At 40.4% G+C, this 144179-nt stretch overlaps 11 protein-coding genes across 12 annotated transcripts; 1 reads left to right on the top strand and 10 right to left on the bottom strand.

Moving 5' to 3' along the window:
• Positions 1-22679: 22679 nt before the first annotated feature.
• On the bottom strand, positions 22680-23914 carry LOC308405857 (chemerin-like receptor 1). The gene is made up of 2 exons (XM_080896626.1): positions 23900-23914; positions 22680-23799 (listed from the first exon to the last, which is right to left on the bottom strand). The coding sequence occupies exons 1-2, from the start codon at positions 23907-23909 to the stop codon at positions 22724-22726; spliced, it is 1086 nt and encodes a 361-aa protein (XP_080752752.1). The 5' UTR covers positions 23910-23914; the 3' UTR covers positions 22680-22723.
• A 14196-nt stretch (positions 23915-38110) lies between these two features.
• On the bottom strand, positions 38111-55286 carry LOC308406011 (chemerin-like receptor 1; the record flags this gene model as incomplete). Its single annotated transcript, XM_080896819.1, has 2 exons — positions 38111-39189; positions 55175-55286. 2 exons carry the CDS (start codon positions 55284-55286, stop codon positions 38111-38113), a joined length of 1191 nt encoding a protein of 396 aa, XP_080752945.1.
• A 3252-nt stretch (positions 55287-58538) lies between these two features.
• On the bottom strand, positions 58539-60031 carry LOC308406009 (formyl peptide receptor 2-like; the record flags this gene model as incomplete). Its single annotated transcript, XM_080896818.1, has 2 exons — positions 58539-59632; positions 60022-60031. 2 exons carry the CDS (start codon positions 60029-60031, stop codon positions 58539-58541), a joined length of 1104 nt encoding a protein of 367 aa, XP_080752944.1.
• Positions 60032-68120: 8089 nt separating this feature from the next.
• Positions 68121-69595, bottom strand: LOC308406008 (formyl peptide receptor 2-like; the record flags this gene model as incomplete). Its single annotated transcript, XM_080896817.1, has 2 exons — positions 68121-69193; positions 69586-69595. 2 exons carry the CDS (start codon positions 69593-69595, stop codon positions 68121-68123), a joined length of 1083 nt encoding a protein of 360 aa, XP_080752943.1.
• Positions 69596-74653: 5058 nt separating this feature from the next.
• On the bottom strand, positions 74654-76128 carry LOC308406007 (formyl peptide receptor 2-like; the record flags this gene model as incomplete). The annotated part of the gene is made up of 2 exons (XM_080896816.1): positions 74654-75726; positions 76119-76128. The coding sequence occupies 2 exons, from the start codon at positions 76126-76128 to the stop codon at positions 74654-74656; spliced, it is 1083 nt and encodes a 360-aa protein (XP_080752942.1).
• A 2539-nt stretch (positions 76129-78667) lies between these two features.
• On the bottom strand, positions 78668-80368 carry LOC308406006 (C3a anaphylatoxin chemotactic receptor-like; the record flags this gene model as incomplete). Its single annotated transcript, XM_080896815.1, has 2 exons — positions 78668-79716; positions 80359-80368. The coding sequence occupies 2 exons, from the start codon at positions 80366-80368 to the stop codon at positions 78668-78670; spliced, it is 1059 nt and encodes a 352-aa protein (XP_080752941.1).
• An 11872-nt stretch (positions 80369-92240) lies between these two features.
• On the bottom strand, positions 92241-93239 carry LOC308406005 (C3a anaphylatoxin chemotactic receptor-like; the record flags this gene model as incomplete). The annotated part of the gene is made up of 1 exon (XM_080896814.1): positions 92241-93239. One exon carries the CDS (start codon positions 93237-93239, stop codon positions 92241-92243), a length of 999 nt encoding a protein of 332 aa, XP_080752940.1.
• Positions 93240-94187: 948 nt separating this feature from the next.
• LOC308405859 (chymotrypsin-like protease CTRL-1) lies at positions 94188-96027 on the bottom strand (the record flags this gene model as incomplete). The annotated part of the gene is made up of 7 exons (XM_080896628.1): positions 94188-94349; positions 94545-94675; positions 94876-95056; positions 95156-95237; positions 95318-95397; positions 95524-95627; positions 95892-96027. 7 exons carry the CDS (start codon positions 96025-96027, stop codon positions 94188-94190), a joined length of 876 nt encoding a protein of 291 aa, XP_080752754.1.
• A 521-nt stretch (positions 96028-96548) lies between these two features.
• hsc70 (heat shock cognate 70) lies at positions 96549-100992 on the bottom strand. Its single transcript, XM_080896017.1, has 9 exons — positions 100856-100992; positions 99516-99720; positions 99150-99355; positions 98683-98835; positions 98055-98610; positions 97746-97948; positions 97426-97624; positions 97082-97314; positions 96549-96890 (listed from the first exon to the last, which is right to left on the bottom strand). The coding sequence occupies exons 2-9, from the start codon at positions 99718-99720 to the stop codon at positions 96696-96698; spliced, it is 1950 nt and encodes a 649-aa protein (XP_080752143.1). The 5' UTR covers positions 100856-100992; the 3' UTR covers positions 96549-96695.
• A 500-nt stretch (positions 100993-101492) lies between these two features.
• On the bottom strand, positions 101493-114665 carry LOC308405856 (TBC1 domain family member 15). 2 transcript variants are annotated; one of them, XM_080896625.1, is made up of 10 exons: positions 114155-114665; positions 112799-112984; positions 112545-112663; positions 112152-112255; positions 103683-103750; positions 103415-103561; positions 102890-102980; positions 102588-102736; positions 102345-102483; positions 101493-102256 (listed from the first exon to the last, which is right to left on the bottom strand). In XM_080896625.1, exons 1-10 carry the CDS (start codon positions 114360-114362, stop codon positions 102088-102090), a joined length of 1380 nt encoding a protein of 459 aa, XP_080752751.1. In that variant the 5' UTR covers positions 114363-114665; the 3' UTR covers positions 101493-102087. The 2 variants fall into 2 exon arrangements, with proteins under 2 accessions (XP_080752751.1, XP_080752750.1); XM_080896624.1 differs by having other exon boundaries at positions 101494-102256; positions 102345-102486; positions 114155-114664.
• A 2129-nt stretch (positions 114666-116794) lies between these two features.
• On the top strand, positions 116795-119174 carry LOC308405484 (uncharacterized protein). The gene is made up of 8 exons (XM_080896160.1): positions 116795-116852; positions 116988-117048; positions 117323-117709; positions 117918-117968; positions 118052-118172; positions 118512-118586; positions 118846-118924; positions 119026-119174. Exons 2-8 carry the CDS (start codon positions 116988-116990, stop codon positions 119098-119100), a joined length of 849 nt encoding a protein of 282 aa, XP_080752286.1. The 5' UTR covers positions 116795-116852; the 3' UTR covers positions 119101-119174.
• The last annotated feature ends 25005 nt before the right edge of the window (positions 119175-144179 follow it).

Raw genomic sequence — 144179 nt, 5'->3', positions numbered from 1 at the left:
AGCAGTACGATGTGAACTCCCGGACTGCAGTGACACAATCTTTCCCTAACACACCATATCACCTTACACATCAAGACTTTATTGACAGTGTTAGCAAAGCACCAGTGAAGCCACTTTTCCTCCTCAAGAATACATTGATTGGAAAGTGTTACAATGCCTCGCCATCTGCAGGTCCTCACCGCAACAGTAAAGTTGATGAGCAATTTTTTCAGCCACACCAAGCACACAGTTACAAACTAAGCTGTAATCCATGCAGGGCATTCTACCAGGCATACATTCAAGTTTCTGAAGAGCAAGCAGAACAATTACAAGAAGAAACAAAAGAGCAAAGTGCATCTGATTTGTGGCACAACTGCAGGAAAATCAGACTTACAGCAAGCTCTGCTAAAAAAGTTCCAGTACGTGCCACCACAAAAAATGACAAATTTTTATCTGAGCACATGTACCCTTCCCTTAATTATGAAACAAACTATGGTAAAGAAAATGAAGTTAGAGCTTGTCTTCAGCTGAAAGAACAGGGTATGAGCCAGTCGGCTCAGGGGGTTGGGAATCGCATCTGTAACCGGAAGGTCGCCGGTTTGATCCCTGGGCTCTCTGTCCTGGTCGTTGTGTCCCTGGGCAAGACACTTTACCCTACTTGCCTACTGGTGTTGGCCAGAGGGGGCGATGGCGCGATATGGCAGCCTCGCTTCTGTCAGTCTGCCCCAGGGCAGCTGTGGCTACAACTGTAGCTTGCCTCCACCAGTGTATGAATGTGAGAGTAAATGAATAGTGGTATTGTAAAGCGCTTTGGGTGCCTTGAAAAGTGCTATATAAATCCAATCCATTATTATTATTATGAACATCCTTCACATGGGTAGTGTTATCAGCATCCAGGAGCCATGGCTCTCTGCGAGTCCTGACGGGGTCATTGACTCAGATGTGCTTCTAGAAATAAAATGTCCTGTGCAGACTTATCCTTCACTCACGGAGCAGCTTACCCAGAAATGCAGCGATATCAAACTGGTAGATGAGGAACTGCAGCTGCAGAAAACTGGCAGCAGAGGCTATTACATGCAAGTGCAACTTACAATGTTTTGCACAGGGCTCAAGACTGCCACACTTGTGATCTGGACACCTACTGAGCATGTTTCATTTACAGTGCAATATGATGAAGCATTTGTAAAGGAACAAGTAAAACACTTGAGAGGGTTTTACTTCTCATATTTCTTACCTCGACTTGTAGAGGAGTATGCAGCAGGACGGTTTCAGTTAAATGAGAGATACTTGAAGATAATGGGCAAGGTTTAATACATGTTACAACTATAAATGGGACAGTCAGACACCAACATGTCTGCAGAGTTTGGTCTCTGTCTTGTGAATGAAAGGAGACATTCAATATGAAATCTGTTAAATATTTCAATACAACTAAAATGTACGTAGTTGTAACATATGGTGGGAAATGAATGACAAACTGACAACATTAAATGTTGTGAATAGTTCTGTATTTCTGTAATCTTCCAACACAAAAAAATGTCAAGAATGCACAACTAATTATTGTAGATTTGAGAAAAACATTTTTTTTTTCATTTAAGAAATTTATCACATTGTGGTTGAATAAAAAAGTAATAATTGTTCAATTGATTGATTGCAATTGTTTTATTTATATATATATATACATACATACACGCATACGCACACACACACACACACACACACACACACACTGTATCACATAACCTTTCTTCTAGAACACAAGATAAAAACGTGAGACCTGGAATTATTTACTCTCTACATATATGTACATCAAATTTTAAAATAATTACATTACACTACATTTACATAATTACATTATGTCCTGAGTAACCATCTTAATATCCCCGAGTCCACAATTGTTCATAACATACACAATTATTGTGTATCACGAATGAGATCCTCTCTTAAGTTCACTAGAGCAGCACATATTCTCAGTATCTTGTCTACTTTAGGAGCCATGCTTATAGGAACAATTTGTGAAAGTATTTTGTAGACTTTCAAGCGTCTGATTGCTCTTTCAACATGGATTCTTACATTTGCAATCCGACGTGTGCATGTTACCTGTTCCTCAGTTAGCTGTCTACGTTTTTTTGTGAAAGCGGGTATTACTAATCTAACTTTTCTCTCAAAGAGTAAGTCTTTAATTGTAAAACCTCTATCTGCCATGACTTCATCACCAGGTTATAGATATGTTAATATTCCAGAGTCCATTGTGATAAATTTGTCACTACATCGGCCGCCATATGCCGCAGACACAAACATGATTAGTCCACATGGTGCAACAGCAACCAAATATTTGACTGTGTTGTGTGAATAATAATGGCTGTATGATTCCCCTCTTGAGCCCAGATTTCTGGGTTTCTGTAAAAGGGTCTCACTGCAGTCTATAATGCATGTAGTATTTGGAAAGTTCTTCTTGAAGGCTTCAGGCATAGTTGCTTGAATAGTTTCTTTTGGCAGCCATGGAATTAATGGTCGGAGAACTTCCTCCAGCTTGTCTAACCAGTGTGTGATGATCTTGCTGGCCATGCTTTGTGATATATGAAGCTGGCGGCTTAGGTCACCTATTACACGGTTACTCTTTAATTTCATAAGTGTCATGAGGACTTGATCTCGGACAGGCATTGTAAATTCATTGTTGTCATATCCTTCCAGTGTCGACACAAGTGTGTTAAATGTTTCTAAGGCTATCCCAGTGTACAGCAAAGCGTCTGCATCATTTTGAAGAATGAAATATGCAACTTCATCACACTGAGTCATCTTATCCTGCACATCTTTTCTGCGAGACCTATTGCAGTATTGATGGTCTTGTTGCGAAGGATCCTCCCACTGTGTGTGGACTGAGTGCAGATGTGGCTCAGGGGGTTGTGTGGAGATGCTGGCCTGGTCTAATTCCACTGAACGTAACACTGTGGAGTCTGAATAAGACAAAAATATGATCAGATGTACAGTCAAACTGTTAGCATAAGAGAAACTGTAAAGTGTCACTTAGCTTATTATATTTTTATAAAATATGAAATTTCTCATTCTACATTTTTTCACACAAATGCAAAATCATAAATGTCAACATAAAATGTTCCTAAGTCCCCTAAAAATTTGTCACAATTTTATTCAATTACTGTGATTAGATTTTATTTTACATTCTAAAAAAAGTCACAACTGTTGGTATTTTTGCAAAGGTTGCCTTTAACGTTTTTACTTGAGTTTTCTCGACTTGAAAAAACATGTTCTTTATAAACACAAACCTAAGACTTATACAGCCCTTGGAGCTAATCTTTTGGCATTATTATTATTATTATAAACTTTCGTTAAAATTGAGACTTTGCTGCTAATAACTAGAGATGGCACGATACCACTTTTTTATGTCCGATACCGATATCATAAATTTGGATATCTGCCGATACCGATATGAATCCGATAGTGTTTTTTAATCAACAAAACTGTTTTTTAAATATCTTGCTGCATTTTGTATAAGTTCATACTCAAGTTTAAAACAACAACTACACTAAAGCTATTCTGTTATACCTGTATGCAAAAAAAAAATTTCATAGTTCAGCAATACTGATCAATCTAATAAACTTAAACCTACACCATCCTCCCTATTCTGGTATTTTAAAGAGTACTTAGCATAAATATTAAGCAACCTAACTAATAGGGTTCCAACTCCCAGCAACAACAAAAATAAATAAATAAAAAATAGGGAACCACCCCTCACGCTCCACCTCATGATGCTTAATCGACGTAATCAACCTTAATTTGATGCAGTGTGAAAAAAAATGCACAGAAATCAATTATTTTTCAAGAAATATTAAATAGATTCAACATCTTTCTTCAACAGAATTGCAGACTGCACAGATGGTACCTTCCCAAAGGAAAAAGTACTATAGCTTACTAGGGTATATATATTAGACTTAATAGTTACTATATACAGTAATGGACTTCTATTCATTTTGCATCAAATTAAAACTTTGGGTGTCAGATAATTATTTATTAAAAGCTAGACATTTTAAATGAGAATAAGAAAGAAAAGTATGTCTTTGTGCCCCCTTTTCCCTGTTAATGCCCTATCGGCCCCCCTGGCTAAACTTTGCTAGATCCGCCCCTGCACAGTTACCAGCTGTCAGCTACGTAGAAAAAGATCCTGGAGTAGAAAGTAATATTAAATACATTCTAACAACAGCTTATCAAGCTTAAACGTGCTGCTGCTGTTCAGCCGCTGGTTTCCTCTTTCTGGTGCAAAGTGGGCCAAAAGCAAACTAGAGACACGGACTCGCGACAGAAAAGCCGATCAGCTGATCGTTAAGCAGTTTCATGATTGAAGTAGCAGCAGGAGAGGCAGTCGCTCCATATATCGCTTTTTAAGCTTAACGCAGGAATGCTTTACAAACATTCAGAGATGGACTTACACACTTGCTTTACTTCTCTCTGGGATCACTTCCTCAGAGATGAAATGCAGGTTTGGTAGCGAGGCTACAAGTACACACAGCCGCTCTATCACGTGAGCACACTGCTCCAACGTGCTACGGTTATGAGCCGAGTTACCCCATGTCCCAAGTTTTGTGAGGTGCTTTTTTGATATTTAATGGATCGGATTACATTTTTTATTTTTCTCCGATATCCGATCCAGTAATTTAGGTCAGTATCGGACCGATACCGATACGTAATATCGGATCGGTCCATCTCTACTAATAACCAGCTAGTGCTGATACTAACGCCATTCACCATAGGCTATTATTTAGTAAAAGTAAAGAATTGTCACGGTCTGGCTGGCAGACCGTGGGGAGATGGGGAAATAGGACCCAAACGCCGGACTCTTCAGTGCAACAGTGTTTATTTACAAGGTGGTGAAGTAAACAACAATAAATCCCCAGTTTCCCAGACTCCCGTGTAGTGTCTTCTTCCCAAAAGTCCCCGTGTAGTGCTCTCTGCCCCAGTGTCCCTGCACTCCCCGTGCTCACTGCTCCTTCTCGTCCCACACTCCTCCTGAGGGGAAAACAATAGAGGCAGCCGTTAACACTTATCCCAGCAGGCATACACTCACACTTGACTTGTTTGAAGACTGACGTGTAGTCAAACGCAATAACCCAGCGTCGGTGGAAGCTCCATCGCTCATCTAAATAGCTCCCCCGACGAGCCCAGATGAGGAGCAGGTGTGCGGCCAGGACTTCGGGTGTGGCCAGCCCTCAAGTTAGACCACGCCCCCAGGGCTGAAGGTGCCTGTAATTTGGCCACAGCAGAAAGGCAAAAAACACACACACACACACACACACACACACATACCTGCCTACATACAGATGTGCATAGGGGCAGTGCAGACAACACACCAAATAATAATAATAATAACAACAATAACAATAATAGTCACAGTCCCCACTGCCCACGGACCCCGAGTCCCCAGAGCCGGGTCTGTGACAAGAATTGCGTGATTAAAATGCGAAATGGTGGCAAACCACATTTACACTTTCACTTACCGGGTACAGATTCTGTGTTTTTGTTCGTATTACTGGAAGCTGTCACACTCAAAGTGGTCCGAGTGAGCTTTCTTCTTTTCTTCGGTGGGGGTCGGTCATAGCCCAGATAAAGCTCCGGGTCGGGGTGTAGTGTAACCCTGGTTAACATAGCTAACAACAAATAAAAGCCTGTTAGTAAAAACAGTCATAAGAAATATATTACAGGTGATAAATAGTCAATAAATAGATCATAATGGTTAGAAAATTCATTAAAAACATCAGCAATGATATAATTCATGGTATAGGATTTCATTTGTGTTTAAAAACATGTTAAAAGGGTACAGAACTTGCTAATTCATGGTGTTTTATGTTAATTCAGGTAAAATGGCTAAAATATGTGTTGAGACTCTTATTGTGAAAGGGCACGCTGCAGCGTGACTCCTGTGATTAGCCACACCCAATCGGGTTGTTCCTTCTTTTTGATGCTTGAGAGGGAGAAATGCAGACAGTCCTTGCAGAGCTGCTGCTTAAATGAGTGAAAAAATAGTAAAAATAAGCCAAAAATCTACTTAAAGCCATTTTTGTACTCTGGAGAATGTATTTTTGTTTTTCCTACCTGTCCTTGCCTTGGTGACGTTGTGAACATAACCGAACGGGACTTGGCCATTAAGGTTTGGATTGGGAAATGCTGAGCTAGAATCGGAGTTTGATCCGCTGAGCGAGAAACAAGATGGCGAGCCACCCACGGACCCATTGAACTGTACCGAGCAGGAAAAAGGAAAACGCCCCCTGCTGGACGTTGAGCTCTTTCGCTGATAAAACTGGTAGGATTAATCCATACACCTCTGCAAAAGAACAGCGGACTTTTCAAAGCACTGGATAATCATTCGGAGTAATTCCAGGATTAATAGTTAAAGGACACAGAGACAACTTTCTTTTGTTTATTTGTTTGTTTAAGGGATTTATTCAGCCTTTTGCTGAATTGTTTTCAGTTTTACATTTATTTATTTATTTTCGTAATTTATTTTGGTCAACCTTACATTTTAATGCTGTAATGGTGTTAATGGAAATGTAAATAATTTTGTTGGGTTAAAACAAAATAAGAACTGGTTGAGAATTTAAAGGTGAACCTAGACCAAGATTAAATTAAATCTTGGGCCTAAAGAACTGAACTTGATTTAAAATAACACAGTGTTAATGCAAATAGATCAAAGGATAAACTTGAACTTAGAACTTGAAATAAATAAAACAATAACCTAGGTTGAAAATAACATCCTTCTAAAGCCAAATAAAAGGTTTTGAGATAAATAGGATGAACTGACAGAACATACTGAACTAAAAGGGGGAAAAGAAAAACCTTGTTTTCTTAAATGTGTGATGTTGAATGTTTTATGTAATGTGTCTATAACTGTCTATTCTCTGTCTTCACAAAATAATAAGCCGGCAATTTAAACGTATTTACTGGTCTGTGGTCTTTATTACATGCTACGCTCATTACTGCTCTAGTAGTCGAACCTAACTGGTCCTAGTATACTGTAATGACTCCAGAAGTGTTACAGTAGCTCTGTGGGCTTTTTATCGATAAAATGAAAGGAGCAAACATAAACTCTCTTTGGAGGGTGTTTGAGTCTTAAAGCTGCCCGCCACGCTAGTTTCCGATCCTCCTTCCGCGGCATAGAGTGCAGTGCGTAGGGCGGTGGGCACGGACAGGCCTTTCTAAGTTGTTGATGCTCAAGGCAAAATGTTTCTAATGCGTTTTTCAGTTTTCTTGAATTATTGTGGCAGCCGACGACAGCACACGTTGAACCCGAGCTCATCTTCGAACAGGTAAAGCCACTTATTACCGCACAAAGTAACTGATTTTGTTGTTAGCAACGACTGAACGCTGGGTCTCGCTTTGAGTAACCGGAAGTATAAAACCGGACAACGGAAGTAGTGGTCTGTCATGGCAGCCTACGTACGCTCTTACAGAAACCTGTGGATAGAACACTGTGACATCCTGTTAGATCAGCGGTGAAGCAGTGTGTACGTCAGGTTTGTCATGAAGACACGCAAAAGCATTTGATCGGCATGTTTTTATTCACAGGTTAAAAATACATAGAGATCAAAAAATGTTGAGTCTCTGACAGTGTAATAGATGCAGATACTAATAAACATGGTTTAACAAGCTCGAAGATGAAAAAGTTATGTACATAAATAGAAATCTTACCAAATGTAATCTTGAAAACCCTTAAAAAACACATTTCATGTAACATTGGTTGTTTTAATCAGTAAATCAATAATCACAACTTTAAGCTGAAGCAAAACCACAAAGGGTTTTATCTCTATAAAACTCCAAAATGGAAGGGCAACCAGCAGATGAAGAATGCAAAAATGATGGGAGTGATGGAGTGAAATGATTCGGTGAGATCCTTGTTTTCTTGTTTTTGACATGTGCATTGAATGTATGCCTATGGCCACATAATACACAAATATGACCAGGAATGGGACCACAAAGCCCATAAGAAAGCGAAAAATGTGGAGACTCCATTTTTGTTCATGTGTGAATATACACAGTAATGTGTCCCATTATCTCCTGTGTTAGAGGAGTAGTCTTTATTGTAGTTCCACTTAGGTTATGTATTTCCCTTAGCAATTATTTATTGTTGAATACATTTTTCTTCTGCTGGAAAGTACCCAGGCTTCACACCTCCTTAGAGACACTTTCCTACTCGCTTACTTATCAGGTGGACGTGAAAAATATGGAGTGCCAGGACTGCCATAATGAATTAATTAAATACACCATTAAATAATTAATTAAATGTGGCAATAATTAATTAAAATTGAAATTAATTAATTAAATAAATAGTTATGACACATTTAATTAATTAATTATTGACACATTTAATTAATTATTTATGTATTTCACATTTTAATTAATTATTGACACATTTAATTAATTATTGACACATTTAATTAATTATTTAATGATATATTTATTTATTTCATTTTGGCAGTCCTGGCGCCTGGCTCTCATCATGAAATAATTTTATCTGTCAGCCTCACCCATCAAACTCAGGGGGCGGGGTTAACGCTGATCGAGTCATAACCATTGCTTTGGCCTGGTGGCCATTGTTTCTAGCACACAACAACCGGCATGTGAAAGCTAACAGAACTGAACTTTGAAAAACCCTGTTTGTGTGTCACCAAATACCGTTTTAATATTTTTTTTAGCCAAGAATGTAGTGGTTTAATCTTCATGTGTCTGGTCGGTTTGTCAAGATACAGCCTCTTTGCAAAAGTGCTTCGATGATTTCGGAGATGTCTGCCCAGTCTCACGGCAAAGCGTGGGATAGACCCGCTCGCCTCGCAAGCAATCCCACCGACAAAGCGAAGGCCCCGGTACACAGCTGTAGTAACCCCCGCTGACTTCTTTTACTGAGGTTATATTTATCGATGTTTTATTTCCTGAAGTTCTTATGTGTCCTACGTGTTTCAGTCGCCAATTCTGAATTATAACTAACATTAAAAACATGTTTAAGGAGGAGAGAGAGCAAATAAATCTGTTTAACATCTGATCTTTGGGTTTTTGTTCAGTAATCAGCGTGACCTGTGTATAAACGCATAAAAGAGATAACGTTGGTGTTTCCGTCATGTAGTAACTGCTGGCTTTAACTGTACAAAGGTTGTTCGACACTATGAAACACATACAGACTTCATGATGTTCGGCTAATATTTTTATTGTGAATATTAATCATGCTGACCTCGCTCTGTACACCACGCAGCGAGGTCAGCATATCCACGATATCCTCAGCTCCATGAGTTAACACAGAGTTTCCCAGCTGACTATCTAACTTCCAACTATTCCAGAGACGTGAAAATATACAGCATAAAGAAAAGTGTAAGAGACTCAGCAACAGATTAGAATAACAGTTATACATTTAATAAATCACCAAATGAATCCAAGAAACGAGCAAACCTGTTCCGACAATTTGAGTTTGTATTCCCTCAGCTGCAGACTCGCTGCTGTTTAAATGTTTGAAAAGGAAGATTAGATATAAACAAACGTCAAACATAGATTCAGTCTGCCTTCACATTTGATATGAGGCCAGCACGTATAGTGGCTGTGTCCTGTTTTAAGATCATACATGTAAAATTTTTGTCTGACCTCCGTCGATCCAGCCGCTCAGAGTCCGTGGTTACCATGGTTACTGCATAAGCAGCTATAATGTTAACAGCTGGCACTGAGGAAACCTACCGGCAGCATGGGTGTTTATGTTTTTCATTGCAAAAGAACTGTCTGAATGGTTAACTGAAGTTAACTTGGATAAATTATAGTTAAGGAGTATCACAGATAACGCCTACGTGAGCTGTGCGACTGTTCACCACTACACTGAAATCAGCAGGCTATTACTGAAATACATGTGCTATATCATAAACTATGATATAAATAGGGGAGGTCCTATTAACATGTTTAGTTTTAAAGGACACCTTCCTGCCTTTAGTCTCCTTCATGAGCAGTATTAGTTTTCTTCTAACATCCAGAAGTCTGCACGATGTGTTTCATAGTTTGTAACAAGCCTTTGACAGGTAAACATAACATGACCGAAAAAGAAAAAAAAAAAAAAGAGAGAGAGAGTGTTGACATAAGAAGAGAAAATGCTCTCAATTATGGAGACAGGCAAATGGTTCATTTATGTTTGATGTGTGTTTATTCCTCCCTAAATATCGTCGCTGAAGTTTGCCATGCACATCAGATTTTCCTGCGCATTTTTATACCTCTGCCAACAGAGAGAGAAAAAAATCACATTCTAACAGACAGCTGGTGCTTAGAATACAGTTGAATAACTATTAAAAAACAGATGATATTTAGATGATAGTTCAGTCTAACACATGTGCCAGTGAACCATTAAACGTCTGTGAAACTATGCAGTTATGAAACGTAACTTTAACCTCAGCCAAACCGATTTGCTCAGTTGTAAATAAAACAGCGAAGTAAACGTGACCCGACAGACAGAACCTGAGTGAATGAAGTCCAGCGTTTAACCACTGAGAGCTAAAACTCAGCTGAGGTTTCAAAGCTGTGTGCCGGTGATTGGACATCAGCCGCTGATGAAGCTGTTCGCCTATAAAGTGCTCTGTAAGGAAACAAGCTCCAGCAGCTCTGCGCTCGGGGAAAACACTATATTTACTTATCTTGTGCAGAAAAATGCGTTGACATTGCTTTATATCGAGCACCGGCTGCCCAGTTAAACTGTGACTATCACCAGGTAACGTAGGCGTGTTTCTTGAATTAGCAGCAGGTGTTAAACAGCTGACAGATGAGGAGGAGGATGCATGCAGGTAAACTGAGGGTCTGTTGAGCTGATCGCTGGTTTCGTGAGAAAAATGTCAGCTCGTTCTTTATGTTACAGAAGCACAGAGACACAAGACCAGGCGGAAAGAGACGATCATTCGGTGAAAATGAGAATCTGCGAATGCAACATGTGGAACACGGAGAGTGGAATATGTAAACAAACCGGTTAACGTAACCCCCTCGGTGCACTCTGCATGCTAATTGTTAGCAGAGCTAGTGAAATCTCTGAAAACATCTGAGCACTTTTGCAAACATGTTCTATGTTGACAACCTGACCAGACATACGTCGCGACATTCGCGGCTAAAACACTGTTAAAAGTGTAGCTGGTGACAGAAAAACGGGGTATTTTAAAACTACACCACCACCATTGCTGCTTGTGATTTGATCTGCATTCTGGGATACCTGGCTGCCCCAAGTCTACACAAGCAATCGATTATCTAGGATCGACCTGTTTTGACTTACTTTGCACGGCAACCAATCAAATGTTAGAGAAGCTGCATGGGCAGCGTTAACCCCGCCCCCTGAGTTTGATGGGTGAGGCTGACAGATAAAATTATTTCATGATGAGAGCCAGGCGCCAGGACTGCCAAAATGAAATAAATAAATATATCATTAAATAATTAATTAAATGTGTCAATAATTAATTAAATGTGTCAATAATTAATTAAAATGTGAAATACATAAATAATTAATTGAATGTGCCAATAATAAATTAATTACATGTGTCATAACTATTTATTTAATTAATTAATTCCAATTTTAATTAATTATTGCCACATTTAATTAATTATTTAATGGTGTATTTAATTAATTCATTATGGCAGTCCTGGCGCTCCATATGTGCATTGTACGTATGCCTATGGCCACATAATACACAAATATGACCAGGAATGGGACCACAAAGCCCATAAGAAAGCGAAAAATGTGGAGACTCCATTTTTGTTCATGTGTGAATATACACAGTAATGTGTCCCATTATCTCCTGTGTTAGAGGAGTAGTCTTTATTGTAGTTCCACTTAGGTTATGTATTTCCCTTAGCAATTATTTATTGTTGAATACATTTTTCTTCTGCTGGAAAGTACCCAGGCTTCACACCTCCTTAGAGACACTTTCCTACTCACTTACTTATCAGGTGGACGTGAAAAACCACAAACCTGCACTTGTAAAAAGTAAGTAAAATTTATTTATATAGCACATTTCATAGATAAAAATCACAAAGTGCTTTACAAATAAGATCAGACATACAAGTTAAAATGAATTAAAAGCCCGTTTGTATAAAAATGTCTTCAGCTGCTTTTTAAAGGAGTCAGTAGAGTCTAGACAGCGTAAAGACAACGGCAGAGAGTTCCACAGCCTAGGTGCCAGTGCCTGAAAAGCCCGATCCCCACGTGTTTTAAACCTAGTATGTGGGACCACCAGTAGCCTCTGACTTGAAGACCTAAGTGCTCGGGATGAAGCATGAGGTTTCAACAGGTCAGAGATATACTGGGGAGCTTCACCGTGCAGAGCTCTAAAAGTTACAACTAAAATTTTAAAATGAACCCTAAAATTTACAGGCAACCAATGAAGAGAAGCCAAAACTGGAGTAATGTGTGTTTGTAGCAGTTAAAAGTCTTGCCGCTGCATTCTGTACAGACTGAAGGCGATCCAGAGCTGATTTGTTGAGACACGTAAAAAGACCGTTAAAATAATCCAAACGAGAAGAGATAAAAGCATGAATAATCATCCCAAGTTCTGCCTTTGACACCAGTAGCCTGAGTTTAGAAATGTTTCTTAGATGATAAAAACAGTTCCGGACAAGTTGTTTACAGTGTTTCTCAAGAGACATTGAACTGTCAAATATAACACCTAAGTTTCTGAGACTTGACTGAAGTGAAGGGTCTAAAAAACTGATATGCTGCCTAATTTCTGAGAGCATGTAATCAGGTGCAATAATCAAAGTTTCACTTGCTAATTATAAACTCAGTTTATCAAAGCACCAAACCCCAGCACTCTGTGAGGCTGCCACTATTAACTGTCAGTACAAATAGTAACATCCAGTAAAATATTGATTCTGTATGGAAGTACTCATGAATGTGCTGCATATTCTGCATGTGTTTGTAGATTAGCTATAAGTGATAATTTGGTTAATCCCATTTTGCAGGTAGTACATGCTGACATGCATGGATCAGGACTGAATAGAGGTAGAACAGTCTATTGAAGGTAGTGAGGGGTTGTCTAATGGCACATTAGAAAAAGTGAAGTGTAATGTCCAAGTTAATGCTCATAGTTTGTTAATCTTTAACAAATAAAACCATATAAAATAGGGTTACGGTTAAAACAAATCACACCGACGATGAGGTGTGAACAAAACTAAACAATTTTTTATGCAAATTTACAATTTGGACATAAATTCACAGGCATGATGGACTGAAGAAAACAAACGAGAGAAGATTTATGGAACATTTCTTGTATTGTTATAGGACATACTATAAGTGTCTTATGACACACTGCAGTGACAACCTTGTACAGGGTTAATTGGGAAACAGAGTAGAATCCACTGCAATCTTGTATTAAAGAAGATGCATATGAATCCATGTGGCAAAAACACAACTTTGTTTTAAAATGTACTTTCCTAGTTAAGTGAAATATTTATTCTCTCATGATGTTTGGTTTAAAGTTGGTTGTGAATTTGATGTTGTAAAATATTTTACAACTGTGCTGTAGAGGCTCACATGAAGCTATGGACTTGAAAATTGAGAAAGTTGATGGTGAAGCCACAAAGATTTTGATACGCTTTATTGCCAAAAGTATTTGTAAAGTGTAATCAAATGAAAAAGTCTCTTTATAAAACTAGTTTTATTAGTTTTAATCTTTTAATTTTATGCACCAATCATAAATTAAATTATATGCAACATTCTCTGACTGGAAGAAATTTGTTTAACATTTAAACCTATTTTCAAATAGATGCAAGTAAAACACAGTAGAAAATAAATAAAATTAAAGATTTAGCCGTCCTGTTGCTTTATTTTCACCTGTATAGCAGAAGTGTCGCAGGCGGATGTTTGCCACAGCGGTCACTGGAAGGATTTGGGGGTTTCTCTGTGAATTTCCCATTCCGTGGTAGCGTACTCTGTGCTGGCTTGGAAATTTAGTTTTTTTTTTTTGCTGTACACAGTTTTCTTCCCATGCAGTGTACAGCGGATGCTAATGTTTTTGTCACTTTTTATGGAATCAAACTCAAAATAAGGTCAGTACTTCCACGCTTTAACCCTTTAAGACCTACCATAGAACCAAGTCCGCCAGAGCTTATATTATATTTTTACATGCTGTGGAGCCATTTTTGGGAGCATTTCAAGTTGCTATACTGTGGCCTATACGGTGGCCCCTAGAGACAAAGCACGTACAAACTCCAAAACACTTGCAAACTCCAAAACACATGCAAATTCCAAAACACATGCAAACTCCAAAACACTTGCAAACTAAAAAACACATGCAAAATCCAAAACACGTACAAACTCCAAAACACTTGCAAAATCCAAAACACTTGCAAACTCAAAAACACGTACAAACTCCAAAACACTTGCAAAATCCAAAACACTTGCAAACTCAAAAACACATGCAAACTCCAAAACACGTACAAACTCCAAAACACTTGCAAAATCCAAAACACTTGCAAAATCCAAAACACAACGGAAGTGCTCCAGGATGCTAGGGGCAGTGTTGAGCTTTTGTTACCTAGTAACTACACAAGCCAGGAAGTACCAATGACCGGATTTGGGGTTTGCAGCCTTAAAGGCCGCATTTTAAGGCCGATTACGTCACAGCGACAAGAGAAGGCTTTCCCAATTCAAAGGCTGCTCTACATGCGGCCCTCAAATGCGTCCTTAATTTCCCTGAATTTTAAGGATGGGTCGGTGTAGCCTTCATGGCCCAACATATCCCAGATTTCATAGCGCGGCGGTAGTGTGGATAATTTTGCCGAAAAAAAACGGTGGAAGCGGAGCGGAGGAAGAGTAAACTTTCAGAAGTAAGTACTGAATATTATGTCACTTATTTATGCGCAAATATTTTTTTAATGAAGAACATTAAACCATTATTGTTGGCCACATGTTGGGAAAGTTATGTGACATTAGCAATGTCTGTACTTTCAGAATTAACTTGGTTTTAAAGCCTTTACTTTAAAAAAATATATATATAGTCGACCTTAATCTTACAGAGATTGTGATGATTTTGTGGATAATTAAAGTCAGTCATATATCCACAAACACAACAAGCTGAAAGTCAGTGATGTTGCTCGGTTTGCAGTCCTGAATATCACGGCACAAGCAGGATCCACTGCACTGTTAATGTTAGCTATGTTATATTGCTGCCTCTGTTCGGTGGTGTCGAGCCAAACGGACTTTAACGTGTGTTTGAACGAGCTGACGGTTCACTCGTGAAGCTGAAAGAAAGATGCTTTAATCACAGGAGTCACACGTGTGTTCACTGTACCATCTGGGAACTCCTCTTGTTTCGTAATAACACAAACACTAAATCCTCCTTCTTTTGTGCTGTTTTGTAGCAGTGTGTACACCTGAGACTTTCACCTGTCTGTCTGTCCTGCACTCGCTCTCTGTTTCTTTCTCTCTGATTGTGTAATAAAAGTATGAACATGTGTTTATAAGTCACACTTGTGTTTGAATCCTGCAGCTTATCACACATTTGATTTCCATGTGTGACAACTGCAAATGTCCAGAGTGAGGACAGACTGAGGGACCCACTGCTGCACATCATCTGTGAGGCTTTGCACCCCTGATGATCCACCAGGACAAACTCAGCAGTGTGTGAGGAAGAGGAGGAGGAAGAGCCAGCAGCAGCTGACAGATGGAGAGAATAGACAGACTGTTCCCTGTTTGTGAAGGACTGCTAGAAAAGTTTAACATAACTAACTGTCTGTGCTGAATCAGTCTTATTAGGTAATGTTCAAATCATTTTATCATTCCAGTGTTTTCAGTGTGGGAGAAAGTACTCAGGGCCTTCAAGTTACACACTATGAAAGGCAGCAACAAGTTTAATATTCAGAAACCTAAAGTATGTATCAGCAGCAGAATGGACCTAAAAATAAATGTTTGTTCCAGTTCTATGAAGCTTTGAGTATTTTGGATTAGTAGCACTGCTGTGTTTGTTGCATCATATTGCTGTAATTGTTTATATGCTTTATATATTCTGAGGTAAGTTGATCTATAGTGTTACATCATATTCTATAAGGATGTTATGTGTTTGTATACTTTCTGCCCAGTTTGACCCATTTAGCAGAAGCCAGCCTGTTTAAGGCTCTGATATCTATTCTGTATGACTTAAAGCAGTGATGACATGGTCTGATTTTCTCACCCAATAGTAGACTGATATTTAATACATCAGTCTACTCTTCATTCTATCCGAAACAGTTATCACAGCTCGTACATTTGCTTTTTACACATATATGTAAGCATTGAGCCAAATTTAGAAATGCCAACATACTGAAGGAACAACATTTGTCTCTTATATATGATACACCTATATATGCACTGTCAAAGATACTTGTCTTTGAGTGAAGATTTAAGGTGATAAGACATATAAATAACTGCAACTTGAATCTGTACTGAAGCTCAGTATTTGACACAGAGTTCATGTTCACTGCTGTAATAGCTAATAATGATTAATATAATAACTATAATATTGGCCATATTATATTTACATTACCAAAGTGATATGACTTTAGTCTCATGAACAACATGAGCTAATTCTTATTTACTAACTAATCTTGAAATAACTGTTCAGTACAGAAATGAAGCCCAAAAATCATGTTTTACTGTCCTGTGGTCTCAGCCTCAGATACTTATCAAATCACACAAAGCTCTTGTAGAAACAAACAAACAAACAAATGAACAAAATATGTTCTCCCTCATTTCTGTCAAACCAAGTTGTATGACACGTTTCCAGCGGTTAGTATCATGGTTGCTAGGCAACCTGGGAAGCGCGACGGAGACTAGACCGTCCCATACAGACAAACTTGCCGTTTATTTTGCAAATCGAGCTCAACACTGCCCCTAGCGTCCTGGGGCCCGTTCTTCGTACCTCGCTAAGTAGGTTAGCCGGATTAGATTGTTGACGATTTCGCGTGATCCTGGATCAGTCGGTTCCCCGAAGCTCATCCGGGACTTGCTGTCATAGCAACAGAGCCGTAAGCGTAAACCTGCTCGGGAGCAGGTTTACTTTATGTAAACAGGATTAGATCGCGGCCACGCAGGTATGTCCGCTTCATTTATACGAAAGCAACAGCGATAAATAAATAACATCAATGTAACTAAAGATAATGCAGCACTTGATCCTTTTATTGATGTCACACAGATACATACAGGTCATTTCCTAAAAAAGGGAAATGTACTATTAACATTCTATTACATGTATGTGATTATTACAGATGTAATTCATATTTCAGAGTAGTAATTGTAAATTACTTCGTGTAATCAAGATGAGAGACCACGGCTATAAAAGCCAAGGTGGATTTGGGAAGCCTGTCGCAGCCATGTCCTGTCCGTTTACGCGAGCAACCCATTGCGGAAGGTGCAAGATTGATAAGGAGAGTCCTCAGAATTCAGCATATATTGCGGGACAGACAGGATCCTTTAGCTCAGCGCGACAGTGTGCTCATTGAGAGATATCGATTTTCCCGTGAGGATATTATTTACTTAACCAACTTGTTGACGAGGGGGTGCAGGACCACCACCTGTCTTTTTTTGCTCTGCCCTTTTCTTGGTTGCTGTTATAAACAAACAAACAAACAAACAAACAAACAAACAAACAAACAGATTATTTCAGGGTCTCTTTCCAAGAGACTAAAAGCAATATAAGTGATAAATATTACCATTCTGTAGAATATTCTTATATTTCACTTTTACTTGTTCCCATGTTCTAGTGGGTCCTGTTGTGGCTCTAATGTGAAAGAGGATATAATATAACAATATAATATAATGTAATATAATATTGGATAATATAGTGTAATATAATAAATCTACCCTACCGCCTACTGGTGTTGGCCAGAGGGGCCGATGGCGCGATATGGCAGCCTGGCTTCTGTCAGTCTGCCCCAGGGCAGCTGTGGCTACAACCGTAGCTGCCTCCACCAGTGTGTGAATGTGAGAGTGAATGAATAGTGGCATTGTAAAGCGCTTTGGGTGCCTTGAAAAGCGCTATATAAATCCAATATATTATTATTATTATTATTAAATTACTTACGAGTTTAATTTGTCAGCAACTTTCTGCCAGCCCTCTCTCCTTGCTTTTGCAGCCTTTGCAGTGTTCCCTTGCGTTCTGATTAAACTCTGAAACTCCTGAAATCCCTCACTCAGGAGTTCTTGCTCTGCTGCCGAAAAATACCGAGCCGAGCGCACTCCTTCGACATTTTCGCCGACCAATCAGAGGGTTGCCGATCAATGTTTCTACTATCGATGCGTAGCCCCTTTTACGACACCCAGTGATGTCACATTACTGCGTCCAGCTGTAGTAATCGTCAACAGCAGGTGTGTTCGGGGAACCGGATTAGCGAGCTCACGGTTAGCGCGATGATTTGATCTTGGATGTGTCATTTGATCTTGGATGTAGTGAGCGACGTACGAAGAACGGGCCCCTGGAGCACTTCCGTTGTGTTTTGGAATTTGCATGTGTTTTTGAGTTTGTTCCCGTTCCTGTCAGCAGAGATCGCATTGACCACTGATGCTTCGGATGTAGCAGTGGGCGCCGTGTTGGAACAACGCGTCTCCAGCATCTGGCAGCCCCTTGCCTTTTTCAGTAGCACGCTCCGTGATACGGAGCGCAAGTACAGTGTTTTTGACAGAGAGTTACTGGCTCTGCATCTCGCGACGCAACATTTTCAATTTTTCCTCGAGGGCCACAATTTTACCGCATATGTTGACCATAAGCCTCTGACTTTTGCCATGTCCAAGGTTTCTGATCCTTGAAGCGCGCGCCAGCAGTGGTAGTTTTTGGCAATATCAGAGTTTACCATGGACATTCGGCACGTGGCTGATAAATCCAACCAGGTCGCTGATTGCCTGTCCCGCGCGCTGATCTCGCCAGTGTATGTCGGTGTCGACTACGCCGCCATGGTTGCAGACCAGAGTGCCGACCGGGACGTCCTCGCCCTTCGGTCCTCGCAGACTGTCCCCATGCTGGAAGACATGCCAGTGTGGGATGGTGGTCCGCGTTTGCTGTGCGATGTGTCTACAGGTCGCCTGCACCCCATTGTTCCTCTTTTGTGGCGCTGTCGTGTTTTCGACTCCATACATGCTCTCTCTCACCCGGGCGTCCGCGCTTTGGTCAAGCTGGTCAGTGACAAGTTTGTTTGGCTGGGCCTGCGGAAAGCGGTAAAGAGTTGGGCTGCTACATGCGTTCCATGCCAATGCTCGAAGGTCCACAGGCACACTCAGGCGCCCCTGAAACCTTTCCGCATTCCTGGTAGGCGTTTCGAACATGTGCACTCCGATTTGGTCGGACTGCTCCCATAGTCGCAGGGTTTCACACACCTTTTGACTGTGGTGGATTGCACCACCAGGTGGCCGGAGGTGGTTCCCCTGGCTTTCACAACAGCTGAGGTGGTGGCCAGAGCGTTCGTGTCCATGTGGGTTTCTTGTTTTGGTCCCCCCGCTGACATTACCTCGGACAGAGGCCCTCAGTTCATGTTGGAACTTTGGTCCGCCATGGCTGACGGCCCGGGGGTCAAGGTCCATGACATGGTATACCACCTGCAGGCTAACGGGATGTGCGAGCGGTTTCACCGGTCGCTCAAGGTCGCACTCCATGCTTCCTTAACGAGTGGTAACTGGGTCGACCGTCTGCCTTGGGTTTTGTTGGGGTTGTGCAGCACGGTTAAGGAGGACCTCGGGGTTTCTCCCGCTGAACTGGTCCTTGGGCAACCCCTCCGCGTCCCCGGGGAATTTTTGCCTGAGAGCCCCCACCCATGTTTTGATGTCTCGGTGCTGGCTCTCCGCCCCCCTGGAGCCCCCTTTTCTGTCCCTGGTCTCGTGCACCAATGCCTACCAGATGTTTTTGTTGGAATCTTCTCCTTTTGTTTTTGTTTGGCATGACGCCCATCAACCCCCTTTGCGTTTGCTTTATGACGGCCTGTTTCGGGTTATTGCACCAGGTCCCAATTATTTTGTTTTGGATTTTGGGGGCTGGCAGGAGGTAGTTTCAGTGTTCAGCCTGCACACGTTCTGCAGGATGCTCCTGTGGTGCCGGCCTGGGCCCCCCGCCGCGGCCGCCCACCTGCTGCCGGAACATTGGACTCTGACCCTCCTTCTTAGATTGCTCCGTGCCTGCTGGCACTTGTGTAGCCGGCGGAGGGTTTGGCCTGTCTTTCCCGGCCTGGTGAACCCACAGCCAGTTCTTGGACTTCCTGTTTCAGCCATTCTGGACGATTAAGCCCCGGGTCCTGGACTAGTGGACTGTTGTTTGGGTGTTTGGAGGGGGCATGTGTGACAACCCACTAGAGGGTTCCACTCACACCCAAGCTGGGAGGAAGGGTTCTGCTGTGTTTGGGCACAATATGCTCAGTTCATGTTTGGAGGTGAATAAAGTTGGAGTGTAAAACTAGAGCTCCTGTGTCGTGTGTCACATGCCTCCATAGTAACAATAGAAAGCCCAGGATGTCCCCTTGATCATAGCAGGACTTGTAAAGATTAGATAATTGGTGCTTGGTGTAGTGGTCTCAGACTCAGACAGAGGACAAAGTCTAATTGTTGGTTTTAGATGGAGATAATGTACTAAATCTCACGTTTTACTGGACTTTTGACTTTTTTGTCAAGGTCAATTAAGATCAAACTTCTATTCTTTTCTTTTACTCCGCTACAAACTTTGTAAAGTAGGCTATGTTTAAAAAGAACAAAACAAAAACAAATATTTAAAAATTACAGCACTATTTCCTTAAAAGTAAATGCTGCCCAGAGAGTGAACTGCGTTGGTGGAAGGGTGTGTTCTTGAAGTGCTTCTTGTATTTCTCTTCCAAGGAATCTGACTTTCTTGTAATGTTTTGCAGTTGATCAAGGGATCTTGAGCAATAGTTCTTCAGCCTTCCTGAAGGTTTTCCTTTTGACATCAGCTGCTTTTTCATTCACTTTCAGTTCAGTCCTTGTAGCTGATTATTTTCAGAGGATTTTTTAAAGCCATTTAACACTGACATATGAGTAAGATAGTAAGATAGTAAGTAAGATATGATAAGTATAAAAATGCATCTAGCTCAAGGAATGAATGAGTGTTGTGTCAACACATAACAGACAACTTAGCAACGGACTCATTTTAAATTGTTCCTTTCAGTTTGCAATTTGTTATTAGCAGACTCACAAAAACATAATTTGTTTTCATTTCTTTTGTTGGCTCTGTGAAAAAATGTCAATGATGACACAGTTTGACATTCATAAAATTGCATTTTTGTGTGCTTAAAAAATGAGGAACCGGAAAAGAAGTAGCAGGCCTACAGACTATTTGCAGTCAAATAGTGTAGTACTCTCTTTCAGTACTACAAAAAGTATCTGAAAGTCATGTCCTTAAGAGTTAGGAGAAAAAACAAGCATTTAATTGACACAAAACATTAGACATGCATCTGGCCCTTCAGCTGATCCATCTACTGCTCATGATGAAGGCTCATCAAGGTGGCTGTCAAGAAGCCACTTTTAAGGTAGGGAAACAGGGAAAAATAGCTGAGGAATGCTGAATTACACAAGGACTGGACTGAAAGATCCATCAAAAGCCACACCTCATTAAAACCACTGAAGAACTGTGCATTGCATTGTCACAGGAATGTGTGTATGATTGATGTGAGTGATTTATAACATATATAAAATGTTTTTACACTCCTTCTTCTTACTTCCTTTTATACTGCTAGAATTGCAGCTAGTAGAAGAAAGGACACAAATGATGAAGACCAGTTCAGAAATGTATGTTAAGTGCAGTGTAGTGTAGGCAAAGTGATAAATATATCAGTATAATATATAGCAATATATTGTATAATTTTACAGTTCTGCAGAATCTACTGGATATAAATCATAGAAAGTTTTGATGATGCTGACTTGGCAAATAACCTTGCTTACCTCTGGAAATCCTTAGTGAAAACCAAACATTACTGATATTTACTATGGCTTTTACAGTTCAATATCTTTCCTCATGAAAGGCAAACTTTTAGCAACTTTTTTAGTAAGAACATTTAGAGTGAATAGTGTAATTACTACTGCTCTGATATTGAGTCCCAGAGTGAGAAAGGCCTGTACAGTATATGCGTGCAGCAAGATACCTAGAACTAGCTGAGTGAATCTGTGGTTCATTTCCTGCACTTCATAGTTATTTAGATAGTGTGTTCCAAGTCAAATATAGAACACTGTGACATCCTGTTAGATCAGAGGTGAAGCAGTGTGTATGTCAGGTTTGTCATGAAGACAGACAAAAGCATTTAATCGGCATGTTTTTATTCACAGGTTAAAAATACATAGAGACCAATAAATGTTGAGTCTCTGACAGTGTAATAGATGCAGATACTAATAAACATGGTTTAACAAGCTCGAAGATGAAAAAGTTATGTACACAAATAGAAATCTTACCAAATGTAATCTTGAAAACCCTTAAAAAACACATTTCATGTAACATTGGTTGTTTTAATCAGTAAATCAATAATCACAACTTTAAGCTGAAGCAAAGCCACAAAGGGTTTCTGTTACTGTGACTAATCAGAAAAGTCGTAACATTTCTTTCTTACACTTGGAGGGAGCACAGCGAGATACTCCCTGCAACAGTAAGAACAATTTATAACAAAGTAACAATTTAACACACACTTTTTAATATCTATGCATGACTGCACTGTGTCAGTCAATTTGACACGAACAATTAAAAAAGATTTTTTTTTTCAGTTGAAATTACCTGATGTTGAAATCTTATTCAGTGCTCGGTGTCTCCTGAGTGACGATCACTTTGCTTTCTGTGAAGGATTTCAAATCAGCCGTGTCAGTCCTCTTTGAAGTTGCAGCAGCTTCTGACTTTTGGGCAGTATTTGAAAAGGTTGACATGGAGCGAGTGGACAAGAACGACATGTGGTCCTCTGCCAGAGCACTCTCAAGTACAAAACATACGGACTGCCGAAGCTTCTTCATGAATTCTTCACACATGAAAACATAAAGGATGGGGTTCAGGCAGCTGTTCAGAAAAGCCAGACTCAAAGTCAGAGAACCCACGATTCTAACAATGTTCCTGAGGTCTGGGTTAGTCACAGCCTTTATTTCTATAAAACTGCAAACATGGAAGGGCAACCAGCAGATGAAGAATGCAAAAATGATGGAGAAAATGATTCGGCGAGATCTGCGTCTCCTTGTTCTTGACATGCGCATTGCACGTATGCCTATGGCCACATAAGACACAAATATGACCAGGAATGGGATCACAAAGCCCATAAGAAAGCGAAAAATGTGGAGACTCCATTTCTGTTCATGTGTCATAGAATAACCACAGGAATGTGCCCCATTGTATTCCACAACAGTGCGAAAAGTGGCATAAGGAGTGCTGCAGATCGCAGCAGTCACCCAGATACCAACACATATGAGCCGAGCTTTGCAGACTGTGCGCTTGTTGTGTGCCCACACCACCACCCAGATGGACAAACAACGATCAGCACTCATAGCTGTCAGAGTAAAAATGCTGGCAAACATGTTGACTAAAGTGACAAAGTTGTTGAGCTTGCACATGAATTGTCCAAAAGGCCATCGGTGACTCTGAGAGAGAGAAATGATCGAGAAAATCAGGAAGGCCGTGAAGAGGAAGTCAGCTATGGCCAGGTTGAGAAACCAAACTGTCTCGACTGTTTTCTTCATTTTTAACCCCGTCACATAGATAACCAGAGCATTGCCCAAAGTTCCAACTATAAATATCACACAGTAGATGAGAATGGAGGCTGTTTGTATGTGTCTCAAAGCCGATTCCAGTCCATGTGATGGATTTGCAGCCGAACTAATGTTACCTAAAACAAAAATCACTTTATTCAGTTTATCAAAAGTTCATATTATCTTTTAGCTGACATAGTTTAAAAGAAATGCTAATGTATGTCGAAAGTTTCTCACCAGACCCCATGTTCCTTTTAGCTGAGAGAGTCGGTCTTTAATCTACACTCGTCTCTGTCTTTTACTGCTTTTATTTGCTGCCATTACTCCTCCCTCTCAGTTTATGCAAAAGAGAAGAGAAACATCTCAGAATATGCTCATGCAGCAGGAAAGGCTGAGTGATATATTTGCTGGATATTATTTAATATTTCCATGATTAAACTGAAAGGTTGAACAAATCTTGGAAGAGCAGTATTTATTTCACTAAGAGTGTTATCATATTTCACTGAGAAATTATTTGTAGTTACATATATTTTATTAATGTTTTCCTGGAAACATTGCTGGAAACACCTTTTAGAGGTGTGAAATTAGAGGTGTGAACGTGCGAAGTCTCTGACTGATCAACTTAAACAGTCATGTGTACTAACAAGTCAAGGCAGTGCAGTCAACTGCTGCTTTTCCCACTCTGACCCCCAGTTTGGTGCACCTGACTCAGTAACAACAGACTTTGGTGTGCCTAGCAAGACATACTAAGGTACTAGCTAAGATAACTATTGTTAAATGTCAAAGTCTGGCATTGGGCTCCAAGCCTCTGCCTGCCTTTGATGGTGGCCTATAGGCATTAAGCAAGTATAGGACAAAAGCACCAACAGGTCAATAATTAGATAAATAAATAAATACACAACATAGATCATCTTGTTAAATATGGACGGGTGACTCCTTAAAAGTGTTCACCTAAGCAAATACACATTTACCAAGAACTTTACACAGCATTATGACATCATTATTCTCTATGCATCTCAAGCTTCACCCAAGATAAATGCAAACAGCTTCATAGAAAGGTGGAAGTGAAACAGACAAGATGCATCAATGCTATTTCTCTAAAAGTATTCACTCACCCATCCAAATCATTGAATTTAGGTGTTTCGATCACTTTCATGTCAACAGTGTATATAATCAAGCAGGTAGCCATGCAGACTGCTTCAGCAAACATTTGTGAAAGAAAGTGTAGCTTTCAGGAGCTCAGGGAATTCCAGTGTGGTACCAGACTAGAATGCTACAAACTACTAACAAGTTCAGTCATGAAATTTCCTCATTACTAAACATTCCAGAGTCAGCTGTTTGTGGTATTATAATAAAGTTTAAGGGACAACAGCAACTCAGCCATAAAGTTGTAGGCAACGGAAAATCACACAGTGGGGTCAGTGTATGCTGAGGCAATTGGTGTGTAGAAGTCACTTTCTGCAGAATCAGTTGCTGCAGACGTTGAAACTTCACATGGGCTCCAGATGAGCTCAAAAACAGCACATAGAGAGCTCCATGGAATTTCCATGGCTGAGCAGCTACTTCCAGGCCTTAGATCACCGAGCACAATGGACAGCATTAGATGCAGTGCGGTAAAGTAGGCTGGCACTAGATTCTAAAGCAGTGAAGACTTGTGATAAGGTTTCTTAAAGGGACTCACACACAGGCCAGGTTTTCCTTAGGTGAAAGATAGTGCATTTATTTACAGTGAACACAACACCAAGTGAATATACACAATGTGCAGGGGAAAGGGGTCCGTGGGGAAACAGGTTGGGAAGAGGTGCTCCACACCTTCTGTACAAAACTCCAACTCCTTCTCCACTGCCACTCCTCTCGTAGTCCATAATCAGGTTCCAGAAAAGATCTACACACACAAAAGGTCCGGTTAGCAGGATAGTCACAACACGCACAGATACACAGGTTCAGATTTGCAGGTTTGACTGACGCCGATAGCTCAACGATTCAGCGAAGACTAGCGCAGATCCGCCATCTTAAATAGCAATCAGCTGGGATCAGCGACCGGTGTGGTGATGAGAGCAGGTGTGTGGGCCAGCAGCGGGAGCCCGTAATGAGCATCGCTGCGGCGAAAGACAGAGAGCGAGAGCGGGAGAGGAAGGAGGGAGAGAGTAAAAAACAGAAACAACTATGTTGCCTAATGGAGAGTCGACCAGCGAGGCACAAGGACCATGACAACTTGTTCTCTGGAGTGACCAATCACACCTCTCCATTTGGAAATTCCACTGACAAATCTGGGTTTGGTGGTTCCCAGGTAAATGCTACTTGTCTGATTGCATTGCAGCAAGTGTAAAGTTTGGTGTGAGCCAGGATTTCTCATCCTAATAAATCTGCTTCTGGAAGAATGGCCAAAACTTCCCATAAACACACTCCTAAACCTTGTGGATAGCTTTCCCTGAAGATTTGTAGGGTGGACCTGCTTCATATTAAACCTTATAGTTTGAAGAATGCGATGTCACTCGAGTTAGGGGTTTACAGAGAATACTTTTGGCAATGTAATGTATTAAAATCTTTCCGGCTTAACCCTCACCTTTCTGAATTCTGGCACCTTGTGACCAAAGTCCATAACGTCATGTGAACCTCTGCAGCACACTTGAAATATACTTTACAACATCAAATTCACTATCAACTTTAAACCTGAAAGAATAAATGTTTCACTTAACTATGAAACTACAATTCACTAGCTGGGCCCACGTCCTCATTTTAGGTTTGACAGCGTTTTAGTAGGTAAAGGTGAATGGCTTTGACATGAATTAAGCTGCAGTTTGGGGAAGGCCTCGAAGGGGACTGGCGATGTCTCCCGGGCCTGGCAGATCCCCATGTACTAAATAGAAGCGAAGAAGTTAAAGAATAGAGAACAAGGAGGGAGGGAGGGTGGGGCACGTAAACGAGAATGATCAGCTTGCAGAACTGGGGGAACCTATATAGATGACAGCCGGAAGGAGCGTGTTTGGAGGCATGGTCCTGCTCCTGAAATTCCGATACATAATCTCCAATAAACTGACAACATTGACAAACATTGATCCCTACTGCAACTCCCAGAAGTGTAACAATGACATCACAATTCTATTCCCCAGCACCTTCCTCTCCTACACGCTCTCTTACGGTGTGTTCACCCCGAACGCGATAGACGCGAACGAAAACGCCCCAAACGGCCCTAATTTGACGCGTGCACATTCGCACCTCAACGCGTGTCCAAGAAAAATCCATCGCGCCTCAAAATTGCATACTTTGACGCGCGTGAACCGGAAATGTGGGAGGGATGTGGGAGGAAGTTGTGCCAGACCGGTATCTTTGTCAGCTGTCGAGCTAGCGTTTGAAGAGAGAGTCTCCCTTCTCTATTTACTGTGGAGAGCAGAGCAGCAGCGTTAAGGACGTCCTCGCCGTACCTGGGTCCATCAGGTCCTCCAGACGCGTGAGCAGTTTGGTGAGTTTCAACACTTGCTCCAGGAGCTGCGCCTGGATGACGGCCGACTTCAGCGATATCGCCGTCTTCCCCTCGCCCAGTTTGAGGACCTGCTGTCCCGCGTTTGTCCAAGAATCGCCCGCCTAGACACCAACTACAGGCGCTCAATCCCACCTGCAGAGCGCCTGTCCGTCTGCCTGAGGTTAGTAAAAGTGTTTAATACGGTAATCCTTTATTGATACCTGTGCTAATATGCTAAACTATCGTTTATAGACTGCTAACATGGATGTGCTATGCTATCAATGAATGCCGTTGGTGTTTACTGATAGCAAACTGTGGTACGGAGACGACTGTTTATAATATTTCTAGTGATACTCGAAAGGTCTCATCAAGTCCTGATTTAATTCAATTTATGCTGTTATCAGTGTTTGCATTGATAGCATGGCTGTGGTGTCATACGTATGCTCTCGGTGTTTGCTGATATCAAACTGGTATTAGGACCACTGTAGGTTAATCTTTGTAGTGATACTCACTCCTTTTTTTATTTAGACCTGGTTTAATTCTGGGATAGTTGAATATTTGTATATAATCCCTGCAGCTGTCAGACTATAACAGGGGTCACCAGCCTTTATTAAAACAGAGTTAGATAAAACTGTGAACAGTTTGGTTCATCTTTAGTTACATGGTTCTATCTTGATAAGATATGTCTTATCACAGATTAATTTTTCAAAAATATTAATGATTTAAGCAAGGAAAGGGTTACATGTCAACACACAACTCTTTATTTCTATTAATGTCTAACTTCATTCCTACCTGATTGACATGTTTAGGAATTATGCGTGATTGGCTCACTGTAGTGGCAAAAGTTGCTACCAATCAAATTATGATATGTTAAAGTTAAACAAACAAAACACAACTGTTTTATCCTTGTAATTACAAAATGTTTTATGTAAGATTTAAGTTTTGTGATTTAAATCTGACATCACAAAAGTATTTTGGAATTTGAATAATGTATTTTGTAACTGCAGTACACATAATACTAATTTTGAACAATTTTGTCCAGGTTCCTTGTCACCGGGGACTCCTTCACGACCATCGCGTTCAGTTACAGAGTTGGTGTGTCCACGGTGAGCCAGATCATCCCCCAGGTAGCGACGGCCATCTGGGACTGTCTAGTGGACGACTTCATGGCTGTGCCTTCACCTGGAGACTGGCGGTCCATCACAGAGGGATTCCAGGAGCGCTGGAACTTTCCTCTCTGCTGTGGAGCTCTGGATGGGAAGCACGTCCAGACAAAGGCACCCATATATCATATACAGGGCTCTAGAGTGCGACCAATTTGGTCGCAAATGCGACCAAATTTTTCAGTGGTGCGACTAAAAATAAATATTTGGTCGCACAGGTGCGACCAACTGTTCCGGTAACAAAAAAAAAATCTCTGTAACTCTCCGTGTGGTCAACAACAGACACACATTATGCCCCTATCGTGGACTAAACCAATCAGAGATAGTCAGGGGCGGGACCTCTCTGATTGGCCGTGGTCCAGTTGAAAGTGCAGGTGGAAGAGAGAGGTGAGTAGCTTGAATAAAGCGATATCAATTCATTAACGGATTCCACACAAAGACCTAAACACGGAGCGGACCCAACACATCAGAATCAGCTTCGTCTTTCTCGGCTTTCTCACCCGACGGCCTGAACACGGACACGCTGTCGGAGCTTAGCGATTCTTCGGGTCCGCGCTGTGTTTACGTCTTTTTGCGCTGATTCTGAGCTGCAGGTTTTGCCTCTCTCCAACCAAAATTCACCGAGCCTGCAGCAAAAGAAGCAGCAAACTGCGCTTCACATTTGATCAATGTCGTCATGAATTCCCTCTGACTTTTGCTGTTTTGCTTCCACCACGATAAAAATCACACTTCCTGCACAGCTCTCTCTCTCTCTGTACTTCAGGAACAGTTTCCCGTCTCAAATCTGTTTTCTGCATTATTCATTCGCTTATTACCCACCAGTCTAGCGTTGTTTACAGCGCTTTTTCTTTTTTCACTTAAATGACCTCGGACAAGAAAGCCTAATTTCTGCTGTTCAATACTGAAGAAATTTAAATTTCTTAAAATTATGCAAAATTGCAGAATATTTTTAAGGTTATCTGCTATAAAAAGCCAGACCAGGAAAATCTCCTTCATGTTTTCCTGTGTTTTATTCTCAGTTACTTTCACACAAAGGCATCTGCTGTGATTTTCACAATTCTGATGAAGTCTCATGTGTATCAGTACTGATAAATGATCAGAATTATAATATTTCTGACTGTCTGAGGCTAAATTGAATCAAATCAGGACTTTGAGAACCGGAATTGAATGGATTATAGAAATCAGTGATGATACTCAGCCCTAGTGAGCAGCCTAGGCCTGAGAGAAGTGGATGTACTGTAGCTGTGGGTAATAAGAAAAGATGAAAAGAACTATTGATAACTTTTTTGTTAAGTTAAGGCCTGATCTGTCTGAAATTCATAGCCAGTGCTCTGACACGGTGCCATCAATCTTTGAATGCTGAAAAAGCACAGTGTATCCAGGAAACACATTATATGCTGCAATAAATGCACTGCCCAAGTGTCCCCTCTCCCCACGGCCTTTCAGCAGCAGACAGCAGCAAACAGGTCGTCAGAGGAGGCCAAGATGATGATTAAGTTTTTAACATTTTCTACAATATTGACAAAGCACTTTAAGCACAAGTTTGTTTGTTAATAATTTAGAAATTAATATTGTCTGTATGGACTTCCCCCCCCCAAAGAAAGTGCACATGTAAAACTGCGGTGTTAAGCGATGCGGTTGAAAAATTTGAGTGCGCCTAACTTTTGTGCCGGTACGCCTAAATTTTTAAAGTTAGGCGTACCGGTGCGCCCATGTCAAAAAGTTAGTCTAGAGCCCTGATATAGGAGACACACACATTGATATACACTAAATATTTATTTCATTTCTTTTTTTGTGGTGCCCAAATTTATGCACCTGCTCGATTTTGTTTAAACAATTATTGCACACTTTCTGTAAATCCAGTAAACTTCTTTTCACTTTTCAAATATCACTGTGTGTGTCTCCTGTATGATATTTAACTGACATTTTTTATTGTAACAACGAACGATTTATACAGGAAAATAATGTCTATTAACAAGGTTGCCCAAACTTTTGCATCCCACTGTATTGGTATATTCTGTCATTAGTATAATATGAAATAAATTCTACATGTGTCAAGTCGTGTGCCAACATTTGCTGTGTAGTAGAACTGAGACATTAGTCATTATAAAAATTTATTTGAAGTAATATTAAAATTCTCAAACAGAAAAACATTAAACATAAATATATAAAATATAAGAATTTACAGAGAGACAGGAATAAAAAGGACCAGCTGCTCTCCAGAGCAGGAACAAGGCTGAGGAGGAAATGCTCCATTGAAGACTGGTGTGGCCTCTTCAGGGACACCAGGATGGCCAGCTCCACCGCCGATGGACCGTCCTGGGACCCGTCCCTCATCTGCCTCAGAGCCGTCCTCCCCTGTGGGCCTGTAAAACAGCACAAAGCACAAAGAAATGAGAAGGCTGCTACTAGATTTTAATTTCAACATTGAAAAAAACAAAACAAAAACAGGATATAATCAGATTGGTTGTAGATATTTAGTAAAGGTGATCACAAGGCAATCCCACCAACTAAAAAGGTATCAGTGCTTGCTCTACATACCTGTGGGTGCAGCAGCAGGAGCTCAGGGACTGGGCAGCCAGGAGAAGCAACAGGGGATGCTCTGCTGCAGAATCAGTTGGCTCTATCAATACAGTATTAAATGTTAACAGGTTGAATATAATCAGAGAAAGTATGTACAGTGGTCCCTCATTTATTGCAGCAGGGGTTCTCAGAATAACTAGCCCCTGGCCACGCACTTTATACACTGTTTTCCCCACACACATGAACATTGGTCACAGTTCTCACAATTGATTCTCAAAGTGCAAACCTTTGTAGATTGCAAAACGTAAAAGTATTATTATGCCGCGGTTTGTCTTCATCTGCCTGCCACTTTCGTGCGCCTTTTTCCCTCGCGGTGCAGGATGTCTATTTCCAAATGAGGGTCATAGTTATGGGTATTTTTGTGCTGTTTTTTCTATTGGACGTGATGGTTATCAAAACCAAACATGATAAATTTGGCAAGCGCAGGAGACACGACACGAAGGAGATTTGTCAATCAGGCTGCAGAATGCAATGCTGTACGGTGCAAAAAAAAGAAAAGAAAAAGAAAATCAGCGAAAAAGCGAAGCAGTGACGGATGAACAGCGGGACCACTGTGTGCTGTTTATTAATAAACAAAATATATTCCTATATGACAACATGCATAAAAGCAGAACGGTATTTGTACGTCAGTGGGAAAATAGCGGTGGCTTGCTAGCTTTTTTGCGGCTTCCCCGGGTCAGCGAAAACTTTCAAAAGAGAAATGAATGAACTTACCAGGTTGCCCGATCTCTTTACATATCTTCCTCCAAGCTCGGTCCTTTATATTCCTGTCTCGGTACAGAAAGCAGCTGGTGTAGTACAGCTCCGGGTTGTTTGCTATGGCGTTGATTAGCCTTCCTTCCATTGAAGAATGAAGGGCTTTGGCTGGATCTGCCCTTTTGACCTAGGTCACAGCCACGTCACCAGGCTCCTGATTGGTTGTCGCGGCGCGATTTGACGCTGGAGTTCAGATCTTTCCAACTCGAGCGGTAGACGCGTAACGCGCGTATGCACAAAATGCAACACAAAAACTCACGCGCATGTTTTTTTTCGCGAGTCAAACGCTCCAAACGCGGTAGACTGACGCCTGTTTCAGGCGTTTTCGCGACGCAAATCTGCTTCCGAATTTTCGCGTTAGCCGCAATCGCGCGTCATCGCGCCTTTCCATTGACTTTACATGTAAACCTGACGCTCTGTTCGCGTCTATCGCGTTCGGTGTGAACACACCGTTACACTCCAGGATGCGACAACGAGGGGAGCCGCAACCTGCACACACGGAAGATTACTGGGAGATTACTCGGAGGACACCTGAGAAGACAACTGACTTTAAGAGCCAGGGTTTCACTAACTATGTAAATCAACATTCCAGCGATGAATGACTGCCCACCCACACCTTAAGTAGGATCTGTGATTGATCATCTTCAGTGCTGTTAAAAAGTATTTTTGATGTCTTAACATTTGCACATTTGCCACACATATTTCAGATCGTTAAATAAATTTTAATATTACATAAAGACAATGTGAGGAAATCATTTTTTATGATTTTAATTTTTAAGGGGGAAATAAACCAAATAAACCAACCTAGTCCTGTGTAAAAAAGTAATAACTGGCTGTGAAGTCCTTGACACCAAGAACTATAAGTATTTCTGAGCATGACTGACTGAGCCGAAAAATCTCGATCGTATCTAAGTCCAGACTTTGACTAGGGCAATCGAAAACCTTCATTTTCTTTTTTTTAATTGCATCTAGAGAAATGTAAGGGAGGGTATGAATATATCCTCGTGGCAATGGACCACTTTACGTAATTTGCTCAGACTAACCCCTGTAGAAATAAAAGTGCCAAAACAGCTGTAGAAAAAATATTTGGAGATTTCATCTTGAATTTTGGTTTCCAATACGGCTCCATCAGGACCAGGAAAGAGAGTTTGTAAACAAACTCTTTGCCAAGCTGTAAGAATACAGTTGAGTTAAGAGATCCAGAACCACACTATACCACCCCTGGGGAAATGGCCAGGTAGAAAGATTTAGTAGAATACTGCTGGCCATGCTTTGCAACCTTGCAGATGGAGCAAAAGCAGATTGGAAAGCATCTGTGGTAAAGGCGGTCCATGCTTATAACTGTATGCGCAGTGAGGCCAGGTTGCTTACTGTTGGTGCTTACAAGTTACTGCTTACTTCCTCTTGTTTTGGCGAAACACCAGACTCCCTATTCAGATGGTTTTTGGTCTCACAGCTAAAGCCCAAAGTCCTTCCCATCAAGACTATACTGAGAAGTGGAAGGCTTGCATGAAGAATGGTTACAAACTGGCCTCAGCAACAGCCTATAAGGAAAGTTGATCAGGGAAAATTTTCTATGGCAGCAAAACACTTGGTACGGAGCTATACCCATAGTGCAGATTACTGGTCTGAAATTTCAGTGAGAAGATAGAGGACCAGGGAAATTGAGACCATTCTGGGAGGGCTAGGTGTTTTGGGTGACACACAGGAAACATAAGGATAGCCCAGTATATGAAATCAAGCCAGAGAATGTCAAGGGGCATATCAGGGTTGTCCACAGGAACCTCCTGCAGTCGTGTGACTTCTTGCCAGTGGAAAAATTCAACTGACATGCAGAACTGAGAAAGCAAAAACAGAAAAACAACAGGAACATAAGCAAGAGCACAGTTCAGAGGATGAGGATGAATAGAGAGGAATCAGAGGACCTCCGACAGAACAGGGGGAACATTTTAAACAGCCATGGTGGACAGAGGCGTCAGAGTTCAATCCAGAGAGTGGAACAGTGATACTAGAGCAACCAACATGAAGAGGATACAGAGACACAAGAGAACAATAAAGACACAGAACACATGCCCCAACTTGAGACTTAATGCAGTGACCGAGAGGAAAAAGTATCCTTTCAGAATGAGAACACAAAAGCTAATGTTTACTTACCACAAATTAGGACAGCCTACTTTAGCATACGAAGAAGTACCCCAGACAAGGTCATACATTAAATAGTGCAGTAAAATAGTTATAAAATGTAAAGTGTGCTGGTGTAGTTCTTCTTCCCACCAGCAAGAGTCACTACAGTTCTTTCATGCCAAGATTTGTTTGTTATTAGCTGTAGCGTTAGTAATGCAGCACACTTTGAGAAAAGACTGACTCAGCATGTTGTTCGGATAAACATCTGCATCCATCCTCTTCGTTGTTTTACAGAAAGCATCGCTTGTGAGTATTTAAGTTGAACAAGAGTTAATGCAACTATATTTGCTATTATTTATGCACTTTTATGGTTAAAGGTGTACTAGGGCTGCACGATTAATCGTTAGAAAATCGCGATCTCGATTCATACTTATGTGCGATCTCATTTCCAAATGACAACGATTAAAAAAAAAAAAAAGACGACGACGACGATTGTACCGCATTTTGATCCAGGACGTACTCTGCATGAAAACAAGCGCTCACTCTTCCTGCTCAACAAATGACATGGGCAGAGCCTTATACCACGTGATACAGAAGCTGTGCCGTGTGATGCTAAAATTAGCAGGGAAAAAACAACGGAGAGCACGTCAGGGATGACGAGAAAGTGACAGGAGAAAATCCGTCCCGGTCAACCAACCAAACATCAATAACGGAAACCTTATACAGCGCTTCCCTATACCTGTTGAACTCCCGCAGGCACAAAGAAATTACGGAGGCTATCACTTATCACCTGACCAAAGATATGGCTCCCATCAACACTGTGCAAAACGAGGGATTTAGGAAAATGATCAACACCCTAGACAAACGCTACACAGTGCCGTCCCGCAACTATTTTTCTATTGTTGCACTACCTGCTCTATACAGGCAGTGTCGAGCAACGGTGGAGACGGAATTTCAAGCAGTACAACATTTTGCAGCAACAACAAAACGTGAGACATTTATTGTTTTTATGTTTATTTATTGTTTTTATGTTCAGTCTCAACTGTTACGAAGTTGATGTGCAGTTAATAAGTGCAATAAATATTTATACTGGAAAAGAGAATCGTGATCTCAATTCTAAGCCAAAAAATCGTGATTCTCATTTTATGCAAAATCGTGCAGCCCTAAGGTGTACTGTATTCAGATTTACTTTCTTTCCGATGTTAGCTAGTTTAGTCAACTGATTTGCATTATCGTGTGAATATATAGACTGAATATTGCTTATTTCTTCTGTTTGTAGTTTCACTCTGTTGATAATTGAAGGCAGCGTCAATAAAAGGGACAATACACCTGTCAGTTGTCGAGGAGTTTATCTATCTGCATAACTGTATCCAGTGTAGGAGTGAGGGCAGAATATAAAGTTTCAGGTTTTCATTACCGTTTTGTTAGGAGAATAGAAATGTTAATTTTGTAAAGTTAGGTGCTATTCTTATTTGTAATGAGAATAGCACCCTATGTTATTTAGCTAGGTTATGTCCAGGTTAGAGCATCTTACTCAGTAAAGATACCCATAATATGGATGGAGGTTAAAGATGAAATGAAAGTCCTGGGAATTTGGATTAGTGGAAAGTGTCACGATCCTGTGTTTTCGGTTTTGTATTATTATTTATCCTCGGTTTTGTTATTATGTGTCATTGTTAGTGTCTTGGGTTTTGATTCTGTATTTCTAGTCTTGGTTTGCTTTTGCGATTCCTCCTCTGTTAGGTCTGTCTGCGTCTCTGTGTGCTTCCTGTTTTTCTTTGGTAGTCTTCAGTCTGTATCTACGCCTCTGTCAGTGCGCCCCAGGGCAGCTGTGGCTACAATGTAGCTTGCCATTGCCAGTGTGTGAATGTGTGTGTGAATGGGTGAATGACTGAATGTAGTGTGAAGCACTTTGGGGTCCTTAGGGACTAGAAAAGCGCTGTACAAATGCAGGCCATTTACCATTTACCATTCAGTCATCACATTCAGTTTAGCTTTTGTCATGTGTAATTAACTGCTGCTACCTCTTTCCCCTGTTACCCTCTGTATATGGTGTCTAGTTTAGTCTGCTCAGTGTCGCGCCGTCCCGTCATATATGTGTTCTGTGTTCTGTTCGTAGTATTGTTTAGTTCAGTTCTGTGTTTACTAGTGCCAGCAATAAAGCTGCTTTTTGACTTTAAGTTTCGCTTCCGTGTATGAGTCTGCATTTGGGTTCTTCACTCCTGCCTGCCGTGACAGAAAGTGGACACTGTCAAAACCCACAATGTATCAGGTGGTTCTCAATAAATTATGCGTTAAACTGATATGGGGAACAAATCGTGAGGTAACAAAAAGGTGAACAGTGTGCCTGACCTTTGAATTGAAAATCTCTTTTATCAAAAATGTGTGTAGTGCTTGTGTGAGCAGGAAAACAAACAAGAACAAGGCCCTGTGGGGCTAATTGAAAGGGAAAGCTATATACTACAAACTCCTTTTTGGAGATATCCTTGAGCAATGGCAATATCTTAACAGAAATTAGAATCAGAATCAATGTCCAAAACAAATTTATAGTATAATTAATGACAATAATAATGGAGGTTTAACACAGTATAAATATGCGAGTGAAGAAGAACATTCTCAAATTGTTAAAAATATCTATGACAAAGTTATATCTGAAAACTTATCTCTGTTGGGCAACTTCCTGTCAGAGCAGTGGATCAGTGGTGCTTTTATGTTACAACAAAGAAATGCCCCATGCTACACTGCAGAGGTGTGGACTCGAGTCACATGACTTGGACTCGAGCCAGACTCTAGTCATTAATTTTATGACTTTAGACTTGACTTGAAAAAATGTTCTAAGACTTGTGACTTGACTTGGACTTTTACACCAATGACCTGGGACTTGAATTGGACTTGAACCGGTTTACTTGAAAAGACTTGATATTTCACCCCAAATATAAAATTTAACACGCATATTATATAGAAAGTGTGCATCATTTATTCAAACCACACTCTGTACGTATGTGTGCGTGAGCTGTAGCACAGCCAATCAAATTAACCAGATTTTTTAAAAAAAGAAAAGGAAAAAAAAAAAACCCTCAAAAATGCTGCAAGGAGTTATTTTTTTCAGGTACATAAACTATGAAGTAGTCAACAAAAAACCGAAATGCAATATGCAAAACATGCAAGAAGAGAATCACAGACAGAGATGGAACAACTTCCAATTTTCTCCGACAGTTGAAGTTGCATAAAGAACAGTAGGTGCTCCTTCTCTTTTGCTACGATGAGATAGCTGACTTCATCTAACTAGCAAATGTTGTCCAGGCTACATTGGTGATACAGTTTTTTTTAATGTGTATGATATTTTTGTCATCCGATTTTAAAGCCCGTCCTACAAGCGCATCCAAGACTAACATGCAGCTTATCTCAGAACTGTCGGTGAAAATTATTCTTGGAGCTAAGTTTAATTGAGCTGCATTTTATAGAGGTGCAATTTCACAATTTGTGTATATTTTCCAAGTTCACTATTTTGTCATGTGTTGAGAAAAATACAGATTTAAAAATTACATGTTCTAATATTTACATTTAGCATATAACTGCAACATTCTTTTTTTGTTTTTTTAGGACTCTAAAGGACTTGAAATTCAAAGTTTCAGACTTGTGACTTTACTCTGACTTTTACACCAGTGACTTAAGACTCGACTCTGACTTGCCTGACATTACTTGAGACTTGACTTGTGACTTGAGGATAAAGACTTGAGACTTACTTGAGACTTGCAAAACAGTGACTTGGTCCCACCTCTGCTACACTGTGATGAAGACGACTTTGGACCATTTAATTTTAAATTGCTACAGAACACAGAGATAAGACAACAAATGGCTACTGTGGGTTTTGAGATTGATAACAATATAAAATCTGTAAGGTATGGTTTATTACGAATTTTTAAAGAAATGAGACAATTATTCTGGTTAATTATGTGCATAATTAATACCCCGTTCAGTGGATGCTGATATTAAAAAACATGAAATAATCTAGAGCATTAGAAACTCATATACACAAATATAAAGCTGTTCTTCAATCAAAAATGTTAATATGACTGTATGGATTACATAATTCATTTTTAACAAATTAAATACCACAATTCAAAGCTTCATAGGTTTTCTATTATATTGGCTAGTTTAGTTTTCTTACTACTGCATGGAGCATAGTGAGATTTCCCCTGGAATAGTTAGAAAAATCTAAAGAAAACAGTAGGGGTCACAAAAACAAAACAACAAAACATTTTAGATTTTTTTGCACAAATTTACAATCTGAATCATCCTGAGATTAAATTTTACATTAAAAAATTAATTCAAATTTACATTGCCAACGGTAAGTTTTTATTCGGGGTTTGGTGTCTCCTCAGTGATGACTACTTTGCTTTCTGTGCAGGATTCAAAAGCAGCTGGGTCGATCTTCTCCAAAGTTGCAGCAGCTTCTGACTTTTGGGAAATCCTTGAAAAGGTTGATGACACAGAGCGAGTGGACATAAACGATAAATGGTCCTCTGCCAGAGCACTTTCGAGTACAAAACATACAGACTGCTGAAGCTTCTTCATGAATTCTTCACACATGAAAACATAAAGGATGGGGTTCAAGCAGCTGTTCAGAAAAGCCAGACTCAAAGTCAGAGAACCCACGATTCTAACAATGGGCAAGGTTTTAGGGTTAGTCACAGCCTTTAATTCTATAAAATTGCAAACATGGAAGGGCAACCAACAGATGAAGAATGCAAAAATGATTGAGAAAATGATTCGGCGAGATCTGCGTCTCCTTGTTCTTGACATGCGCATTGCACGTATGCCTATGGCCACATAAGACACAAATATGACCAGGAATGGGATCACAAAGCCCATAAGAAAGCGAAAAATGTGGAGACTCCATTGCTGTTCATGTGTCATAGAATAACCACAGTAATATACCCCATTGTATTCCACAACAGTGCGAAAAGTTGCATAAGGAGTGCTGCAGACCGCAGCAATCACCCAGATACCAACACATATGAGCTGAGCTTTGCAGACTGTGCGCTTGTTGTGTGCCCACACCACCACCCAGATGGACAAACAACGATCCAAACTCATGGCTGTTAAAATGAAGACACTGGCAAACATGTTGACTAAACTCAAAAAACTGTTGAGCTTGCACATGAATTGTCCAAAAGGCCACTGGTGACTCTGAGAGAGAGAAATGATCGAGAAAATCAGGAAGCCTGTGAAGAGGAAGTCAGCTATGGCCAGGTTGAGAAACCAAACTGAGTCAACTGTTTTCTTCATTTTGAAGCCCGTCACATAGATAACCAGAGCATTGCCCAAAGTTCCAGCTATAACTATCATACAGTAGATGACAATAGAGGCTGTTTGTATGTGTCTGGAAGCTGCATCTTGTTCAGGTGACTGAGTTGCATTGAAACTGATGTTACCTGAAAACAAGAAGGAAAGTATTTTAAGAAAGATTATTATTTAACACATTATACATCATACACAGAAAAATAGGGCAAAAGAACAAAAAATAATATTTGATTACGTGCACTATACAGTGGGGCAAAAAAGTATTTAGTCAGCCACCGATTGTGCAAGTTCCCCCACTTAAAATGATGACAGAGGTCAGTAATTTGCACCAGAGGTACACTTCAACTGTGAGAGACAGAATGTGAAAAAAAAATCCATGAATTCACATGGTAGGATTTGTAAAGAATTTATTCGTAAATTAGGGTGGAAAATAAGTATTTGGTCACCTCAAACAAGGAAAATCTCTGGCTCTCACAGACCTGTAACGTCTTCTGTAAGAAGCTTTTCTGTCCCCCACTCGTTACCTGTATGAATGGCACCTGTTTGAACTCATCATCTGTATAAAAGACACCTGTCCACAGCCCCAAACAGTCAGACTCCAAACTCCGCCATGGCCAAGACCAAAGAGCTTTCGAAGGACACCAGGAAAAGTATTGTAGACCTGCACCAGACTGGGAAGAGTGAATCTACAATAGGCAAGCAGCTTGGTGTGAAAAAATCAACTGTGGGAGCAATCATCAGAAAATGGAAGACATACAAGACCACTGATAATCTCCCTCGATCTGGGGCTCCACGCAAGATCTCATCCCGTGGGGTCAAAATGATCATGAGAACGGTGAGCAAAGATCCCAGAACCACACGGGGGGACCTGGTGAATGACCTGCAGAGAGCTGGGACCAAAGTAACAAAGGTCACCATCAGTAACACACTACAACGGCAGGGAATCAAATCCCGCAGTGCCAGACGTGTTCCGCTGCTGAAGCCAGTGCATGTCCAGGCCCGTCTGAAGTTTGCCAGAGAGCACATGGATGATACAGCAGAGGATTGGGAGAATGTCATGTGGTCAGATGAAACCAAAGTAGAACTTTTTGGTATAAACTCAACTCGTCGTGTTTGGAGGAAGAAGAATACTGAGTTGCATCCCAAGAACACCATACCTACTGTGAAGCATGGGGGTGGAAACATCATGCTATGGGGCTGTTTTTCTGCCAAGGGGACAGGACGACTGATCCGTGTTAAGGACAGAATGAATGGGGCCATGTATCGTGAGATTTTGAGCCAAAACCTCCTTCCATCAGTGAGAACTTTGAAGATGAAACGAGGCTGGGTCTTCCAACATGACAATGATCCAAAACACACCGCCCGGGCAACAAAGGAGTGGCTCCGTAAGAAGCATTTGAAAGTCCTGGAGTGGCCTAGCCAGTCTCCAGACCTCAACCCCATAGAAAATCTGTGGCGGGAGTTGAAAGTCCGTGTTGCTCGGCGACAGCCCCAAAACATCACTGCTCTCGAGAAGATCTGCATGGAGGAATGGGCCAAAATACCAGCTACTGTGTGTGCAAACCTGGTAAAGACCTATAGTAAACGTTTGACCTCTGTTATTGCCAACAAAGGTTATGTTACAAAGTATTGAGTTGTATTTTTGTTATTGACCAAATACTTATTTTCCACCCTGATTTACGAATAAATTCTTTACAAATCCTACCATGTGGATTCATGGATTTTTTTTTCACATTCTGTCTCTCACAGTTGAAGTGTACCTCTGGTGCAAATTACTGACCTCTGTCATCATTTTAGGTGGGGCAACTTGCACAATCGGTGGCTGACTAAATACTTTTTTGCCCCACTGTGTGTATATATATATATATATATATAGAGAGAGAGATAGATACCTTCAAAAGTTTTAGAACACTCCAATTTTTTCAGTTTTTTATTAAAAATTATGCACTTTAATTTCTAATTGCATTCTGAAATGAAAGCATAGTACAAATAAGCAATTGGAGTTAAAAACAAACAAACAGATAATGGAATCAATTTATAGACCAAAATGTTTTCTAAACCTTTGACTCATCAAAGCAGCCACCTTTGGCAAATATAACAGCTGAACACACCCGTGGCATTCTTTCTACAATAGAAATCAAATATTCTTCAGAAAGTTCTTCCCATATCTGTTAAAGAATTTCCCATAAACATGTGGCACTTGTAGGTTAGTTTGCTTTCACTGTTCTGTCCAGTTCATCCCAAACCGGCTCGATGGTCTGGAGACTGTGCTGGCGACTCCATGTTTCCAAGCTTACCATCTTGTTCTTTTTTCCTGAGGTAGTTAGTTTGGACTTATGTTTTGGGTCATTATCTTGCTGTAGGATGAACCCCTGACCAACTAGGCACATACCAGAGGGTATTGCATGGTGATGGAGAATGTTGTGGTAGCCATTTTTGTTCAGGGTGCCTCTCACTCTGTACAAGTCACTGACCCTCAATCCAGCAAAACACCCAGACCTTCACACTTCCTCCTCCATGTTTGACATTAATGCCACACACTGTGGAACCACCACTTCGCCTTCTTGACGGCGTACAAAGATCCTGCGTGATGAATAAAGATTTCGAATTTTGATTCATCAGTCCATAATACCTTCTTCCAGTATTCAGTAGTCCAGTGGTAGTGTTTCATGGCCAAGCCTCTTTGTCTTATTCTGACATCTTTGCAATGGCTTTCTTGCTGCAACTCATCCTGTCAAATCTGCAGCTGGAAGTATTCTCCTTAAAGTTAAAACTGAGACTAATATTAAGCTGTGCTTAAAGCTGTTGCTGTGTGAGCTGTCTATCACGCAAGCTGTTAACTCTCTGTGCCAAACCTCTTCCTGTCAGAGTTTCCCCAGTTTCTGAGTGCCTTTTGATGGTGAAAGAAAAAGTACTCACTGACACCTAGACTTTCTTTGCAATTTCTTTGTAGGAAAGACCTACATTTTTAAGTGTTACAAGGGTCAGTCACTCTTCCGTTGCTAATTGCCTTTTTTTCCACAATTTTTGTAGCAACACACTACTTTCTGCAGTACAATATTGTTCAACTGATGCTCACGAGGTTATGGTACCACAGTGTGTTCCAACACTGCTTTTATGCAGACAAAGGGGGTTGTAAGTACTCCAAAAAAGTTGGAACACCTGTAGGAATTAGTAGTACCAGCTTTCAAGGCATGACAACCTCCATTCCTGCAGAACAGCTTTAACTCATTTTGTGTTTGCTGAAACAGGTCTTTTTGTGTAATTTTAAAATATACATTACTTCTCAGTTTTAGGTAACCTTACCTTTTTTTAACCCATGGCAGTCAACCATTTAGCTATGTACCACTTCAAGCTTGATCTGAACTGAACCGCAATAAATAACTGGAAAAATTGGGGTGTTCTACAACTTTTGATCGGTAGTGAGTGTGTGTGTGTGTGTGTATATATATATATATATATATATATATATATATATATATATATATATATATATATATATATATATATATATATATATATATATATATATATATATCTCCACTATGCAACCCTTACTTCCAATATGCTACTAGATTATGTCAAGTACTTTATGCAAGCTGAAATTTTGAATTTGTTTAACTTAATTTATGTTGTAATCAGAAATGATAACAGGCATGCATGCTCATCTAAATAACTTTAGCAGGAATTCATATCAGCATTCAATGCTAATACATTTTATATTTAAAGTAAATCATCTTACCCCCACTCATGTTTCTTTTAGCTGACAGACGTTATTCTAAATTGATCTCTATCTGTTGCTGCTTATACTTGCTCTCTATCTTCGATTACTCCTCCCTCTGAGTTGCTGCAGATGAGGCAATACTCACACAGAGAGATGAATAGACAAAATAACAGAAATGCCTCAATATACACTGATGAAGCAACAGAGGAGTGCATGACATTTGGTGAACCTAAATGAATATTTTTTGATTACTTTTAAAAGGTTACACGTCTTACTAGATTAGTATTTATTGCAGTGTGTTGTATTTGTGTTTTGCATATTTCATTGTATAAGAGTAATTGCTTGTGGTTAAGTGTATTTTTTTCTGCTATATTATGCTAAATTTTAAACTTCCTCATACACTTTTACAACTCTTTGACCTATCAAACACTCACTAGCTGTCTGAGTATATGTTTCACAGATTAACCCAACAGCAGTGCAGTAGCTGTTTTGCAGACTATTATTAATTGTCAGTAAAAGTAGTACAATCCAGTGGGGGTGTTCGATATAAGGATATATATCGGATGACGATATAAAAACGTCTATCATTTCATTTTACACTATCGTTTGTTTCATGGTATCGCAAAATAAACTGTTTACGGCACAATTTTTTCATTGTTTTGATGGTCACTGTAGTGGCTATAATAATTTCTTAAAGTTCTCTCTTTCTCTTATATTTAATATAACCACACTAAGGAAGGACAAGCTCCTGTTTTTATGCGTTGTGGTTAGCAACAACGACGGTAACACCATCGCGTGTCCGCTTGTTTATGTTCCACATAAACCTTTCACAATAAAGTTCAAGATCCTGTTGAGACTTTTCAAAATAAACGGAATCACGTGACAGAGCAGATTATTTACGGATGAGAATTAAAAAAGAGCCGCCAGGTGCTAAAAAATAAACCTTAGACTCAAACTTTAGAACAGGCTTTTCCCCGCAGCACGCCGTGTAATAAATACTCACAAAGAAAACGGTGGTGTCATGTTTCGGCTGTGTGGCAGGCAGGAGAGGACCCAAACGCGAACTCACAGAGACAAAAGGTAAACTCAAAAAACACAGCTTTATTGCTGGCGTGGAGTGGGACACGAAAAACAATACAAAATAAACTAAACTGGGAAAACTAAAGCACAGGGAAAAATCACACAGCTATGATGGAGACTACGACACTGACAAAGAGAAACACAAGGCTTAAATACACAGAGGGATAACGAGGGAATGAGACACAGAAGGGGAGCAATCAGGCTGGACGAGACAGAGACGCAAAACTAGAAACACTCACATGAGGCATGGACCTACAAAGTAAAACAGGAAACACACTGACTGAATTCTAAACATGCAAACTTAACAGCAACAGGGGAGACATAACATGGAACACAGGGAAGCCGTATGACAAAGCCAAAGAGCAAAACCTAAGATAACCATAACAGATCTAGGGAAACACGAAACAGTACCACAAAGGACTCAAAACATAATCCATAATATAAAAACACGAGATCTCTCCAAAATGAAACAGGAAACATGAGAGGCAGACATGACAACATAAGACAACAGACATGAAACACACGAAGGGCAAGGGAGACTTCACAGGGGTTGAAAACACAAGAGGGAACTAATAAGCAAATGAACATAGGAGACCTGATGAGCTTAACATACTATAAACATCAAAATGAACTAAAACTCAAAACACTGGGTCCTAAGACCCAGGATCGTGACAGGTGGCTGTTACAACTTATGTCTAAAAATGTATGGTTTCATACATCGGTTAAAACACTCAACTCCAGCTACATGACGCGCAGTCGAGATTCACAGAATTTACAGAAAATGTTACATTTTTGTGATTTAGATCGTTATTGGGACAATAGAATTCTTATATCGGGATATGAGATTTTGGTCATATCGCACAGCCCTACAATCCAGTAAAATATCAATGCTATACGGAAGTACTCATTGATGCTGGGATGAGAAACATGTAAAGGTGTTTTGGTTTCTTTGTTAAAATATTCATTAGCTGTGCTCTAAACTAATCCTTCCTGCATGTGTTGCAGCGGCTTTTATAAAGACAAAGACACCAGAGCTTGACAGACACACAGAAGGGATGACACCAAGGCAAGACAGGAGGCATAGAAAGGGAATACAAAAGGGGATAAATAAACCCCACAGAAAAAGCAAACAGGAAACTAGAGGCACAGAACATAGCATCGTCCTAAGCCTGGGAATGTAAATATAATTTCATAACTAGAAGACTAAATAAGGAATACAGAACCAAAATACAAAAACAGAAATTCAGGAGAAGATATGGAAAACATGCTGCCTTGTTCTGTACTGAATAATCCAACACCATCAGAACTGAATGACTATAATCCAGTTGCCCCCATATCACATGTGACGAATGCACTAGAGAGACTTCTGTGCAATTTGCATACAGCCTAATTCTGGGAGTGGATCATCTATGCTGCAGTGAGCTTACAACTGCCTTGTAAGGATCAGCTTCTGTAATTTCTGTGCTTTTAAAAGGACTCAACAACATGAAGCTACAGGAAATGTCAGTAAAAACAGCAACACATCAGACCATCAGTGCAATAACTGCTACTGAAACTGAATAACACCTTAGATGGTGATTGACTTCTTAAGGGAAAGGATGGCTACGTGACCTGTGTCTGTTCAGGGACAGGATGTTGAGGTGGATTGCTGTGGTGGACAAATATGAGTCCCTGGGTTCCCATATTCTTCAAAGACTCGGCAATTAATTTTTGCCAGGAACATGAGTGTGAGACCTTTACATAAAGCACCATTCTTGTAATTCATATAAGTCCTACTGTAATATCCTGTAAGAGGCCATCCTGAGCTATCAATTAAAATCTATTGATGCCACTAGTGATGGGAATTCCAGCTCTTTTTAGAAAACCGGCTCTTTAAGCTTGGCTCACTAAAAAGAACCGGCTCTTTCGGCTCCCAAGCAGCTCTTCAGGTTGTTTTGTTGCTTTAATTAATATATTATCAACAACAATATAAAATTATGCACAAAATGAATGACTTTTTATTTATATATGTTTAATATATAAATATGCTTGTGACACAGGACCCCGGAACACACACACACACACACTGGCGTTATGTTTGGGCAGCAGCCCTTTTATTTATGGCAACACAAACTGCAGCAGAACCGAGACCACACCTCCGCCACAATGGTTTTATTTATTCACTCCACACAAAAAAAATTATATATATATATATATATAACAACTATTTATAATTCAACTTTGCAAAAACTGTCTCATAGAGCTCTGGGTTGGTTTAGGTGGTTGTATACTGCAGCAGCAGCAGCACCAACAACAACATTTGCAGTAGACACACTGGCACCTTCAATAATATCACGCTCAACTGACTGTGTTTTATCTTTCCATTGCACTGATGGGTGGACAGTTCTCAGGTGCCTGTGCTGCTGGTTGTTTGTAGAGCCGGCTCTACATGACACTCTTTTCTTGCAGACTCTCTGCAGACACTCTGCCTTTGTATTGTCAATAAAATTTAAATGGTTCCAGATTTTGCTTCTTTCTTGGTGTCATTCATTTTCTTTATTATATCTTTCTAATGTGTCGATGTTGTCTCTTGTTGTTGCCCCGGCTCTCTTTCTCTCACTCCCTCCTGCTCTGTTCGTGTGCTACTGCTGCTGCGAGTGTAACTACCGCCCCTTCCTCCTGTGATCAGCAAAAACACAAGGCACAAACACATATTGACCAATCACGTCCGGCGTGATGCGAAAAAAGGTGTGTGAGAGAGGGTGAGAGAAAGAAAAACAAAAAACAAAAACACGGCTCCCAATGAGGAGCCAGCTCCCATCATTCACTTCAAAGAGCCGGCTCTAAGAGTCGTTTGGTTTGCGACTGACCCATCACTAGATGCCATATTTGTGGGGGCTGGGCAGAGCACACAGATTAGATTTTCAAAATGACAAGATTTACAGCTTCCACATTTTATGGTGCAAAAGGTGGTTAAGTTATTAGATATTATAATTATGCTGGTAAAACTCAAAATTGGAGCTTCAGTTTGAGAACCTTAACTTTGATTTGGTAAGATTTCAGTAATGTTTAGTAATTTTACCTAAAAAAGTTTATTGAAATGGACAGAGAAGAATGCATGAGGGGAGTTGAGCAGCCTCAAATATCTGATGGTGTGAGTGAAGAAGATATCATGGAGCCGAGGGAACTGTTTATGTTCTGTTTTAACATAAACGGTTAAAGTTCCCAGGATGATTCTGATACATTTTGTGTTATCAAAAAGAGGAAAATACCATTTTTGGTTCCTTTATAAAAAAAAAAGAATAACACTCTGTTCATTGTTCATTGTTTAAAGTTAAGAAAATACCACAAAGAGAACAAATTGTTATCCAATGTGCATAACCCTGACCATCACCCTCACCTCTACAGACAGACAGTAAAGCCCCTTCGTTAAAGGACAGATAGGGGAAATCTTTCATACCATGTGTTAGTATCCTCTGTCATGGTCCCTCTATCTCTTTGGCTGGTTCACACTGGCTACAGGTTTTGTTGTTTTTCTCCTTCTCTCTGCCTGGGCGGAGCTCGTTACAGGTTCTTGCTCTTGGCCCACGCACCTGTGATTGTCACCACCTGCTGCTCTGGCTGAGTTCCCCAGCTGCTATTTAAGGCAGTGGCACAGAGCAGCTCACCGCTGGAACGTTGAATCTCCTGAGTTCGTGCTCTCGGCTTCATCTAAGGATCTCATATAAATCATATACATAACAAAATTTCAAGAAGTGTCTCAATCGTAAGTAAAGTAAAACACATTCTGCACAAATCACTCCACATTCTCTATTGTTCCCTGATTGCACCGTATTTGAATTACTGTGCAGAGGTTTGGGGCAATACTTACAAATGTTCGCTATCATCAATCTTTATATTACAAAAAAGGGCCATAAGGATAATCCATAAAACTGGTTACAGAGATCATACAAATCCACTATTCTTAAAATCAAAAATTCTAAAATTCACAGATCTGGTTCATTTTCTCACAGCACGAATTATATATAAAGCAATAAATAACCTGCTTCCTGACAATATTCTAAAAATGTTTTCTAAAAGGGAACGGGAATACAATTTGAGGGGGGAATTAAATTTAAAACATCCTCGTATCCGTACAACATTAAAAAGTTTTTGCATCTCTGTGTGTGGAGTGAAGCTGTGGAACAGACTAAGTAAAGATATGAAGCAATGTCCGAGCATGGCGCAGTTTAAAAAGCGGTTTAAGGATATGGTTTTTACAGGGTACAGGGAAAAGGTAGAGATTTGATAGGGTGTTCTTGTCTAATATTTTCATGTGTGTGCGGGTGCACGGGTATGTTGGTATGGGTATATATATATATTTGTAGGTTGTGTATCCTTGAGGTGTTAATGGGGTTATTGAAAATGTGTATATGTGCGTATGTGTAAATACGTATGTATGGATAGATAGAAACATATATGTATATATATTTTAAAAAAAATGAGAAAAAAAATACACATGACATATAATGTAATTGCAAGGAGGTATTTCTGTAGTCTATTGATACTAGATAGTGGAAAAGGGGTGGGATTAAAAAGGCTTATGCTTCTTCCTGCTCCTTTTTGAACATGAAAGTTATTTGGAGTTGTGGTTGCTCGTTTGCCTTTTGTTTTGCTTTGTTCATTTGTCTCTTTTAATTCTATTTTGTTGTACTTTTTCAACATGTTCAAAATAAAGATTCAATCAATCAATCAATCAATCAATCTCCCTGTGAATTCTGTGTGTAGATACCCTCCTCCTGGAGCAGATTATGGACCCTTTCTGTGTGTGGCGGCATGAGTGGAGTTTTGGAGAGTGTGCGGCTGAAGAGGAGTGAGTGTGTGTGGATTATCCCTTCTCCCTTGAGCCCTGGACCCCCCTCCCAACTCACTGTACATATATATAGCACTGAGTTGTTCCCTGTTGTAAATAAATTGTCTTCTTTTGTTTGCAAAGAACTCTGCGCGTGAATCCATCCAATAGCCATGACACCCTCTATAATATAATATATCGATCTGGCAGAAAAGCATCTCCCAGATACTACTACTACTAATAATAGTGCATAAACATTTCAACTTCTGCAACAAAATAATTTAATTTAATGTAGAAACAACCAGTCCCGAGGTGAGAAAGACATGTACCCAAAATGTGTGCAGGCAGATACCTAGACCCAGCTGAGGGTTCCTGCATTTCCTCATTTATTGGTCTACCATTAATGTTAATGTATTAATGTGCTCAATGTTTTTTTACGAATTAATTTTTCCTTTTTGCTTTTAATTTTAATTTTTAACAGATGCTTTTGTGGTTTGTGCATAGTATGATTTACATAGTGTGACTCACAGTTAGAGGACCATGAATTTTAACAATGCCATGAAGATCTGGGTGAGTCATAGCCTTCAATTCTATAAAATTGCAAACATGGAAGGGCAACCAGCAGATGAAGAATGTAAAAATGATGGAGAAAATGATTCGGTTTCCTTGTGTCAAGATCCTCTCTCGATTTCTCTGATCCTTTTGTTACTCAGCTGTAAAAAATAAACACAATTGACTCCAAAACATGTGCGATGCAAACTTTCAAAGCACGCTGGCTTCACCCGATTCTTTGTTGGCAAATAGTCATTCACAGACAGTAAAGTTCAACTTCAACCCATTATTTAGCAAAGCATATGCATATGGAGATCACCCATGTCACACTCTAGGCCTGGCAGAGTATGCTCCAAGGAATCTCTGAAGCATTTCCTCTTAATAGAGCTACATTTATACTTTTCCACTACCCGCCTCCACATCAATGGGGAGGGTGAGTTCACCCCCCTCTGTGAGCTTATCATAACATGTTTGATTGAGAGGGCTGTACGCATTTACTGTACAGCCATAGAAAGGGTCGCAGGCTTTTGCTGTACAGCCCTTTAAAGGGCCGCCTGCTGTTGCGAGATCGATCAACTTCAGACCAGACAACAAACGACGGAGGCTCCGGAAAAGTGCAATCAAACGATGAGTTTTATTATCACAGGAGAACAACCAACCGTCAGCATACGAATTGTTTTGCTCTGACAAAAATACAATGGGTTCTGGTTTTATAGGATAAAATATCACACCTACGTCAATACAGTTCAAAAATACATGGTGACAGACGGGCAAAAGTTCAACCCGTGCAGACAAGGGTACATCACGTACACTTCTAATAACCATAAACCGACATATAACTTCCCTTTTCTACATTACTTGCCTTTTAGGGTAATAACTTCAGGTCTCAGCATCTCTGAAAGCTAATAATGGACCCTCGTCATTAATCACTAAGTAGAGTACTTTGCAGCCAGTCTCAAACTGAAGCAGAAGACGCTTAGGCCTTCGCTCAGACCTGCTAGTAGATTAATATGTGTATCGTAAGCGTGCATGCAATTAACCTGCTATGTTCTCATCTCCCCTCAGCATGTATCATCTGGACACTCTCACCAGTGAAGCTTAAAACCTTCTAGAATGGAACATCAACTCTAACCAAGCACATTCATGCATTGTGTATAGAATGAACTCAACCTGTAAAAATAGAAAGGTCAATGTGATGACAGACATATTCAATGCAATTTTATAAACCCTGCAGGAAATATTACTGATAAATGATACTGTGAAACATGTTATTAATACATTCTTCATAAGGCAGATTATATGGTAGCAATAAAAGAATCTCTGAATCCCAACATTCCCTCTTTTGACATTCCAACAGGAATGTCACCATACTTCATGTTGTATCACTCCCTGCCCCACTCTATGGGTGCCAGGTTCATCTGGTAGATGCCCTCAACCCAGCCAGGGTTCGCAACCCTCGCCACTATCTTTACCAACAATCCTCTGACACAAGGAATGATACAACACCCAGCAATGACCAATATTCCCAAAAATACAGCCAATGAGCACATCACTGATATAGCCACACCTTTCCATTGTCCAAACACGGATGCCACCCAGGACCCCACTGGGTTTTCAATACCTGAGTGCTCATGCATGGTTTTAGACAAATTTTCAGGCCCTCCAGAGCTCGGGTTACTGAGCCATCTGGGGCAGTATTGTTGTTCCATGGCGTCCCTGGTAAGGCTAGAGAGTCTCAGCAAGTTGTAATGAACGTAGTTAATGCGGTCATCATTCTTATTAGGCGTTATCCAAAGGAATATACTTTCAAACCCTGAAGCTACTGGGTCTGCCAGCTTATACTCGTTTGTAACTCCCCTGGGCACTCCTATGGAGTCTATCCTAGTCGGAGAGTTTAGCCGGGGGTCATATGCATGTATACCCTGGGTCCCTCTTTTTGCCAAAATGTGTCTCTTATGTCTGGCTGCTAAGGTACGTGTGTTGTGTTGCTGAATAGTCTTTACCTGATTTCCAATCAGTATGAGTGGAGCTCCCAGTCGCACCATTGCACATGTCCCTACGCTTCCCATTGGGACACGAACCAAAAGGGTGCTTTGCCCACAATAATAATACAACCCACTTCTTGCCCATGTTCCAATTAATGTGCTCGGGTCACTCACATTATTCGTGGTTCTTCCCGTGGGTGTGACAGCACACCAAGTAGGGTCGATTTCTCCCACGTGGTACTTTACTTTATCTGTAGAATAGAATAGAATAGAATTCAACTTTATTGTCATTGCACATGCACAGGTACAGGGCAACGAAATGCAGTTTGCATCCATCCAGAAGTGCTTTAGTGATATAGATATATTACAATATATATTAGCAATAATATAGATATGTGAGTATATTACAGAAATGGGTCTATTATGGTATGTTATAATGTACACGGTATGAAGTATGTTGTGAATATTCTATAACTATAAGTATGTACAGGCTGTAGTGAGTACAAGCTATGTACAGGATATGAACAGGATATAAATATGAAAAACTATACAGAATATGAAATAAATAACTTTACAGAAATCTGAGATATACAGCTATACAGAAATGGGAACTATGCAAGTTGTAAACAGTTGTAGGATTAAAGATTATCGAATGTACAGAATGATTATTTACACAGAGCTATACAGTAGTGCAGTTAAGATAAGTGAGGGTGTAGATAGTTTCTACAGAGGCTATATAAAGTGCTAGTGGTTGTGAGTGGTGGTTCAGTCCATGTTATTATTGTGTTTGAGGGTACAGTTGTCCATTGTGGGTGTGTGTATGTTCAGTCCATGAGTTTAACGTGGGTCAGATGTCAGGAGGCAGAGTTCAGGAGTCTGACAGCTGTGGGGAAGAAGCTGTTCCGGTACCTGGTGGTCTTAGTCCGGAGGCTCCTGTGGCGCCTCCCAGAGGGCAGGAGGGTGAAGAGTCCATGTGATGGGTGACTGGGGTCTTTGATGATTTTCCCAGCCCTTTTCAGACACCGCTTCCTGTAGATGTCTTTTATGGCAGGAAGTGGTGCTCCGGCGATGCGCTGGGCAGTTTTCACGACCCTCTGCAACGCCTTCCGGTCCGAGGCAGAGCAGTTCCCGTACCAGACTGTTATACAGTTGGTCAGGATGCTCTCGATGGTGCAGCGATAGAAGTTCACCAGGATGTCTGAGGACAGGTGGTTCTTCCTCAGAGTCCTCAAGAAGAAGAGGCGCTGGTGAGCCTTCTTGACCAGCTTGGAGCAGTTGGTCGTCCAGGTGAGATCCTCGGAGATGTGGACTCCCAGGAACTTGAAGCTGCTCACACGCTCCACAGCCGTCCCCTTAATGTGGATGGGTGGATGTGGGTCAGCATTCCTCCTGTAGTCCACGATGAGCTCCTTGGTCTTCTCGGTGTTAAGCAGCAGGTTGTTTCTGTCGCACCACTCAGCCAGACGATCCACCTCCTCCCTGTAGGCGGCCTCATCGTTGTCACTGATGAGGCCAATCACCGTGGTGTCATCTGCAAACTTAATGATGGTGTTGGAACCATCAGCAGGTCTGCAGTCGTGGGTGAAGAGGGAGTAGAGGAAAGGGCTCATCACACACAGAAAACCTGAAACATGTATAGTTATCTTGTTTTGGCATGAATGAATTGGCATTCTCCGCTTGCCCTATCGTGTTTGGTGCGAGATTATTAGTTTATCAGTTAGATTTGTCATTGAGTTTTTAAGTGTGACTCAGGCTTTGGGGTAAACTAAGTGTACCCTAATTACCCCAAACGAATCTGTTCCTGACATGTCCACCCTGATTACCAGATAGAATACGCCTCCCGGGCTCTCGGCTTTAGGCAGTATGTTCCATGGACCTAAGAAGATGGTGACAGGGTTATGAAAAACAGAATAAACCCTTTGAATTACTATTCCTTGCAGGCCTTCTGGCACATTTGGCTTCCAAAAGGCAGATTATATGGTAGCAATAAAAGAATCTCTGAATCCCAACACTGCTTTTGCTGTACAGCCATCTAAACGGCTGTTGTACAGCCATGTAAAGGGCTGAACACGCAGTGAAGCACTACAGTTAAATGCAGCTGGATGCAGAGAAGGGGTCCGATGCGCATACTTTAGCAGTGCCAAGCTGAATTAACCCTATGTTAGACTAGTCACAGTTGGCCATAACACTATCAAAGGTTTCTTACTGATCCTCACTGTTACATTTTCAAACAGTACTGATCAGCATGTATTCATACAACAAGTGGCACAAACTTTTTCATTCATATAGTGGTAGATATATTTGACCTAAATATATGGGTCATGTGAGTTGAACATGCAGGTTAATTGCTTAACACAGTGACTCCACTATATAAGACACTTCATTGTAAGTGTGCATAGTATATATGATTGCACAGAATTTATCTGAGTAATTATGATTACATATCTAGTGTATACAGGTATATATGTCATAATAAAATCCATTTCCACTAGCCTACACATAATTTCATATCCTCAATGCCTGGCTCTTTTAACCTTTGAGCAACAACATCTATCTTGCTTAATATTTCCACACTTGTTATTGACATGCGCATTGCACGGATGCCTATGGCCACTTAAGAGACAAGTATTACCAGGAATGGGATCACAAAGCCCACGACATGAGCTGAGCTTTGCAGACTGTCCTCTTGTTGTGTGCCCACACCACCACCCAGATGGACAAATAACGATCCAGACATCCAGGCTGTCAGAAAGAAGATACTGGCAAACATGTTGACTACACTCACAAAAGTGTTGAGCTTGCACATGAATTCTCCAAAAGGCCATTTGGTGACTCTAAGAGAGAGAAATGATCGAGAAAATAAGGAAGGCCGTGAAGAGGAAGTCAGCTATGGCCAGGTTGAGAAACCAAACCGAGTTGGGAGTGAACAATGCGTAAATTGCGTAAATGCGTCCTGGCTCCGCGTCCCGATTAATACACTGTATATATTTTGTCCTTGTAAATACCTCCCCCTCACTGTAAATAAACTGTCTTCACCGCAACTGTGCCTCCGTGCGTTCTGCTTCCTGGGTCCATTTGCATTTGCTATAACAGGTGGAAGGAACAAAAATCCTGGAGGGCCAGGATTTCCCAAGGTGCTGTGTGTTACTCGTGGGCATAATATATGCTCTCAATCTGAGCTATTGCATGGATCTAAAATATACTTTTGAAGTTTTCAGAAGCTGTTCCTTGACCTGGATGGACTGAGAGCCAGTGGAAAGTCCCAAGAACAGTATTTTCTAAAGATGTCACTTGTTTTAGAGCACTAAGAGATTTTATTCAGATTGTGTTGCTTTGTACTTGGAAGTCCATTGGAATAAAATGATAGTGTTGACAAAAAACAGAAGACAAAAAATGTTTTTTTTTCTTTTTTCTACCTAGCTGTTTTTGATATTATATTCAACAAATTGTGCCTTGGCAGTTGTTGTAAAACCTTTACAACTGTCCTTAACACCTATCCAATCTTTAATCCTCAGAGAGATGTGCTGATAAATGAGCCAGCATTACGTTAAAGATGCTGACTCTGTTTCAAAAATTGTTAACTGTTTGGAATTCTACATGTGTAACATTGATCTTAAAGGTGTTTGCTGTATTGTGTAAAAGAAAAATGCAAGATCTTGTAAAGTTTGGTAGCCATTGAAAGCTAACAAAAATAAGAGAAAGCTAAAATGATGATAACAATGAAGAAAATCAGCAACTTAATATTTTAACTTAAAAAATGATTAAGAGGTTGGGAGCAGAGCAGCAGATTAACTTAACTTTTTTGTAATTGCTGTAATTAATTACATAACACTTAAAATCGTTTTAAATAATGTGGAAAAAGTAATGGAGGAACATAATTTTTACGAGTAAACAACTTAAAAACATGTTTTAAGCTACCAATTATTAAGTAAGCTGGTTCAAAACTCCGCTGACCGCATTATTACCAGAACCCCCTCCTGCCAGCACATCACCGCTGTTCTCCAGGAACTTCACTGGCTCCGTGTGAAATTCCGGATAGTGTACAAACTTCTTCTGCTCACCTTCAAGGCCCTTCATAACCTCGCTCCTCCCTACCTTCCTGACCTGTTAAGCACTATCTCTTCTGCCCGCTCACTTCAATCCTCTTCTTCTATCCAGCTTGCTGTGCCTTCTTTCCGCCTCACCACCATGGGAAGCAGAGCTTTCTGCTGCTCTGCTCCCAACCTGTGGAACTCTCAACCCCCAAATATACACTCAACAAAAATATAAACGCAACACCTTTGTTACTGCTCCCATTCTCCATGGGATGGACGTAGAGACCTAAAATTCATTCCAGATACACAATATAACCATCCCTCCCAAACAGTGGTCACAAATCAGTCCAAATGTGTGGTAGTGGGCACATCTGCTATATTGAGATAATCCATCCCACCTCACAGGTGTGCCACATCAGGATGCTGACATCATGAGTAGTGCACAGGTGTACCTCAGACTGCCCACAACAAAAGGCCACCCTGGAATGTGCAGTTTTTTGTGCTGTTGGGGGTCTGGGGACCCAGAACCGGTCAGTATCTGGTGTGACCACCATTTGCCTCATGCAGTGCAACACATCGTCGCATGGAGTCTATCAGATTGTCAATTGTGGCCTGTGGAATGTTGGTCCACTCCACTTCAATGGCTGTGCGAGGTTGTTGGATATTCGTGGGAACTGGTACACGCTGTCGTATACGCCGGTCAAGCACATCCCGAACATGCTCAATGGGTGACATGTCCGGTGAGTATGCTGGCCATGCAAGAACTGGGACATTCTCAGCTGCCATCTGCCCTGAACAATGTGAACCATGATTCATCCGTGAAGCGCACACCTCTCCAACGTGCCAGACGCCATCGAATGTGAGCATTTGCCCACACAAGTCTGTTACGGCGACGAGCTGGAGTCAGGTCAAGACCCCGATGAGGACGACGGGCATGCAGTTGAGCGTCCCTGAGACGGTTTCTGACAGTTTGTGCAGAAATTGTTTGGTTGTGCAAACCAATTGTTCCAGCAGCTGTCTGGGTGGCTGGTCTCAGACGATCTTGGAGGTGAACCTGCTGGATGTGGAGGTCCTGGGCTGGTGTGGTTACACGAGGTCTGCGGTTGTGAGGCCGGTTGGATTCTTTGAAACGCCTGTGGAGACGGCTTATGGTTGAGAAATGAACATTCAATGCACGGGCGACAGATCTGGTTGACATTCCTGCTGTCAGCATGCCAATTGCACGCTCCCTCATTGCTTGTGGCATCTGTGGCATTTTGCTGTGAGACAAAACTGCACATTCCAGGGTGGCCTTTTGTTGTGGGCAGTCTGAGGTACACCTGTGCACTACTCATGATGACAGAACTGCATATAACTGGAAAGCTAAAATGAGGGATATAAACCATATATTCAGCTATCATAATGGGCAGTGTTACATTCTTGGGCAATTACAAACCCAATTCTTGAAAGGTTGGAATGTTGTGCAAAATGTGAGAAAAAATCAGAATGCTGTCATTTGCAAATGTTTTCAAGGAACCGCTCAGATAATGTTCAGTGACTTTATTTACAGTATGAAGGTGAAACAACAATCCAAACACAAGTTCAACAATAGTGAAGGTCCTGATTCCACAGGGCAAGTTTCTTCAAAAGTCCAGTATCTCCACACATCTCTCAAGAAGCCATATATTAACATGATCTAGAAATGCTCCATCTTCTTTGGGTCAAAGCTCATTTAAAATGAACTAAATGAACTGAGACAAAGTCAAAAACTGTTCTGTATTCAGACGAATTGAAATTTGAAGTTGTGTTTGGAAAACATGCAAACATTTGCATCCTCTGGGTTAAAGAGGGGAGAGACCATCCATCTTGCTATCAGCAGTCAGTTGAAAAGCCTGCATCTCTGATGGTATGGTGGTGCATTACTGTCTGGAGAGGCACCATTAATTCTTTGTAGGACTATTGAGCTGACAATCATGTTCTCTCAGGAAATGGTAGAAAGAAAGAAAGAAAATAAGACAGCACTCCACACCCCAAGGCCTAATGACGTATTTAAAAAAAATCTCAAAAAAGGTTATTTGCATATTTAAAAAAATATACTTGAATACAGAGTAACTGAAATGAAGGCTTTTAAATGTTGCTAAATCTCAAGGATGTACATCTTTTCTAATCTCAGACCTTAAAGTCATAATTCAATTTTTTTTAAAACAGAAAAAGAAAATAAACAACATTTTCATACTAACTTCAGCACATTGCTCCTTGAACTGTAACTATTGCATCTTTTTGTTTACATACTGAATAGTCAATGTAAGAAAACTGACTATTTAGCATGTTTTCTTTATACATTTCTTTATATTTTGTTTCCATGGTGTCAGAATACATTACTGTAATTTTTGAAGGGGTCTCGAGCAATAGTTTTCTTTAGACATGGGCTGCTTTTTTACTCATTCAGTCTCTAACCATTTTCAGAGTAATGTTTTTCGTAACACATTTAACACTGATCTATGAATCAATAAAGAAAAAAAAACTGCAACTAACTTAAGGGACAGACCAGTTCGGTGTCTACACATAACAGCCAACTAAGCAAATAAACTATTGTAATTCATAAATTTTGGCACCTTTTTATTAGCATTATTTGTTCCCATGTATTTATCGATGAAAAAATGCCAAGGATTAGAGCTTGAAAGCTAAATGTTTCCCAAAAAGTAGGCAAACAACATATGAACTGTATCTTAAGGCCATGACATGAAGAATTACGAAAAAAAAATGATTTATTGTATTTTTTGCTTTGCAACATCTACCTTCTAAAATAAAAGTCACTTAAAATTAATTTAATGATGAAATCCAAATCATGGAAAAATGACAGCATCAAAGTAAAAAAACAGAAAACAAAACAAACAACACAAAAAAACCATTCATATGTTAAATAGTTTTAGTGAATTTTAATGCAGAGATGCAGCACGCATAAGTTTTAACGTATTCTGACTAATTAAAATTGTAACTCCTCTTTCTTACTATTATAAGTAAATATAGTAAACATAGTGGGATATTCCCTGTCTGTGCAACAATAGATAAGTACCATACTAACAAGCTGACATTTTATATTTCTGTGAAAGAGTTTAAAGTTTAAAAAAACAAAAACAAAAACCCATTTAATGCAATAAAATTCATTAGAAATTGATGTAAAATTCATTACATGAATAAATGAGGGTTTCATTCAAGTCCATATACATGTGAAGGCAGACGAGCAAATTATATTGTGTATGTCTGTTCATGAGCGTAAATTTGTAAAACAAAAAACAATGATTCATTTCAAAATTCATTGTCTGGTGGGGCACTCTTCTTCAGTTCTAGGAATCCCCTCAGTGATGGTTACTGTGCTTTCTGGGATGTTTTCATAAATGGCTGGGTCGATCCGATCTAAAGTGGCAGCAGTGTCTGATTTTTGGGAAGCTTTTGAAAAGGTTGATGACATGGAGCGGGTGGACAGAAATAACAAATGGTCTTCTGCCAGTGCACTCTCGAGTACAAAACAAATGGACTGTCGAAATTTCTTCTGGAATTCTTCACACATGAAAACATAAAGGATGGGGTTCAAGCAGCTGTTCAGAAAAGCCAGACTCACAGTCAGAGGACCATACATTATAACAATCCCCTGGAGCTCTAACTTCAATTCTATGAAATTGAAAATGTGGAAAGGCAACCAACAGATGAAGAATGCAAAAATGATGGAGAAAATGACCCGGCGAGATCTGCGTCTCCTTGTTCTCGGCATGCGCATTGCACGGATACCAATGGACACATAAGAGATCACTATTATCAGGAATGGGATCACAAAGCCCATAACAAAGCGAAAAATGTCGAGAGTCAATTTGTGTTCTTTGATTGTTGCAGAATAACCACAGGAACTTTCCCCTCCGTTCCCCACTGATGCAGTGCGAAAAGTGGCATAAGGAGTGCTGAAGACGCCAGCGATCACCCAGATCCCAGCTGATATGAGCTGAGCTTTGCTGACTGTGCGTTTGTTGTGTGCCCACACCACCACACAGATACACAGACAACGATCCAAACTCATGGCTGTCAGAGTAAAGATGCTGACAAACATGTTGACTACACTCACAAAGGTGTTGAGCTTGCACATGAATTGTCCAAAAGGCCATCGGTGACTCTGAGAGAGAGAAATGATCGAGAAAATAAGGAAGGCCGTGAAGAGGAAGTCAGCTATGGCCAGGTTGAGAAACCAAACCGAGTCGACTGTTTTCTGCATTTTGAATCCCGCCATATAGATAACAAGGCCATTGCCCAGAGTTCCAGCTATAAATATCACACAGTAGATGACAATGGAGGCTGTTTGTATGTGTGTGAAAGCTGCATCTTGTTCAGGTGACTGAGTTGCATTGAAAGTGATGTTATCTGAAAGCAAAAAAGAAAATGTTTTATTAAACAAATCATGTTTCCACAATATATTATATGAACAGATAAAATTGGATTTCATTACATTTGTTGCCAAATTATACAAATTAAGTAATTTTTAATTAACAAAATACAGCTATGCATTTTCATAGTTGGCTCCAACACATGTTCTATGCAATACTAGCTTCTACTTTTGTGATGCACATACAGAATTCTGTGTGCAAGTTGATATTTGCATTTATCTAACTCAGTTTCTTTTGTGATTAATAACATAATTAATAACAGGTATGAGTGCTCATTTTGAACAGTTTAACAAGAACTCAAATAACCTTTCACATATTGCTGCTTAAAGAGAAATAGTAATATATGTCTAGACTAAATTAACTTACCCGTCCCCATGCTCTTTTTAGCTGAGAGAGTCTGCCGTGGTTGTAAGTTGATCTCTATCAGTTGCTGCTTCTACTTGCTCTCTGTCTTTGATAACGCTGCCCTCTCAGTTTTTGCAGCTGCAGATGAAGCAGTATGCAAATACAGAAATGAGCAGATAATTTAATAGTAACGCCTCAGAATATGCTAATGCAACAACATTTGCCTGAACTGAATGAACATTTTTGTGATGACGCTCAAAAGGTTGGACAAATCTTACAAGAGTATTATTTATATCTGTATATTGTGCCAATGTTGTACATATATCACTGTAGACAATCACCGATCGTGGTTAGCTACATCGTTCTTGTGCTCCACTGTACTCACATTCATGCACCCTTACAGACACTCTTTGGCTTATCAGATGAACACAAAAGACAAAGAAGTGCTAAAAATGTAAGAGTTTATTGCATAAAGATTCACCAAATAACATTAAAGTGGCTGTTTGGCAAAGACTGTTGTTATTAAGTGTCGATGCAAATAGTAAAACTGTATATTATTGATTTTGTATGGAAGTAGTCACTGGTGCAGAGATGGAAAAAATGTAAATATGCTTTTGCCTCTTTGTTAGCATTAGCTGTGCTTTAAAAACACAGTAATGCTTCCTGCACACGTGTTGGAAAGTTTCTGTGTGTTTGCACATTAGCTGTAATTATCTGGTTGATCTAGATGTTCAGATAGAACTAAGTAGAGGTGCCCAAGGACACTTTTCAAATAATAGAATACCATATGTCTCAAGCAGTTGATTTTTCTCGGTGGTCATGCATTTAACAGTGTATACCAGTACTATGTAAATGGTAAATGGCCTGTATTTGTATAGCGCTTTACCAGTCCCTAAGGACCCCAAAGCACTTTACACATTCAGTCATCCACCCATTCACACACACATTCACACACTGGTGATGGCAAGCTACATTGTAGCCACAGCCGCTCTGGGGCGCACTGACAGAGGCGAGGCTGCCGGACACTGGCGCCACCGGGCCCTCTGACCATGTATATCATTACTTTCTGCACATGGCACTGGGTAATCATTTGCATTAATAGTGGTTTGTTTATAATTTATTGATACGATCTTGCTATTTCTTTTGTAATTTCTGAACTCTGCACCGAGTACTTGACTTCAGTAATATCATTGAAAAAGATGACATAAATTGTCATATATCAGAATCATTGCCACAAGTGTCCATTTCACGATTCTACTACCACGGTGCCATCCTAAATGACAGCTCGTTACAGGAGTGCGTTTTTATGATGTTCTTCTGTTTATTTATTAATTTATTAGTTTTGCTTTTTTCTTAATCACATATTCAGTTATTCTTATTTCTTAGTAAATTTGTTACTTTATACCAGGGGGGTTGTTAGGGTTTTGAAACACTGAGCCCTTAGCCCAGCTCTGAAATGTTTTGGATTTTCCTTTGATAACAACACCTCTTTAAAGTTTTTTTTAAAATTACTGCTTTGTGCTGGATGGAAAGTTATCTGTCTGGAAGAAGGCAAAAGGTTTATTATAATGGTTATTTCTCAGAGGGCCGCGAAATGAACTGTGGTCTACCCCAAGGCAGCTGCCTCGGTCCACTTCTCTACTCAGTTTTTACAAATGATTTGCCGTATGTCCTGGATAAATCTCATCTTGTAATGTACGCTGATGATTCCACCATGTTTTATTCAGCCAGTAGCCACTCTGAATTGACAAGCGTATTACAACTAGATTTACTGAATGTGTTTGATTGGATAAGTAAAAACAACATGATTATAAATGTGACTAAATCCAAATCCATGTTAATAGGAAGTAGAGCACGTTTAATCAACAGTCCACAACTAAATCTTTCCATAGCTGGATCGGCATTAGAACAGGTCACCCAGATTAAATTACTTGGTGTTACCATAAACCACCACCTTTCATGGTCTCAGCACATCAATTCTGTTATTAAGAAAATGGGACAGGGCATAGCTATAGCTAGGAAATGCTCCTTTTATATTACTTCTTCAGTTATGAAAGATGTCATTAATGCACTAGTATTATCTCATCTAGAGTACTGCTCAATCATCTGGTCTGCAGCTAATAAGACAGATCTGAATAGACTTCAGTTAGTCCAAAATAGGGCGGCCAGATTAGTGTTAAGGTGTTCATACTATACAAGTATTGACAAAATGCATGATAAACTTTCTTGGCTTTCTGTACAAGCTAAATTATACTATGGCTTACTTGTATTTTTAAAGAAAACAATACTGTTAAACACACCACACTTTTTTTGTGCTCAGTTGCAGTATCCAGATGAAATTCATAATCATGCCACACGATTCTCAACCAACCACAATTTAGTAATTCCTCGTGTTAAAAGTAACTTTTTGAAAAACTCTGTTATATTCAGAGCATCGTTTCAGTGGAATAAGTTGCCTGAGGCAATAAGAGAATTGGCTTCAATTCATAATTTTAAAAATCACCTAAAAGCCTATTTAGGCAGTTTTTAATGTATTTGTAAAAATTGTAGAGGGTAATATCACTTGTAATGGAAATTGTGTATTTTGTTTGAGTGTTTTGTTTTGTTTTTCTGCTTTTATATAATTTTTAATATTCACATGTTTACATTTCAGTATTGTAAAACTTTACTGTAGATCTAATTGTTGTAACATTTTATTTGGAGATATTTGATGGCTTGGGCCCCAGGAAGACTAGCAACCACTGTTGTGGAAGCTAATGGGGTTCCTTATAAATAAACAAATAAACAAATAAACAAAACATTTTATAGTATAATTCATATAACATCTCAAACATTATGAACACTAAAGATTGAATTCTTAGAATGATTCAGAAATAAACAGTAAACAATAAAAAGTTCAATTTGAGTTCTTCTTGTTTGATGCAATAAAAAAAATTAAGCAGCAGGAATAAAACTTTAAAAAAAATGTTAGAATGTCGATGAAGTATTAATTTGAGAAAGTATTTATCTAGTTAAGTTTTTAAATTTTACCTGCCCTGGTCTCATAACTTCTTTCCTGTTATTTTGGTATCTCGTTGTTCAGCTCCTCTACTCTCCGTGTCACGGCTCGGGGCAGCGGCCGTGTGAAGAGTGGAAAGGAGGACTCAAACGCAGCGCTTCCTTAGATGTGAAGGTGATTTATTGACAATACTGAACATAAAGTGGAGATGGCAAACAGAACTAAGGACGAACTAAACTGGGAGAAACTACACAAAGGGAGTGGCAAACCTGAACATGAAGGGAGAACAGCAGGGAGAGCACGCAGGGGATTCACCGGGTATGAACACAGACGACGCGACGAGGAGCAGAGGAAAACACACACTATAAGTACACAGAGAGACACTGGGAAATCACACACAGGTGGGGGGAAACAGCTGGACCTGATTAACCTGACGAGACAGGGGAACACTAACACCAGGGACCAATAGAGGGAGCACAAACCCAGAACCCAGTATCTAAAATCCCAAAACACAAACCATCCCAAAACAGCCCATGAATAATAAAGAGAATAATAACAAAAAAGAACACAAACACAAAGTCACTGAGTCATGGTCGCAGGACCATGACAGTACCCCCCCCCCCTCAAGGGCTGGCCCCCGATAGCCACAGAAACACACCACCAGATCCGGGCGGGCGGCAGGGGGCCCAGGACGGAGGGACCGGGCCATGACCAAAGATGGAGGCCCCAGAGTCCCAAAAAAAAAAAAAAAAAAAGGTACACAAAACTCACAGGGGAGCAGAGTCCAAAACACAGTTCAGGTGGCCGGCCTGGGGCCCGATAACACAGGAGGCCAGGATGGAACAGTTCAGGCGAAGAGGGTCCGGGCCGGCCGTGCGGAAGGCAACGGCGGCCGCTCAGGCAATGGCGGTCCGGGGGCCGGCCTTGCGGAAGGCAACGGCGGCCGCTCAGGCAATGGCGGTCCGGGCGCCGGCCGTGCGGAAGGCAACGGCGGCCGCTCAGGCAATGGCGGCCGCCATTGGCTAGGCTAGGCTAGGCTACTGGCGCCCGGCCAGTAGCCTAGCCAGCGGTCCAGAAAACGGCCGTTTAGCTCCAGACCCAAACGAGGCTGGGCCAGGCGAGGCCGAAGGCACGGAAGCCGGGGCCGCAGCGGGCGAAGATGCTGAAGACGCCGCTGCAGGCGATGATGCGGATGCCGAAGACGCCGCTGCAGGCGATGATGCGGATGCTGACACGAAGGCTGGACCAGACGAGGATGCAGACACGAAGGCTGGACCAGACGAGGATGAAGCTGAAGCTGGACCAGGCGAGGATGAAGCCAAAGCTGGACCAGGCGAGGATGAAGCCGGACCATGACCAGGCGAGGCTGAAGCCGGACCAGGACCAGGCGAGAATGAAGCCGGGCCAGGACCAGGCGAGAATGAAGCCGGGCCAGGCGAGGATGAAGCCGGGCCAGGCGAGGATGAAGCTTCAGGCTGAGGCGTGGCAGTAGCAGGTGGTAGCGCTGCAGGTGATGGTACTGCAGGAGGCGGCGCTGCAGCCACAGGTGGAGAAGCAGCCACAGGTGGAGAAGCAGCCACAGGTGGAGAAGCAGCCACAGGTGGCCAGACGGGATCCTCGGGCCCCCCAGCTGACGTGGCAGCCGGTGTGGCATGAGGCTGGACGGGCTCCTCGGGCCCCCCAGCCGAAGAAGCAGGAGGCTGGACGGGCTCCTCGGGCCCCCCAGCCGACGTGGCAGCCAGTGTGGCATGAGGCTGGACGGGCTCCTCGGGCCCCCCAGCTAGCAAAACAGGAGGCTGGACGGGCTCCTCGGGCCCCCCAGCGGGCGAAGCAGGAGGCTGGACGGTCTCCTCGGGCCCCCCAGCCGACGTGGCAGCCAGTGTGGCACGAGGCTGGACGGGCTCCTCGGGCCCCCCAGCTAGCGAAGCAGGAAGCTGGACGGGCTCCTCGGGCCCCCCAGCCGAAGAAGCAGGAGGCTGGACGGGCTCCTCGGGCCCCCCAGCCGACGTGGCAGCCAGTGTGGCATGAGGCTGGACGGGCTCCTCGGGCCCCCCAGCTAGCGAAGCAGGAGGCTGGACGGGCTCCTCGGGCCCCCCAGCAGTCGAAACAGGAAGCTGGACGGGCTCCTCGGGCCCCCCAGCGAAAACAGCCGCAGAACCAGTGGGCACCGGGGCCCCCGGCACACATGAAACAAAACCAGTAGGCACGTGGGCCTCTGGCACACATGAAACAAAACCAGTAGGCACGTGGGCCTCTGGCACACATAAGGAGGGCTGCAGCTGCGCAGAGCACTGACCCTGCTCAGGCAGTGACAGCCCGGTGCAGTTCACAGCTGGCATCTTGGCCTCCAGGGGTCCAGAGTAAGCTGAGGGCAGTAACCCAGCCTCTGGGGAAGCCCCGGAGTGAGCAATAGTCTCTAATGTTGCCAGCTTTTGGGGAACAGGTCCGTAGTGAAACAGTTTATCTCCCTGCTTAGAAACAGCGGTGGCAAAACAGTATGAATGTTGTGACTCAGCCATTAACTGAACTATGGGTTGTAGCGATGCTAGCGGTGGTGGTGGCTGAGTGGCTAACTGGAGCGGTGGCAGAACAGGTAATTGTGCCCTTAGGGAGGCTAACGGTTGAGCTGCAGACCTGGAAGCTTGTGGCTGGACACAGAACTGAGCCGGAGAATGGCGATACAGTCCTGGCTCGGAGGGAGCGGCAGAGACAGAGTCTGTCGGTTTTCCAGAGGGTTTGTACACGCCCACTTGCGAAGGATCTGTTACCACGAAGGTAGGTAAGCGACCCGTACAGTCTCCCATCCCGCTCTGAATAGCCCCAGAAAACAAAGTCCCGGAATCTGGGGAAGCCAATGCATCCCGCTCACTCACCGCCTCGGGCTGCTCGAAAGTAAATGCAGACGGGGGGTGAAGTCCAAGGTCCAAAAGGAGAAACTCCCGCTCCCACGAACAGAGCGAGTCCAGAAGCCACGGGAGACCGGTCACCAGACGCTGTAGCCGCCTCTCTATAGCGCGCTGGGACGTGCCACCCGGGCTTTCCAGCCACAGGTCGATCAGCTCCTGTGTGGCATCGATGAGCGTCTCCCGTAGCTCCCTGGACGGATTAAGCGCTGCTGGGTCCATCTTGTGGTCGCGTCGTACTGTCACGGCTCGGGGCAGCGGCCGTGTGAAGAGTGGAAAGGAGGACTCAAACGCAGCGCTTCCTTAGATGTGAAGGTGATTTATTGACAATACTGAACATAAAGTGGAGATGGCAAACAGAACTAAGGACGAACTAAACTGGGAGAAACTACACAAAGGGAGTGGCAAACCTGAACATGAAGGGAGAACAGCAGGGAGAGCACGCAGGGGATTCACCGGGTATGAACACAGACGACGCGACGAGGAGCAGAGGAAAACACACACTATAAGTACACAGAGAGACACTGGGAAATCACACACAGGTGGGGGGAAACAGCTGGACCTGATTAACCTGACGAGACAGGGGAACACTAACACCAGGGACCAATAGAGGGAGCACAAACCCAGAACCCAGTATCTAAAATCCCAAAACACAAACCATCCCAAAACAGCCCATGAATAATAAAGAGAATAATAACAAAAAAGAACACAAACACAAAGTCACTGAGTCATGGTCGCAGGACCATGACACTCCGCACCTTTTCTTCTCTCCTCTGTCCTGCTTATAAGAAGAATGTAATATAAACCGTATACTAAACAGGTTTTCTTTCAGTGGATGGGAGGAGCTGTTAATGAGGAAATTAAAATAGTAAACAAAAACATGCCCACCAATCAATAACAAGGCCGGAGCCATCATACCTATTACGGTATTTATTTTTTGCTTTGCAGTTCTACATCTATCCTTGTGTAAGAAGAATGTGTTTAGTAGCCATTTTTAAAAAAAATAATTCTTGACTTAATTTTATTTTTAGTCTCAGAACGAATAGTGAGGCAATACCATTTTGATTTTGCAACAACCACAAGTCCTAATTGAGAAGGGCACAGCTCATCCGTGCAATAACAAACCTATAATAAGCGGAGGCTATCTCTAGTTCTTTGACTGTATTTCATAGTTTAATAGCCTACAAAAATCTAATGTGTTAATCTGTTGGTTATAATTTTAAAGGATTTATATATATATATATATATATATATATATATATAAGGATTCCTCTTATTTTTCAATTTGCATAGTGTGTTCAATACTACACTGTGGCATAAAGTATACAGCCTTATAAATATCCAGTGAAATAAAAGAAGAGTATGCAGAGTGTAAGCCAGTTTTGTCATGCAGACAACATCAGCATGTTTTTATTAACAGGTTGATCAAAAAACCCTTAATGATCAATAAAAAGACACAGCTCTCGTGTAAGAGTATGATGCATATTGTTTAAACATGGTTAGAAACATACATACAAAAAAGTGAAAGTAATTTAAAATGAAATGTCATAATGGTATTTCAAATCATGGAAATTGACAGCATGAAAGAAAAAAAAAGAAACTCCCTGGAGTTTGTTTGATGGTTCTCTGGAGTTATGAAACACACTTCTCAGTCTGGAAATCTGATGGATAAGTCTGGGTTTGGTTGTTGCCAGGAGAATGGTAATTTTCTGACTGCATTGTGCCAAGTGAAAGGAACTGTAATGAATATTTAATCCTCCCAAATTTTTTGAAACAATTTGGGGATGGCCCCTGCCTGTTCCAATATGACTGTGCAAGAATGCACAAAGCACTGTGTCCATAAAAACATGGATGAACGGGTTTGGTGTTGAAGAACTGGACTGGCCTGCACAGGTTCCTGACCTCAATAGAACATCTTTGCGATGAATTAGAGTCGAGACTGCGAGTCAGGCCTTCTCATCCAACATCGCTGTCTAATCTCACAAGTGGTCTTCTGGAAGAATGGTAAACACATTCCTAAACATCTCAATGAGTTGAAGGGTGGGCTGACATCATCTTAAACACTATACATTAGAATGAGATTTCATTCAAGTTCATATACATGTGAAGGCAGACAAGCAAACACTTTTGGAAATATTGTGTATGTCTGTGCATGAGCGTAAATTTGTAAAACAAAAAACAATGATTCATTTCAAAATTCATTGTCTGGTGGGGCACTCTTATTCAGTTCTAGGAATCCCCTCAGTGATGATTACTGTGCTTTCTGGGATGTTTTCATAAATGGCTGGGTCGATCCGATCTAAAGTGGCAGCAGTGTCTGATTTTTGGGAAGCTTTTGAAAAGGTTGATGACATGGAGCGGGTGGACAGAAATAACAAATGGTCTTCTGCCAGTGCACTCTCGAGTACAAAACAAATGGACTGTCGAAATTTCTTCTGGAATTCTTCACACATGAAAACATAAAGGATGGGGTTCAAGCAGCTGTTCAGAAAAGCCAGACTCACAGTCAGAGGACCATACATTATAACAATCCCCTGGAGCTCTAACTTCAATTCTATGAAATTGAAAATGTGGAAAGGCAACCAACAGATGAAGAATGCAAAAATGATGGAGAAAATGACCCGGCGAGATCTGCGTCTCCTTGTTCTCGGCATGCGCATTGCACGGATACCAATGGACACATAAGAGATCACTATTATCAGGAATGGGATCACAAAGCCCATAACAAAGCGAAAAATGTCGAGAGTCAATTTGTGTTCTTTGATTGTTGCAGAATAACCACAGGAACTTTCCCCTCCGTTCCCCACTGATGCAGTGCGAAAAGTGGCATAAGGAGTGCTGAAGACGCCAGCGATCACCCAGATCCCAGCTGATATGAGCTGAGCTTTGCTGACTGTGCGTTTGTTGTGTGCCCACACCACCACACAGATACACAGACAACGATCCAAACTCATGGCTGTCAGAGTAAAGATGCTGACAAACATGTTGACTACACTCACAAAGGTGTTGAGCTTGCACATGAATTGTCCAAAAGGCCATCGGTGACTCTGAGAGAGAGAAATGATCGAGAAAATAAGGAAGGCTGTGAAGAGGAAGTCAGCTATGGCCAGGTTGAGAAACCAAACCGAGTCGACTGTTTTCTGCATTTTGAATCCCGCCACATAGATAACAAGGCCATTGCCCAGAGTTCCAGCTATAAATATCACACAGTAGATGACAATGGAGGCTGTTTGTATGTGTGTGAAAGCTGCATCTTGTTCAGGTGACTGAGTTGCATTGAAAGTGATGTTATCTGAAAGCAAAAAAGAAAATGTTTTATTAAACAAATCATGTTTCCACAATATATTATATGAACAGATAAAATAAGAGGATTTCATTACATTTGTTGCCAAATTATACAAATTAAGTAATTTTTAATTAACAAAATACAGCTATGCATTTTCATAGTTGGCTCCAACACATGTTCTATGCAATACTAGCTTCTACTTTTGTGATGCACATACAGAATTCTGTGTGCAAGTTGATATTTGCATTTATCTAACTCAGTTTCTTTTGTGATTAATAACATAATTAATAACAGGTATGAGTGCTCATTTTGAACAGTTTAACAAGAACTCAAATAACCTTTCACATATTGCTGCTTAAAGAGAAATAGTAATATATGTCTAGACTAAATTAACTTACCCGTCCCCATGCTCTTTTTAGCTGAGAGAGTCTGCCGTGGTTGTAAGTTGATCTCTATCAGTTGCTGCTTCTACTTGCTCTCTGTCTTTGATAACGCTGCCCTCTCAGTTTTTGCAGCTGCAGATGAAGCAGTATGCAAATACAGAAATGAGCAGATAATTTAATAGTAACGCCTCAGAATATGCTAATGCAACAACATTTGCCTGAACTGAATGAACATTTTTGTGATGACGCTCAAAAGGTTGGACAAATCTTACAAGAGTATTATTTATATCTGTATATTGTGCCAATGTTGTACATATATCACTGTAGACAATCACCGATCGTGGTTAGCTACATCGTTCTTGTGCTCCACTGTACTCACATTCATGCACCCTTACAGACACTCTTTGGCTTATCAGATGAACACAAAAGACAAAGAAGTGCTAAAAATGTAAGAGTTTATTGCATAAAGATTCACCAAATAACATTAAAGTGGCTGTTTGGCAAAGACTGTTGTTATTAAGTGTCGATGCAAATAGTAAAACTGTATATTATTGATTTTGTATGGAAGTAGTCACTGGTGCAGAGATGGAAAAAATGTAAATATGCTTTTGCCTCTTTGTTAGCATTAGCTGTGCTTTAAAAACACAGTAATGCTTCCTGCACACGTGTTGGAAAGTTTCTGTGTGTTTGCACATTAGCTGTAATTATCTGGTTGATCTAGATGTTCAGATAGAACTAAGTAGAGGTGCCCAAGGACACTTTTCAAATAATAGAATACCATATGTCTCAAGCAGTTGATTTTTCTCGGTGGTCATGCATTTAACAGTGTATACCAGTACTATGTAAATGGTAAATGGCCTGTATTTGTATAGCGCTTTACCAGTCCCTAAGGACCCCAAAGCACTTTACACATTCAGTCATCCACCCATTCACACACACATTCACACACTGGTGATGGCAAGCTACATTGTAGCCACAGCCGCTCTGGGGCGCACTGACAGAGGCGAGGCTGCCGGACACTGGCGCCACCGGGCCCTCTGACCATGTATATCATTACTTTCTGCACATGGCACTGGGTAATCATTTGCATTAATAGTGGTTTGTTTATAATTTATTGATACGATCTTGCTATTTCTTTTGTAATTTCTGAACTCTGCACCGAGTACTTGACTTCAGTAATATCATTGAAAAAGATGACATAAATTGTCATATATCAGAATCATTGCCACAAGTGTCCATTTCACGATTCTACTACCACGGTGCCATCCTAAATGACAGCTCGTTACAGGAGTGCGTTTTTATGATGTTCTTCTGTTTATTTATTAATTTATTAGTTTTGCTTTTTTCTTAATCACATATTCAGTTATTCTTATTTCTTAGTAAATTTGTTACTTTATACCAGGGGGGTTGTTAGGGTTTTGAAACACTGAGCCCTTAGCCCAGCTCTGAAATGTTTTGGATTTTCCTTTGATAACAACACCTCTTTAAAGTTTTTTTTAAAATTACTGCTTTGTGCTGGATGGAAAGTTATCTGTCTGGAAGAAGGCAAAAGGTTTATTGTAATGGTTATTTCTCAGAGGGCCGCGAAATGAACTGTGGTCTACCCCAAGGCAGCTGCCTCGGTCCACTTCTCTACTCAGTTTTTACAAATGATTTGCCGTATGTCCTGGATAAATCTCATCTTGTAATGTACGCTGATGATTCCACCATGTTTTATTCAGCCAGTAGCCACTCTGAATTGACAAGCGTATTACAACTAGATTTACTGAATGTGTTTGATTGGATAAGTAAAAACAACATGATTATAAATGTGACTAAATCCAAATCCATGTTAATAGGAAGTAGAGCACGTTTAATCAACAGTCCACAACTAAATCTTTCCATAGCTGGATCGGCATTAGAACAGGTCACCCAGATTAAATTACTTGGTGTTACCATAAACCACCACCTTTCATGGTCTCAGCACATCAATTCTGTTATTAAGAAAATGGGACAGGGCATAGCTATAGCTAGGAAATGCTCCTTTTATATTACTTCTTCAGTTATGAAAGATGTCATTAACGCATTAGTATTATCTCATCTAGAGTACTGCTCAATCATCTGGTCTGCAGCTAATAAGACAGATCTGAATAGACTTCAGTTAGTCCAAAATAGGGCGGCCAGATTAGTGTTAAGGTGTTCATACTATACAAGTATTGACAAAATGCATGATAAACTTTCTTGGCTTTCTGTACAAGCTAAATTATACTATGGCTTACTTGTATTTTTAAAGAAAACAATACTGTTAAACACACCACACTTTTTTTGTGCTCAGTTGCAGTATCCAGATGAAATTCATAATCATGCCACACGATTCTCAACCAACCACAATTTAGTAATTCCTCGTGTTAAAAGTAACTTTTTGAAAAACTCTGTTATATTCAGAGCATCGTTTCAGTGGAATAAGTTGCCTGAGGCAATAAGAGAATTGGCTTCAATTCATAATTTTAAAAATCACCTAAAAGCCTATTTAGGCAGTTTTTAATGTATTTGTAAAAATTGTAGAGGGTAATATCACTTGTAATGGAAATTGTGTATTTTGTTTGAGTGTTTTGTTTTGTTTTTCTGCTTTTATATAATTTTTAATATTCACATGTTTACATTTCAGTATTGTAAAACTTTACTGTAGATCTAATTGTTGTAACATTTTATTTGGAGATATTTGATGGCTTGGGCCCCAGGAAGACTAGCAACCACTGTTGTGGAAGCTAATGGGGTTCCTTATAAATAAACAAATAAACAAAACATTTTATAGTATAATTCATATAACATCTCAAACATTATGAACACTAAAGATTGAATTCTTAGAATGATTCAGAAATAAACAGTAAACAATAAAAAGTTCAATTTGAGTTCTTCTTGTTTGATGCAATAAAAAAAATTAAGCAGCAGGAATAAAACTTTAAAAAAAATGTTAGAATGTCGATGAAGTATTAATTTGAGAAAGTATTTATCTAGTTAAGTTTTTAAATTTTACCTGCCCTGGTCTCATAACTTCTTTCCTGTTATTTTGGTATCTCGTTGTTCAGCTCCTCTACTCTCCGTGTCACGGCTCGGGGCAGCGGCCGTGTGAAGAGTGGAAAGGAGGACTCAAACGCAGCGCTTCCTTAGATGTGAAGGTGATTTATTGACAATACTGAACATAAAGTGGAGATGGCAAACAGAACTAAGGACGAACTAAACTGGGAGAAACTACACAAAGGGAGTGGCAAACCTGAACATGAAGGGAGAACAGCAGGGAGAGCACGCAGGGGATTCACCGGGTATGAACACAGACGACGCGACGAGGAGCAGAGGAAAACACACACTATAAGTACACAGAGAGACACTGGGAAATCACACACAGGTGGGGGGAAACAGCTGGACCTGATTAACCTGACGAGACAGGGGAACACTAACACCAGGGACCAATAGAGGGAGCACAAACCCAGAACCCAGTATCTAAAATCCCAAAACACAAACCATCCCAAAACAGCCCATGAATAATAAAGAGAATAATAACAAAAAAGAACACAAACACAAAGTCACTGAGTCATGGTCGCAGGACCATGACACTCCGCACCTTTTCTTCTCTCCTCTGTCCTGCTTATAAGAAGAATGTAATATAAACCGTATACTAAACAGGTTTTCTTTCAGTGGATGGGAGGAGCTGTTAATGAGGAAATTAAAATAGTAAACAAAAACATGCCCACCAATCAATAACAAGGCCGGAGCCATCATACCTATTACGGTATTTATTTTTTGCTTTGCAGTTCTACATCTATCCTTGTGTAAGAAGAATGTGTTTAGTAGCCATTTTTAAAAAAAATAATTCTTGACTTAATTTTATTTTTAGTCTCAGAACGAATAGTGAGGCAATACCATTTTGATTTTGCAACAACCACAAGTCCTAATTGAGAAGGGCACAGCTCATCCGTGCAATAACAAACCTATAATAAGCGGAGGCTATCTCTAGTTCTTTGACTGTATTTCATAGTTTAATAGCCTACAAAAATCTAATGTGTTAATCTGTTGGTTATAATTTTAAAGGATTATATATATATATATATATATATATATATATATATATATATATATATATATATATAAGGATTCCTTTTATTTTTCAATTTGCATAGTGTGTTCAATACTACACTGTGGCATAAAGTATACAGCCTTATAAATATCCAGTGAAATAAAAGAAGAGTATGCAGAGTGTAAGCCAGTTTTGTCATGCAGACAACATCAGCATGTTTTTATTAACAGGTTGATCAAAAAACCCTTAATGATCAATAAAAAGACACAGCTCTCGTGTAAGAGTATGATGCATATTGTTTAAACATGGTTAGAAACATACATACAAAAAAGTGAAAGTAATTTAAAATGAAATGTCATAATGGTATTTCAAATCATGGAAATTGACAGCATGAAAGAAAAAAAAAGAAACTCCCTGGAGTTTGTTTGATGGTTCTCTGGAGTTATGAAACACACTTCTCAGTCTGGAAATCTGATGGATAAGTCTGGGTTTGGTTGTTGCCAGGAGAATGGTAATTTTCTGACTGCATTGTGCCAAGTGAAAGGAACTGTAATGAATATTTAATCCTCCCAAATTTTTTGAAACAATTTGGGGATGGCCCCTGCCTGTTCCAATATGACTGTGCAAGAATGCACAAAGCACTGTGTCCATAAAAACATGGATGAACGGGTTTGGTGTTGAAGAACTGGACTGGCCTGCACAGGTTCCTGACCTCAATAGAACATCTTTGCGATGAATTAGAGTCGAGACTGCGAGTCAGGCCTTCTCATCCAACATCGCTGTCTAATCTCACAAGTGGTCTTCTGGAAGAATGGTAAACACATTCCTAAACATCTCAATGAGTTGAAGGGTGGGCTGACATCATCTTAAACACTATACATTAGAATGAGATTTCATTCAAGTTCATATACATGTGAAGGGAGACAAGCAAACACTTTTGGAAATATTGTGTATGTCTGTGCATGAGCGTAAATTTGTAAAACAAAAAACAATGATTCATTTCAAAATTCATTGTCTGGTGGGGCACTCTTATTCAGTTCTAGGAATCCCCTCAGTGATGATTACTGTGCTTTCTGGGATGTTTTCATAAATGGCTGGGTCGATCCGATCTAAAGTGGCAGCAGTGTCTGATTTTTGGGAAGCTTTTGAAAAGGTTGATGACATGGAGCGGGTGGACAGAAATAACAAATGGTCTTCTGCCAGTGCACTCTCGAGTACAAAACAAATGGACTGTCGAAATTTCTTCTGGAATTCTTCACACATGAAAACATAAAGGATGGGGTTCAAGCAGCTGTTCAGAAAAGCCAGACTCACAGTCAGAGGACCATACATTATAACAATCCCCTGGAGCTCTAACTTCAATTCTATGAAATTGAAAATGTGGAAAGGCAACCAACAGATGAAGAATGCAAAAATGATGGAGAAAATGACCCGGCGAGATCTGCGTCTCCTTGTTCTCGGCATGCGCATTGCACGGATACCAATGGACACATAAGAGATCATTATTATCAGGAATGGGATCACAAAGCCCATAACAAAGCGAAAAATGCAGAGAGTCAATTTGTGTTCTTTGATTGTTGCAGAATAACCACAGGAACTTTCCCCTCCGTTCCCCACTGATGCAGTGCGAAAAGTGGCATAAGGAGTGCTGAAGACGCCAGCGATCACCCAGATCCCAGCTGATATAAGCTGAGCTTTGCTGACTGTGCGTTTGTTGTGTGCCCACACCACCACACAGATACACGAACAACGATCCAAACTCATGGCTGTCAGAGTAAAGATGCTGACAAACATGTTGACTACACTCACAAAGGTGTTGAGCTTGCACATGAATGTTCCAAAAGGCCATCGGTGACTCTGAGAGAGAGAAATGATCGAGAAAATAAGGAAGGCCGTGAAGAGGAAGTCAGCTATGGCCAGGTTGAGAAACCAAACCGAGTCGACTGTTTTCTGCATTTTGAATCCCGCCATATAGATAACAAGGCCATTGCCCAGAGTTCCAGCTATAAATATCACACAGTAGATGACAATGGAGGCTGTTTGTATGTGTGTGAAAGCTGCATCTTGTTCAGGTGACTGAGTTGCATTGAAAGTGATGTTATCTGAAAGCAAAAAAGAAAATGTTTTATTAAACAAATCATGTTTCCACAATATATTATATGAACAGATAAAATAAGAGGATTTCATTACATTTGTTGCCAAATTATACAAATTAAGTAATTTTTAATTAACAAAATACAGCTATGCATTTTCATAGTTGGCTCCAACACATGTTCTATGCAATACTAGCTTCTACTTTTGTGATGCACATACAGAATTCTGTGTGCAAGTTGATATTTGCATTTATCTAACTCAGTTTCTTTTGTGATTAATAACATAATTAATAACAGGTATGAGTGCTCATTTTGAACAGTTTAACAAGAACTCAAATAACCTTTCACATATTGCTGCTTAAAGAGAAATAGTAATATATGTCTAGACTAAATTAACTTACCCGTCCCCATGCTCTTTTTAGCTGAGAGAGTCTGCCGTGGTTGTAAGTTGATCTCTATCAGTTGCTGCTTCTACTTGCTCTCTGTCTTTGATTTCTCCTCCCTCTCAGTTTCTGCAGCTGCAGATGAATCAGTACGCAAATACAGAAATGAGCAGATAACAAAACAGTAATTTCTCAGAACACACTAATGCAACAACATTTGCCTGAACTGAATGAACATTTTTGTGATGACAAGTCTTAATAGAGTATTATTTTATAGCTAACTATTGTACCCTTCTTGCATATTTTGCTGTAGAGAGTCCCATTTGTGGTTACCTACATTGTGCTTCTGCTACACAAAAAGTCACTTGACTTATCAGATGGACATGAAAGACACACATATACTAATAGTTTTAGAGATCATTTAAAAATCGTTCATAGATTTACCAATTAACATTATAGTGTATGTTTGGTATGTTGTTAACAAGTGTCAATACAAACAGTAAAATTCAGTTAAAAAATGATGCTGTTGAGTTCAGTCTTATATTTATTGTCAAGGCTGAGTGGCCGGTGTATGGATTGGACCCTAACGCACACAGTCGTGTGATGTGAAGGCCCTGAGTAAATGTGGTTATCCCAGCTGGACTTTTGTCAAAGCTGGGAAGGCGCCAAAAGAAAGCTGCTACAGGCCAGTGGACACTCTTTCAAGGATGAGGATGTACTCATCCTGGACAGGGAGGAACGCTGGTTTGACTTATCTAATTACTGTGTCAGAAAAGTAACTTAATTACTAAATAAGTAATTTAACTAAATACTTCTTAAAATCCCTATAAACCTTGAGCGGGCAAACAATAGAAATTAAACTCTTTAAATAATAAATACTTTTTTTTTAAAGACGGAGACTCTACAGTACGCAGCGGTAGCATCTCTTCCACAATGTAGACTGCAATAATTTTTTTAAGATCACCTTCAGACGCTTTCTGTGCTGCTGAAATAAAATCAGGTTTTGCCTGCTTAGCAGGAGTTGTCCATGGATGATGAACAAGGATCACTCAGAAGTGTTCGTCTATGCTCTCGTGTCAGGCGCTTCAGCAGATTACTCATGCTATTAACAGCAGCCGATAGTTTTTTCTCCCTAGGACATAGCTTACATATTACTGTAATATTCTTGTCTGCTTGTTTCAGAAAAGTGAAGAGACGGGAATATTTCTATTTCAAAAAACAGCCACTCGCTTCAGCCGAATCCTACATCTTCTGCTTTAGAATACGACTATGCAGCAAAGTGGCGCGAAATGACGTGCAGCTGCACTACAGCGATGTTAAAGTGGCAGAGTTTACGTCTACATTTAGAAGACAAATGATTGAAATTAAATGATTTCAGCGAGTTTAATTATTTTACAATGTAACACAAGTACATTGTAAGTAACTGTAATTAAAATACCTAAAAATGAACAGTAATTAGTTACTCTACTTTTTCAGTGGAAAAGTAATTTAATTACAGTAACTCGTTACTTAGTAACGCATTACACCCAACACTGCTCATGGCCTTTGATCGGTGGGTTTTGGTCAGTGGTTGTTGATCAATGGTCATGAGAATCTGCATAATTAAGATTAAGAAACTGACCTCCCAGCCCACTGTTCCTTCAGTGGGCAGGTTTCAGTCATTATGCAAATATACTGTTTAAAAGATTGGGGAAAACTGCAGCCAGCTGAGACTGAAGAAGACAATGGGATGAGTGACGAAACATTTCTCCCACTGAAAACGCTACGTCCAGATTAACAGAATCAGACTCAGAATCAGACTTCATCAGAATGTTTTTATTCTTTTATTTTATATACAAGTGTAACAAAATCATAATGCTCTATTAAAGTTCAGTGTCTTCTGACATCATTATGAATTCTGATCATAAAGAAAAAACTGGTTGATGAGCAGGAGTATTAAAAGCTTACTTAGAAACATATATAACTTTTCTCAAAGGAAATTTAATGATGGCAATCCAATTTCTATGAACAATATAAAGTTCAAAAAAAGAAACAAAAACAACCCCCTCTCCAAAGAAAGAAAAAAAAAAACGCTTCATGTAATACTTCATGTCATCCTTCTCTCACCCCAACCGGTCGCAGCAGATGGCCGCCCCTCCCTGAGCCTGGTTCTGCCGGAGGTTTCTTCCTGTTAAAAGGGAGTTTTTCCTTCCCACTGTTGCCAAAGTGCTTGCTCATAGGGGGTCATATGATTGTTGGGTTTTTCTCTGTATCTATGAAGCGCCTTGAGGCGACTTTTGTTGTGATTTGGCGCTATATAAATAAAATTGAATTGAATTAATCCTTTGTTTTAATCACGAACTCAATAGCTATAACTCCAAGCTGCAGCACAATAACATGGGTTTTCAGTTACTCTGACTCTTTCTTGCTTGTCTAATAATATGACAAGACAAAAACACGTGCTTTGTGTTTCTGTGCATGAATGTACTTTATGTTATAATCTGATGTGAAAGTTTTGGATTAAAAATCAATGAATTCCTTTTTACATTGCCTTTTGTTACACTGGATTTTGTTGCTGTGTGTTGATTTTACTCGGAGACCGGAATCTCCTCAGTGATGATCACGTTGCTTACTGGGATGTTTTCATAAATGGCTGGGTCAATTATTTTTAAAGTTGCAGCAGGATCAAATTTTTGAGACATTTTTGAAATGGTTGATGACGTACAGTGACTGGACACATGGTCCTCTGCCAGAGCACTCTCAAGTACAAAACATATGGACTGCCGAAGCTTCTTCGTGAATTCTTCACACATGAAAACATAGAGGATGGGGTTCAGGCAGCTGTTCAGAAAAGCCAGACTCAAAGTCAGAGGACCCATGATTCTAACAATGTTCCAGAGGTCTGGGTTATTCACAGCCTTTAATTCTATAAAGTTAAAAACATGGAAGGGTAACCAGCAGATGAAGAATGCAAAAATGATGGAGAAAATGATTCTGCGAGATCTCCTTCTCCTTGTTCTCTGCATGCGCATTGCACGGATCCCTATGGCCACATAAGAGATGACTATTACCAGGAATGGGATCACAAAGCCCATAACAAAGCGAAAAATGTGGAGACTCCATTTTTGTTCATGTGTCATAGAATAACCACAGTAATATGTCCCATTATCTCCTAACACGGTGCGAAAAGTGGCATAAGGAGTGCTGCAGATCGCAGCAGTCACCCAGATACCAGCACATATGAGCCGAGCTTTGCAGACTGTGCGTTTGTTCTGTGCCCACACCACCACCCAGATGGACAGACAACGATCCAAATTTATAGCTGTCAGAGTAAAGATGCTGGCAAACATGTTGACTAAAGTGACAAAGTTGTTGAGCTTGCACACGAATTGTCCAAAAGGCCACTGGTGACTCTGAGAGAGAGAAATGATCGAGAAAATCAGGAAGGCCGTGAAGAGGAAGTCAGCTATGGCCAGGTTGAGAAACCAAATTGAGTTGACTGTTTTCTGCATTTTGAAGCCCGTCATGTAGATAACCAGGGCGTTGCCCAGAGTTCCAACTATAAATATCACACAGTAGATGAGAATGGAGGCTGTTTGTATGTGTGTGGAAGCTGCTTCCAGCCCAGATGACTGACCTGTTGCGAAACAAAAAAACATGAAAGCAATGCATCACAGACATTAGTTGAAACTTATAAAAACGCTTCTTTACTTAAGTGTACATGGCTATGTAATTGTTATGGTTGTATGTTATAGTGCTTGATTCTAACACATATTCTGTGCAACACTAGCTTCTAGTATAGTATCCAGAATATGTGACATACATACTTCTTTTATCATAAAAAAATCACATAAAATATCAGAAAAACAAGATAAAAAAAGAAACAAAACAACAAAAAAGGTTTGATTGTGTTAGCAGGTTAAAAACATATATATATATATATATATACATATATATATATATATATATATATATATATATATATATATATATATATATATATATATACAATTTTCAAGTGCATATAATTCTATATTACAGTGCTTTGGCCTGGCACATGGGCTACAGTAGTTGCTCAAGATAGTACCACATTATGTGAAGTACTCACAGAATTCCTTGTGCAATTTCACATATTTATTTATTAATTTCTTAATTTCTGTTGTGATCAGAACTAATAACAAGCAGGCATACTCATATTAATCATTTTAGCAAGAAATCCTAATGACATTCACTTAATGCAATTTAAAAGAATTGCTCATAGATGTTTAAATTGTCTTACCTGTCCCCATGGTTCTTTAGCTGAGAGAGTCTGTCTTTACTCCAAGTGGATTTTATCTTCTTTTTGCTTGCTGTCTGTCTTTGCTTAACCCTCCCTCTCAGATTATGCAGCTATAAATGAGGCAGTATGCACATGCAGAAAAGAGTTGGGAAAAGAAAACAGGAACACTCTAGAACATGCTAATTCAGCAAAAACGGCTGCCTGCGAGTGCGCTGTTGGAGAAACGGAGCCAGGCAGACAGAGGAGAACTGAAGTTCGACCAGGTACCAAAGCAAATCATTCGTACTGTACAAATAATGTAAATATGACGGTGTATCACAAAAGATCGATATCAAACTGATCACTTGACCCATATTACGTTACTTGCTCTTCAAGTGAATTAACAAATGGCGAAATGAAAAGCCGAACAACAACAATGCTGTTTCTCTGGTAGTATTTTATATATTATGCTTTGTATGTTGTTCAGTATATTTCTATGCAAAACGAGGAATTTCAATACACAGCAGTATATTCACAGTTGAAACCAGATATTTACATACACTTTATGGAAAACACAAGAACATTTTTTTTTACTGTACAACATGAGTAAACTTGTTTTGTTTTGGTTAAATAAATATTGAAATATCTTTTGAATGAGTTAATTGTCAGAATAAAGAGAGACAGAGCTGTCTATTTTTTTATCACTTTCATCAAATTTAGGAGTACATATACACTAAATTTATTGTTAATTAATAAGAAACTCCAGACGATTCCATTCTGAGCTGAAGAAGCTTCTGATAGGTTAGTAGAGTCCATGTGAGTAAATTGGTGGCACAGCTGTGGATGCTGTGGGATAAAAAGGGGGTGTTTTTTTTGTTATTTTAGTATCGGCATTATTAGTACATCAGAATCATATAACCAGCTTTGCATTAAACATTTATTGAAGCTTTTGACATTACATTTGTCATGATCTGGCTGTGTGGAGGCAGAAGAGGACCCAAACGCAAAACTCACGGAGACAAAAAGCTGAACTCAAAATCACCGCTTTATTGCAGGCTTCACAAAGAAACAGAACTAAACTGGGAATGCTAACAGAAAACCGAGGGAACACAGAAAGACACACAGGTCCGGGGAGGAGACATTGACAACGGGCCAGGATCATGACAACATTAACATTTGTATTACAATGATTGTTATAACCTCAGGTTAATCTTCTATTTACAGGTGGCAGAATAATCATATGATCTTTCATTGCAGGTGTAACCATGATCATCTCATACATATTGCAATTTGTTGCTCATTATAGAGTTGTGCTCAAGTTAATAAGGGTTAAAAGCTACAGTCAGCGCGATGTCTGGCTGATCTATGGAGGGCAAGGCTGGACTGGGACAAAAAATCGGCCCGGGCATTTTGACTAGAGACCGGCCCACCAGGATAAAGATTGAAAATGTGACGTCATTCAGGGATAAAACCGCAAAGGATTCTGGGAACTTGTGGCAAGAGGTACTAGCGCACGCAGGCTTTCAATTGAACTCAGTTACACAGCGATAAAAAGAAACCCAAAAAATGGCAAGAAACTGTTGTATTATTAACTGCAATAGTCGGTCGCATGACAGCCACGGGAAGCCGACGGGTAAAGAGATCGTTTTTTTTTTTTATCGGATTATGTCGTTGAAGTGAAATTTTTTAAGCCAGTAAGAGCCGACGGATGGTCTGGATATACCAAATATAACATCTCAGAACACTCCAGCTCACATGTTAGTCTGCTCCAAGCATTCCCACAAAGGTCAGAGTTTTGTAGTAGTTAATACGTCATTTTTCTTAACATAATTGGTGATATAGGTTACAAGCAAGTCTGGCGCTGAACAGAAATTGTCGCGCTATGCTCCTTTATTTATTGTGCATAAATAGTGAATTGTCCTGACACAATATTGCGTTTCGCTTCTGTTATTATGGTACATTGACAAAAAATATACTTTTATTCACAGGATAAAACAGTTGTTTTGTATCACTAATTGTCCATTGCGATTACAACATACAATATTATTGTCACTGCTACATTTCTGTAATGCTACTGTAACCGGTTTCTGCTTCATCCCGCTGCAACAGTTCGGCCCAAACAGACTCCTCGACTCTGCGTTGTGTAGTGTTTTTAAAAAGACAAGGAGTCTCTGATCGATCGTTGCCACTTTATTTCCTGAATGGAAACAACGGTGCACAGGCTCGCCATACACCACTCCGCACAGCACACTCTCGTATGGCTACGGCAGACTGGCAGCGATTACTGCAGCAATATTACAATTTCTAATATACAATAAAATAACAGCAAGAACAAATGATGTACCTGAATGGAAACAACGGTGTATTATCAGTGCACAGGCTCGCCACACACCACTCCGCACAGCACACTACGGCAGAACATCTCATTAGCATTCCGCTTTAGCATACAGTTTCACACATTAATAAACAAATGAAAAGTACATAAAACTGGTGTTGGACATGTGTCCACTAAGCACTTATTACACTCGGTGCTCGTCAGCTAATCAAACATGTTTTATGTGTCTGTACTACTTAGCTATATTGTGTGCGGAACAATACAACTCACCTCTCGTATGGCTACGGCAGACTGGCAGCGATTACTGCAGCCAGCCACACCGAGAGGGGGGGGGGCGCTGTTTCCCCATTACACTGATATTTGTGGCAAGTGGAATAATACCACATAAACACTGTTACACTACCAGAAATTATTTCCACTACTAATTAATTACCGTTGAGCTCAAAGGTCCTATTAATAAACTGTTAATGAATGTGTATTTATGAAGACGATTTGTGAGACTGGTAAACTTATGATACGTACAATAGTCTTTCGTTCTACATGGTGCATTTCAAGGTCCTGTACCCATCCGTCGGTAAACTGTACCTGGGCTTGTTGCAGTGACCTGAAGTTACTAAACTTCATGAGTGTATGCACTCACTCCAAGAAGCGTATAATTATAAATCTGAGCGTGGTGAAAGTTGGGCAGCACGCTGACGTCTTTTGTCCACTCTTTCACTCCTTTGATTTTTTCCTCGTATCTTTTCTTTGTCTTTTCGTCGAGTCTGTCTTTGTACGGACCGGCATTGTTCTCCTTTTGTTTTGTACATTCCTTTTTTGTGCGGCAAAGAAAAAAAAAAGAAGGTATTGGAACCGGAGAATGAACGTTTTGCGGTGCTGCAAATGTTTGCATTTGATGCGGTCCTTGGATTGTTTTGCCACGAGTTCCCGCATGCAATGCGCGAAAATCACGTGATTGTTAAACAAGGGGGCGGGTGCATCCAGCCTCCTCGGCTGTAATTGGTCCAGCCCAGAGTCGATCATGACCAATTGGCCAATCCAACACCTTTCATTATATATACCCTTCCTAAAAAAAAAAAAAAAAAAAAATAATCCATCGGCCCATAAAAACAAAAAATCGCCAGCGGCCCACCGGGCAAATGCCCGGTATGCCCGATGGCCAGTCCAGCTATGATGGAGGGGAGAGGCTTCGAGCATGGAAGGCCACACGCGCTTACACAACACTGATATCATGTTATTCTTTGTGATCTTATATTCAGTTATATCTTTTGTTATGTTTTACGTAGTGGCAGTTGATTAAACAATATTACATACTTGATTCAGAGCATTACACACTGATCACCTTAACAAACCTGGAAATCCTTGTAGCTGCAATGTTGTGTCTCCATAGGGGACGGTTGGCTCCAGGAGATAAGTGGGAGTCAGTGCCTGTCCTCGGGATGGAGAGAATGTTCCTTTGCTGTGTCAAATAACTGTCAACATTGATTGTATTGTACCTGTCTTACGCATGAGGGGGCGTTCTAATACCCTGATTTCATAAAACTATTGTGATGTGGTTTTTGAGGTGAGATCTGATGCTGTCTGCGTACGGTGTCCATCTCCCACGCGTGTGATCATTAAAATCATCGTTTGACTCAACCCGGCCGGACCAGTGTTGTTATTTTGGTTTTTCCTCTTGTATTCATCCCCAATATTTGAATCCGTAACAATGCATATAAGGCAAAACACAGAGCCTGTTTCTTTGAAATGGGAAAATCAAGAGATGTCAACCAAAACACCAGGAAAAGAATCGTGGAGCTCCATAAGTGTGGCTCAATTTTGAATACAATTTGGTGCCATTTACAATTAAGAAATACAGATAGTTTCTCTCTTTACTCTTAAAGTTAACAAATATGTTTTTATATTTATCAATCTAAAAAAAATAAACATTTAGTCTGATTTGATATTACAATTAAAAAAGTGTATCTGTTTTTATCTGAAGAGTTTGTAAATATCTGGTTTCAACTGTAGATTTGATGATTGTCAGCACAAAGAGGGAGAGAGAGGAACAGAGATGGAACAAGAGCAGGTGAGACACACGTTAGTCAAATGGTTGTTTACCAAAAGTATCACCGTATCATAGGTCCTCATGTATCTCGTACCTAGTGTTCCTTTTTAGGTTTGTTATTTTTCAAGTTATATATTTATTAAGTTATGCAGGCTTGTTTGCACAACAAGGCTAAATAATTATATAAACTTTTCTCAATCTAAATAGTGCACTTTGGTAGAATTAAAAAATAAGTGTAGTGCAGGTCTCTGATGATTTTTAGTGCTACTATCATCTAGTTCTGATTCTGGTTCTGTCTTGGTTAAGTCCTCAGCAGTCCTGATTTTGAACTGTTGTAGTCCTGTTTTAATTCTGGATCAGTTCTGGGTCTGGTTGAATTGGGGTTTAGTCCTCGTGTCTTGATACAGCCCCGACTTTGTTCTACCTCGCTGCTTAATTAAAAAACTAGTTTAACGTGTCCTGCATATGTGATATATATTTTTTTCCTATATGAAGTCATTCTTTTTTGAACAAAACTCAAAACATAGCCAATTAATCTTTCAGTCATTTCTACACCCCCCCCCCAAAAAAAAAAAAAAAAAATCCCACATGCATACTACCCTTTAGGGCTAAGCCCCGGGTGTTTCAAATGTCTGGCTCCGCCTCTGCTTGAAGACCTGACCTGAGTATTTCAGAAACTACTGCAGAAACTGCTGCATATTCTACAGTAATTTTCCCACACAGCCATCTTTAGGATTTACAGAGAATCATCTGAAAAAAACGTAACGTGAGTTTTCATTATGTGGTTCGGAATCACCAAGATGGAGATGGATAACGTTCCCAGCAGCACGTTTACTCTCTGCACCTCAACAACATAAAAAACAGTTCCTGTGTAAAGCCTTCATGATAATCCTCTGGCCACTCAGAAGCCAAAAAGCTTTGCCAGGTCTGATGAGCCTCAGTCTCTGTTATAGGATCAGAATTTGGTGTAAATATTATGACAGAATGGATCCACCCATTTTTTTGCACACTTAAATACACTAAGTACCAACCGAGCATTGTTTACATTCTACAGACTACTGGGCCCTGTTTCAGGAAGCCGGTTTAGTGGAAAAACTGAGTAAGTATACCCTGAGTTAACGAAAACTCTGGGTTTTCGGTTTCACAAAGCGAGTTCAGCTGCAGCCTGAGTGAGTCACTATGACGACACACTCCGTGAAGCTAACCTGCCCCCTAGCAGGTTTACTACAACTAACCCTGACTGTCTCCGCCCCTTTGTCGGAAACCTGACAGTAGGAAGTGTCGGACATGGCGTGCCACTTCCTTGAAGAGCCAGTAGATCGTGAAGCCCAAATTCTCCGCAGAGCTCTCCGCCGGGAGAGAGTGATCAGAGCGCGTTTGGACATTTTATCATTTCCTGATGATTTTCTGTGCGAACGTTACCGTTTCTCAGCACAATCTATAAGTTATTTGGATAACATCCTCAGGCCATATATTACGCATGTGACACATCGCGGACATGCTCTCAGTTCATTGCATATTATTTGTATTGCACTTCGGTTTCTTGCAAACGGGAGCTTTCTGTATAATATTGGTGACGCTGAGCACGTTTCCAAGGCTACCGTCTGTCGGGCAGTCAGGAATGTTACAGTTGCACTGAAATGTCTCCTGTACTCGTCTGTGGTGTTCCCCGGTCACAGACCCACAAGACTTATCAAAGAGGGATGCCACAAAATTGCAGGTATCAGGATGACCAAAACTTAATGTATGATGTGGTGATACTTGGACTACTACTTAAATTGCACATTTATTTTCAGGGTTCCCAGGCGTGATTGGCTGTACAGATGGCACTCACATTCCAATCATTGCTCCTTCAGTAAATGAAGGAGACTATGTGAACAGGAAGTCTTTCCACAGCATTAATGTACAGGTACATAGTTCCCTGTAGCATGTCAAACTAACAAATTATTTCATTATAGTAATGGATGCTAATTTGTGTTCTCTGCACTGTGAAGATCATATGTGATGCTGCCAACATTATCACAAATGTGGAAGCCAAGTGGCCAGGCTCTGTCCATGACTCACAAATATTCCGTGAATGTACACTGAGCACAAAATTTGGACATGGTGAGTTGAGAATACTTTAAAATATATAAAGACCAATTGCTTCAGGGACATTTGAACTGAAGTGTATCCTTCTGTCTTAGGAGAGTTCACTGGCTACTTGCTTGGTGATAGGGGGTATCCATGTTTACCCTATTTGCTTACCCCTTACCCTGACCCTGAACCGGGCCCACAGCAGCGATATAATCTGGCTAATTGCAGGACAAGAGCCAGAATTGAAATGACTATCGGAATGCTTAAGGCCCGGTTCCAGTGCCTGCAAAGACTCAGGGTCACCCCAGAAAGGGCATGTGACATTATTGTGGCATGTGTGATTCTTCACAACATTGCCACAATTAGAGGAGAACACTGTCCTTCTGAACCAAACATCAGCAGTGATCCAAACCATGAACATCCTGACCCTCCCACGGACATACAAGATGGGAGCGCAGTCAGAGACACCATATGTCACAATCATTTCCTTTGACCCATCACCTCAACATGTTGAAAGAAGAATAAACAGATTTTTTGTTCAACTGGCTTTATTGGTCGCCTGTATTTCCTGTACACAAAGTATTAAAAGATGTAAACCTCATAAAGCGTCTCTGTTGCTTCCTCCTCTGTAACAGCTGTCAATGTTTCTTCATTATTTTCCTGTAGTAAAGAAATAAACAACATTGCTGTTCTACTGTAAACTCATATAATCTGTGGAGTATTACTCACAACTGCATGTTGGTCTGGCTCAACAGGAGGCTGCACCAGATGCAGTACACCACCACCATCAACTGATAGAATATGAGGTTTATACAGGTCACTTATAACTTACAAGGGACCAAATGGCAATTAACAAACATACCAAGCACCTTACACTTCATTGTCATTATGCTCTCAAAGACAACCAAGGCTGAGGGAAGGCAAAATCAGTCGGAAAATAACTTCACTACAAAATAATTCATTATGGTAAAGAGTTTATCAAATGAATGTGTCGCACTGCAAAGGTGACTGTGAAGAAAGGATGTATGCACATCATGTATTATTTTGAATTTACCCCCTATGTAGGCACTTGTGTCTTGCGGGGTTATTGACTCAGAGGATGTCCCCGCAGAGATGCCTTCGGCCACAGGGCGCCCACTGTTTTGGCTGAGGGCCAACTGCTCAGCCTCTGTGAGTGGTGGTGGTGGAGGACCCCCACCTGTTTTTCGGGCCTCCGCTTTTTTTCTGTTGGCTATAACGGGCCACATTTGAGCATACAGAGTAAGCAAATATGTACTTGTAATGTGCTCAGATAATTTCAATAAGTGCTTACAGAAAGAAAATTAATGTAGCCTCTAACTGCAATTGATTTACATGGGACAAACAGACCAAGCACTATGGCTCATAATACAATTACACCTTACCTGTTTGGACTATATTTTTATATTTCATTTTTACTTGCTGCCAGGCACGTTTGGGGCCTGTTGGGTTGCACCTGCGCTCACATCACATCACAAAATAAAATGTATAAAATAACAAATAAAATAACATATGATAAAATAACGTGTTAAATGGGTGGAAATCCCTAGATCAATGTTTATATTAACACTCATGCATTGACTCTGTCGGCTATGTTTTGCCATGCATGCTCCCTTTCTTTTGCAGCTGTGGCTGTGTTACTTTTTTCCGCGGAATTTGCATGTTATCGGCATATGCTGCCATCAGAATTTCGGCCTCAAGCGCTGTGAAATACATTGACCGCGCCTTCTTTCCCTCCGTCTCCATGGTGACTCGCTTAATCTGTGCTCCGCTTATCAGGGCTTTATGTATCCTCGTCCGCGCGCTTCACTTGGGGTTAAAGCAACTCCGCGTTGACTGAACTAATTGTTATCAGCCTTTCTGAAACGGAATATTCCGAGTTGGACAGTTCGGGGTTACTCAACCGTGAGTGTCGTTTTTCACTCTGAGTTTTCCAAACCGGCTTCCTGAAACAGGGCCCTGGAGGATTGCTGTAGTTTCTTGAACTAGTTTAACATGAGTTCACTGTACTCAAATGGCCTCCACAGTCACTAGATCTCAACCTACGCCGACAGATTGGATGTGCAAGCATTATTAAAGGTCATAAAACCTGTCTTGGTGGATAGAAGGCTGTCACATTATATTGGTCAAATTAACGTGGGAGGTACTAAATGACTCATATGAAATATTTTATTTTCACAATAAGATTAATCTTTTATTTACAGATTTTTCCTGGAGATTCTTTAAAAGGCCCACAATTTCATTTTCTCAATAGTTAACACAAACTTCTCAAGATCATCTGTGCATGTCTGAGTACAAATCCAATCCAGAAAATGAGTGGGTGACAAAGAGGTAACAAATACTGAACTTACTGACCAGCTACAGATAGAGCCCAACAGGACAGCTCCAATACCACAGTTGCAAATGTGTCTGCATTCATTTTTAGTATTTGTGCTTTTCCTTGTTGTCTTTTGTCGTGGAATTTTGTAAATAAAGTCTGCAACACTGAAAGAGCTGTGATCAAACTGTCACGGACTGTAGTAGGACTCAGGCGCAGAGCAGAGCAGAGGTCAATGCAAGAAACAATGTTTATTTACAAAGTCACCAGGTACAGATATATAGAGTGAGGGAATAGCGGGGGTCCAGGGTCATAAAGGAAAGTCCGGGAAGGGAATCACGTTCACTCTTGCTCCTCTCTTCACAAAGGTTCACACGTCGGGTTGGTCACGGCTCCGGGAAAAGTGTGCACAGAAAAAGGTGGGTTACGCTAACGCAGAAATCACAGACAAACTTCACAGAGCTAGAGATGACAAAGCTGAGATTCACTAACGTGTCTCACACAATCATCCAGCGATGAGACTGTCTGCGTCCCGGCCTTAAGTGTCCAACCTGTAATTGGTGCCTGATGAGACACAGGTGTGTGCGCCGAGGGCGGGAGCCCGCAGTGAGCTCCGCCCTGGCGGGGAGGCAAGAGGAGAACGTACACAAAAACACATGTGGCCTTGTCGAGCCGGCCGGGCAGACACGGGGACCATGACACAAACTATTTATTACTGCGCAGGAGAATACACATACACACTCCCAAACATGACAGGTTCATAGTAATGAGCATTCTAACCTCGGGACAAGCATGTTTATAACATCCCACAAACTGTATATCGTTTCAGTTACAACAGTCTTTTGTCCAGCCTGGGCTGTTGCTGCACAAACAAGACTCCCACTATCCTTTCCCAGGCCACCACCTGGCGCTGGCCGTGCACTTCATCCTTCTGAGCAAAACAGTTAACAGATAACATAGTGAAACATTGTTAGGCCTAGCTAAGCAGTTTTCACAAGCTCATGCTGACACATACTTGCTTCATCTTAAGCAGGTTATACAAAAGTTTATACAGAAATCATACAGTGAAGATGTACCAAAAGCAGCATTAGAGCTTGTGAAGCTTCAGATACTTTAGACACAATAGCCTGCAGAGACCTGGCCTGATGAAGTAGCTCGCCAGAATCGCAATCACAAACAAAATTACATTTATCACCAAGGTTTTACCCAAATGAGGAATTTGTCTGCTTGTCATAGTGCGCCAGTGGTACAAAACTGAATACATGTCTCTCTCTCTCTCTCTCTCTCTCTCTCTCTATATATATATATATATATATATATGTATATATATATATATATATATATATATATATATATATATATATATATATATATATATATATATATATATATATATATATATATATATATATATATATATATATGTCATCAAATTCCTGTATCACTATTTCCTATAAAGACAAAGGCCCAGTCAGCATTTACTCACATTTGCACAGAAGCCTTCTATATGGTGTTGTTTTGTTTCCATGGCCACTGTGTCTATGGAGATGGTGTTTGCTTGGTATTGCAGTTCTGTGTGTCTCAGTGCATATTGAATCCTTAGCCAGATTCTAAGCAGTACCAAACATTACAGTGATTTGCTGTCATGTGATTGACTGGTTAGAAATTTGCCTTAACACGCAGTTTAACAGGCGTGCCCAATAAAGTGGCTGATGAGTCTAGGTTGTTGGCTTTCCAAAATCTAATTTTACTGACACTTCAGATCCTCCATGAATGCCACCCGTTAACTTGCTTATATAGAATTAAAGAAACATTAGACAAAGACAATTGCAGTCTTTGGCATTTCGAGTTTTTATATACACATGTTTCATTTCTAAACAGCTTGACAAAGGGAGTGATCACAGATGACCAGTTTTGGGACAATGTGTTCAAAAGGATGGGTTGTCAGGGTTGAGCTTGTAAGCCAACTCTGAATACACTGCTTGTCCTTCTTCTAACATTTTCACACTGGAGAATGGAAAACTGGGTGTGAATGTAGCATTTGTGGAATTGTTTTTCTTGAGCAATATTGGATTTATTGGAATTTTAACAATGACTGAGTTTAATGTGCTAAAGGGACAGATAAATATTGTATAATTTTACAGTTTTTGAATCTAATAATGTAAATCATACAGTCGCCATTGTAGGATTGTAGTTTTGCGTTTAGCGATATTGCAAAATGTTTTTCAGCAACATTGTGGTAAGAAAAAAATGTAACAATGTTTTTATTGCTACTGAGTTCCATTTTTAGTTTTAGCATGAATAGTGAAGCAGGTGTTGTTCTGATAATAAAAAAAACCACAAGAAAAAAGAAGCAAGCACAGCACATCTGTGCAGCAAGATAAGATAGATGCTGTTTAAATCTCAGGTTCATGTACCACACTTCATGGTTTAATAGCTTACAAATAATATTAATGTTGGTCATTTTTGGGACCTGTTTTCATCGTTGTTTTGTTTTAAAAGTGATGTTTTTGTGGTTTGTGGTGTACTTTGATTTACGCAATGTGTTCCATTTTGCAAATGCAAGAAGTATACAGCACCATGATATCCTGTAAGATAAAACAGCGGTTGCCAGGGCGCAAGTAAGGTTTGTCAGTCAAATGCACCCTTTTATCATGTTTTTCTTTACCAGACAAAAGAAAAATGCAAAAAACTCAATCACTGTTCAGTCACTTGTCACAGTTTTATAGATGTTGATAGTGATTTACATGGTTAAAGAAGCTGGAGCAATAAAATGTAGATATATATATACAAATATAAAAATGATGTAAAAATTTTGACATTCAAATGATAGAAATCCAAGACCTTCAAAACCACAGTATAGAAGTCTTATTTTCTTTTTAAAAAACTTGTGTTATATGTTACATTAATTGATTAATCAAGAACTTAATCCGACTGATTTGATTGGATTATGGTTTCATGCATAATTATATTGTGCCTTACCCCAACAGACTTATAGGACACCCATAATAATCAGAGCCAGGGTACCAACATTATACTGTATGTTTCAAAGAGATGAGATGAACGTCTTGCATTATTGATTTATTTCATCATCTATTGGTGAGATCTTATTAAGTGCTAAGTGTCTTTTCAGTGATGACTACTTTGCTTTCTGTGCAGGATTCAAAAGCAGCTGGGTTGAGCTTCTCTAAAGTCGTGGCAGCGTCTGACTTTCGGGAAATCCTTGAAAATGTTGATGACATGGAGTGAGTGAAGATAAATGACACGTGGTCCTCTGCCAGAGCACTCTCAAGTACAAAACATATGGACTGCCGAAGCTTCTTCGTGAATTCTTCACACATGAAAACATAGAGGATGGGGTTCAGGCAGCTGTTCAGAAAAGCCAGACTCACAGTCAGAGGACCCATGATTCTAACAATGGTCCAGAGGTCTGGGTTATTCACAGCCTTTAATTCTATAAAGTTAAAAACATGGAAGGGTAACCAGCAGATGAAGAATGCAAAAATGATGGAGAAAATGATTCTGCGAGATCTCCTTCTCCTTGTTCTCTGCATGCGCATTGCACGGATCCCTATGGCCACATAAGAGATGACTATTACCAGGAATGGGATCACAAAGCCCATAACAAAGCGAAAAATGTGGAGACTCCATTTTTGTTCATGTGTCATAGAATAACCACAGTAATATGTCCCATTATCTCCTAACACGGTGCGAAAAGTGGCATAAGGAGTGCTGCAGATCGCAGCAGTCACCCAGATACCAACACATATGAGCCGAGCTTTGCAGACTGTGCGTTTGTTCTGTGCCCACACCACCACCCAGATGGACAAACAACGATCCAAACTTATAGCTGTCAGAGTAAAGATGCTGGCAAACATGTTGACTAAACTCACAAAGTTGTTGAGCTTGCACACGAATTGTCCAAAAGGCCACTGGTGACTCTGAGAGAGAGAAATGACTGAGAATATCAGGAAGGCTGTGAAAAGGAAGTCAGCTATGGCCAAGTTAAGAAACCAAATTGAGTTTACAGTTTTCTTCATTTTGAATCCAGTCACGTAGATAACCAGAGCGTTGCCCAGAGTTCCAACTATAAATATCAAGCAGTACATGATAATGGCGGCTCTTTGTATGTATGTCGAAGCTGATTCCAGTGTAGATTGACCTGTGAAGTATTGTATTATTATTTTAACACATAATATAATATAATATAATATAATATAATATAATATAATATAATATAATATAATATAATATATACACGCACACACAAAATAAGTGCTTTGCAGATTTTATATATGTATATTAAAGTATTGGCACATGATCTATGCACCATATCACAAGATCATGCGTTTCAGTTTGTGTAACTTAACATGTGCACAGCTTTAACTAAATTTCTGTTTTAGTGAGAACTGACAACAGGCATGTAAGTATCTTACCAGTCCCCATGTTTCTTTTAGCTGAGAGATTCTGTCTTTACTGCCTCTTCTAGAAGTCTTTGATTACTCTTCCCTTTTAGTTTACGCGGTAGCAAATGAAGCAACGCACGCAGAAATGAGCTGATAGAAAACCAGCAACACCCCAGAATATGCTAATGCTGCAACACTTTTGTAATTATGCTTCAAAAGTGGGAGACGCCTTACATGTGTAATACTGTACAAGGTCTGTCTTGTTATAGTGTGTGGTTTCCAACATTTTAGTTCTGCTATGCAGTCTTTAGTAACCACTTTCACTATCCTACCCAATCACCCTCACTCTCTGGCTTATCAGATGGGCATGAAAAACAACAAACCAACAGTAGCTGTTTTAGAAATCTATTGTTCTGTTTGTCACAAATTCACCAAACATCAGTATTGTGGGATTTGCTAACATCAAATGTCAGTTGTAATAGTAATAACTAGTAAAATACTAGTGCGATTGTTATTCATTTACCGATAATATTGTAATCATTGATGGAAAGATGGGAAACTTGGTGTGCTCTTATTTATTTTGCTAGCAGTATATTAAAGGGAAGCCTACACATGTGTGTTTTGCTGATTTATTTATTTTTTTCTTAAGCTTCAGTTATTAGCAATTGTTTGGTCGACCCAGCTGCGCAGGTAGGACACACGAGAATACACAGCAGGGGTGTAGACATTGCAGTTAGAGGTTCCCCAGGACACAATACCAGTGAGGTACCATACACCACTGCTCTCACAGACCAGAGGGCCACCAGAGTCACCCTAAAGTAGACAAAGGGGATGTTTTTACTTTGTTGATATAAAAGAAAATATTATATTTTTATCATGCTCTTGATATTATTCAGCAGTGATGCATTTAATTTCTGCATTTTCTGAAAATTCTGAGCTACCCCCTAAAATTTGACCTTCTAAGAGTATTTCTGATCATTGTCATAATCATTTTGAAGTGGTTGTTACCTGACAGGAAGACACTCCAGAAGCACCAGCACAGATCATGGCATCAGTGATTCTGTTGTAACCCCAGTAGCTCTTGCACTGATCAGGGCTGATCAGAGGCAGGGCGGTCTGCTGGAGGAAGCGAGGGCTTGCTGAGAAAAACAAAAAAAAGGATAGGAATAAAAAGAATTAGTCTAATTGCAAACAAAGTCTTTCACATTTTTCTCCAGGAACTATGCAGCAGTGTATATTATTCATTTATTTATCTGCATTACCTTTTTGTAAACTAAGTTTTTTACACCAGTGTATTGTGAGATGATTATCTCAATTTACCCGTTGGAAAAAAACTCACATGTTACTCCAGTCCGGCCCCATCCAGTGGTGACACATTTGGTTCCAGAGGGGATGCTGCTGGTGGAGGACATCAGGCACACAGGTGACACACGGGAAGTATACTGTGCTGGGGAGGACAGCCTCAGAAGAGTGATGTCATTGTTAAAGTTCTGGGAGTTGTAGTAGGGGTGAGTGATGGCCTAGATGAAGAGGTGAGGATAAACCACACACAAATATAATACGATTCAGACAAGGGCTTTGATGAAGACAACTTTCATTTGTGTTGTATTATAGCTCACCCTAGAAATGTACATGACCTGAATTGGCTCGCTATTGTACTGCCGATCATGTTCTCCCAGGATCACACGGTGGCGTGATGGACTAAAAAAAAGAAATAAATCAGGTGGATGATCAAAGTGTTGGAAGACTTATTGTGTTGCTACAGCACTCAAGTGACTTACTTCACACCGCAGTGAGCAGCAGTGACAACCCAGTACTGGTTGATCAGTGAAGCTCCACAGAAGTGGAATCCAGTGCTATCCTGCAATAAAGAAAAAAAAATATCTGTAACAAACTTCTACATTTTAATTTAAAATGAAATAAGTTGTTGTAAATTGTGACTGTAGCAAAACCACATTGTTTGTGAGTAGTAAATAACTGAAACTACCTGAAGCGAAACCTGCCAAGGCCAGGAGCCAGACACAGCATTTTCCCCGTTCACAATCTTGTTGTATCCACTCACTTGGGGCTTGATAGCAGGCACTCCACACCCTGAGACCCAGTGACATAAAAAAAGCTCAAAGTTATTTGACAAAAAGTGTCAGAGTTAATTCTGTATGTATTTTTGTACTTGTCTTTTTTGGTGGTGCACAAAATGCTTAACTGTGTTTCCCATTTTCGCACACAGCTGACCAGTGTGTAAAGTGTTTACTTTTGTGCAGCTAGTCAAACAGCAAGAGTAAAATCCACAACTACCACCACAGATCTCAGAGTGTGGTAGCAAATTTCTTTGTCATGAAATCACAAATCACTCACCCAATGCAGAGGCCACAAGAGCAAAGCAACTGATGATCAAGAACATGTTTGTGTTTCGGTCGTGATTCCCGAGTTTCAGATATGGGGCACACTTGCTTTTATATGCACATCCAATACGCTTGACCCTGAACTGCATGTGTAGGTCTTCATGCCCCACCCACAATCCCCCCTTTCATGTGCCCACAGTATGGGAAAATGGCATCTGGTGATAAACTCAGTTTTTGCTGAATTCTAAATTCATTTTGCTAAAAGGCAAAAGCACCAAGTTGTCATGTAATAGACAGGAAAAACCTTTCATTGACCTTTGATCAAGATGTTCCAAGGTACATGCTCTTGCTTGCATCTTATCTTTCAAACTCACACATTTACAGTCAACATCTCACCTCTTTTTAACATCGACCTTCTTTCATTGTGGCAATATTTCCTGTAAATATTTCTTGTTAATAGGCAGGAAAAAGATACTGATCAGATCACATGTGGTTCGTTTACAGGAACCAGTTTTATCTGCACTTTTCTACAGCTGCAAGTTGAGTGTCTCTGTGCATACCTTAGTTTCACAAATGAGAAGATACACACGTTAAAGTTTTCAAATCAGAATTTTACTGTTGATATTTAATGATTTTTTGCATAAAAAAGCATTGATACAAAGGTGTGACTTTTAAACTATCTAAATATGCATCTGGATATTGAATGTGATGTGTGCTTAGATATTGCAAAACATTTGTTATAAACTTGACTAGATATTTATCAGATGTGTACTAGGTAAGGTGAATATCTATTGGCAAATAGTAAAAAACACTGAGTTCAGTCAACTTCCTCGATAGTTGGGCCAGAAGAGGAGCCACCTCCTGCACCGCCAGGGAAGCCACCGGGCATTCCTCCTGGCATTCCTCCTGGCATTCCTCCTGGCATGCCCCCTTGATATAGTTTAGAGATGATAGGGTTGCACACCTTCTCCAGTTCCTTCTGCTGGTGATCATACTCCTCCTTCTCTGCCATCTGGGGAAAGAAAAGAGCAAATATACTCTACTATGACAGAAGGCTTTGTGGGTCAGGAGTTGACAGGAAGCATATGACAGGAAAAGGAAAAAGGATATTGATTCATAACTTTGATACAATGTAATGCTCACTGCTTTCACAATTTTAGATAAAGAGGAACCTCGGTCTACTTTTAAGGCATGGCTTTTTACCTGGTTTCTGTCCAGCCATGCAATGACTTCGTTGCACTTGTCCACAATAGTCTTCTTGTCCTCTGGGCTGATCTTGTCTTGGAGTTTCTCATCCTCTACGGTGCTCTTCATGTTAAAGGCGAGAGATTCAAGGGAATTCTTGGCTGTCACTTTCTCCTTCTGGACTTCATCCTCAGCCCTGAACTGCTCTGCTTCCTGCACCATGCGCTCAATGTCTTCTTTGCTCAACCGGCCTGTGACAGAATTAAATTTTTTCCCCCTGCATTCATGTATAGGATTTGATTTTTTCATAATAAATTTGCTGCTGGATATATGAATTAGTATGTATTTTTTCATAATTGTACCTTTGTCATTGGTGATTGTTATTTTGTTCTCCTTTCCAGTGCTTTTGTCCACTGCAGACACATTGAGAATGCCATTTGCATCAATGTCAAAGGTCACCTCGATCTGAGGAACCCCTCTTGGAGCAGGTGGAATACCAGTCAGTTCAAACTTCCCAAGGATGTTATTGTCCTTAGTCATGGCTCTCTCACCTTCATACACCTGAAAACAATTATTCATATTGTAGCTTAATGTATCAGAGTCAGGTTTTAGTGTACACAAGTACCTAGAATGCAGCTGGGCATAAGGGTTAAACAGTTACACAACTTTAACCCTGATGTACCTGAATGAGCACACCGGGCTGGTTGTCTGAATAGGTGGTAAAGGTCTGGGTTTGCTTAGTGGGGATGGTGGTGTTTCTCTTGATAAGGACAGTCATTACTCCTCCAGCTGTCTCAATTCCCAGGGAAAGGGGTGTGACATCCAGCAGGAGTAGGTCCTGTACATTCTCAGACTTATCCCCAGCCAAGATGGCGGCCTGCACAGCTGTGGAGATTTTCCACAAAGTTAAACTGATTATGGTTTCAGTCAGCAGCTCTGTTTTATTGAGCCATAGCTGAAATATATAGTGATAAATGCTGCAGAGACCCACCTGCACCATAGGCGACAGCCTCATCAGGGTTAATGCTCTTATTGAGGTCACGACCATTAAAAAAGTCTTGGAGCAGCTTTTGAATCTTAGGGATACGTGTGGAGCCGCCCACCAGGACAATATCATGGATCTGTGTCTTGTCCATCTTGGCATCCCTCAGGGACTTCTCCACAGGCTCGAGGGTTCCACGGAACAGGTCTGCATTGAGTTCTTCGAAACGGGCCCTGGTGATGGAAGTGTAGAAATCTGTACCTTCGTAGAGCGAGTCGATCTCGATGCTGGCCTGGGTGCTGCTGGAAAGGGTACGCTTGGCGCGTTCACAGGCTGTGCGGAGGCGACGCACGGCTCGCTTGTTGTTGATGATGTCCTTTTTGAACTTGCGTTTAAACTCAGCTGTGAAATGGTTCACCATGCGGTTGTCAAAGTCCTCACCGCCCAAGTGTGTGTCACCAGCAGTGGCCTTCACCTCAAAGATACCGTCCTCAATAGTCAAGATTGACACATCAAAAGTACCACCTCCGAGGTCAAAGATAAGCACATTGCGCTCCCCACCGACCTAAATTGAGAGGAGAGAATTACAAAGAGGAAGCCAAAATAGCAAAAGCTGAACATTTTAAAATTAGCTTACCTTCTTGTCCAGTCCATAAGCAATAGCTGCAGCAGTAGGCTCATTGATGATGCGCAGTACATTAAGGCCAGAGATGGCCCCAGCATCTTTGGTGGCTTGACGCTGGGAATCGTTGAAGTAAGCTGGAACTGTGATGACTGCATTGGTCACAGGCTGTAAAGAGAATAAGACACTAAGTTAATATTGCTTCTTTTTTTTAGATCTGAAACTGCAAACATGAAAACTGTAAGGAACCACTTTATCTAACTATAATTTACTATACAGACACCACAGACACTAGATAACCTGGGGAACCTGCTTCATGTCAAAGTCATTAAACTTCAGTGCTATTATATTTTCAAGAAGTATTCATATTTAGAAAGATTAGCCAGTTTAGTTTGCTGATAGTTGCAGGGTTTTTTTCCTGCATAAAACCCAACTTTTCCACCTAATTTCAACGATCCTGTTATCCATTCACTTTTATCTACCTTGCCAAGATATGCTTCAGAAATCTCCTTCATTTTGGTGAGGACCATCGAGGATATCTCCTCTGCGTAGAAGGTTTTGATCTCACCCTTATATTCAACCTCCACTTTAGGTTTGGATGACTCATTAATGACTTTGAAGGGCCAGTGCTTCATATCAGATTGTACCACGAGATCGTCAAACTTACGACCAATCAGACGCTTTGCATCTGGAAATAGATTTAATGGAAAAAATTCGAATTGGTTAATGTAATGTTCAGTTTGGAGTGTATCGACAATATTTACGTGGTTATAAAGTGAGGACACAAAGAATACTTTTATTTGATCACTGCTTCAACCGATTTGTCGGTTGGGTATTGGAGTTCTTACCAAATACAGTGTTGGTTGGGTTCATAGCCACCTGGTTCTTGGCGGCATCTCCAATAAGTCTCTCTGTGTCTGTGAAAGCCACATAACTGGGTGTCGTCCTGTTTCCTTGGTCATTAGCAATGATCTCCACTTTGCCATGCTGGAAGATTCCCACACAGGAATATGTGGTGCCTAGATCAATACCCACTGCTGGTCCTTTAGACATCTGTGACACAGAAGAGAAACGTAGTACTGCAATCCCACATTTTTGCACATACTCATCATTATTGAGCCAAGGATTATTATCTGTTTGTATTTTTATAGTTCTAACATTTTCTGTGTGAAAATGTTATTTAAAATGTTACTGTAAGCATCTAGAAAGGTGAACCTGGTGCTGTTACATAAGCCCAGACACCACTACCACGTGAGGTCCGGTTTGCAGTGGTGTGCTGTCACAGTACCACAGTGACTTAAATGACCAGCTGACACTTGAAACATATACTACTGCTCTTCTGCCTTGGCAACATAATACTAGAGTGTCTTACTCAAGCTTTTAAATGTGCTACACTAATCCTGCAGTAGTGACCGGTGTATCTATTTTCCGACAGCTGGCTCTAAATAGCTTTCACTTATTATATAGAGTATCCTCATGTCTGCATAGAAATGAATGGACTGTGACAAAAAATCTTCAGGGATCAGTTAATCAGAGACTCAAACCTGGCCTGGTTCCTTTTAAAACTAATGATGTGAAAAAAGAAATGGACAGCATTGACATTCAGAAGGATTAGCAAAGTAGTCCTCTTATTATCACAGTTCTTGGAGTCGTGTTTTGAATTAATTGCCAAACTAAGGGAGCAAGACCCTTTTAGGAGCTGTGAAAATCACAAACACCCAGTTGATTATTACACTAAATCACAGAGCATAACGTTTCTTGGCTTATCTCCTGTTTTCTTTCTGCAAATGTGTCAATCATTGTTCCTCCAAGGCTCCAGATATGTTGCAAACAGAACTTATTATTGAATTATCACTTGTTATCCAGTTGGGTAACACAGAGCAGAAAATGCTGACAAACTGTTGTGGCAGCACTGTACCAACATCTGAAACTTGTTGCAAGACTGTTTTTACATGGAAATTAACCACCCACACAGAAACCACCCATGACCTTTGTGGAAATTTGAGAAACGTGAGCACTTTTCTTCATAGAGAATTAGATTTATTTTGTCATGCGATTGTTTGAAAAGAACCATGCAAGCCTCACTTGTTTGTGAATTTGACTTCTGCCAGTTAGACGTTGAAAGCAGTAAGCAAGACAGACTATGAAGCAAGGCCAGAAAGCAATTTATGCTTTTTATTCTTGTTACCTTTGCTGTTGAATTTTCAGCGCTTGACAGTTTACAGAATTAAAATGCTTTTTTTTCGCTCAACACCCAACACAGCCGTCTGAGCTTCTCTCCAGCACTCCTTTCCCCTCTTCTGGCAGGCAGACTAAGAGGACGAGTGTCAGTTCCCCAGTGTATAAAGAGCACTGTGCAAGGAGAGAGGGTGTCAGGTGATCCCATTGAGGAAAGTTCTCGATCCACGTCTTCTCTCTCCGAATCTCCAAATAGATTTCTATGTAAAAGCCTCTATTTTTAACTCTGTGGTTCTCTCCCAGTTTTACAGAACATAGGCATTACAGAACATGCTCTGTAATGAAGAAAGGTAGTTCCTGAACATTGATAATTAGGTTCACATACTCCATAAATGGTGATGAGTGAGGACACTGTTTTTATTAAAAACAGCTTGTAAATATTGCATGGTGCACATTAACTCACTTTAGCAGAACTATTTTTTATAGCACTGACCTCATTTGTGATAATCGCCTGTAAAGTCCATCTTTTTTATGTGTCTGAAGTTGCACAGTTATTCAGATTTGATGTTAAGGCTTCTTAGAGGATCTTCTTTTGCATTCCTACATATCAAATGACTTTAATTCAGCTCAATCAATTCACATAGTAAAACAGGGTCTTTCAAAACACAAGGTCATCTTTTATTTAAAAAAATTCAAAAATGTAAATGAAACAGGTTTATTCACCAGCAGAATAAAAATCTTCAACACTTTTACTGAGGTACATTTTTTTAAACATTCATAGTGTAGTGTGCATGTTTGTCATTCTCTATTTAGGACAGTTATGCAATGTGGTTTCTTGGACACTTTGTGGTACACATACTGTAGGCCCCTCTGACACATGTGTCATCTACCATTAAATATAACTGCCAGCGAAGAGACCGGGCCTATTTATAAACTGCTAACAACCTGGAAAAAAAATAAAACAAAGCTCCTACTGTGAAGTAATAAAAGATTAGACCTTGCATAAAAAAATAAAATAAAAAATCACCGCACAACAACTTGCACCCAGTGTTGGTCAACTATAAGACAATAAATAGTGTACACGTACTCATAGTGATGAGTGAGCAAATTTAAAGTGAGCAGCAACCAGCAGTACATTAGTGTTTCCCTCAGACAAAAAAGTAAGTGGCATCAAAAAGTGCATGTAGGGATTAACTGTCAGCTACAGATTACAACCTGTGAGATCATTAAAAAAAAATAAAATCATTTTAAAACAAATAAACTACGGAGATGATAAAAAAAGTCCTCGTGTTTGCTCCGATCAGGCCTGCAGCGACCATTCGTAAAATCCCAAGCACAGCGCTTGCAGTAGTTGTAGAAATGATGCTCGGCTTTCTTCAGTATACTGTTCAGGTCCAGTGTCCCCTGAAGGCTGCACAAAGCACACACACACACACACATTAACTAACACATGCACATCTTATTTGTGATGAGCCGTGTGATGCAGCACAAAAACAAACCTGTTAGTATAGTGGAGGAGCTGAAAGTCATCTGGGCACTGCAACAGAGACTCTCTGTGCTCTAAAAGGATGGCTGCACAGATGAAGAGCTCAAAGGTGAAGTCAGTGTTGATCGCCTGCAGCTCTGACTCTGAACCGTCTTCTGGCAATATCACAAGGCAAGGGCATAATAAGAAGTAGCAAAGAGGTTTGTGTTTTTTGTGGGGGTTTTTCTACTTTTTCTTTTGTGTTTCCGGGCTTTACCTGTGCTGAATTTCTGAGCAACTCTTTCCTGGTAACGAGCTCGGTCGACTTGCTGTGAGATGAGCTCCAGGTGGTCACAGCTCAGGATCTCGAACAAGCGTAGTGCTTCGCTGTGTTCAAACTCCCTCTGGAAACCAAGCAGCAGCCACCTTAAAGGAGGGGCAACATGTGCTTACATGTAAATAAGACGTTTGTGTGGGGGGGAAACAAAACAAAACAAAAAAACCTTGCAAAACTGCATTTGAAAACTCAAAATAAATAAATAAAATAGAGCACAGAAAAACAAAGCCTTGCAGATCTACCTGTGACAAAACGTAAACCTCTCCATGTTGTCTTTCACCAGATGAGCATAAAGCGGAGGGTCCAGTTCCTTCAGCAGAGCTGCCTCCAACTCTAGATGTTAAACAAAACTTTTATACTTTAACTAAACTAATTTATACAAAACATTTTTTTGTTTTTATAGAGACTTAATTCTATTTTAATTGGATTTTGGGCTAATATGATTTTGTTCTGCATATCCGACCTACCATCAAATTTCTACCCTGGAAATAAAGTTAGTGTCTTTGTTTGACCACTAGGGGTCATAAAGTAACATATTACTCTTTGGATAAAAAGAAAAAAGCAGGCAGTGCTTGACTGAACTATTAAAATAAGGGTGCATATGAGCACAACGGTGCAGAAGCTGAATGAAATTTATTATCTGAAACAGAAAAGGAAAGTTTAATTTACAGATCTTACACCATGACAACAGTGGGTGTGGCAGACATAAACAAAACACTATTTGGTGTCAAAGTATTTTTTTTAAATATCTGTTTTGTTATCGCTACCCATTTTCCTGTGTAGACCATCGGCCCTGAAGTCCCTGGAGAATTTCTCCATGTAGCACGAAAAACTCCAGAAAGTGTCAACCTCACAGTCGAGGACCTCCAGGAATCGGCTGCACAGGTCATTCATCCCCTGGGCATAACTGACCTCTGGATTTACAGCAAAGGGAGCAATGCATAAACAGTTAGCCTCTTTTTTATAGCTCAACAAACAACCTTTAAATCCATCTGATCCAGACCGAGTCAGCAAACCTGACACAGGGTTGTTTACCTGGATGAAAAGCAGCATAAGTGATAAGAATTTCTCGCAGAACCAACAGATTGCCTAAGCCTTCATTCCTGCAAACATCCACAGACACAAACAATATTAGTATGTTATAAATAAGCAGAATTAGTTCAACACAGCTGCCAAAACTTGTTTTGATGCGTAACACTGGTGATGCTTTATGCCCCAAATTAAACCTTCACTCATGGAGAGATTGTCAGATGTGACATTTAACTACTAAGTCTTCAATTGAAAGTCAGTTAAATAATTTTAAGTTTCTAAGAAATAAAACGAAGCGAGGGGTTTTTATTCAGTGTTGTCCACTTAGTCATCATTTACCCAACTTCACTTTTCCTTAATAGAGCAAGCTGGATTCCTACCCAAAATTCAAATGTTTAAAATGATTAAGCTCGTCAAGAACAAAATGCAGGTGACAGAAACTGCAAAAAAGGCAGTTTAATTATGAACATTAAATGCTATTCATACCCAGTAACACTGATTTGGGTCATTTGCATAGAAAAGAGGAAAAATTTTGTCAAAATGCATTAAAAATGTACAACTAAATTTTTTAAAATCATCTGTTGGTTAACAGCATTTATTGGCTGTATTTAAAAGTGTGAACATAAATATCTTATTAATGAAAGGCCTTCAGAATATTTCCTTTTCTCCTACTTCCCACCCACTTTGCCAGTTCAGTGTCACACTGGTCTTGGAGCTTACCACCGCTCACTCAGATATCTGTAGCCTCGATTCAAAAACTCATTTTAAGCCGCAGTTAGTCCAAATTTAGAATCTGAAATGTAGTTTAGACTGAAGAATCTACACATCATCTCTAACATGATGCCGATACATGACACATTTTTCCAATCAGTGAACAAATGATTATTCACTGACCATTGTGTCATGTGTCTAAATGTTGTCTCATGGTGAGATACAGGAGCTGCACTGAAGCAGAGAGGAGGCTACAGCACATCAATTAATACAGCTCAGAAGATCACCAGGTCCTCTCTGCCCCATTTGACTTGTTCACTTCCTGCTGCCTCAGTGTGTAAAATATTTTCAATTCAATTCTATTTATATAGCACCAAATCACAACAATAGCTGCCAAGGTGCTTTATATTGTAATGTAAAGACCCTACCATCATAGACCGAAAAACACCCCTATGAGCAAGCACTTTGGTGACTGTGGGAAGGAAAAACTTTTAATAGGAAGAAATCTAAACCTAAGTGGAAAGTTTTAAGCCTAATCTTAAAAGCACAGACAGCGTCTGTCTCCCGAATCCAAACTGCGGTGGTTCCACAGAGGAAGGACCTTAAAGCTGAATTCTACTTTTAAATATTCTAGAAACCACAAGTAAACCAAAAGTCTGAGGGTGCAGTGCTCTAATGGGGTGACATGGTACTATGACGTCTTTAAGATAACATGTGGCTTGATTATTCAAGACCTTGTATGTGAGGAGAAGGATTTTAAATTCAATTCTGGATGGAACAGGGAAGCCAAAATAGGAGAAATATGCTTTTTCTAGTCCTGGCAGTAGTCTTGCTGTAGCATTTTGGAACAACTGAAGGCTTTTCAGGGAGTTTTAGGAAAACCTGATAACGAATTACAGCGTCAACTTGAGACAGGATATTTTTAATTTTGGAGATATTGCCAAAATGGAAGAAATCATTCCTACATATTTGTTCATTATGTCCATTGAAGGACATGGCCTAATTAATAAAGACTCAAAGATTCCTCACAGTGTTACTGGAGATCACGGTACATGCCATCCAGAGTAAGGATCTGGTTAGACATCACATTTCTAAGATTTTTAGGGCTGAACACAAAAACCTGAGTTTTATCTGAATTCAGAAGCAAGAAATTAGAGGTCAATAGAGGTCATTAGAGGCAAATCGTTACGTGTATTATCTGGTTTCATGGAGACCTGGGTATCATCTGCAGAGCAGCGAAAATGTATGCTATGCCTTCTGTGTAAACAGACTGTACAGAACTGGTTCTAGTGTGGAACCCTGTGGAACTCCATAATTAACCTTAGTGTTTGAAGAAGACTCCATTAACATGAACAAATTTGAATCTGTTAGATCGATATGACTCATACTACTGCACAGCACATTACCTTTAATACCTACAGGATTTTGTAATTACTGTAGTAAAACATTATGGTGAACAGTATTTAATGTTGCATTTAATGTTAAAGGTCTAGCACAGGGGTAGGGAACTCCAGGCCTCAAGGGCCTGTCCTGCAGGTTTTAGATAAATAAATATTAATTCATTACAAGGCCTCTGGAGACTTCAAGACATGTTGAGGAGGTGTTTTGGCCATTTAAATCAGCTGTGTTGGCTCAAGGACACATCTAAAACCTTCAGTACACTGGAGTTCCCCACTCTAGCAGGACAAGCAGATGTATGAGTCCACTGTCAGAGGCCATAAGAATATAATTTGTAACCCTCACTAAAGCTGTTTTTGTACTGTAATGAGCTCCGAAACCTGACTGAAACTCCTCAAATAAACCATTCTCTGCAGATGATCTGTTCCACTACTTTGTAAGATTTTTTTATTTTTAGATAAAAGAAAGGTTGGAAATTGGGTTATATTTTAGAGGATCCATCACATCCTTGTTCTGACTGATTCAACTTGCTCACCTCTGGCATCAGCTACAGCGACTTGTAGATCAAGGGGGACCAAAAAGAAACTGTTTCTTCTCAAACACCAGTACAACGGTAAACTTTGCACTGACTCCCCTCTCTACCACCACTACCACATCCTCTTTTATTAAGAGTATTCTTCTTGGTGCATTAAGTTCTCTCCTGTACAGTACCACAATGAGTGGTATCTTAAATTTTTAGAATACTCTGTATATTATATTTATCTATACTCTGTGTAATATTGTATTGATATTTGTTAAGTCACTGTGAAATTACAAAATACTTATCTCTACAACTCTCAAATGTACAACTACAGTGGGGCAAAAAAGTATTTAGTCAGCCATCGATTGTGCAAGTCCCCCCACTTAAAATGATGACAGAGGTCAGTAATTTGCACCAGAGGTACACTTCAACTGTGAGAGACAGAATGTGGAAAAAAAAAAAAAAAAAAAAAAAAAAAATCCATGAATCCACATGGTAGGATTTGTAAAGAATTTATTCGTAAATCAGGGTGGAAAATAAGTATTTGGTCACCTCAAACAAGGAAAATCTCTGGCTCTCACAGACCTGTAACGTCTTCTGTAAGAAGCTTTTCTGTCCCCCACTCGTTACCTGTAGGAATGGCACCTGTTTGAACTTATCATCTGTATAAAAGACACCCGTCCACAGCCTCAAACAGTCAGACTCCAAACTCCGCCATGGCCAAGACCAAGGAGCTTTCGAAGGACACCAGGAAAAGTATTGTAGACCTGCACCAGACTGGGAAGAGTGAATCTACAATAGGCAAGCAGCTTGGTGTGAAAAAAATCAACTGTGGGAGCAATCATCAGAAAATGGAAGACATACAAGACCACTGATAATCTCCCTCGATCTGGGGCTCCACGCAAGATCTCATCCCGTGGGGTCAAAATGATCATGAGAACGGTGAGCAAAGATCCCAGAACCACACGGGGGGACCTGGTGAATGACCTGCAGAGAGCTGGGACCAAAGTAACAAAGGTCACCATCAGTAACACACTACAACGGCAGGGAATCAAATCCCGCAGTGCCAGACGTGTTCCGCTGCTGAAGCCAGTGCATGTCCAGGCCCGTCTGAAGTTTGCCAGAGAGCACATGGATGATACAGCAGAGGATTGGGAGAATGTCATGTGGTCAGATGAAACCAAAGTAGAACTTTTTGGTATAAACTCAACTCGTCGTGTGTGGAGGAAGAAGAATACTGAGTTGCATCCCAAGAACACCATACCTACTATGAAGCATGGGGGTGGAAACATCATGCTATGGGGCTGTTTTTCTGCCAAGGGGACAGGACGACTGATCCGTGTTAAGGACAGAATGAATGGGGCCATGTATCGTGAGATTTTGAGCCAAAACCTCCTTCCATCAGTGAGAACTTTGAAGATGAAACGAGGCTGGGTCTTCCAACATGACAATGATCCAAAACACACCGCCCGGGCAACAAAGGAGTGGCTCCGTAAGAAGCATTTGAAAGTCCTGGAGTGGCCTAGCCAGTCTCCAGACCTCAACCCCATAGAAAATCTGTGGCGGGAGTTGAAAGTCCGTGTTGCTCGGCGACAGCCCCAAAACATCACTGCTCTCGAGAAGATCTGCATGGAGGAATGGGCCAAAATACCAGCTACTGTGTGTGCAAACCTGGTAAAGACCTATAGTAAACGTTTGACCTCTGTTATTGCCAACAAAGGTTATGTTACAAAGTATTGAGTTGTATTTTTGTTATTGACCAAATACTTATTTTCCACCCTGATTTACGAATAAATTCTTTACAAATCCTACCATGTGGATTCATGGATTTTTTTTTCACATTCTGTCTCTCACAGTTGAAGTGTACCTCTGGTGCAAGTTACTGACCTCATCATTTTAAGTGGGGGAACTTGCACAATCGGTGGCTGACTAAATACTTTTTTGCCCCACTGTATATAACTCTGTACCATAACCACATTACCTCATGATCATGACCTCAGTTATTGTCATTCTGATGGTAAGCATAATTACTCAAAAGGACTTCTTACAAGCATGTTTTGTATTGTCAAAATAAATAATTTACCATATAAAGATTTAAAATATGTTAGATTTAAACTCTTACCTCTCCTCCAAAGTCAGACTGATTTGAAGGTCAGCGTGATGATAATAATGCTGTATAGAGTTATTTAAAACAGTTTTTCTTAATGCCATTGTTTGTATTGCCAACATAAATAGGCATATAACTAATGATATATGGGAATTCTAAATATCAAGTTATAGCTTGCATACAAATATCATGTCACATTTTACCTCCGACCTCACTTTTACATTTTCAATCTGTCTACATATCATGCTGAAATTAAAAAGTGTTTTACTTTAAAAGTTTGTTTTTTATGACTTTTATAAAGGGGAATTAGTATGCGTGTTGACCTATATACCCCATTTGTGTTGGCCTACATGCGCAGGTTTTATCTATATTTACATCATATGTTATACTACTTATGCTTGAACACCTGTTGATGCACAGCTGTTATTTTTCAACCTAATAATGGGTCACTTTTGGGTAACTGTGACAGTTTTGTGTTCCATTTTGACAGCAGCTTGCTGTATAATGACAATGAAAGGCCTCTAATTCAAAAGCTTTATACAGTTTTATTTCATTTAAACAGCAATTGGTACAGTAATAAGCAACAAATCTATGTAATATTGAAATCTCAATAAATTTCAGTGCAGGTGTGGACTACCTGATAGCTGTCTCAATGCCGACAAAGTATCAGTGTTAAAAAGATGGAGACCACAGACTTACAGATTCTGAACTCAAAATAAATATGTGACGCCCAGCAGTGGGTGTCTCTGACATTACACTGATGACTCAGTGTTAGTAAAACCCTTGTTTGAAACACACACACACGCACAGAGAAATACAGGGAGTGCAGAATTATTAGGCAAATGAGTATTTTGTCCACATCATCCTCTTCATGCATGTTGTCTTACTCCAAGCTGTATAGGCTCAAAAGCCTACTACCAATTAAGCATATTAGGTGATGTGCATCTCTGTAATGAGAAGGGGTGTGGTCTAATGACATCAACACCCTATATCAGGTGTGCATAATTATTAGGCAACTTCCTTTCCTTTGGCAAAATGGGTCAAAAGAAGGACTTGACAGGCTCAGAAAAGTCAAAAATAGTGAGATATCTTGCAGAGGGATGCAGCAGTCTCAAAATTGCAAAGCTTCTGAAGCGTGATCATCGAACAATCAAGCGTTTCATTCAAAATAGTCAACAGGGTCGCAAGAAGCGTGTGGAAAAACCAAGGCGCAAAATAACTGCCCATGAACTGAGAAAAGTCAAGCGTGCAGCTGCCAAGATGCCACTTGCCACCGGTTTGGCCATATTTCAGAGCTGCAACATCACTGGAGTGCCCAAAAGCACAAGGTGTGCAATACTCAGAGACATGGCCAAGGTAAGAAAGGCTGAAAGACGACCACCACTGAACAAGACACACAAGCTGAAACGTCAAGACTGGGCCAAGAAATATCTCAAGACTGATTTTCTAAGGTTTTATGGACTGATGAAATGAGAGTGAGTCTTGATGGGCCAGATGGATGGGCCCGTGGCTGGATTGGTAAAGGGCAGAGAGCTCCAGTCCGACTCAGACGCCAGCAAGGTGGAGGTGGAGTACTGGTTTGGGCTGGTATCATCAAAGATGAGCTTGTGGGGCCTTTTCGGGTTGAGGATGGAGTCAAGCTCAACTCCCAGTCCTACTGCCAGTTTCTGGAAGACACCTTCTTCAAGCAGTGGTACAGGAAGAAGTCTGCATCCTTCAAGAAAAACATGATTTTCATGCAGGACAATGCTCCATCACACGCGTCCAAGTACTCCACAGCGTGGCTGGCAAGAAAGGGTATAAAAGAAGAAAAACTAATGACATGGCCTCCTTGTTCACCTGATCTGAACCCCATTGAGAACCTGTGGTCCATCATCAAATGTGAGATTTACAAGGAGGGAAAACAGTACACCTCTCTGAACAGTGTGTGGGAGGCTGTGGTTGCTGCTGCACGCAATGTTGATGGTGAACAGATCAAAACACTGACAGAATCCATGGATGGCAGGCTTTTGAGTGTCCTTGCAAAGAAAGGTGGCTATATTGGTCGCTGATTTGTTTTTGTTTTGTTTTTGAATGTCAGAAATGTATATTTGTGAATGTGGAGATGTTATATTGGTTTCACTGGTAAAAATAAATAATTGAAATGGGTATATATTTGTTTTTTGTTAAGTTGCCTAATAATTATGCACAGTAATAGTCACCTGCACACACAGATATCCCCCTAAAATAGTTAAAACGAAAAACAAACTAAAAACTACTTCCAAAAACATTCAGCTTTGATATTAATGAGTTTTTTGGGTTCATTGAGAACATGGTTGTTGTTCAATAATAAAATTATTCCTCAAAAATACAACTTGCCTAATAATTCTGCACTCCCTGTAAGTTAAACAGGACTGTAATGTTTGGGGGGGGGGGTTGAAGTTATTCTGTGTTAATTGTGACATGGTATTGTATCAGAAGAACATTCTTAAGGGAATGTTTAGCTGCTTCAAACTGCTGAGATAATCAGATGATCAGAAGTGTGAACAACAACTGCCATGATGCCTTACCACTGCTCAAAACTATTTCCAAGGTGCTCCAGGGGACATTTAACCGCATTCTTTATGCTTTGCAGCCTCCCCAACATGGATAATGTGACAGACCCCCTCTGTAAAGTTTATTTTTTAGCACATGATGGCTCTTTTTGGCTATTCATCTGTAAACTCTCTCCATACTCTTTCACGTGATTCTTGCGTAGGTGGTAGAAGTTTGTCATGTTTGAGTCTGTGGTTAGGACCCATTTGCGGCATAATTTGCATAGTACAGTTTTCTGGTCTGTGTCAGACTTTTTATACCCAAACCATTTCCATGCTACAGAGGTAGCCCCTAGTTTAGGAATAAGGTCCTCAATTTGTTTTGACCGGTCCTTCTGTTTGGAGCTACTTGGTTCTGCCTCATCTTCACTGGCCATGCTGGTATTTTCTGTGCCTGCATCCACGTGTTGACTGTAAGCGCCATTTATAGTTACTTCACGTTTTTATTTGAGGTAATTTTTTTGATGCATATTCTGAAATTTAATATTTGCGAATAATGTATTTTCCCATCATTTCAGCTTATTTTGAAAAATTTCAACAGGATCTTGAGCTTTATTGTGAAAGGTTTATGTGGTAAATAAACAAGCGGACGGCAGAGATACACGATGGTTTTACCGTCATTGTTACTAATGAACCGATACATAAAAACAGTCGCTTGTCCGTCCATAGTGTGATTATGGACGGACAAGAGAGAGAGAGAGAGAGAGAGAGAGAGAGAGAGAGAGAGAGAGAGAGAGAGAGAGAGAGAGAGAGAGAGAACTTCAAGACATTATTATAGCCACTACAGTGACCATAAAAATGATGAAAAAATATTGCCGTAAACAGCTTATTTTGCGACACCACGAAACAAACGATAGCGTATAATATGACACGATAGATGTTTTCATATCGTCATCCGATATGTATATCATCATATTGAACAGCCCTAACTGTGGTGTTCTTTTTTTTAATCGTCTTGCCCCGAACCTTTTAGAGAGCAGAAACTCACTTTGTCCTTCAATTTAAACAATTGGATATTGCCAAGTTTATTTTTTGCTGCTGGCTGCTGTGAAAGATATCTGGTGCTTGATCAGTAGTGACAGACAAACAAAATAAGTGTATGCAGACCTCTTTAAAAAATTATCAAAGTTAGTTAAAAAAAAATACCATAACTGATAATCACTTACTGGTAATAGCTCAGGTCTCTGTTGGTTCGGGGCACATCTTTATCAATGATTCGAATGGCTTCCTGCAGCTCCTCACGGTCAAATGTGACCCGCTCAAACAATATCTGTTTATAGGAAAAGTTAGTACAAAGAGGTAGTAGGTAAATGGCAAACCCTTTAACAAATTTAGATCCTGTTGTTTCATTTGAATAAATATACTGCATTTATTTTATTTCCCTCACTTTAAACTGTTCTTATGTTCTACAAAGAAAAACCAAAGGGAACATTTTAAATATAACTTAACAAAAAACAATGCAGAACAATAGTGAGTAGAGACAAGTATGCGTAAAAGAAGCAAAAAGCCAGACATCAGACAGGTCACAATAATACTCACAGATGTTTAGTTGAACTGACCTGTGCCTGAAGCTCCAAAAAAGCCATTCTAACTCTGACCGCCTCTGACCTGTCCTGAGACTGTTGCTGGGTCTGTGCCTGTCTCTGGTCAAAGTACCTGACGGCTGCCAGCAACTCAGCTTGATCACATATAAGATATTTAGGGAAAAGAGTGAGAAATCACGGCAGTTAAAAACAAACAACAATAGAAAAAAAAATTGGAAAAAGAAGGCATCTACTGTACGTGGCTTTTAACTGACAGCCGTACAACTTACCATCAGTACCATTGAGGCGCATTCGCATGGCTGAGGGGAGGAAGTGCTGCCATTTTCTCTTCATCACCTGATAACGTACGGCCAACTGGTCCTGCAGCAACGAGCGCTCTAAAGCTGTTGAACCACACGGGTACATCCCGAACAAAAACCGCCACGCGAGACCACGCTCAGATGGACACACCCCACCTGGACAGAGAGTGCAGACCTTTCAATCATTGTCAGTGGACAATTGTGCTTGAAGATAAAACATTACGTGACCTCCTAACATTTAGTTAAACCAGTCACCACTGGTCTGAAAGAGAGCATGGGAAGATCAAACCTGAAAGGAACAAATTTTAGATGTAAATCAAAGCAACAAGACTGCAAATACATATTTTAGTGAGCTTGAGCCTGCTGAGACAAATATTTAAGAGGCCATTTGTAACGTCTTAGTCTCTGGTGGAGTTCAACATCCTCCATAAAGAGGACAGATTCAGCAGGATTGCTGAAGTGCTGATAAGTTCTGGCATGAGATGACAGTCTTCTTGCATTTAAGACACTAAAAATACAGCTAGAACACAGACGTATTCTGTCCGTTTTTGCTTCTTCTAGTTCACAGCATATGTTTATGGAGCCATTGACACTCATGTGATCTCACTCCTAGAAATCCTACCAACCCTATAAATGGAGCCGCTTTATCACAGTAGTCACGCTGGACTTCTTTGCTCCAGGCGGTCTGGTGAACAGTGAAATGCTGGACTTTACAGAAGCGTCTGGTTGTGCTTTTCCCCAGAGGCAAAGCGTCACCTGATTTAATCTTAAGAATGAAAACCCATTTAAAAAAAAAAAAAAAAAATCATGTTAATTTTTACCGTACACCAAAACGGTGCTAAAATGGACACATGTATATTTTGTCAAAACACTATAGCCCATTTTTATTTTTCCAAAGAGTCAAATTAAATTTCTCTAAAAACACACATTGAGCGAATGCAGTCACGCCTTTTATCAGCAGGTGCGGTGCATTCAGGTTTGTTCACAACAACCTGAGGCCTCAGCAACAGTCGGTGTGAGAAACTACAGCTTTAAATCCAGCTGCTTCATGGACTGCGCTGATTGCCAGCCCCTGTCCTGTTATAGTGTATCAATACAGAAAAACGCAATTATCTCTCAAACTTATAATGAACTAGATGAGAAAAGAGTTTGCTTTTCTAAACGTGGATAATTAGATATTTTAAGATTTCTGCTTGGCCTTCCGTACTCACTAAAGTATTAAAACGGAAGTGCGGACAAGCAGTCTTACTTCATGTCTCCTGCAAAACTGCACGAATCAAGTTTACATTAAAAACTACTTGCAAGTAAGTTGTGCGTTTTAGAAACCGTTTTTGAAGATATGCATCCTCAGTCTTGACTCGTCGACCCTCCCCTCGGCGTCCATGACTCTGGGTAAAGTGAGGCGCGCTACAGCCAGAGCAGGAGAGCTGATCGCTGCTACTGTCCTCTGAGAGCCTCCATCCAGCTGGGGGCTGCTGGCTGTCAACCGTTCCCCTGCGGTCTGCCTTGGATTTCCTGTGTTTAGATCTTCCATGTGTGGCTGCGGTTTTAAATGACGCAGGGGTGAAGTTTGTCATTCGCGCTGCATCCACATAACAGGCAACATAATCATCCTCCTATGGCCCACCGCTTCCTAAACAACACAGCTCGTCTCCCTCCGTGAGCTACAACTGAAAGCATTCAAGACTCATTTCCAGCAGCGTGGTCGAGTCGTTTTAACTTTGCTAAACCCGTCGGAATGACTTTCAGGAAAGCATATCCAGCGAGCACAACTCTCATTCGGCCATCTGGGAGTCATATGACTGCACCTTTAAGATCCCAATTTGCCCCACATTCCAGGTGGAGTCAAAACCCATGTGCTAAAGTTCACAGTGGACTTGTGCGTATATCTTGCTCCATCTAGTGGTTGTATTTAGCAAATGTCCCCCAGAAGAGGGATTTCGCTAACTGGCTGATCTGAGTATTTCCCAAACCGTTGACCACTGGGGCTTTCACGCATAACCATCTCTAAGGTTTGCAGAGAATGGCCTGGGTAAAAAAAAAAGAAGAAAATATCCAGTGAGTAGCAGTTCATATCAGCTATTTCTTTGAAGTGATAAGAAGGAACTCCAATAATCACTTTACAGCCAAGGGATACAGACGAGCATCTCTGGACACCCAAGCACATGAACTGCAGCAGCAGAAGACCAAATTTTTCATTACAATAGAAAACTCTAAAAATGTCTGGTCAGAATTTGGAGAAAACAACATAAAAGCATGAATCCATCGTGTCTTGTATAAGTAGTTCAGGCTGCTGCTAGTAGCAAAATGGCGGGGGAAATATTTTATAACATTAAAAAAAACAATTTATGATTATTTAGATTTGAAAGCTAACTTGAATATTGATGCAGACCATTTTATCCCCCTGTGACCACAGTGTATCCATCTTGACTGCTACCAGCAGGTTAGCATACCATGTCAAAGAGCTCTAATCATAACTGGTTTCTTAAACATAACGAGTTAATTCATATGAAGTCATTGTTATGTTTAATGACCCCTGCAGTCACCAGATCTCAATCTAATAGAGCACTTTTGGGAGGTGGTCGGCTGGGAGATTCTCATCATGGATGTCTAGCTGACAAATCTGCAGCAACTGCGTGATGCTGTCATGTCAACATGGACCAAAATCTCTGAGGAATGTTTCCAGCATCTTGCTGAATCTATAGCATAAAGAATTAAAGCAGCTCTGGAGGCAAAAGGAGGTCCAACTCAGTATCAGCAAAGTGAACCTAATAAAGTGGCCAGTGAATGTTGCTACCACATATATTTTGTGCATAATCAGCCATTCCACACACCAAATAGTACCCAGCTTATGGTAAGAAAGCTGCCACTCTCTCCAAAAGTTGATTCTTTTCCTCTGGACGTAGCGTCTTCAGTGGGAGAAATGTTTCGTCACCCATGCAAGTGACTTCTTCAGTCTTAGCTGACTGCAGGTTTCCCCAATCTTATAAACAGTATATTTGCATAATGACTGAAACCAGCCCACTGAAGGAACAATGGGCTGGGGGATCAGTTCCTTCAACATAATTATGGAAATTCTAATGACCATTGATAAACAACCACTGATCAAAGACCACTGATTAATGGCCATGAGTACCTCGCTCAAACCAGCGTTCCACCCTGTCCAGGATGTTACATCCTCATCACTGAAACAGTGTCCACTGGCCTGTAGGTGTAAATAGACTGTAGAGTCCTGGCCTGACGAGGCCTCTGCAGTCTACTACCACTCATTCACAAGGGGTCACCAGAGTAGGTGGGTCCATATATTTGATTTGACCTCTACGCTGTGAAATTTTTGACATCAATACAAATATTTGTCTAGCTATAATTACTTCTTGTTACCAAAAATATCACATTACAAATTCACGGAATCTCTTCTGTGTGATAAGGAAAAACACAAACCAGGTCTAATCCAACTTGCAACTCAGTCTTTTTTTTTTCCAATAACATAATATCATCTATCCTTTGTTCACGTGCCATATAGTCAGGTGTAAAGCTCAATCCTCCTCAATTAATAGAAATTATAGTCTGGTTTAATATTTTTGACAGAGTGGAAGGTCAACTGTAAATGCACTAGACTACACTGTTGGGTTAGAAGTGACAGTTTTGCAAACACCTCTCTGCTGTTGTGACACTGACCTGCTATGTTTTTCACAAATGTTAATCAGAGAGAAAAAAAAGGGAGGAGTTCAGCAAAGTGCGACTTTTACACTTTGGTTAATATGTAAAAATTTAATGATATAAGAGAAGGAAGAGAGTGTTTCTGATATACAGTATATGTGCTTAAAATTTGAAAGTTGAACATAGTTATTGTGGGGACGGCGTTCACTTTTCTTTCCCAACTTCCTTTTTTTTTTTTTTTTTTTTCAAGTGATCATTAGAGTGCAACGGGAAACAGACCCATGTCATTTCACATCAGTGCAGAGATCTAATACATACTGAGAAAGCACAAAGGAACATCATTTTCTTACACCTCCCTCTCATAGTGAGTATTTACTATGTGCTAAATAGTAGACTATAGGCAATTTGCTGTACAGTATGTTGGCTACATGTGATGGGAATTCTGTAAAACTAAATCGGGATTTTGTCTACTAACCTGTGACTGTCTTGCTTTGGCTAGATGCAGCTGCCAGGCCTTATTGGTTTCATTTCAGTATTGATTCTGGCTTGTAATTCAAAAGGTGAGTGAGATAATAAGCTCATGTGTATGATTTAAATTGGAAATGCACTTTCAGTATGTAGTAAATATGGTACTTGGAGCACTTTATATGCTTCTCATTCACCCATTTACACAGATTCATACACTAATGATGGTGAAGCTGTCATATAATGTGCTTTTCTAATGCTGGCCTTGCTTTTGTAATAAACAATTTGTTCTACAATGTAAATTATAGCTTTAAAATTAGCCTTTGAAAAATAAATGCAATTCCTGACTTGCTTTGTTTTTATTTGCAGATACAAAATGGAAAATAAATGTCAAAAGAAAGATCACAGCACAACCTGGATCAACCGTTACCATACAATGCAACTTTAGCTATCCAAAGGAAATCTCCACTAATAATGTTACAGTTTTTTGGAAAACGTCATCAGTAGATGACCAAAGTAACTGCAGTAACGGGGACAAAGACAGGAAGGCATTTGTTTTTAACCCAAATAATCACTGTGTGCTTGAGAAGTACCGAGGAAAGACTAAGCTCATTGGAGACCCGAACAAGGGCAACTGTTCTCTCCAGATCACCGACATCACAGATATTGAGCAAGCGATCTATGTAAGAATTGATGTGCAGAAAGATAAATACAGTTTCATCAAGGACCCTGTCCGTGTCTCATTTTCCATAAATGGTCAGAATTTAAATCAATTATTTTAAATTTTAAATTTAAACTATGCATTTATCAAAAAAAAAATGAAATTAATACCTTGCTTGTTTCCTCCACAGAGACGGGGGCTTCTAAGCCAGGTATTAACTTCATTTCTGCATTATTTATATTTAAATTGAACGGAGCCTTTTTAAAAAATTTGCCATCATGCTGTGTAATATTTTTTCAACAGGTACCGATTCCTATACGACTCAAGACCTTTTAACCACTGAAACAACAATAAGTAAGTTTAATATTCACACAGTTTGTTGAGTATGTCACCCTCTGTACTTCAGCTTTCTTTACTGAACGTATTATTTTTTGCAGCAAAAGCAAATGAAAACGACACGAGCCATGCAACAATACTGTCTGTAGCCATCCCTGCAGCAGTTCTTGTGGTGATCATTCTTCTTGTTGCTGGGATATTTATTTTTATAAAATACAAGAGGTAACTTTTCCATCATTTGTAAACCGAATGTGTGGCCTACAAGCAGCAAACTTGAGTGAGCTTTATTTCCCAGATTGATATACTTGATGTACATAGTTTATCATCTGGATACTTTTCAGGCAAATGTGTGGTATGTAAAGCATTTATGTAATCAAAAGACATTTAAATGTGGAAATTTAACTTTCTGTGAAGCATATGTACAGTACGAGAGAGAAATAATCCAAAGCAGATTATATTCATTTATCATAAACATACCAGAGTGCTTCGAATGTTAACCTTGTTTAAATTTTAGTTATCATGTACAAACAACCGCAATAACAGTAATCATAATTGTCCCAGGTCACGCAGTCTCACCAGGGAGGACTCTGGATACTATGCAAACTTTAGCAGAGCACTATCAAACCCACCCAAAAGGTTTGCATTAATGGAAAAAGTATACCATACATGTGTACCCATCTAAGAAGCTTGACATTTCTTTTATTTTTAATTGAATGTGTCATTATGATGAATCCAAAAGTAATTATTGTAATTTGGTGTTGTACCATTTGATACATTTGTGTTATCAGGATATAATTATGCATTTATTTGTTGCACAGTGACAAAATTCTGATGACCTTTTCCCCAACCTGGCATTTTTAATTTCTTGCTCTCTTTCTCTTTTTGTTCTTTTTAGAGAAGTCAGTTGTGACAGACAAACTAAGAAGCTGCCTGAAGGGAAAGCTATTGATGATCCTGTTTACATCAATGTCAAGGTACAATGCCCACACTGACACAAGTTTTACTGTCCCAAGAAGTTAACAGCAAAGATAAAAATGACTAAAGCCAACTTTTATGTAACCTCTTGTCTCTGCAGGCTCCAACAAATCACTTGGCTACAAACAGCAGTTGTGCAGACAATATATATGCAAATGTGGATTACAGAACTTAGAAGGACAGCTGCATGTCATTAGTGTACGATGCTTTCTACACATGTTCATGTGTTTGCATTACTATGTGCCTCTATACATTTCATGCAGGTCTTAATATTTTTTGTCTTTTTTGAGAGTGTTCACATATGCCCAAAAAACCCCTGACTAGTCGCTGTGGGTTCAACTGAAGGATGAAAGTGTGAAAACACTCTAAATGACCCAAAAAAAAAAAAAAAGCCTGCACAGCATTGCAAAACAATGATAATTCCTTTTTTGCGTACTTGTGATTGCAGACCTTCAGATGGTCAGACAAGAATGTTGTTTCAAAACATGAATTTATGTAAAAATGATATAGCATAAAATCATAAGTGAGATGTCAGTGTTAGAGATGGGGAACAGTAGACACACAGTAACAATAATCTTTCTCCAACCCTAACAACATTACCTTTGTCAGAAAAAGTCTTCTCCTAGCCTTACTTGTGGCATATTGTGTAATTGGAGAATGAAAACCTGTTAGGATTGAAAATTAGGAAGGATTTCATTTTTTTGTCAAATGCTTTGGGGTTTTTTTCTTTTTAAGAAATCTGCCATTGCAATGTTCTTGCCCAGTTTGCCTAATACAGGCAATATATGCTGGTGAGCATAACAATACTGTAACCAATACTGATGACAGTAACTTTGCCAAATAGTCTGTAGCAATAAATAAAAACAGCAACTTTATTAATATACTTGATCTTATGCAGTTTTTTTTTTTTTTGCTTTACATCAGTGTCTTTGACCTTGGTAAATAAACCTGCCAGTGTTACACCACCAAGTAACTAAGGAAATGAAATCAAGCATCAGTTTTGCAACTTTGCGGCAATATCGCTTGAGTGGAGTTCTCTTTTCGTTGGAACTTTGGAACCCATTTTAACTAAACTAGTTAAAATACAGAAGTGAGGGGTGAAAATTACATTCACTTTGGGTACATCCTGTATCATGTCTGCTGAAACTTATTTAAAGGGTTGAAAAAGATGGATGCACTGCAGTTTTAAAGAGAATTAGCGAAAATGTGTAGAGGCTATTTGTAATTTAAACTGAGTGAAACTGTAACTGCTGCTAATACCTTTTGCTTTCTGTTTTAACTTTGATGGGCAATGCTTACTGAGAGGCAGAAGTCCTGGAACGTTGCATTACTTAAGAAGTGTAGTGAAAACTCTGTTATCTACATGCACTGACTATTCAGATAAATTGAAGAATATACAGTCATGATGGAGTGTACATTATTTTAGTATCACTGAAACTATTGGCTGCATACATTTAATTGCATTTAGCAGCGAAATGTAATGTTTGGATGTTCTTGGACTCAAAACCAAGTTCAAGACAAACAACACGTATCCTTGTATCCACTTTCAGCCAGTTCAAGGGGCATTAAAAATGAAGCACTGATTGATGTTCAAATAATTCAAGGTAATCTTGCCACAAGCAGAAGTAAGATCTCATCATTGAAACAAACCCATTCAAGTCCATTCACTGATATTTTCATGTAAACCGACATTGAAAGTAAATACAAGGAGCCTGACAAGATTGTGCTGACGACTCAATGTTCTCGACCTTGGCTGTATCAGTGCCCTGATTACTGGCACTGGCTTATCATCATAGATGGGATTAAGATAAGATAAGACAAGATAAGATAGAACTTTATTAATCCCTCTGGTGGGTTCCGCTGGGAAATTCGATTTCCAAAAAGCACAGCACCGACAGAAGTTACAGTTACAGAATATTATATATATATATATATATATATATATATATATATATATATATATATATATATATATATATAGATATATTAGGGGTGCAACGATATTCGTATCGATATTGAACCGTTCGATACAGTGCTTTCGGTTCGGTACGCATATGTATCGAACAATACAATTTTTTTCAAATTTTTTTTTTCAAATTTTTTTTTTTTTTTTTTTTTTTTTTGTGTCCCGTTTGGATCTATAGCCATCAGAATTGTTGTCTTGAGGCCAAGAAAGATGCCAAGAGGATTTATTTTAAGTGGATCATCATATTGGTCCATTTGATTGACCTTTATTATAATTATGAATTTATTTTATTTTCAGTTGCAAACGGGACAGACATGACTGTGGGATAGGACAGGGGGAAAGAATGAAAGAAAGAGGGGGAGAGAAAGAAAGAAAACCAAAGGGGAGAAAAAAAAAAAGAACAATACAAAATTTGTAATTGATTTTATCAACTTTCCTTCTGACGATGCTGTCTGTGTTGAGCGCTCAGTGAATCTGCATTTGACTACTCCGCCTAGGCTCGAGAGTGCAGCCTAGGCGGAGTAGTCGAACGCAGATTCACTGAGCACTCAACACAGACAGCATGGTCAGAAGGAAGAGCGCAGGGCAAGCTAGCGAGACAGAAGTGGACCTCCCCACCCTCATTCAGATCTGGCGTTTGGAATTATTTTGGTTTTCATGTGACGTATGACCCTGAAGGTAAGCGAGTCATGGACTAAAGTAAAACAGTATGTTGGATGTGCCATGCAATGCTCAATTACATGGGTGGGAGCTAGTGTGTTAGCGCAGTTAGCTCGTTAACGTGTTGGCCGTCTAGCCCCTCTGTATAGGGTAGCTCGTTAACGGAGATTTGCCGTGTTGTGGCGTTAAGGTTATTTCAACGAGATTAACCTGAAAGCACTAGTGGGAACACAACGAATATGACTGCACATTTACACCGACATCATCCTAGTGCAAAGACAAAAACAACAAGCATGCATGCTACAAACTTTAGCCGAGTCATTTAGACAGCTGTTAGCACAGGATTCTCCTTATGGAGACCTGATATGTTTAATATGCTGCTGAGAATATAGCCTAGAAGAAGCGGATAGTATAGCTTTTATTTTGGAAAGAGACATTTCTCTGTAATAAACTCTCTTTTCCAAAGATGAGTGATTCCTCAATCAGATACAGGGCTCGCAATATCGCTAGCCCGACGTCCCGGGGCTATCTCTGCCCTGCCTGTCGGGCTATTGTAGGAAGGAAAAATATATGTCAATGCTTTTGCATTCTTTCAGAAATGTAGCTGGGTAATTATGTCATTGGGTGAGCCACTGTCAATATGTGACATATTGAAATCGTGTTTGAATTTGCGCTTGTTTTTTTTTTGCTTTCACTTTGCAATCGCGCGAACTGTGTATAGAGAGCGACAGCACTGATCTGTGAGTGATGATAATTTGTGCACCAATTCCTCTGACATCGTCTTATTAATTGTTAGCTTACTATGCAAACATGACAAGTGAAATCTCCCGCAGCTTAAACATGTGAGAGGTTGATCGCGCAGAGAATCGCTGAGCTTATGTGAGTGCGGCAGGATATATATTTCACTACGATGACCTGGATGATTGAGAACCTTCACAGACAGATATATATTTTAGTTCTGCTGAGCCAAATAAGACAGGTCAGGGTGAAGAAGTGACAGCCAAAGAAAAGCTTACCACAAAACGGAGAAGTTATGACAAATCAGACTATAAGGCAAAAAGAAAGTGCAGCTTTATGGTTTCATGGACAAAAGAATTTCTGTGGCTGCAATATGACGAGCTAAAAAACAACACGCACAAGGGTTAGGGTTAAATTTAAAAACTGTACTTTTGTGTTAAAATATATATTTACAATTTTAATAAATGACAAATTAAAAAGGCATGAACATTTTTTTTGTATCGAAAAAATATCGAACCGTGACACCAAAGTATCGAACCGAACCGAACCGTGAATTTTGTGTATCGTTGCACCCCTAATATATATATATATATATATATATATATATATATATATATATATATACATACACACACACACACACACACACACACACACACACACACACACACATACACACACACATATATAAATACAGAGACAAATATAAATAAAATATACGAAGGGGATAAATAGAATAAATAGGAATAAAAATAAAAATACAAGTGAATTGCACATTTCAAGTATTGAGGTCTATTGCACCATTGACTATTTACAAAAAGTATTGCACAGGCTGTTTTCATGCACTAAACTAAAGAAATGTACAGGTCAATATTATCTTCAAATGTAGAAAAGTTAGTTACATTCATTATTTACACGTTTACTTTATAAACACTAACAAGAAAACTGTGTCCAGAGATAGAGAAACATACTTAATTGGCCATCAATGAAAAATACTTACAATAAAGAACATTCTACATCTTCTATGAGAGGGTTATATTATGTAGAATGTTGACTTAAAAATGTAACACAATGCATACAACAAAGGAAGCTAGGACAAGAAACACTTACTTCCTCTGATTTAAATGTGGTAAATGTATCTTTTCTAGTACCACATTTAGATGTGGTAACATTATAAATGAACAGTTCATTACATCATTATGCAGCTTTTAGTTTTAAAAAGGCCTGCAGTAACATCACATGAGAGCCTTTTTTTAAACAACACATGTTTGTATACACATCTTTGTAATTTGTCACATGGTATTTTTCATGAAACTGTAGCTTTTGTGCACTCCTGGGTCTCAGTGTTCTCTGAAATGTTCATTTGCTTGCAAAAAGACTAACCAAAATGTAACAAGTGCTTTTTTATGCTTTTTAACTATTTTATTTTCAGGTCCTCATCAGTGATGGAACTAAAGTTGTGCCTTTCATTTCTGATGTTTTTTGGTGAGTGTCTAACTTTAATGTGGTGGAACCGCACACTACCTTCTACATAACACAACATAATAGTATAATTCAATGCTATCTTTTTTATTAGTGATTCATGATGTCCAGTCAGCCAAAAGCCAAAAGTGTGGTTATTCCCTGCACCTATAATTACCCCAGACCTAGCTCCAAAAAGATCATAAACAGCTGGTTAGGATTCTGCAAGAAACGGAACAAGGTTGTGGCAACCTCTATCCAAAAACGGAAACTGCCTGTGGAGTACAAAAAACGAACTCAATTTCTGGGAAAACTGAGAACACGGAACTGCACGATGCTACTGGATAGTGTCCGGAGCACTGATGTTGGACCTTTTTACTTCAGGATTGAAATGCCACAATACAAAAGCTTTTCCTACACACAAAACGCTGTATCCATTGATGTTATACGTAAGTAAGTTATCGATTTATAAAGAAAATGCAAATTTTAAAATGATTTTTTTATAATAGTGGTGTCATATTACAACTCTGCAGGCAACCCCCCACCACCAACTCTGTCTGTGGAGGTGAATGATCAGGCATATGCTACCTGCTCTGTTTTTCACTCCTGCCCATCTATTCCTCCTCAATTCTCCTGGAGTCACACTGGAGTCATCAAAAGCCAGTGGAAGAAAGTGAATGCATGGAACTGGCAAACAGTGTCAACTCTGACCTTTCCGCCTTTAGCCACCGATTTCAACAAGCCTTTAAACTGCACAGTGCGACACAGAGGGGCGAAGGAGGCACAAAGCTCCATTATTCTTCTAATATGAGCCCAGTGCATGATCGAAGTATAACTTCTTACTCTACACAATAAATTAATTCAAGGTTTTAATTTAGCATTTGAGGTATATAGCGTCTTTAAACTACTTAAAGTGAATCTTAAAACAGATAGCTTTGCTATTTGTGAAGCCCGAAGGGGTTTTGTGATTGTTTGGTTTAAGTGGATGTCAAAGAGTGTGTCTGCACTAAAAACACATGTTTTAGTGTTATCTACGGTGAATGATAAGTGATCAACAGCTTCTCCTTCTTAAAGTTGTATTTCTCCAAATGTTTACGTTAAAATACAGTTTAAAAAATTGATACATATATATTCTTAAATAATATTCTTAGAAAGAGATGTTGTTATGTGACAATGTGAAAATAATAAGGTAGTTATGAAACATATTTTGCAATTCAGAAACTTTGCGTCCACAAGAGTACTGTCAGGGACTTGAAAGAGAGCATATTTTGCCATAATCTGTAAAGATCTGTATAGAAATACAAAATTAATTAATTTTTTTCATGTATGATTTAAAGTAAATCAAATGAAAGCAAAATGGCATCAGTATGAATGCCTTGGATCTGACAGTCACGGTCCTGGGTCGGTGACCAAGTGTTTTATGTATTGTTATTTTATGATTTAGTGTTTAGTGTTGTTTTTGTTCTGTGCCAGTTTGTTTCCTGCTTTACTTTGACAGTCTGTGCCCTACGTTAGCGTTTCTAGTTTGGTGTCTCCCTGTCCTGTTGATGTCAGCTGCGTCTTCCAGGTGTTTTCCCTTTGCCCTGCTTTCCTCTTGTATTCAATGTCTGTGTCTGCTCCTGCTTGTCGTCACATCGTATCCTCATTCTGACCAGTTTAGTTCAGTTTCATGCCCTCATCGTTCTGTTCCATTTCCTAATTTAAGCCTGCAATAAAGCAGTCGGTTTTTTAGCTTAAATTCCACCTCCACGAGTCTGCATTTTGGGTCCTTTTTCCTGCCTGCCCGCACACAGCCATGACACAGACCTGTTTCATCCATCCATCCATCCATCCATCCATCCATCCATCCATCCATTCGCTTTCACTAAACCTAAAATAGTCAGAAATGCCAAACACAGTTGTTGAGGTCTCCCAGCACCTTTCTCAGATTTCGAATCTGTCCCAGAGTTTTAGATGACTTGATTATGGACATTTATTACAAATCCATCTGAGTTTTCTGACCTTCCCCTCTGGTTCTGGGTAGTTATTAGGGGTGCAATGATACTCGTATCGATATTGAACCGTTCGATACTGTGCTTTCGGTTCGGTACGCATATGTATCAAACAATACAAAATCTTTAATTTATTTTATCAACTTTTCTTCTGACGATGCTGTCTGTGTTGAGCGCTCAGTGGATCTGCGCTCGACAGTGCAGCCTAGGCGGTGTAGTCGAACGCAGATTCACTGAGCGCAGGGCAAGCTAGCCAGACAGAAGTTAAGCTCTCGTTGCAACATGGCAAATTGAACCTCCCCCACCCTAATTCAGATCTGGTGTTTGGAACTATTTTGGTTTTCATGTGACGTATGACCCTGAAGGTAAGCGCGTCATGGACTAAAGCAAAATAGTATGTTGGATGTGCCATGCAATGCTCAATTACATGGTGGGAACTAGTGCGTTAGCGCAGTTAGCTCGTTAACGTGTTGGCCGTCCAGCCCCACGCACGGGGCGATCCGCGGTAGCTCGTTAACAGAGATTTGCCGTGTTGTGGGGTTAAGGTCATTTCAACGAGATTAACGCTGACAGCACTAGTGGGAACACAACGAATATGACTGCACATTTACACCGACATCATCCTAGTGCAAAGACAAGTGGATGTCACGGTCCGCTGTGACAGACCGTGCGGTGGTGTGTATGGTGGACCCAGGTGCGAACACAGGTGAGCAGGCGGGAGTGAACTTTAAACAAAAGCGAGCCTTTATTGTGGCTGATGACAAGGTATACAAATACAGCAGGGATAGCGTGGCTAAACGGAAACCTAAACTGGGAATAACTAAGGTAAAGCTATGACTAAGAATACAATAGACCGGGCATGGAAACATAGAGGGTGGAAACACAGACGACGCGACACAGACTGCATGAAACACAGAGACTAAAAACACATGAGGGATGATCAGGGGAAGTGGATGCACACGGGGAACACAGGTGACACTGATAATCATAACAAGACACGGCAGGAGTGAACGTAACACTGATGGGAGATGGGCAAAGTAAAACAGGAAGTACACAGAGGTTCAAACAGGAGGGGAGAGAGCACGGGGAGAACGCAGACATAACGGGCTGGGGAAAACATAGAATAAAACACAAAGAGGGACGAGGGCTCATAAATACACAGAGGGGCACACAGGGGGTGAGAGTCACGAAGGGAAAACACATAAGGAACAACGTAACAGATCAACCCAGGAAGCATGGCCTAAATAAAGAACAAAATACAAAAATACATGAAAACTAAGAATACTGGGCCCACATGGCCCAGGACCATGACATCACCCCCCCCTAAAGGGCTGGCTCCCGACAGCCCAAACCCGAGAAACAAAACTAAAACAGAAAACAACCCACCCAGGGCGGGAGGCGGGGGACCAGGACGGAGGGACCAGAACGGGAAACAAAACAAACAACAGAAAACACAGGAGCACATGACCGTAGTCCAAATAAGGTTCCGGGGGCCGACCCAGAGCCCACAGGCACAAGAGTTCACGGGTCACACGGTCGGGGGGCCGACCAGGCGGGTGGCACAGGTGGCAGAGCAGGTCCGGAGGCCGGCCGCGCGGAAGGCAATGGCGGCGGCGACGAAGGAGACGGCTCTCCAGTGTCAGGCGTGCTGGCCATGGCCCGGTGGGCACAGGACCAGACGAAGCACAGGCTGAGGCTGGGCCAGACGAGGACGAAGACGCTGAGGCTGGGCCAGACGAGGACGAAGACTCTGAGGCTGGGCCAGACGAGGACGAAGACTCTGAGGCTGGGCCAGACGAGGCACAGGCCGGAGCTGCAGCAGACGAGGCACAGGCCGGAGCTGCAGCAGACGAGGCACAGGCCGGAGCTGCAGCAGACGAAGCACAGGCCGGAGCTGGACCGGGAGGAGCAGAAGCCAAAGCTGGACCAGGCGTAGCAGAAGCAGAGGCTGGACCAGGCGTAGCAGAAGGTGGCTGGATGGGCTCCTCGGGCCCTCCAGCTGATGTGGCATGGTGCTGGACGTGCTCCTCGGGCCCTCCAGCTGACGAGGCGTGAGGCTGGACGGGCCCCTCGGACCCTCCAGCGGAGACGGGAGGCTGAACGGGCCCCTCGGACCCCCCAGCTGACGAGGTAGATGGCGGCGTGGGAGCCGCGGAGTCCTGGATGAGCTCATCCGAGCTCCCAGCAGGAGCTGATGCAGAGCCAGAGAGATTTGGGACCCCTGGCTGAATGTTAAGCTGACCAGCGGACCGTACTGCTATCGGGGACTGGGCTACTGGAGCTACTGGGGCCTGCGCTACTGGCGGCACTGGAGCTACTGGGGCCTGCGCTACTGGCGGCACTGGAGCTACTGGGGCCTGCGCTACTGGCGGCACTGGAGCTACTGGGGCCTGCGCTACAGGCGGCACTGGAGCTACTGGGGCCTGAACTGAAAGTGGCACTGGGGACACAGGAAACTGAACTGAGGGTGGCTGCGAGGGAGCTAACTGAGCTGTGAAGGGCTGCGAGGGAGCTGACTGAGCTGGCCTGGGAGGAGAAACACGAGCAGGAAAAGGAGCAGGCTCAGAAAAAACAGTCCGAGAAATGGCAGGCTCAGGGTCGACAAAAATAGCTCTATCAAAAACGAACCCGCCGTCCACTTCATGTTGTGTAGTTTTAGCATTGTCCGGTTTATGGCGGCGGGCGCGCCGCCTCCTTCGAGCAGAGGAAGCTGGCGCGATGTGCGCTGATGGCGCCAACACAGAGGGTGACGTAGTGGTGAGTTCCCCGTCGTCCGCCCCCATCCTTGCCAGAAATGAGACAGGCGAAAAATAGCCTAAGCGGATCGGAGACGGCGAGCGGCTGGTAGGCTGTGCAGCAGGTGAGAGGTCCTCCTCCGGGATGAGCCAGGGTTTCCACCGGAGCTCGTCCTCCCGATAAGCCCGTAACACCTGCTGCCGCTCTTCCTCGCCAAAGTCTATGGCTTCCGTTGTCTCCGTGCGCCACGCCGTGCGGCCAGACCGCGGTGAAGACGCGGAAGCCGGCGGGGTGCGGGCGGAAGGTGTGTCTGTGGCGAGCCTCACCGTTCCAACTCTGACCGCTACTGGCTCATGAGACAGCGGGGAAACGGCGCAACGGCACGGCTCTGGTGAAGGTGCACGCCCACCGGGCCGCTGCTCCTGCGGACGGAGTTGGAGGGTGGAGACGAGAAAGTCGCTGACGAGGGGGTGCAGCGTCTCCCATAACCAGGGGAACACAGATACGCACACCCCTACTTGGCGGGCGAACTCCTCTCGTTCCTCCTCACTGGAACAGTGCAGCCACTTGTCGCATAGAGACTCCACTGTCCGGATGATCCCCCTCCTCTGTGTCGCTGGGTCCGACATGGTCGCGTCGTACTGTCACGGTCCGCTGTGACAGACCGTGCGGTGGTGTGTATGGTGGACCCAGGTGCGAACACAGGTGAGCAGGCGGGAGTGAACTTTAAACAAAAGCGAGCCTTTATTGTGGCTGATGACAAGGTATACAAATACAGCAGGGATAGCGTGGCTAAACGGAAACCTAAACTGGGAATAACTAAGGTAAAGCTATGACTAAGAATACAATAGACCGGGCATGGAAACATAGAGGGTGGAAACACAGACGACGCGACACAGACTGCATGAAACACAGAGACTAAAAACACATGAGGGATGATCAGGGGAAGTGGATGCACACGGGGAACACAGGTGACACTGATAATCATAACAAGACACGGCAGGAGTGAACGTAACACTGATGGGAGATGGGCAAAGTAAAACAGGAAGTACACAGAGGTTCAAACAGGAGGGGAGAGAGCACAGGGAGAACGCAGACATAACGGGCTGGGGAAAACATAGAATAAAACACAAAGAGGGACGAGGGCTCATAAATACACAGAGGGGCACACAGGGGGTGAGAGTCACGAAGGGAAAACACATAAGGAACAACGTAACAGATCAACCCAGGAAGCATGGCCTAAATAAAGAACAAAATACAAAAATACATGAAAACTAAGAATACTGGGCCCACATGGCCCAGGACCATGACAGTGGAAGCAGACAAAAACAACAAGCACGCATGCTACAAACTTTACCTGAGTCATTTAGACAGCCGTTAGCACATGATTCTCCTTATGGGGACCTGATATGTTTAATATGCTGCTGAGAGTATGCCCCAGAAGAAGCGTATAGTATAGCTTTTATTTTGGAAAGAGCCATTTCTCTGTAATAAACTCTCTTTTCCAAAGATGAGTGATTTCGTGATCTGATTTTTTTTTTTATTACTTTGTTATTTCAGCAACATTAAATTTAAAAACTGTACTTTTGATTTAAAATATATATTTATAATTTTAATAAATGACAAATTAAAAAGGCATGAACAGTTTTTGTTGCATCGAAAAAATATTGAACCGTGACACCAAAGTATCGAACCGAACTGAACCGTGAATTTTGTGTATCGTTGCACCCCTAGTAGTTATATGAGCAGAGGATCACAACTAATCAACCCAGGAGACCTTTCACTGAGAATGGCACATCAACTGTCTAAGATGAGCTTTCTGTTTGGGGATCTGTGATAAAAGTGCACAATGAAATATGATAAAGTGAAGCACAGAAATAAAACAGCCAATAAGACAAGAAGAGCCTAAATTAATGGCAAAATACAGAAAAGCTTAATTAATACTGAAAATATTCTGGACAAGAACTATGAACAGGACAAAAACCTGAAGAGCAAAGATCATTGCAATACCATCTTAACAAACATGGTGTGGCTGCTTTTATTTCCTTTAGATAAGAGGTGACTGTAGCTGTCCACTTGGAATTACCACTCGTGACGCAGAGAGCTATGACTGATGCAACTTTATTCTCTCCTCTTTAAACCACCGACAATATGGCACCGTGAAAACTATAAAGATGCACAAACAAATACCATTAAACATTTAAGTACAAAGTGCAGAAATGTTCACATTTTACTATATAGAAAATTATTTTGATGAACTCAAATCGTGACATTGACATAAATCAATCGCTTTTAAACAATTTATGTTACAGCATTTAATAAAATGAATTAACGATAACCTTTCTGTCTCTTAAATACATAAACAATCATTTGCAATTATTAAACCAACCTCTTTCTGCTTCCAAGGGTGCTAATCATGCTGAACCAGCTAGCAACCTCCTCCATGCGCATCTCTTAGCCAGTCTTTCCACACCACAAACAAATGAGATGCATATACACAAAAAACGAATTCAACCACATTGTGTAAACTTTCCAAAGTTATAGCATGTGACAGGTAAATAAAATACATGGTTTTGCATGAGTATTTTCAAAAAATAAATGCCTTACTCACTCTGAAGCAACGTGTTTGTGTCATTTCACTGAGAACAGAACAGGGAGTCTGACACAATAAAAGAGGAAGTGCTAAGGTACTCTTCAAAATAAAAGCGCAAAGTAAAGTGGCTTTGCCGGCATTTTACAGTGACTTGTATGGTTTACATTCTGCTTTTAATAGTCACTGCATCCACTTTATCACAAACAAAATCTATCTTTTGTCTCATATGCCACAGAGTGAAGATGAATTACATTATTTTCAGTATTTTTGAATTAGCAAATTAGTACTTAAATATTTTTCTGTGAGATCACTATTGAGGCTACTTTCAATTTTGGTGAAAAAATGTTTCGATTTTGTTCTTTATTTTTGCCCCCAAAAATATTGTGGTAATACATTTATCTCTCATGTTCTGCTCATTTGTTTGTTTGTTTCTGCTCAGCAGAAGTAGCTGTAGTGGTGATGTGTAAGAGACACACATTGGTGTGATACTGCCATGACTGGATTAACTATACTTGAACAAAGTCTACAGCTAAGAAAGTCAAAGATGTTCTATTTCTGCTTTTGTCTGAACTTTTTATTACCAAGATAGGCCTGAAGCAATTAAAATATTGTATCTTATAGAATTATTTCACTGGACATGCACAATGCCAAAAGAAAGACATTTTATCTTTGAGCTCATTTAAGAAAAAGGAAGAAAAAAAGGTGATCCAGCTTATCTGGTTTCAGTTCCTCCTCAGTGTTTATGCCGAGAGAATCTCTTTGCATATGAACTCTGTGTTATTCACACATGCCTCCCATCTATCTTCCTACACAAACCATTTCACATATGTGCCTCATGTTGATGCACTCCTTGGCTAGTTTGCGAATTAAAGTGAGAAACTAGTGTTCAGGCTTAACTTCTATTGTTCTTGCAAGATTGTTCACTGTTCTTAGCCTTAGTCATATAATCCTGCATTAGCCACAACCTCCATTTAGCCATACCCTGACTGCCCTTTGCTGGAACTTATTTCCATTCTGACCTTTGGTTGCAAATTATATTGTGAGTATGTTTTAATATTGTTGATTGTATTATTATTTTTTGAATCACCTCCACTCTAATATAAGCAGCAGCATCACATTGTAACTGAAATGTTAATCAATGAAGATCTCATTAAACTGTAAATTTAAAAAAAGATTTATTTCTTTTTTGCCTTACAGCACCATCTTGTGACAAATATTAATATTCTCACTAAGTACTGAAGGAGTCAGGGAGCGTCCAAAGTTTTCCCATTTTTGACACACAAAAGGTGAAATTTAGCACACAGTTCTAAAAAAAAGAGGCCTTTATGCGTCCTCAAACACAGTTTCAAAAGTGGAGGAGGAGATAGCAGCACAGAGGTTGTTACACAAGCAGAGAAGGGCAGGGTTATAGAAGGGCATCAGCCTCACAGTGGGACCGGTATCTGTTCATTGGTGCAAAAAAGAAGAGTGTCATCATGTATTGTTGTTCACTGTACCTACACTTATCCCATATTGAGCTCCAGAAAAAGCTCTACAAAATTTCTTTCCGTGGGCTATTGATGTGCACATTTGTGACAAAAGCATGGTCAAAAGTTCCCAGTGTCCTTTAGTGGGATGTGTGCTCAAAGACCATCATTATGCAGTTTAACTACTGTGGTATTTGATTACCCACAGCAACTCATAAAAACAAACAAACAAACAAACAAACAAAAAAATACAATAAAACAATATTACTGAACACAAATAATGAACAAAATAGATATCAAACATATTTATAACCGGGTCATCTTAATTTTTACAGAATATTACCAATGACAGAAATATTGGATAAACCTGGAAACTGAGGACATGTTTATTAAATGAGAAAGAAAAAATCAAAGAGATATGTGATAAACTTGCACAAGGATGCTTTTCGTGATACATATCAGACGACACAAACATTGCAGGTAGTTATAAGAGCAAGGGATCACCACACATGAGCCAAGGAGACCTTTCACTGAGGATGGCAACTTTACAGTCCAAGATGAAGCTTCACTTTGAGTAACTGTAATTAATTTGACAGTAAAATGAGATTAATTGAAGTAGAAAAACAGAAACACCAGTGAGAAGAAGAGAGCTTAAATATATCACCTCACGTTGACTGTCACGGTCTGCGGAGTGTGTGGAGGACCCAGGTGCGGACAAAGGCAAGAAGACAAAACTAAACTTGAACACAAGGCGAGCCTTTATTTTGGAGCTGATACTCACAAGCATGAAATAAGGCAGAATGAGGGAAAACCAAAACATATACTTAGAAGACTAAACTGTGAGAGAACTGAAAAAAACTGCAACTACGACTCTATAACAAAACAATAACCATAACTCAGAAGTACGACTTTAGCTCTGAGAATAACTAGGATCACGGCTAGGATAACTGTGACGTGATGTGGGGTAGTTAGCACAGACGACATGACAATGAACAAAGGAAGGCACGCAGACTAAATACATGACCAGGGGACGGGAAACAATTGGGGATACAGCTGATACAAATTAGCATGGCAACGCCACCAGGGAAAGTGAAACTACAACAATGAACACAGAACACAAGACCTCTTTCAAAATAAAACAGGAAACATGGAGACTTAGACATGACACCATGAGCCTAAGAGACCTGAAACACATGACAGATGAGACAAGCAACCAAACACAGAAAACAAGGACACAGATGATAAGTAATGGCTAACCTTAACCTCCACTAAAACCTAAATAAAAATAACACACTAACTTATAATCACCAGCCTAACAAGATAACCTTCAAAATACAAAATAAATCCCTGTGACAATGGGAAAGGAAAAAAAGAATTATTTGCCTTCGAGATAAAGATACAACCACCCACCACCAACAACAAAAAACCCAACAAAAAAAACAGACTGCTTAACTCTATATAATACAAGAAATCATACAATATACAGAACTCATATACCTTTAGTGTAAATGCACACGAAGAACGAAACCCACTGTAGAGTACTCATCTCCTCTTCTTCTCACTGCCACATCAGCAAATACAGCAATGAATATTCGTAAAGCTGCTTTTAGTTCATTTTGGAGAAACTTGACTTGTATGGTTTCTACTCTGCTTTTACTGCTCATTGCTTCAATTTTATCAAACACACAATCTCACCTTTTTCACATATACTGTAGAGTAGGGATGGGTACCGGTGTCCGGTGCCATGATGGCACCGGTTCTGACATAAACGGTAGTAACCAGACCGAAAAGCAGCGCACATTTCGGTGCTTTATTTCGGTGCTTTTTTTTCCTGAGCTGTGATACACTTTAGATTCTAGCCAATCATTTTACGTTTCCGAGGATAGTAGGCGGGGCCAGGTACGTACGTTCTGTTAGAGCAGAGCTACAGATTAAAAATGCCCAAGGCGAAGCGGTCAAAAGTCTGGCTGTACTTCATAGCAAAATATGCAAACTCAGCAGCCTGCAACAAGTGCTTTAAGCTGATACTGTGATACTGTCAAAGGAGGTAACACCTCAAATCCGATGAAACACCTGGCGACGCATAGCGTTTTTTTTAAAAGCCGAGAAATGCACCGTATTTGATAGCTTGCTGCGAGACCTCACACCGAGCACATCTACTGCCGGTGGGTTGCCTGTTATGCAACATCCCCCAAAAACACGAAGAGGAGAGTCCTGGCCCCTAGCCCTGCCAGTGTAGCAGAAATGATGACGGATGATGGTGTCAGCAGCCGTTCTTCTCTGCGTGAGTAGCTAATTTACGTTGAGTAGGCTAACCACGTTATTACATTAATGCATGTAAGGTGAACTAGCAAACATCATCATAGCTACATGCAGCTGTCTTCTTGTTTGATGGCAGATACTCCCTTCACCCTGGCTAAAAAGGATAAAATGACCAAAGAAAAAGTGGAAAACAGCTAAACATGAGAGGTTTTTGGACAAAGTTTGTGTTTTTTCCATTGTTTAAGCACTGCTTCCAGCCAAGAGTGATACCATATATGCCCCATAGCTGCAGAAAAGGCTAACATTGTTATATTTTTACAAAAAACAGCTGAACATGAGAGGTTTTTGGACCAATTTTGTGTTCTCCATTCTTTAAGCACCGGTTTGAGCACCGTTTGAGCACCGGCACCGTTTCAAAAGTACCGATTTGGCACCGGTATCGGATAAAACCTAAACGATACCCATCCCTACTGTAGAGTAATGTCATATTATGCTGCTTTTTTAAATGTGCATTTTCTTCTGCTTTTACTTTCTTCTTTAACTTTTTAAAGCCACTAATTTGATGCTAACTATGAAATGTAGTCTCACAATTATAAACTTTTTCCGTTTGGTTATGCCAGTAATTCTCAAAGTGTGTGGTGCGCTGTTAGGTTTTGTATTGTTGATTGTCATTTATGCTTAGAAATATTTAACCATATATGCTTAGAAGTATATAATCATTTGTAGATTGGAAGAATGTCTCATCCTAGGAGGTCTGTAACAACTCTGTGTAGCAGGAAGAGGGGAGTGCGTTCACTCCTCTACAGAGTATTCTGGCATAGATCACACACCTCCTAGGAGAGGTCGTATCTTCTCTTTTGCTGATATATGGTTTAGCAAACACACGTATATTTCTTTAAGTATAAGAGCCTTTTGTTCAGATGGAGCCCTAGACTCCTGGCACCAGCCTTTGGGGAGTCTTCACAGGGTCACATCTTGACCACACACACACACACACACACACACACACACACACACACACACACACACACACAGTATTCTTTGTTCACATGTATACCTATGTAAGATGTTATATGTTAATGACCCTATGCATATTCATGTAACCACAATAAAAGGAGTGCTATGGGGGACCTGGCTGAGAGTCTGACGGAGGTCAAGTGGTGGAACGACACTTGGCTCCAGGCAGGACTCCCTCATGCATGAGTAACATGAAGAACTTTGCCTACTCGTGTCTTGCTTTGCTGTGTAATTATATTGTCTTCAACGTTCCAGCGGATAGGTTCAAGCTACAAACCTATCATGCGCCCCCCTGTGTGGGGCAGAAATCTGACAGGTGGGGCGCAAGTTACCTGGCAGAAAAGTCATGTGGAAGTCATGTTTAGCATCGGAATCACTTTTAAAGCCGAACAAAGAAATTCGCAGCAGTCACATTAATAATATGGGCACCCACTGCATCTGCTGAAAAACCGCAGCCGCGTGTGTAAGTCAACAGCCGCAATAAAAAAGTGTACTGAAAAGTGCGAACATGTGGTCGGGACTGTCGTGCATTTGTTTACAGTGGTGCCAAAACCAGGATTGGGGCATGACAGACCTGACCACATGTACTGTATTGCTCTTTCATTGTGATTTCTTATGTTTCAGTCATTTTTTGCAGGGTTTTAGTTTGTTTCTTGTCTATTTGGGAGCTGACACAGTCTCTAAGGGGATGGGGTTCTGGGGATAACAGGATGAGAGAAGCTCCAGAGAGGCATGTAAGACTGCAACTCTGCTTCCTCGTCCCAACTCTGGATAGTCACGTTTGGGAGGTTTTGATTAATTTGGCCAGATTTCTAAACATGAGATCGGCTCCATCCAAAATGGGATGGATGCGGTCCCTCCTAATAAGGGAGGTTTCCTCCAGAAAGTTTCCCAATTATCTATCAAGCCCACATCATTTGTGGGACACCACTCAGGCAGACAGGAATTTAAGGAGAACATGCAGCTAAACTTGTCATTCGTGGTCCAATTGGGGAGGGGACCAGAGAAAACTACAGAGTCCGACATTGTTTTGGCAAAGTCATCCTTTCAATATTGATTTTAGTGTCCTCTGATTAATGTAACCAGGTGTCATTACTGCTTGGAATTAGGATTTTAGTGAATTTACATTTACCCTTAGCCAGCAGTTTTAAATTTCCCTCAATAAGATAAGATAAGATAAGACTTTATTGATCCCACAACGGGGACATTTTTGCGTCACCTCAGCTCAGGTACAGATATCAGAAGGAAATACAAAAATACAAATAAGTACAATCAATGAAAAAAGTAAGATAATACACTACATACAATGGTAGCATACACAGTATGTGATTATGGATATGGTTGGAAATATGGAAGACATAAACTATATAGCTTGATATAGCTATTGTAATATGATGGAATTAGGTGTTTTTTGTTCGGCAGTTGGCCCTCGAGTGGTTGTTTTGTGTTTTTTCACTCTGCAAGATCTAGTCAGGGGCAGTTTCACCTGTGTTAATCTGTTGACATCCATGCCTTCACTGTTGATAAACAGCATTATCTATAATTAATATAGTTTGTTATCACTGAAACAACTTGTGCGCGTTATTATTTATTGTGAAAGAGTGATATAGTTTGTGGTTTGACTCTAATATGCGCATTGAAGGCTCTGGCCTCTGGTTGCTGGTGTTTCTAGCTTCACATCTCAGAACAGAATCGCCAATTACTGGAATTTAATCCTTGGATGGTGTGTCGGCGAGTGGAGAAGACACATGAACATGTTGGTGCTACCTCTGGAGCTTCTGTTTAAGACTATGCTTCCTCATCACCATCACCCAGCGGTCCTGTGCTTGGGACAGTTTTCTTGGGACAGCTTGCCAGGGGTCAGCAAGCGTTACAATCAGCTACAGGGGCCTGGCTAGATAGGGGTTTTTCAAGGGTTTGAAGCAAACTCTCCAATTCAGGGATACTGGCCTCCAGAGCTGCAAATATTTATCAAAAGTTTATCTGTATGTTTTAGCTAATAGTAAATCATATTTATTTTTAATCAAATTTATAAATAAAGTGTAAGTCTGATTAAAAAGATACCATCCATGCTTTATTACTGATGAAATGAATGATGATGATGATACAGACAGCACTGTAAGCTCTATGTGCAGGCAAATACCATTGCATCAAATGATGAGTACATAACCAGGTCTCTGGAGAACTTCAAGACATGTTGAGGAGGTAATTTAGCCATTTAAATCAGCTGTGTTGGATCAGATCACATCTAAAACCTGCAGGACACCCGCCCCTGCTTTGAAACGTATTGCACACCGCTATGTACTGCCCCCTTGTGGTCCTCTTACAATCACTGTTGCATGCAGAAGCTGCATGTTGCATGTAGTGATGCAATGAGAATCTTCTATAGGATACCTAGAAGGTAGTAGTGTCAGTCAGATGTTTGTAGCTGTGGGTTTTTGCACTTTTAAAGCACTTAAAAAAAAAGTTCGTGTTCACTTTTAGAGAACAACTTGATGGTTCCTGAGGTTGAAAAACAAAAGCAAGCCTTTATTTAGGCTGATACATGAATAACAAAACCAAAACCGACAACTAAGACTAGACTATGAGTTTGACTATGATTTTAACTGTGACTATGACTATAACTATGACTGTGACTACAAGGGGGGGAACATAAGCAGACGACCTGACAACAGTAAGAGACACAAGACTTAAATACACAGGAGTGTAACCAGGGGCGATTTTAGCCCATTTTTGGGGGTGCTTCAGCATTTAACCTTCAGTTACTCTTTATATAGTTAGGTAGGAGTCAGACCATGTTTGTTTTTAGCTGAAAAACATTACACCCAGGTAACCTGCTGTGTTGAAAACGTGTTTCCTGACTATGTTTGCTACCCTACAATCCATCCTAATCTGTAGTAAATTCAGCGATATTTGACCGTCCTGTTGCTCCCATTGAAATTTATACAGCCTATTTAAAATCTAAAACTTAACATTATCCGTAGCCTGCTGCTGTTACCACTGTCTTGTTTGAAATATAATGAGAGAAACTGGTTATTTTATCATATGTGCCGATATTGAACCCAAGGTACTAACTAGCTAACTGACTGGATGCGCATTAACCTTATAACTCCTGTTGTGTGTGTGTGTGTGTGTGTGTGTGTGTGTGTGTGTGTGTGTGTGTGTGTGTGTGTGTACAGAGAGACAGCCAGGTTCATATTGGATATGAGGACGTTTTTTCAAAAACAGGAGCCACATTCAGGTAAAAGTGTAAGATCAAATGATCCGTCAATAAAGGATAATGTTGGATCAGTGTTTCAATATTTATATCCTTTATTAGTTGTACATGTGCTTTGGTTATTTGCCTTTTGGTTGAAAGTACAGTGAGAGAGGACTTTTTTATTAGTGATCTTGATATATATTTTTTTTAAATCTAATTGAACACAATCTATTTGTGTATGATTGTCAGTCCAAAGAGGGAGAGAGGAAAGAGGAGAACATGAGGAGAAAGTACAAGATCAGGAAGAACCAGGTAAGAAAACAGACAGGGAGTACTAACAGGTGTGGAGATACAGAAATTATTTTACTGCAACAATATAACCTGCATTATTAACATTGCATTAATAATATACCTTACAGCATTGATATTGCATTAAAGATGTTTATGAAACTTTCTGCTATTAACCTTTTTCTTACAGGTGCAGCCCTAGTCAGTTTATACACACATTGCATGTCTGTGCTTTATTCAGAGTTGATGCTCAGTCTCAGTCTATTGAAGGTTTCAAGCTTCGATAAGCGCGATGTCTCAGTCGATATATTGTGGGTGACTTGGAGCATAGAAGGATAGACACATACACGCTTACAAACACATATAATCCAAAAACCTGCCAGACCAAAGGCCTGAAACTCATTTAGCTTCTGACTGCATTTTAGTCTACTTGGTAACAGATGACAGAAGACCCGTCAAGAAGAGGACAAGCCCTCAGGGACCATGTAGGCTTGAAATTTATTGCCATGTATGGAAGGTGTTATAGAAAAGGGAACTTTGGTGTCTGTTTTTAGCCATTTAAGATGTACCATTTACTGCAAATCGATGTATCTGATCTGTAATCGAAGCGAGAAGGGGCGTGAACCCTGATGTTATAAAACACTTCCACGTGTATTCTTAGCAGGAGACGTTTTGCTGGTGTGGTGCTGTATACTTCTCCTCCTGCGTGTGTTTAATAAACTCCTTGTCTGATTGCACTCTCCTGAGCCTCTGTTGGTTTGTTCTGTTGCTCAACATTTTCGAATTCGGGACACAGGCAAAACAGAAACTGTTAAACTAATTTTACTCGTACAATCTGGAAGTTGTTTTCTCCCTATATTAAAGCTGCTGTACAGAATCTGCAAAACAAACTGGGTTGTCAGCCCTGGCACTGCATTACCATATTGAGCTTTAGTCAGAGGAAGTCACGGTTGCCAAAACCTTTTTGAAGCTCAAGAATGAGGCTGGTGCCATCCCAGATATGTTAACATTGTACAATCTTCTGGATAATCAGATCGTCCCCACACTGAAAACTGTTATTCAGGTTGCCCTAACAAACCCAGCTAGCAGCTGTAGCTGTGAAAGGTCTTTTAGTGTCTTGAGTCAGCTCCATACCTGGCTGAGAAGGACCATGGGTCAAAGCAAACTCCAGCACCTGGCTGTGATGTCAGTTGAGAAATGCTTGAGAAACTTGACCACCAAAATGTGATAGACAGATTTACCAACCTCAAGGTGAGGCGACATAGGATAAAAGAAAAGAACAAATCTGCAGAGCCATAGTAGTATCTGCAGTAAAGATCTTTTCATACATTGTATACATTGTACCAGAGGCCAAGGTGTCTCAATTTTTCTAATTTTGTAATAATATTTTGTACATTTCAAGGACTCTTCTATTTTTGGAGTGTAGGACCCAGGCACAGAGAGACTTGATGAATTTAAGAATCTCATGATTTAATAAAGAAATTTGCAGACTTGCACAGAGAGGGTACAATTATGATGAGTGATAATGGAGATGAAGACAACAGACGATGAGGACAGGGAGGAACAGGGGTTTAAATGCACCAAGGAGACAGTCAGAGGGAACTCGGGACAACTGGAGACATTTAAGGATGCAGGGACTGACAGAGACGGGGAAGAAGTCTCATCGTGATGACTAAAGTTTACCTTGCCAGGATGGGCAGCTCTCTGGGTGCTCAGCACCCCCAAAGCTCTGATCCTAGAATTGCCCCTGAGTGTAACAGAGGGAAGTGAACACACATGGAGAAACAGCGGACACAATTGACCATAATGGCACCACAGTGGAAATACGCACATAGAACATGGAAACAAGACTTTCAGAATAAACAGGAAACAGGACAACAAGAACCACACAGGCAAGAACCATGATAGGTAGACACACAAACCAGGGAGACTTACTACAGGGGCAGATGACACAAAAGGATCTAAAAAACAAAGGACTAAAATGGCAGAAATTAACTAGATAAGCTAAACTGAAACTAGAACACAAATGAATAACAAAATACAACGAAACTGGGTCACCCAGTACCGTGACACAACCCATCATTATACGTGATTGTGAATAAGAGAAATGGTATTAGGTATTTTTTTTTCTGATAGTCAATTATGCTTAATTGCTTAATACTGATCAGAATATAATCAGGTATGTTTAACCGTTTCACGCATAGTGGTCACTACAGTAGACAGCTATTCAAGGGCTATTTTCTTGTATTTGTGTCAGTGTCGATGGTATACTTGCACATAAACCACTACACTGGACATTGATGTCTCACTCTATACACTATAAATTGTCCACCTAAGTGAACATGTAAAAAACTCTTTAAAAAGTACATGTTTAAAAAATGAAGTTCTAAAATGTTCTTTTTATGCCTAAAGATGAATAAAAAAATGCTTAAATATGTATCTAGAATATCTAGAATATGAAAATATCAGAAAAAAATGTAAACAAAAAAGGAATTATGTTATTTTTTTACTTAACCTTTTGTACTATTCTTCATTGTGTTCTTCTTCCCCTTAACTCTGATTTCCAGCTTCCTGAATTCCTGAAAGTTGTGGTGGTGGTTAATTTCTGATGTTTTCAGTTTGTTGTTTTCTGGACTGATGTGTCCGTTAGTTTACATCACCTTCATATGACTTCAAATATTAATCACTTTTTTTTTTTTTTTTTTTTTTTTTTTACACACATGCTTTACTCTGTGACTTTTGAGCATGTTTTTCTTGGTTTTATTTTGTGCTTTGTAATGTTTAATGAAGAATAAACCATATTCCATTTTATCTATTGTTGCATGTTCATGTTTTTCAATATTTCAAATTCAGATTTTTTGCTGAACCTTTTCAGGAACTGCTATATTTAAATTTTGGTTAACAGCCCCATCTTCTGACCAGTATTAATATTTTCATTGACTACTGAGTCACAGTCTGTTTAAATATCTTTGATATAAAGGTCTGTGTTAACTTGAGTTGAAAGCAAGCTGTCTCTGGCACAGATGATTGTTGTAAGTCTTTGAATTAAACCTTTTCCACACATTTCTAACAACAGAAAGATCAAACTAATAAAACTCTGAGCAATTCCACTAATCTCGATCAAATATTCAAAATCATTTTTTCAAAGCAGCATTTACTACATTTGTTCACCTTGGCATGCTGGCCTGCAAAATCCAGACCTGATTACCAATTAGTCTTACTTGTGTTGCAATTGAATTGCAAGAACTTTGGTCATGTATCAAAATATAAAACAGGCCGTGAGTATATTGCAGTGGTAATAGGAAACAGAAGGAAATTAGCATAGAATGTGTAACATGGCTTCATAAAGCAAAAACATACATGAATAATTCTGATGGTAGTTTTTTAAATTTTTTTATTTTAAAACATCACTGTGTAAACGATTGTGTAAGACATTAAATATGGTTGAATAACACACTTTTTTTGTTCTTTATTTCATTTTGCATAAATGCTCAAGACTAATCTATAGTTATTCTCCACAAATACCCACACCCCATGAAGGTCAAACATCCTTCAACTAGACCTGTGCTGATAGACCAATATCATATAACTTGACTGATGTTGTATTTGATAACCCATAACAGCTCTTAACAAAGGTAATAATAAAGAAAAATGATATTGAGTATAAATAATGAACAACATAGTTTCAAAACATTTTTAGTAATTTGACAAGTTTGCACATAATTTAATCAGACAATATGTTGCGATAATTTTGAACATGAGTACATTCTTAGTGTAGATTTTTACAAACCTACAGTAAGAATGTACAAATGTGAATTACACATTTGTGAAAAAAAAACATGTCATATATTATATACTTCATAATAATAATTTTGCGATTGAATTTTTTAAAATCTGCAACCTTTGCAACCTAGCAACTTAAAGATTTTTACAATACGTTATTGGTAATTTTTTAAACAATATAATTTGATAAGCCAAAGGAAATGTTCTAGATGAGATTAACAAGAGCACTTTAACAAATACTATTTACTTACTCTATTTTCCAAAGAAAGTGTGAAAAATATATGATAGAAATATGTGATTAAGTTGCACAAGGATGTTTTTCTTGATTCATATCAGAAGACACAAACATGGACTGCAGCTGGTTTTCCACACGCTACACATTGTTGTATATTGACTCATCGCAGTCAGTCTGCACAGAGAAACAAGATTAATTCACTCCCCTTTTCATGCATGCACAAAATGAATGAACTAATGAAGGAAACATTACTTATCCCTACATTGCCATAGACAGGAGGGTTGTTGTACATGTCAGGGCAAGGGATATCGTTACAGCGGTTTTTTCTGGAGAAAGAATGCAAAAGGTAAAGATTAAATCTAGTTGCATATCTTCTTAAATCATATTTAATCATCAGTAAGATTTGTTTGTTTTCAAACAGAAGTGAAGAATTAAAACCTTTTTTGTGGGGCACTATGAGGGAGCTCCACAGGTCTGTCTGACATCATGTTGCTCAGGTTAGTGGTTGTTGTGTCTCTTGATCTCCCCCTGCTGGCAATAAAATGTTTTTAATTAAATGAGAAAGGAAACTGACACTTTTCACAGCCTCTAACCAAAAAGACATAGATATTTTAAATATCTATCTATCGATCGATCGATCGATCGATCGATCGATCGATCGATCGATCGATCGATCGATCGATCGATCGATCGATCTGCACACACACACATACATTCTGGTGTTCATTTGGTTGTAATTATGACTATTATTTCACAAATGATGCAATAATAACAAATGCTTATTTTCAATGATTATGTTCATGACAACTTACCATTTTTTAACAACTCCCAACCCACTTCCTATCAGAATAATCAGAAA

This window comes from Rhamphochromis sp. 'chilingali', assembly GCF_963969265.1.
Source record: "Rhamphochromis sp. 'chilingali' genome assembly, chromosome: 11".
Lineage (NCBI taxonomy): Eukaryota > Metazoa > Chordata > Actinopteri > Cichliformes > Cichlidae > Rhamphochromis > Rhamphochromis sp. 'chilingali'.
Note: the sequence above shows the minus strand (reverse complement) of the source record. Positions and strands in the feature narration are given on the sequence as shown.

Excerpts from the sequence above, each read along its gene's own strand:
- LOC308405856 (XM_080896624.1), bottom strand. The coding sequence starts at position 114,362 with ATGGAAGATCTAAACACAGGAAATCCAAGGCAGACCGCAGGGGAACGG. Across the intron at positions 102,981-103,414 it reads TGGTCTACACAGGAAAATGG|AGTTGGAGGCAGCTCTGCTG; the intron begins GTAGCGATAACA and ends TTTAACATCTAG. Across the intron at positions 102,737-102,889 it reads AGGTTTACGTTTTGTCACAG|GTGGCTGCTGCTTGGTTTCC; the intron begins GTAGATCTGCAA and ends CCCTCCTTTAAG.
- LOC308405484 (XM_080896160.1), top strand. The coding sequence starts at position 116,988 with ATGCAGCTGCCAGGCCTTATTGGTTTCATTTCAGTATTGATTCTGGCT. Across the intron at positions 117,969-118,051 it reads AACCACTGAAACAACAATAA|CAAAAGCAAATGAAAACGAC; the intron begins GTAAGTTTAATA and ends TATTTTTTGCAG. Across the intron at positions 118,925-119,025 it reads CTGTTTACATCAATGTCAAG|GCTCCAACAAATCACTTGGC; the intron begins GTACAATGCCCA and ends TTGTCTCTGCAG.
- hsc70 (XM_080896017.1), bottom strand. The coding sequence starts at position 99,720 with ATGTCTAAAGGACCAGCAGTGGGTATTGATCTAGGCACCACATATTCC. Across the intron at positions 99,356-99,515 it reads CCCAACCAACACTGTATTTG|ATGCAAAGCGTCTGATTGGT; the intron begins GTAAGAACTCCA and ends ATCTATTTCCAG. Across the intron at positions 97,315-97,425 it reads AACAATCACCAATGACAAAG|GCCGGTTGAGCAAAGAAGAC; the intron begins GTACAATTATGA and ends ATTCTGTCACAG.